The sequence below is a fragment of the Xenopus laevis genome, chromosome 5S, assembly GCF_017654675.1.
Source record: "Xenopus laevis strain J_2021 chromosome 5S, Xenopus_laevis_v10.1, whole genome shotgun sequence".
NCBI classification, from domain to species: domain Eukaryota; kingdom Metazoa; phylum Chordata; class Amphibia; order Anura; family Pipidae; genus Xenopus; species Xenopus laevis.
In genome coordinates this window covers 74,884,163-75,006,058 of record NC_054380.1, presented here as the reverse complement: position 1 = coordinate 75,006,058, position 121,896 = coordinate 74,884,163, and the positions used below count along the sequence as shown (strand labels likewise).

General features: G+C 38.2%; 1 protein-coding gene across 1 annotated transcript; it reads left to right on the top strand.

The window, feature by feature from the left end:
* Nucleotides 1–15,552: 15,552 nt before the first annotated feature.
* mrap2.S (melanocortin 2 receptor accessory protein 2 S homeolog) lies at nucleotides 15,553–60,413 on the top strand. The gene is made up of 4 exons (XM_018264787.2): nucleotides 15,553–15,634; nucleotides 18,925–19,053; nucleotides 56,301–56,400; nucleotides 59,915–60,413. Exons 2-4 carry the CDS (start codon nucleotides 18,927–18,929, stop codon nucleotides 60,303–60,305), a joined length of 618 nt encoding a protein of 205 aa, XP_018120276.1. The 5' UTR covers nucleotides 15,553–15,634; nucleotides 18,925–18,926; the 3' UTR covers nucleotides 60,306–60,413.
* The last annotated feature ends 61,483 nt before the right edge of the window (nucleotides 60,414–121,896 follow it).

Below are 121,896 nucleotides of genomic sequence, written 5' to 3'. Positions count from 1 at the left end.
GGCATACTGCCCTAAAATATGGCCCAAAGGGGTGTCTCTAACTATACCTCAGCCCAACAGTGGTTGGTGAGGGGCCATTTACGGTAATATGTATCAATATTGGGTGTCTACCGAAAAGAAAATGCATTTAAAGTGCAGCGTTCAGTGAAATGAATTTGTTTATTCAACCATAGTCCTGGTGGGAGAACTAGAGATACTATCAGCTAATGAATTAAATGAGCAACACATTGACTGCTTATGAGTGGCTAAAACACAGAAATATATTGATTACCCCCCAAACCCATACATTTTTGGAAAGTAGTATACTACAGAATCTAAAAATGGTACCCATGCCTTATTGCTCCAAACTACTGAGTCGCAAGGCTTTCCCAAAGTTTTCGGTTTTGGTGAAATATCTGAAAATTGCCTCAAAGCTTCAACTTCCCAGCACCATATCACCCATGTGTCATTACGTACTAAGAAAAAGCACCCTAAATATTATTGCCAGGGTTCCTCTGAACATTTTGGTGGCCATTGTTCATAAGTTTACCAAAGTATCTGGCATTTAGAGGCCCCAAAATGAAGTTAGCGCATACAAACAGTCCCGTGGGTAACTTCAGCTAATGAAAAATCAACACATTGACTGCATTTTTGTGGGGTAAAAACACAGAAATATACGTTTACCCCCCAAAACCCATATATTTTTGGAAAGTACACATTCTACAGAATCTAAAATGGGTACCCATGCTTTTCTGCTCCAAACTACTGAGTCGCAAGGCTTTCCCACAATTGTCGGTTTTGGTGAATTATCTGAAAATTGCCTCAAAGCTTCAACTTCCCAGCACCATATCACCCATGTGTCATTACGTACTAAGAAAAAGCACCCTAAATATGATTGCCAGGGTTCCTCTGAACATTTTGGTGGCCATTGTTCATAAGTTTACCAAAGTATCTGGCATTTAGAGGCCCCAAAATGAAGTTAGCGCATACAAACAGTCCCGTGGGTAACTTCAGCTAATGAAAAATCAACACATTGACTGCATTTTTGTGGGGTAAAAACACAGAAATATATGTTTACCCCCCAACCCCATATATTTTTGGAAAGTACATATTCTACAGAATCTAAAATGGGTACCCATGCCTTTCTGCTCCAAACTACTGAGTCGCAAGGCTTTGCCAAATTTGGCGGTTTTGGTGAAATATCTGGAAATTGCCTCAAAGCTTCAACTTTACAGCATCGTATTGTCCATGTATCATTACCAGCATAAAGCATCCTAAAAATAAACATAGGGGTCTACTAAACAGTTTGATGCCCAATGTGCATAGATATACCAAACTATGTGGCGCACAGAGACCCCCAAATGACAACATGTATAGACATTTTCACCGCTGACGCACTGGCTGCTGCAATATAACCACCCGGTGTGTGTATTATGCGACATTAGACCACCTAACAGTACAGAGACCCCAGAAAACCATATATTTTCAGAAAGTACACATTCGGACGAATCCAATATGGGTAAATAAGTGTTTCTACTGCAAACTGCCAAACTGCAAAGCAATGCTGAACATAACGGTTTTTATCAAATTTCTGAAAATTGTCACAAAGCTTGAATTTTACCCCATTATATGCCCCACATTTCGTAACTTATCAGCATAAAACATCCTAAATATGAACGCCAGGGGTCTACTGAACACTTTGATGCCCAATATGCATAGATATACCAAACTATGTGGCGCACAGAGACCCCCAAATGACAATAGTGTATATACATTTTCACGGCTGACGCGCGCTGGCTGCTGCAATATAAGCACCTGGTGTGTGTAATATGCGACATTAGACCCCCTAACAGTGCAGAGACCCCAGAAAACCATATATTTTCAGAAAGTACACATTCTGACGGATCCAATATGGGTAAATATGTGTTCCTACTGCAAACTGCCAAACTGCAAAGCAATGCTGAACGTAACGGTTTTTATCAAATTTCTGAAAATCGTCACAAAGCTTGAATTTTACCCCCATTATATGCCCCACATTTCGTAACTTATCAGCATAAAACATCCTAAATATGAACGCCAGGGGTCTACTGAACACTTTGATGCCCAATATGCATAGATATACCAAACTATGTGGCGCACAGAGACCCCCAAATGACAATAGTGTATATAAATTTTCACAGCTGACGCGCTGGCTGCTGCAATATAAGCACCTGGTGTGTGTATTATGCGACATTAGACCCCCCTAACAGTACAGAGACCCCAGAAAACCCTATATTTTCAGAAAGTACACATTCTGACGAATCCAATATGAGTAAATAAGTGTTTCTACTGCAAACTGCCAAACTGCAAAGCAATACTGAACATAACGGTTTTTATCAAATTTCTGAAAATAGTCACAAAGCTTGAATTCTACCCCATTATATGCCACACATTTCGTAACGTATCAGCATAAAACATCCTAAATATGAATGCCAGGGGTCTACTGAACACTTTGATGCCCAATATGCATAGATATACCAAACTATGTGGCGCACAGAGACCCCCAAATGACAATAGTGTATATACATTTTCAAGGATGACGCGCTGGCTGCTGCAATATGAGCACCTGGTGTGTGTATTATGCGACATTAGACCCCCCTAACAGTACAGAGACCCCAGAAAACCATATATTTTCAGAAAGTACACATTCTGACGAATCCAATATGGGTAAATAAGTGTTTCTACTGCAAACTGCCAAACTGCAAATCAATGCTGAACGTAACGGTTTTTATCAAATTTCTGAAAATCGTCACAAAGCTTGAATTTTACCCCATTATATGCCCCACATTTCGTAACTTATCAGCATAAAACATCCTAAATATGAACGCCAGGGGTCTACTGAACACTTTGATGCCCAATACGCATAGATATACCAAACTATGTGGCACACAGAGACCACCAAATGACAATAGTGTATATACATTTTCACGGCTGACGCGCTGGCTGCTGCAATATAAGCACCTGGTGTGTGTATTATGCGACATTAGACCCCCCTAACAATACAGAGACCCCAGAAAACCATATATTTTCAGAAAGTACACATTCTGACGAATCCAATATGGGTAAATATGTGTTTCTACTGCAAACTGACAAACTGCAAAGCAATGCTGAACATAACGGTTTTTATCAAATTTCTGAAAATTGGCAGAAAGCTTGACTTTTACCCCATTATATGCCCCACATTTCGTAACGTATCAGCATAAAACATCCTAAATATGAACACCTGGTGTCTACTGAACACTTTGATGCCCAATATGCATAGATATACCAAACTATGTGGTGCACAGAGACCCCCAAATGGATATATAGTATATAAAATTACAAGGCAAAACAAAATAAGGCAGTAAAGAGTGAAATGCAAAAAAATCCAATAAAACCACAAAAATCAATGTTTTTTTTTCCAGACTAGTGTTATCGGCCGTCAGAATCACAGTTTGAATATTTTAGCTGGGCCAAACAGGTTCTACGGCTAGAAACAAGTGAACACAACATATGCAGAGCTGAAAAATGCAATAAAATGGCTAAAAATTCAATAAAATGGCTAAAAATGCACCAAAATACCCAAAATTGCAATATAATCACCGAAATAACATACAAAAGGTATTGCACAGTACGGTTAGCGAATACGCTATTCGTAATGGCAATAAAACATTTTTTTCAGCCAAAAAAAGAGACGATGCGATAAGAAAAAAAAAAAAAAGCCACAATGCCATGTATGTGCGTGTGCGTGTGTACAAATGGTAAATTACATGTTATGTGTGCGTGTGTGCGTGTGCACATGTGTGTAAGTGCAGTGAGTGTAAGTGACCCCCCCCAATCCCCAAAAATGTATGTGTAAGTGTGTGTAAGTGTGAATCTAAGTGTGTATTACTGTAATAAGTCTGTGTTGGTGTGTTTGTGTGTGTAATTGTTGCACTAACCTGAAAAAATCACTGAAGACTGTTGCAGGCGATCAGGAAGAGCCCCTGGAAGACATCTGCCTCGTGGTTCCTGTCTGTGTGCTGTGGGGGCGGAGATCGACGATCCGGTGCAGGCTGCAGCAGCAGGACACGTAAGTAACACGTGCCTGCTGCTGTTTTTGGGCCCCTGGGCGATCGCGCCCCAGGGGCCACTCGATCCCCTGCTCTGCTCGTTGCCTAGGGGCAGGGGATCGAGCAGGAACGGAGCGAGCGGCTCTGCAGTGGGCAGCTGTCCTGCTTCTGATCTCATCTGCTGACTGCTGCAATAACAGTAGTCAAATTTTCAAAAAATGAGGAGAGCACTTCTCAATAGCAAAATCGCTGTGGTTGTGTTTATTTAAAGGCTACTACACGACATGTTTCGGGTTATTACATACCCTTTCTCAAGTGAAAGGGTATGTAATAACTTGAGAAAGGGTATGTAATAACCCGAAACATGTCGTGTAGTAGCCTTTAAATAAACACAACCACAGCGATTTTGCTATTGAGAAGTGCTCTCCTCATTTTTTGAAAATTTGTTACTGGTTGGGATAGCGGTTTACCCAAGCGAGGATTGATGCATTCCTAAAAAAAGACTGAAAAGGCAGTGCGGAGGACATCAATTATTTATTCTGCAATAACAGTAGTCCTTGTAAGGACTGCTTTTATTTATTTTTTTGTTGTTTTACTACTACTACTACTACTACTATAAGAGCCCAGTGCTATTAGTCTAGCAGTGTTGGGGAGTGGGACTGGTGTGCTAATCTGCTGCTCCTAGTAGTTCAGCAGCACCAACTTTAATTTTTTTTTTTAATATTCATTTTTTTTTTATTTTACTTTTTTTTATTTTACTACCGCTGTAGTAGTGTATAAGTTGACCTTTTAGGCATTATTTGCCCTGTAGGCATTATTTGCACACTGTTTTCTTCAACCCGCCATCTAGCTGTGTGACCTTGTTCACATTCTGTCTAAATATCCATAATATTACCGTCTCCAGAAAAAACACCGGAGTGACTTTTTTCAAGCAGCCATAATATATTTTACGTAATCCGTATCCACCGCTGTAGTAGTGTATACGTTGACCTTGTAGGCATTATTTGCACACTGTTTTCTTCAACCCGCCATCTAGCTGTGTGAGCTTGTTCACATTTTGTCTAAATATTGATAATATTATCGTCTCTAGAAAAACCACTTGAGTTACTTTTTTTCAAGCAGCATTCATATATTTTACGTAATCCGTATCCACCGCTGTAGTAGTGTATACGTTGACCTTGTAGGCATTATTTGCACAGTGTTTTCTTCAACCCGCCATCTAGCTGTGTGACCTTGTTCACATTCTGTCTAAATATCCATAATATTACCGTCTCCAGAAAAAACACCGGAGTGACTTTTTTCAAGCAGCCATAATATATTTTACGTAATCCGTATCCACCGCTGTAGTAGTGTATACGTTGACCTTGTAGGCATTATTTGCACACTGTTTTCTTCAACCCGCCATCTAGCTGTGTGACCTTGTTCACATTCTGTCTAAATATCCATAATATTACCGTCTCCAGAAAAAACACCGGAGTGACTTTTTTCAAGCAGCCATAATATATTTTACGTAATCCGTATCCACCGCTGTAGTAGTGTATACGTTGACCTTGTAGGCATTATTTGCACACTGTTTTCTTCAACCCGCCATCTAGCTGTGTGACCTTGTTCACATTCTGTCTAAATATCCATAATATTACCGTCTCCAGAAAAAACACCGGAGTGACTTTTTTCAAGCAGCCATAATATATTTTACGTAATCCGTATCCACCGCTGTAGTAGTGTATACGTTGACCTTGTAGGCATTATTTGCACACTGTTTTCTTCAACCCGCCATCTAGCTGTGTGAGCTTGTTCACATTTTGTCTAAATATTGATAATATTATCGTCTCTAGAAAAACCACTTGAGTTACTTTTTTTCAAGCAGCATTCATATATTTTACGTAATCCGTATCCACCGCTGTAGTAGTGTATACGTTGACCTTGTAGGCATTATTTGCACACTGTTTTCTTCAACCCGCCATCTAGCTGTGTGAGCTTGTTCACATTTTGTCTAAATATTGATAATATTATCGTCTCTAGAAAAACCACTTGAGTTACTTTTTTTCAAGCAGCATTCATATATTTTACGTAATCCGTATCCACCGCTGTAGTAGTGTATACGTTGACCTTGTAGGCATTATTTGCACACTGTTTTCTTCAACCCGCCATCTAGCTGTGTGTATTATCGTTTCCAGAAAAACCAACTGAGTTTTTGTTGTTGTTGTTGTTTTTTTAAAAATAATGCCAGGCAAAGGCAGGCCGCCACGCAGAGGCCGTGCTAGGGGCCGTGCTGCTATGCAATCCTGTGGCCCTAGCAAATTGCCCAGTTTTAAAAAGCCAATGACCCTGAACTCCCAAAATGCTGAAGAGGTAGTTGACTGGCTTACACAGCACACCCCATCCTCTACCGTTTCTAACTTTACCACAACATCCTCCTCATCCTCCACTGCTATGGCCACCCCACGTAACACTTCCTCCACCACCGGTGCCCCTTCTTCACTGGGGTCAGAGGAGTTATTTTCCCATGAGTTTCTTGAACTGAGTAATGCGCAACCATTATTGCCAGAAGAAGATGAAGGAGATGAGGACCTTACACCAGATTTAATTCTGGCAGAGAACACGATAGAGATGGACATAATGAGTGATGAGGAGGAGGTCCCCGCTGCTGCTTCCTTCTGTGATGTGTCAGAAGAAATTGATGCATCTGAGGAGAATGATGATGAGGAGATTGATGTTTTGTGGGTGCCTAGTAGAAGAGAGCAAGAGGAGGGTAGTTCAGATGGAGAGACGGAGAGTCAGAGAGGCAGTAGGAGAATAAGACTTAGAAGAAGCAGGGAGGACAGCCCGCAGGGATCAGTAGGGCAACAACATGTATCGGCACCTGTGTTCAGCCGGCCAACGCACCCGCCATTGCCGCCAATGCCGCCAACTTCTACTGTTACCGCCAGATCGCACACTTCCAAAAAGTCAGCAGTGTGGGATTTTTTTAATGTGTGTGCCTCTGACAAAAGCATTGTAATTTGCAATGAGTGCAGTCAGAAACTGAGCCTTGGTAAGCCCAACAGCCACATAGGTACAACTTCTATGCGAAGGCACATGAGCGGCAAGCACAAAGCACTTTGGGAGCAACACCTCAAAGGCAACAGGCAAACTAAAAGGCACACTCCTTCTGGTCCAGCATCTTACTGCTCTACCTCTGCTCTCCTTGACCCGTCTGAACCACCCTCCACTCCGCCTTCCACCTTGACCACCTGTTCCCATTCCCAGTCATCTGCCACCAGCCAAGTTTCTGTGAAGGCCATGTTTGAGCGTAAGAAGCCAATGTCTGACTGTCACCCCCTTGCCCGGCGTCTGACAGCTGGCTTGTCTGCACTCTTAGCCCGCCAGCTTTTACCATACCAGCTGGTGGACTCTGAGGCCTTCCGCAAATTTGTAGCAATTGGGACACCGCAGTGGAAGGTACCCAGCCGCAATTTTTTTTCTAAAAAGGGAATACCACACCTGTACCAACATGTGCAGAGCCAAGTTACCGCATCTCTGTCACTTAGTGTTGGGCCAAAGGTCCATATGACTACTGACGCATGGTCCTCCAAGCATGGTCAGGGCAGGTATGTCACCTACACTGCCCACTGGGTGAACTTGGTAATGGCTGGGAAGCAGGGAATGGGTAGCTCAACAACAACAGTGGAGTTGGTGTCACCGCCACGGATTGCACGCGGTTCTGCCACCACCTCTACTCCTCCATCGCTCTCTACCTCGTCTTCTTCTTCTTCTTACTCTGCTGCTGGGTCCTCCTTCTCCTCCTCCACACCTGTGCACCCCAGCTCCCCCTAGGCTATTCGACGTGCCAGGTACGCCGTTGTCACGCTGTCTTGGGGATGACGTGCCTGGAAAGCAAAAACCATACCGGATCTGTACTCCTGTCATCTCTGCAGTCACAGGCCGATCGGTGGCTGACCCCACACCAACTGCAGATCGGAAAAGTGGTGTGTGACAATGGAAGCAATCTGTTGGCAGCGTTGAGACTAGGCAATTTAACACATGTGCCCTGCATGGCACATGTGTTAAATTTAATAGTCCAACGTTTTGTCTCCAAGTACCCAGGATTCCAGGACGTTCTCACCCAGTCCAGAAAGGTGTCGGCCCATTTCAGACGTTCCTACACAGCCATGGCACGCCTTGCTGACATTCAGCAGCGCTACAACATGCCAGTCAGGCGTTTGATTTCTGACAGCCAGACTCGCTGGAATTCAACGCTCCTTATGTTGGAACGTCTGCTGCAACAACAAAGGGCCGTCAACGAGTACCTTTTTGAACTGGGTGGTAGGACTGGATCTGCACAGCTGGGGATTTTTTTCCCCCGTTACTGGGTGCTTATGCGCGATGCCTGCAGGCTCATGCGACCTTTTGAAGAGGTGACAAATATGGTCAGTCGCACCGAAGGCACCATCAGCGACCTAATACCCTTCGCTTTTTCCTGGAGCGTGCCGTGCGACGAGTGACAGATGAGGCTGTAGACCAGCGTGACGAGGAGCTGGAAGCGCACGATTTCTGGTCGGAATCACCAGAACGAACCCAGGCACCTGCTGCAACGCAGGGAGAGGTGCCAGAAGTGGAGTCAGAGGAGGAAGGTGGCTTTGTGGAGGAGGAGGAGGAGGACCAACAGGAGCAGGCTTCCCAGGGGGCTAGTGGTGACCTTTTGGGGACCCCTGGTCTTGTACGTGGCTGGGGGGAGGAGACCGTGGATGATGCAGTCCTTGATAATGAGGAAGCGGAGATGGATAGCTCTGCATCCAACCTTGTGAGAATGGGGTCTTTCATGCTGTCATGCCTGTTGAAGGACCCCCGTATCAAGAGGCTTAAGGAGAAGGACCTGTACTGGGTCGCAACGCTACTAGACCCTCGGTACAAGCATAAAGTGTCAGAAATGTTACCAACATACCACAAGTCCGAAAAGATGCGGCATTTACAAACCAGCCTGCAAAACATGTTGTACAATGCTTTTAAGGGTGATGTCACTTCAGGAACTCATCAACATTCCAGGGGCAGAGGTGCCAGTAATCCTGCCACGAGCACACCTGCAAGGACAAAGCCCTTTGGCCAGTCTGTAACGTCAGACATGCAAATGTTTTTCTGTCCAAGGCAGCGCCACAACCCTTCTGGATCCACCCTCAAAGAACGCCTCGACCGGCAGGTAGCGGACTACCTGGCATTAACTGCAGATATCGACACTCTGAGGAGCGATGAACCCCTGGACTACTGGGTGCGCAGGCTTGATCTGTGGCCAGAGCTGTCACAATTTGCCATGAACCTCTTGTCTTGCCCAGCCTCAAGTGTGCTCTCAGAAAGGACCTTCAGTGCAGCAGGAGGGATTGTAACTGAGAAGAGAACTCGCCTAGGTCACAAAAGTGTCGATTACCTGACCTTTATTAAAATGAATGAGGGGTGGATCTCGGAGGGTTACTGCACGCCGGAAGACTTGTTCTGACTTCTATGCAGCTGTCCTTCTCTTCAAGCCTCATGACTCCACACACAGCTGTCCTTTAGCGTCCTCTCCTCCCTCCGCCACCGTTACAAACTAGGGTGCAAACCCTACTGGTTTAATTTTTTCTGGCCTCTGTGCTTCAGTGGCTGCAACCAAAAAAACTGGGCAAACAATGTCTACAAGGTCAACGTATGGCAAAAAATGACTATTTTCAGCATTTATATGGCATATTTTTTCTGGCAACTGTGCTTCAGTGGCTGCGTCCAAAAAAATGCATATTTTCTGCATTTATATGGCATAATTTTTCTGGCCTCTGTGCTTCAGTGGCTGCAACCAAAAAAATGCATATTTTCAGCATTTATATGGCATAATTTTTCTGGCCTCTGTGCTTCAGTGGCTGCAACCAAAAAAATTTATATTTTCAGCATTTATATGGCATAATTTTTTTCTGTGCAAAACTCGTTGGCTTCAAGTGCTTCTGGCGGACCAAAAAAATGACTATTTTCAGCATTTATATGGCATATTTTTTCTGGCCTCTGTGCTTCAGTGGCTGCGGCCAAAAAAACTGGGCAAACAATGCCTACAAGGTCAACGACGTTGACCTTGTAGGCATTGTTTGCCCAGTTTTTTTGGCCGCAGCCACTGAAGCACAGAGGCCAGAAAAAATATGCCATATAAATGCTGAAAATAGTAATTTTTTGCCATACGTTGACTCAACGTATATGGCAAAAAATGACTATTTTCAGCATTTATATGGCATATTTTTTCTGGCAACTGTGCTTCAGTGGCTGCGACCAAAAAAACTGGGCAAACAATGCCTACAAGGTCAACGTATGGCAAAAAATGACTATTTTCAGCATTTATATGGCATATTTTTTCTGGCAACTGTGCTTCAGTGGCTGCAACCAAAAAAACTGGGCAAACAATGTCTACAAGGTCAACGTATGGCGAAAAATTACTATTTTCAGCATTTATATGGCATATTTTTTATGGCAACTGTGCTTCAGTGGCTGCGTCCAAAAAAACTGGGCAAACAATGCCTACAAGGTCAACGTATGGCAGTTGTTTAAAGAGAACAGTAGATTACTAGCCAGCAAAGCTACCTAAGCTAAAATGTCCCTCAAATCCCTGCAGACTTCTGTCCCTCCAATACAGAGCAGTATCAAGCAGATTACTAGCCAGCAAACTTACTATCATCTGTCCCTGAAATCACTAACAGCTCTCCCCCTACACTATCTCTTCCAAGCACACACAGGCAGATTTTTCAGATACATTTTTGCCCTTGATCCCCCTCTGGCATGCCACTGTCCAGGTCGTTGCACCCTTTAAACAACTTTAAAATCATTTTTCTGGCCAGAAATGTCTTTTCTAGATGTTAAAGTTCGCCTTCCCATTGAAGTCTATGGGGTTCGCGAACCGTTCGCGAACCGCTCGCGTTTTTGCGCAAGTTCGCGAATATGTTCGCGAACTTTTTTTCCGACGTTCGCTACATCCCTAGTAGTTACGTCCATATCGATAATTCGCCAGGCGTAAGGGTGCGAAGTAACACTAGCGAATCTACGCCAGCGTTCGTTAGTGAATTTGCGCAGTAACGAAAATGCCAAACGCTAGTGAAGTAACGCTAGCGTTCAGCGCTTAGTGAATTTGCCCCCAAGTGTCTGGCTGAACCAAATCCATAAAATCACATGACTTTTTATTAGGGATGCACCGAATATTTTGGATTCAGCCGAACCCCCGAATCCTTCGCGAGAGTTTCGGCTGAATACTGAACCTAATCCAAATTTGCATATGCAAATTAGGGGTGGGAAGGGGAAAACATTTTTCTGAGACAAAAAGTCACGCCATTCCCCTTCCCACCCCTAATTTGCATATGCAAATTAGTATTCAGATTTGGTTCGGCTGGGCAGAAGGATTTGGTTGAATCCGAATCCTGCTGAAAAGGGCCGAATCCCAAACCGAATCCTGGATTCGGTGCATCCCTACTTTTTATCACCCAGGCAAAGAAGTAGAAAAAATGTTAGCCACACGCTATGTGTGTGGTTCTCTTAGCCGTTCCTACCCCTAATTCACAAGGGATTCAAGATTCGGCCAAATCCCAAAATAGTGGATTTAGTGCATCCCTAGTGACACCTCTAAGAAGAAACCAATTGGCATTCATCCACTTCTGCAGCTTATCCAATCGTGTGCTTATCACAGTCACCTGATTCATGTTGTTTTTTGAAAGGGACATGCACATCTCAGTGTCATCAGCATAGCAGTGATATGTCACCTAGTGTCTGTATGTAGACTGAAAATAGTATAGGAGATACTTGTGGTTCTATTTATATTTCCTATACTACACAGTATATATGTCTATTTTATGTATGTAGTTTATTTTTTATCTGTTGGATTAACAAGCTCTTTATAGCTGTTGGTGCAGATTGATGATCTGTTTGATTATGGTATGTTCACTAGAGCAATAGGCTTCATCGGTACATACACTCATATTGCCGAAACACGAGTAAGCTAACTATAAAAGGCTATAACATATATAACGCATCTAGATTTCAGTCAGTTCATTTTAACCATTAGCAAAGTTACCTTATATTAATGATTAGTTATTGATAGTACTGCTAATAAAATGAATCAGAAAATTACCCTAAAACTTAGGGCTGCTACAATCTCTATATCTTTTGCGAATTGTAGGATTGCAGGATAGTAGTGGTCTCTTGCAGTTTGGTGGATAAAGGATTGGCAGGAGCCTGAACCCATAGATTATCTATGTACCAAGTAAACCTTGTCATTTTGCCATACTCAACTAGAATGGCTATTGCTGCATAGCAGATTATTTTTTTTATCAACTAAAGTAGAATTTCTAAAGCAAGAACAGAATTAATACTAGTGCATTGTAACACTAAATTATATTTACATTTTTATAAAGCAATTTTTGGTGTTACTGTTCCTGTTGGCGTTAAATTGTCTAGCTAGTACAAGGCTGCTGCCAGTTATTTGCATATTATTTATATAGAGATGCTATCAATTAAAATGATAAATATATTGATATGTGTGCTTACTGATGAGTGTGGGTGGGCCTTTACTTGTTTCACGTCAAGGTGAGGAAGTCAGTGATGACTCTTTAATGAAAAGAAGATGCAGTTCAATGCGTTATTCAGCTTCTATTTGAGATGTAGTAAGAAATTCTCTGCAGATATCTGCCTCTGTCATGGCTGGACAAACCAGGAATGAATGCAGAATACTTTGTAGTTCTGCAGTTCGATGAAGCAGGACTGCTACATACAGGGTGATGTTTACAGTCGATGTTATTAGACTACTGGGAATAGTCAGAGCTCATGATAACTGTTCTGTACAGTTCTGTTGTCATTCACTCGCTCAGGAGGAAATTATTCCTTCTCCTTTGGAAATGATTTGTTTTCATTTTGGATTCATTTCAGAAGATGAATAATTGCTTCCCTGCACTTTTGTTGCAGCATCAAGTATTGTGTCCAATCAACAACAGCTGTTTTTAAAAACACAATGTTAAATTAGAAGATGAGACTGTGTGACACAATTCTCTACAGCTTAGGGGCTCTTACACACGGCCGTTTTTACCTGCGCTCCACTGTGTTGCGCTTTCTTCCGTTCAGCCACTGGGGAGCGCAGGATTAGACGCTGTAGAAGGGGGCTGTACTCACAGAGACGCATGTATGTGCCAAACACAGGTGAAATGCAACATGCTGCATCCCAACCTGCTTTCGTTGCTTACATGCGTCTGTGCGAGTACAAACCCCCTTCAAAATAATTGACTGCGTCTACTCCTGCGCTCCCCTGCGGCTGAACGGAAGAAAGCAGAACGCAGGGGAGCGCAGGTAAAAATGGCCGTGTGTATGAGCCCTAAAACACACACCCTGACCTTTCTAACTTGTGAGTCACATTCAAATTGAAAAAAAGATTTGGGGAGCAACACAAGCATGCAGAAAGTTCATATGTGGTGCAAAATAATGCAATTAATGCCCCTGTGTGGGCTGGCAGTCTACAGAAGGATTCCTTGTTTGGCTGTAAACCTGCTTTTTATGCAACTAATACTTGCCTGGAATTCAAAAAATTGTAGCCTTGCAGAGCATTTATTATTTAAATGTGGTCAGTGACCCCCCCCCATTTGAAAGCTGCAAAGAGAGACGAAAAAGGCAAATAATTAAAATAAAATATAAAAAATATATTAATGAAGACCAATTGAAAAGTTGAAACATTTAGTCATTCTATAACACACCAAAAGTTAACCTAAAGGTGAACCACCCCCTTTAAAGCATAACATGCCAAGATTTTTATTTATTTATTTATTTTATATTTTGATTTTATAGGTGCAAAATTACTGGCTGCTAAAACTGGCAGATGTCAAACACATGGGTCAAATGTTATGTTTAGAATGTGTGTTTAGTGGTATGGCAAAATAAACGCGTTAATAAAAGTGAATGACTCACACCACGAAAAACAACCGTTCATGGTCTATCAAAACAGGATATGAAATAATGAGTGTCAGATTGTATGAAATATGTAGCAAAGAAGAATGCAAAAACCCCATCAGTTTCATACAAATATGTCTCTAAAAGGAGAACTTAAACTTAACTAAAGAAGTATGATCCATGTTGCTGTCACTTACTGAGCAATTTACAATCCATTGTATATACAGAATATAAATGTTACAATATAAGGCTAATTAGTAATTAATACAGATAATTACTACATGGCAGCACAGAAACCAGTGCAACTAGCATCAGAATTTAATAATCAGCCCTGTAACATCAGATTATATCACAGACCAACCTCGTTTTCTGCTTGTAAATTTGCAACAACCCCTAAGCTTAGCTTCTCAACAGCTGCTCAGAGCCCACTGAGCATGTGAGTGTTGCAGACACTTTCCAAGATGGTGACCCCCTGTGACAAGTTTGAAGTCCTGGATCATTGATGTTATTGACAAGTAGGGCCGGAACTAGGGGTAGGCAGAAGAGGCACTGCCTAGGGCGCAATGAAAGGGGGGCGCTGGGTAGGTACCTGACTTTTGCCTACCCTTAGTCCATGTTCGCTGCTCTCCCTGCCTCCCACCCCTCCAGCGCTCCTCCCCGCCTCCCTCCCCTCAATCGATTTACTCTGTCTCCCCTCAGTCACCTTCCCCACCTCCCTCCCCTCAGTCAATTTCCCCACCTCTCTACTCTCCATTGCTTTCCCCTGCCTCCTTGCCTCTATCCCCTCCGGCGCTCTTCTAACACCCTCCCCTCCGGCGTTCTGCTAGGGTTGCCACCTGGTAGGTGGCAACCCTACGTTCTGCGCATGTGTGCGCACAATGTGTTCAGGAGCGCGCACATCTGTGCGAGCGAGCGTGGAGGGGAGCATGGACGGGAGCACGGAGGGGAGCGCGGTGGCCGGGTCGCCTAGGGCGCCCGGTCGGCTTGGCCCAGCACTGTTGACAAGCTGAAACTTTAGTCTGGGGCAATAATTTCAGTATGTAAAATATGGCATCTTTAACCATATGGTATTCAATTTTAGGGTTTAGTTCTCCTTTAAAACTTTAGTTTGTGTACCCACATCTGCCACACAAGAGGTGAAATCCTGACCTCAACAAGAACAAAATACAAGAAAAGTGGTTTGCAACAAAAAGGTGTGAAACAAGAGCTTAACTCGTCATATTTCCATGTTTTATGCAACGTTCTTAAAGGAATTATATAACCTGCAGTTCAAACGATGGGGAAGGCACTAACAAAGGACACAATACTGTACAGCTAAAAGAAGCATTTGCAATCAGATTAGCAGTGGAGGAGAATAGCAACCCATTCACATGAAATGAATCATCCCGTGAAAGCCTCGCAGCCTGAGCCTGTTTGCTCTACATCACTCACGAGTCCGACAAACGTCTGCCATTAACACCTGCCAGTGCCAACACAGTGCGACACAAAGGCAAACAGCGACCCCTGTGCCTCGCTAGCGGAACTGCACCTGTGAAATAGCATCGCTGGACTGCAACACTTTGTAGTGCGCATGCGTGCTCCAATCCTGTCTGAGCGGGTTGCTTTCTGAATGAAATGGCAATCATTTAGAAGTCATCGGGGAAGAGATGCAACAGCCTGAGAGTATTGCTTGTTTTGCAGTAAGTACATCATACACACATTATGCTTGCACTTGTATTGTATCTGTATGCTATTGTTCTTTGTGATTTTATAGATATATAAATATATGCAGAGATCTTGTAAAAAGTGCAGTAATTCTCTTTTATCCTACTCTTGTTTATTTATAAATGCAACAGAGTTAAGCACTAAACTTGTTTGAAAAACCTTTGTTTTCTAAAGTATTGCTACCTGCAATTTTATATCCAGAAAGCTCCAAATTACAGAATCTCCCATAGACTCAATTTTATCCAAATAATCCAAATTTTCAAAAATGATTTCCTTTTTCTTTATAATCATGATAATAAACCAGTGCTTCGTACATGATCCAAACTAAGATATAATGAGTCTTTATTGGAAGCAGAACCAGCCTATTGGGTTTATTTGATGTTTACATGATTTTCTAGAAGACTATGAAGGTATGAAGATCCAAATTGTGGAAAGATCTGTTATCCGGAAAGCCCCAGGTCCTGAGTATTCTGGATAACAGGTCCCATACCTGTACTATGATTTCAGTGTCCAGGCACAATTTATTTCAGACTTCAGTGGAAGATAATGTTTTCTCCAAAGTGTTTAGGAAGAGCTGCAAGGCAATTCCAGCTTCCATATTCCAAATGTTAAATTAATGATCCATATGTTTTAAGATCAGCACTATCAAAGGTCACATTGTTTCTCCATACAGCGTCTGCCACAGTATGAAAGGACTCAGCCAAGTTTGTGTTTTACCTGGAGCCAAGCATATTATGTTACATTAGGTTTTTATTAGCCAATAATTAGCTTTTTAGTGATTAGCTGGCACAGGGAGTATCCCCTTTGCAGGGTGAGTGAATTAATGGGGTCCAACATCGTGCCAAACAGGGTACATTTGAATATTGGATTGCTTAGATCCCATCTGTGGCCAAATAAAGTGACAATACACAGCTGGTTATTGGAGCTGCATGAATAACTAGAGCCCAAATGATGACAGTGAGATAATAGGTTGCAGGGCTGGTTATCAAATTCATTTCCATTCAGAGCCACTTCCCCAGCTCCCTGCAGAGCAGATCTCAGATAAAATGCTACCTTTACAAATGCCTATTTTTAGAGCACTAGTTTTAAAATTTGATCCATATTTTACAGGCAGAAATAAAATGTTATTTTTATCACAGGCACATTTTTGAATCCATTTTTTGGCTATTTTTTAGTTCAAATATTTTTTTTCTTATGTTGTTCAGATGCAGCTGTGAAATTGACTATAACCTATTTTGAGTATCCCTAAGGGCTCTCCCTTATGACCTTATAACTGGAACGCAGGGGAGTGCAGTCTAAAATTCTCATGAGGAAGAGCCCTTAGGGTTTTGCTCTAAAGCGATAGAAACCATTATAATCTGGGACAAATCTAAATCAATGTTTAAGCACCCCATCAAAATACACTCTATTCGTTTAAAAAGCCACCAACAGTTTTTGCCTGGGTTAACTTTTCTACAATGGCCTCTTATGGGGTCTCACTTGAGGCAGAATATATTTTCATTTGTTCTTATGCTGGAAAACTTTGTCAAAATTATATTTAATCGCACAAAAAATGTTTAAGGCAGCAAGACAGACCTTTATTGCTATTATGTAATAAACAATAACTGAACATATAACATAATTATACTTACTGAACTACAACTTCCACCATCCTAGTTAGCCAACAGCAGTAGAGAAAGAATCAAACAGAGATCACTCTACTGAGCATAACTCCCAAATGTCCACCTAAAAAAGGCACTGGGCTTAGCTGAAAGTGAAAAATTGTATTTGCATATTGGGATACGTCTGGGGTAGGGTTGAGACCGGGCAGGCGGGCGGGGTCGTGACATCAGGGGGCGGGGCTGCAATGTAGATGGGCGTGTCAGGGTTATGATGCAGTGATTGGCTAATCACCGTGTCAATCAAGGAAATCCTGCCCTGTTTTCCTTATTTGGAAAACCGAGTCGGAAGTTTTGACAGCCCTTCAAAATACCGGGCTGTCCGAGTCAAAACCGGACAGGTGGCAACCCTCGCCTGGGAGGGTAAATAGACATGTCACATGTCATAGGTTGGCTGATTGTCTAAATCAGTGATCCCCAACCAGTGGCTCATGAGCAACATGTTGCTCACCAACCCCGTGCATGTTTCTCTTAGTGGCCCCAAAGCAGGTGCTTATTTTTGAAATTTGAGGCTTGGAAGCAAGTTTTGGTTACATAAAAAACAGATGTACTGCCATTTAGAGCCTCCTTTAGCTGCCAGTCCGCATAGGGGTTACCAAATATCCAATCACAGTCCTTATTTGACACCCCAGGAACCTTTTGTGCCGGTGTTGCTCCCCAACTCTTTTTACATTTGAATGTGGCTCATTGTACAAAAAGGTTTGGGGACCCCTGGTCTAAATTGTTTTAATCTTCAAGTATGGAATGTTATTAGGTATAATACAGATTAGCTGGATGATATCAAGATGTGGGTTACTGAGAGCTATAGCAGAATAGCAATAACAAGTAGGAGGTATGTTGTGTGCTTTGGGCAAGAACATGCTTGTTCTACTCGTCCTGCACAACTTTCATACGACCTCGTTATACCCTGTTCTGTACTACATACATCTTGCCTATGACATAGAACCTTGAATCGTAAAAAGTAAACCTATACAATAAGTGAATGTGAAATTGATGAGAGTGCTATTCTAAGCACTTTTGCAATTTATATTCATTATTTTATTTTTAAATTTCAAGATATAATGGGATACATGTTCTATTAATATATATGAATTTTTTAAAGAATAGGGGATCTGATGTCCATGCCCATGTTACACAGTTATAGACAGTGGGCGGGTGCAGGTTGAGCTCTTCTCCTGCTCTCCCTGCTAGCAAAAATCAAATGGCAGCTTCCGACTTTCGGGTTGTCTTCTATAGACGCTGCACCTGCTTCACCCACCCCAGCAGTGACATCACAAAAGGGGCACAGGTCTATAAAAGCAACCCAGAAGTGCGGATGCGGGCGCTGGCTAAGGGAGGGCAGGTTAGGGTCTGGTGGGGGTTGGGGAAATCCCGTCCCGCACATCACTACGGGACAGGGACTATAAGATTGACAACTGGAATTTTCAAATACCTGTACAAAAGGTTTGAATGTGTTCATTAAAAAAAAAATAAAGAATTTGGATTTCATGTTTAGTAACTTTTTATGTCTGGATGACAGGTCCCCTTTAACGTCATTCTTATCAATACAGTGTTAGACTGATTATAGTTTAATCATGTGTGCATTTGTCTTTCTTTACTAATGGTAGATATGTCTGAACAAAGTATTCAAACAAACAAAACATCACATAAGCAGTTGTCCAATTCCGATTACACATGGGAATACGAATACTACGAATATGCGCCTGTTTCATTTGAAGGATTAAAAGCTCATAAATGTAAGTATTTGGCATTTGCATAATGCATGAAAAAAATTAATTGTTTATATTCATGACAGCGCTGTTCATTAAAAATAGGCATGTTTACCATTTAGCTAAAAGCTTTGACAGAGCATACTGAAACGTTTATATATTACGCATATTTTAAACAGTATTATTAAATCTGCTGGTCACATACCCATGGTAATTTGTGGAAATTGTACAGGTGGTGGGAACAGAAAAATAACAGCAACAAAATGTATGTGTAGGGTATTTTTTTCACACTTCTTGTAGAACTGGCAATTAACCCTTTGCAATCCAGGACCCTGTGCTCTCTTTGTGTATGAAAGATACTGGGAATGGGATTTACATTGCAGTGCATCCATGTAGTGAGCCCTAAGGATCACACCTCAGGGGAATTCTGCCAAGAAAATAATACTAGACCGTGTTCTGAGGTTAAAACTGGGGGATTAGGGACAAATTAGCACCAGCCAAGCAATTTACACTTCCTTGCCCTATACATATCCATGTATGGGGAAATTTGGCTATCCATTTCACTAGCTTGTTTAATACGGGGAGTCCTTGAGTTACATACAACGACTTACCTACAACTCATACTTACAGATGGGGGCTATTACAGTAATATACTATGGTTTGCTTGACTTTTATTAACATTTAGCTTTAATAAACCACCAGCCCCAATCCCCTCTGGCATGTGTTGTTTATTGCAGAGCACAGAAAGGTAAAAATAAATATGCACAGAAAGGTAAGAATAAATTCTATGCTAAGAGACGCTGTCTAAGTTGCATTTAATAAGTAATTGTATATGTTTCAAATCACAAATTCAATTTAGGAACAAATCTACAGACCCTATCTTGTATGTAACCCGGGGACTGCCTGTATATCATCTCATTGATGCTACAGTCGGCACTCCAAATACACAGCGTTTGTCATGCTGCCAAAATGGTGTTTTTCAGCATGGCAAATATCTTTTTGTATCTTGACACTTCACCAGTAAATTCATAGCATACGTGCTGCAGAACAGCTTAACTTTGTATAATTATTTCAACCATTTGTGACTGTAAGGTTATTAGAGTATGACATTCCAGAGGAGATTTAATTACATTCGGGGTGATTTACATAAAGTTTGATTTGAGTTCCAAGAAAATAAAATTGGAACTGTTATAAAACACATTTAATTTGTCACTTGTTAAGTACTCTTGTAATTTAATAAAACATTTCTTAGCCCAAAACCATTTTTATCCACTTTTACTTAAATATACCCACTCAAGGTCACAGCAACAGATTTTTATCCATTACATAAAATATTGTAATTTCCTTTGCGGTTGATTTCCTAGAGAGGCTTCAACATAATGACAAAGCACTTTATCCTAGATAAAACTGTAATACAAAAATTGTTCTATTTGAAATGTTTGTGGCACATACTTAAAAGCTAAACATATACCCTTATAACCTCAATGACAACATTACTTTTATTGCACCAGCGCATATGGCAGTATAAATGCAATGTCAACTTCTTGACTTATGCCCCTCAAACACATTGCACAATGAATGCATCACAAACATTTGTGTAATTGCTTAGTTCACATAGACGTATAAATGCAGTGTCAATTCATGTTCATTGTTATGAAGCATTTATGCATTTATGTAGTAGGCAGTATAAATGTAATTCTCCCCTCCACGAGAATCTCCTGTATAAATGTAGTAAATGCAGTAATACGCATGAAGCCAGAGGCACGGCTCCTAAATTTGATAAGATATGGAACCCATGGTGGGAATCGAGCCCTGGTTCTCACCCAAGGTGTGATACGATTTGGGAATAAGGGTGTCTTTTTACTAATTAATACTGGGAGTATTAGTCCAACCTGCAAGTAAGAAATAAAGTATTCGATGCAACGTAAAATAAATCCAGTGACAAATGTATACAACAGAAGTGTTTATTGTTATGTCAATGTTTATTGTTTATAAAACAAATAAAATAATAGCCTTTTAAAAGAAAATAAATAAATGTGGTTCTAACCAGTTCACCATGTTGTGACTCAGTTCATCAGTTCTTCAGTTACATGGAGTAGGAGAAACAATAGCCTATCTGAAAGTAATTCCATTGTGCTGGATCTTCCTGAAAGCACATGGCAAGTTAAGATGACCAGAGATAGCTGCATTAAAACCAATATTACAACTAAAAAAATACATTTATTAGTTCTAGAATAAAATATTAAGTGGTAGAATGTAACAGTGTAATTTAGTAATAAAACCATACCATAAAATCACAACAGAATCCCTTTAATGATTACTGTACCTAGAACACATAGTAGTATATGCAGTTCCAGCTGTGATTAGAATAGTGATGTGTGGGCCGGCCCAAAACCCACGGGATGGCAGGTTCGGGTCTGCTCCTGCACAAAATCTTTGGGTCGCGCCGGGTCCGGGCTGAGCTCTTCTCCTGCTCTCCTCGTCTGCGACCTAGCACTGACGGTTTCCGGTGCTTAAATGTATAGACTCACTCTCGCCCCTTTTGTGATGTCACAGTGGCGCAGTGGTTAGGGTCAGGTCAACCTGCACACCACTAGTGTAGAATGCCCCAGAACACATAGTAGGATATGTGCATTGTCAGCTTCATTTGCAACACCCCTTCAAAATACATACTGTAGAAGTATAATTTCAATACCATTTTCACATTGAACACATAGCAGGATAACTGCAGTGTCAACTTTGTTTAAAATCTCAGAACTTTTACTAGTGTATATGCAATATCAGGTTAAGGTTCAGTGCCCCTAGCATTAAACCTAGGGACACATAGCAGTATAAATACAGGTAGTTTAATGATACACTGCTACCTGTGAAGCACCCCCTCCAAAGTAACAAAGTAACCAACATAGCATAACACAAAACATAATAGCTTCTACATGTGACTAAAAGGAGGGTTTGTACAAATGTGACACTGGGCATGATTTCACGGCACTGTTTCAGCAATATTTTTAAACTAGGCTGTTAGAATACTGTTATTGGTATGTAGTGTAGAAGGGGAGAGTACTTCACACTTACAGGAGAATGTAGAGCAGACTGTTTTGCTTTTATTTTCTGCAATAATAACAGGTCAGGCAGAAGAAGAGGGGAGAGGATTCCAGGAGGAGGTGGAATTATCAAAGCAACATTTCATGCAATACTAAGGGCACCTATTGAGTCACGACTTCACACACTCAATTCCACATTGTGAATGGGAATATAAAAAAGGTCACAATGCACAAGGGTGAGAAAAAGAAAAAGGTCACTGTATAAAGAAGAAGATGGTTTACCTTCAAAATAATTGTCAGTACCATGAGCTGGGAATTGAAAGTGCACTAGGGGTTTGGTTTGCAGATACTGGAGAAGTGGCTCAGTACTGCATATGTAATATGGCTCATTTCCAACCATTTAGTATAATTTCAGTTTAATTGCAACAGCTTGAGTTGTGCATGCCACAACTGATTCATCTAATGAGTTTCGTAGATTGTGATTTGCTTGGAATTTACCTTTAATGAATGGCATAAATAAGCACATTAGTGTCCTTTTTAGCATTACTGCACTGCATTGGTTGATGAGCCCTGTTGTTTAGTAGTGGAGGCAGTCAGTTTGCTGGAAGGTAAGTCAGCTTCCACTAGATACAAGATAATAAGCATGCACCCAACATGTGGTACTCTGGTTCATATCAGTCAATGTGTGGTTGCTTTTCCTAATGCATAATAGAACTGTATTAAGAACCTAATAGGCTAAGAGCTACAGAATGTTACTGGGCTCATAGCCAGACAAAATATAGTGGAATATAAAGAGAGCTTCTGAATTTGAATGGGCAATGCCCACTTTTGCGATCACATGCACTCATCATATTTTGTTTATGCTGTGTCCAGTCTACATCTTAAAATGACTTAGTGACCCCAAGGAAAAAAAAGTTGCAGCTTAAAGGAGAACTAAAGCTTAACTAAAGAAATAGGGCAGAAATGTTGTACATTATGTTTTAGGCTTCTATACCAGCCCAAGGCAACCACAACCTTTAAGCAGTAAAGATCGGTGTCTTCAAAGATGCCCCAGTAGCTTCCCATTTTCTTTTCTGCTGATTCACTGCACATGCTCTGTGCTGCTCTCACTTACTGAGCTTAGAGAACCACTCACAATATACAGAATACGCATAGAATATACATGTCACAATAAATGAAAATAATTCAGATCAATAGAGATCAAGGGACTGTGGCCTTGAGAAAGCAAACTTTGCAAAACGCGTGTTGGCGGATTTCTGCTTAACACATTGGTTTTTACAATTTTGAAGCTTAAAGTGGTTTTAATTACTTAAATTGTAATTGGTCAAATGGGGTGGTGCTCAGTTTTACTGGGACTCCCAAGGGGGCCGAGGATTTGTGGTTTTTCTGAAGTCATTTAGTCTAAAGCCTAGCGCTAGCTAAAAATCCAAGACCACAGTCCCGGTTTCCATTAAATCTAACCATTGTCCCCATATTTTTTGAAATTTTTTGGTAGATCCTCTGAATTTACATATTAACCTTTGCATTGTGCATAGGTGGTCACTAATTAATTCTACGATTTATAAACTACTATCACTTGGGAGAGTTAATTTAATTACTATTTATTGGCACTGCACTTCATAAATATATTAATTGATTAATAATAAATTATTGGATTAATTGATATTAATTGTATAAGCACTTTATATAGCTACTAATTAATTGGTTTGTACAATCACCTGAAGGCACTGATTAATTGAGTCATAATTAGAAACGTAATGAATTTATACAATGGCACATGCACTTTAAAATGCATTTTGGAATTCATTGAAGGTTGATTAAGGATTGGTGTCGTTATATAGTTGGTGATTTATTGATTTCTTAACTCCTGTGGTTGTTAGTTTTGGAATTGGAAAGATAATTGATTTTGGGAGACCATTTATAGCACTTGATAGAAGAGGGATTTTTTTTCTTTCGCTCTCTGAGTTAATTTATTAAGCTATACTGATTAAATCAGACCCCATCTCTAATCAAGTGGATACATGATAAATTATCAATCAAGGGTATCATCGGTTACTTTAACCATATCATTAAATGGAACAACAATCCCCTTCTTGGCACTGACTTTTAAGCATCTTGTATGTACAGATGCAAGGCAGGTAGGTAGACTCCAAGTGCTAGAAGCTGGGTGCCTTTTAGAGATGTCGCGAACTGTTCGCCGGCGAACTTGTTCGCGCGAACATCGGGTGTTCGCGCTCGCCGGAAGTTCGCGAACGTCGCGCGACGTTCGCCATTTTGGGTTCGCCATTGTTGGCGCTTTTTTTTGCCCTCTCACCCCAGACCAGCAGGTACATGGCAGCCAATCAGGAAGCTCTCCCCTGGACCACTCCCCTTCCCTATAAAAACCGAAGCCCTGCAGCGTTTTTTCACTCTGCCTGTGTGTGCTGAAGAGATAGTGTAGGGAGAGAGCTGCTGCCTGTTAGTGATTTCAGGGACAGTTGAAAGTTTGCTGGCTAGTAATCGTTTTGATACTGCTCTGTTATTGGAGGGACAGAAGTCTGCAGGGGTTTGAGGGACATTTAAGCTTAGGTAGCTTTGCTGGCTAGTAATCTACCTTCTACTGCAGTGCTCTGTATGTAGCTGCTGTGGGCAGCTGTCCTGCTTCTGATCTCATCTGCTGACTGCTGCAATAACAGTAGTCCTTGTAAGGACTGCTTTTATTTATTTTTTTGTTGTTTTACTACTACTACTACTACTACTATAAGAGCCCAGTGCTATTAGTCTAGCAGTGTTGGGGAGTGGGACTGGTGTGCTAATCTGCTGCTCCTAGTAGTTCAGCAGCACCAACTTTAATTTTTTTTTTTTAATATTCATTTTTTTTTATTTTACTTTTTTTTATTTTACTACCGCTGTAGTAGTGTATAAGTTGACCTTTTAGGCATTATTTGCCCTGTAGGCATTTTTTGCCCAGTGTGTTATTCAACCAACTGCCATCTAGCTGTGTGACCTTGTTCACATTCTGTCTAAATATCCATAATATTACCGTCTCCAGAAAAAACACCGGAGTGACTTTTTTCAAGCAGCCATAATATATTTTACGTAATCCGTATCCACCGCTGTAGTAGTGTATACGTTGACCTTGTAGGCATTATTTGCACACTGTTTTCTTCAACCCGCCATCTAGCTGTGTGAGCTTGTTCACATTTTGTCTAAATATTGATAATATTATCGTCTCTAGAAAAACCACTTGAGTTACTTTTTTTCAAGCAGCATTCATATATTTTACGTAATCCGTATCCACCGCTGTAGTAGTGTATACGTTGACCTTGTAGGCATTATTTGCACACTGTTTTCTTCAACCCGCCATCTAGCTGTGTGAGCTTGTTCACATTTTGTCTAAATATTGATAATATTATCGTCTCTAGAAAAACCACTTGAGTTACTTTTTTTCAAGCAGCATTCATATACTTTACGTAATCCGTATCCACCGCTGTAGTAGTGTATACGTTGACCTTGTAGGCATTATTTGCACACTGTTTTCTTCAACCCGCCATCTAGCTGTGTGAGCTTGTTCACATTTTGTCTAAATATTGATAATATTATCGTCTCTAGAAAAACCACTTGAGTTACTTTTTTTCAAGCAGCATTCATATATTTTACGTAATCCGTATCCACCGCTGTAGTAGTGTATACGTTGACCTTGTAGGCATTATTTGCACAGTGTTTTCTTCAACCCGCCATCTAGCTGTGTGAGCTTGTTCACATTTTGTCTAAATATTGATAATATTATCGTCTCTAGAAAAACCACTTGAGTTACTTTTTTTCAAGCAGCATTCATATATTTTACGTAATCCGTATCCACCGCTGTAGTAGTGTATACGTTGACCTTGTAGGCATTATTTGCACACTGTTTTCTTCAACCCGCCATCTAGCTGTGTGAGCTTGTTCACATTTTGTCTAAATATTGATAATATTATCGTCTCTAGAAAAACCACTTGAGTTACTTTTTTTCAAGCAGCATTCATATATTTTACGTAATCCGTATCCACCGCTGTAGTAGTGTATACGTTGACCTTGTAGGCATTATTTGCACACTGTTTTCTTCAAACTGCCATCTAGCTGTGTGTATTATCGTTTCCAGAAAAACCAACTGAGTTTTTGTTGTTGTTGTTTTTTTAAAAATAATGCCAGGCAAAGGCAGGCCGCCACGCAGAGGCCGTGCTAGGGGCCGTGCTGCTATGCAATCCTGTGGCCCTAGCAAATTGCCCAGTTTTAAAAAGCCAATGACCCTGAACTCCCAAAATGCTGAAGAGGTAGTTGACTGGCTTACACAGCACACCCCATCCTCTACCGTTTCTAACTTTACCACAACATCCTCCTCATCCTCCACTGCTATGGCCACCCCACGTAACACTTCCTCCACCACCGGTGCCCCTTCTTCACTGGAGTCAGAGGAGTTATTTTCCCATGAGTTTCTTGAACTGAGTAATGCGCAACCATTATTGCCAGAAGAAGATGAAGGAGATGAGGACCTTACACCAGATTTAATTCTGGCAGAGAACACGATAGAGATGGACATAATGAGTGATGAGGAGGAGGTCCCCGCTGCTGCTTCCTTCTGTGATGTGTCAGAAGAAATTGATGCATCTGAGGAGAATGATGATGAGGAGATTGATGTTTTGTGGGTGCCTAGTAGAAGAGAGCAAGAGGAGGGTAGTTCAGATGGAGAGACGGAGAGTCAGAGAGGCAGTAGGAGAATAAGACTTAGAAGAAGCAGGGAGGACAGCCCGCAGGGATCAGTAGGGCAACAACATGTATCGGCACCTGTGTTCAGCCGGCCAACGCACCCGCCATTGCCGCCAATGCCGCCAACTTCTACTGTTACCGCCAGATCGCACACTTCCAAAAAGTCAGCAGTGTGGGATTTTTTTAATGTGTGTGCCTCTGACAAAAGCATTGTAATTTGCAATGAGTGCAGTCAGAAACTGAGCCTTGGTAAGCCCAACAGCCACATAGGTACAACTTCTATGCGAAGGCACATGAGCGGCAAGCACAAAGCACTTTGGGAGCAACACCTCAAAGGCAACAGGCAAACTAAAAGGCACACTCCTTCTGGTCCAGCATCTTACTGCTCTACCTCTGCTCTCCTTGACCCGTCTGAACCACCCTCCACTCCGCCTTCCACCTTGACCACCTGTTCCCATTCCCAGTCATCTGCCACCAGCCAAGTTTCTGTGAAGGCCATGTTTGAGCGTAAGAAGCCAATGTCTGACTGTCACCCCCTTGCCCGGCGTCTGACAGCTGGCTTGTCTGCACTCTTAGCCCGCCAGCTTTTACCATACCAGCTGGTGGACTCTGAGGCCTTCCGCATATTTGTAGCAATTGGGACACCGCAGTGGAAGGTACCCAGCCGCAATTTTTTTTCTAAAAAGGGAATACCACACCTGTACCAACATGTGCAGAGCCAAGTTACCGCATCTCTGTCACTTAGTGTTGGGCCAAAGGTCCATATGACTACTGACGCATGGTCCTCCAAGCATGGTCAGGGCAGGTATGTCACCTACACTGCCCACTGGGTGAACTTGGTAATGGCTGGGAAGCAGGGAATGGGTAGCTCAACAACAACAGTGGAGTTGGTGTCACCGCCACGGATTGCACGCGGTTCTGCCACCACCTCTACTCCTCCATCGCTCTCTACCTCGTCTTCTTCCTCTTCTTCTTCTTACTCTGCTGCTGGGTCCTCCTTCTCCTCCTCCACACCTGTGCACCCCCAGCTCCCCCTAGGCTATTCGACGTGCCAGGTACGCCGTTGTCACGCTGTCTTGGGGATGACGTGCCTGGAAAGCAAAAACCATACCGGATCTGTACTCCTGTCATCTCTGCAGTCACAGGCCGATCGGTGGCTGACCCCACACCAACTGCAGATCGGAAAAGTGGTGTGTGACAATGGAAGCAATCTGTTGGCAGCGTTGAGACTGGGCAATTTAACACATGTGCCCTGCATGGCACATGTGTTAAATTTAATAGTCCAACGTTTTGTCTCCAAGTACCCAGGATTCCAGGACGTTCTCACCCAGTCCAGAAAGGTGTTGGCCCATTTCAGACGTTCCTACACAGCCATGGCACGCCTTGCTGACATTCAGCAGCGCTACAACATGCCAGTCAGGCGTTTGATTTCTGACAGCCAGACTCGCTGGAATTCAACGCTCCTTATGTTGGAACGTCTGCTGCAACAACAAAGGGCCGTCAACGAGTACCTTTTTGAACTGGGTGGTAGGACTGGATCTGCAGAGCTGGGGATTTTTTCCCCCGTTACTGGGTGCGCGATGCCTGCAGGCTCATGCGACCTTTTGAAGAGGTGACAAATATGGTCAGTCGCACCGAAGGCACCATCAGCGACCTAATACCCTTCGCTTTCTTCCTGGAGCGTGCCGTGCGACGAGTGACAGATGAGGCTGTAGACCAGCGTGACGAGGAGCTGGAAGCGCGCGATTTCTGGTCGGAATCACCAGAACGAACCCAGGCACCTGCTGCAACGCAGGGAGAGGTGCCAGAAGTGGAGTCAGAGGAGGAAGGTGGCTTTGTGGAGGAGGAGGAGGAGGACCAACAGGAGCAGGCTTCCCAGGGGGCTAGTGGTGACCTTTTGGGGACCCCTGGTCTTGTACGTGGCTGGGGGGAGGAGACCGTGGATGATGCAGTCCTTGATAATGAGGAAGCGGAGATGGATAGCTCTGCATCCAACCTTGTGAGAATGGGGTCTTTCATGCTGTCATGCCTGTTGAAGGACCCCCGTATCAAGAGGCTTAAGGAGAAGGACCTGTACTGGGTCGCAACGCTACTAGACCCTCGGTACAAGCATAAAGTGTCAGAAATGTTACCAACATACCACAAGTCCGAAAAGATGCGGCATTTACAAACCAGCCTGCAAAACATGTTGTACAATGCTTTTAAGGGTGATGTCACTTCAGGAACTCATCAACATTCCAGGGGCAGAGGTGCCAGTAATCCTGCCACGAGCGCACCTGCAAGGACAAAGCCCTTTGGCCAGTCTGTAACGTCAGACATGCAAATGTTTTTCTGTCCAAGGCAGCGCCACAACCCTTCTGGATCCACCCTCAAAGAACGCCTCGACCGGCAGGTAGCGGACTACCTGGCATTAACTGCAGATATCGACACTCTGAGGAGCGATGAACCCCTGGACTACTGGGTGTGCAGGCTTGATCTGTGGCCAGAGCTGTCACAATTTGCCATGAACCTCTTGTCTTGCCCAGCCTCAAGTGTGCTCTCAGAAAGGACCTTCAGTGCAGCAGGAGGGATTGTAACTGAGAAGAGAACTCGCCTAGGTCACAAAAGTGTCGATTACCTGACCTTTATTAAAATGAATGAGGGGTGGATCTCGGAGGGTTACTGCACGCCGGAAGACTTGTTCTGACTTCTATGCAGCTGTCCTTCTCTTCAAGCCTCATGACTCCACACACAGCTGTCCTTTAGCGTCCTCCTCCCTCCGCCACCGTTACAAACTAGGGTGCAAACCCTACTGGTTTAATTTTTTCTGGCCTCTGTGCTTCAGTGGCTGCAACCAAAAAAACTGGGCAAACAATGTCTACAAGGTCAACGTATGGCAAAAAATTACTATTTTCAGCATTTATATGGCATATTTTTTCTGGCAACTGTGCTTCAGTGGCTGCGACCAAAAAATGCATATTTTCTGCATTTATATGGCATAATTTTTCTGGCCTCTGTGCTTCAGTGGCTGCAACCAAAAAAAATTATATTTTCAGCATTTATATGGCATAATTTTTCTGGCCTCTGTGCTTCAGTGGCTGCAACCAAAAAAATTTATATTTTCAGCATTTATATGGCATAATTTTTCTGGCAACTGTGCTTCAGTGGCTGCGACCAAAAAAATGACTATTTTCAGCATTTATATGGCATATTTTTTCTGGCCTCTGTGCTTCAGTGGTTGCGGCCAAAAAAACTGGGCAAACAATGCCTACAAGGTCAACGACGTTGACCTTGTAGGCATTGTTTGCCCAGTTTTTTTGGCCGCAGCCACTGAAGCACAGAGGCCAGAAAAAATATGCCATATAAATGCTGAAAATAGTCATTTTTTGCCATACGTTGACTCAACGTATATGGCAAAAAATGACTATTTTCAGCATTTATATGGCATATTTTTTCTGGCAACTGTGCTTCAGTGGCTGCGACCAAAAAAACTGGGCAAACAATGCCTACAAGGTCAACGTATGGCAAAAAATGACTATTTTCAGCATTTATATGGCATATTTTTTCTGGCAACTGTGCTTCAGTGGCTGCAACCAAAAAAACTGGGCAAACAATGTCTACAAGGTCAACGTATGGCGAAAAATTACTATTTTCAGCATTTATATGGCATATTTTTTATGGCAACTGTGCTTCAGTGGCTGCGTCCAAAAAAACTGGGCAAACAATGCCTACAAGGTCAACGTATGGCAGTTGTTTAAAGAGAACAGTAGATTACTAGCCAGCAAAGCTACCTAAGCTAAAATGTCCCTCAAATCCCTGCAGACTTCTGTCCCTCCAATACAGAGCAGTATCAAGCAGATTACTAGCCAGCAAACTTACTATCATCTGTCCCTGAAATCACTAACAGCTCTCCCCCTACACTATCTCTTCCAAGCACACACAGGCAGATTTTTCAGATACATTTTTGCCCTTGATCCCCCTCTGGCATGCCACTGTCCAGGTCGTTGCACCCTTTAAACAACTTTAAAATCATTTTTCTGGCCAGAAATGTCTTTTTTAGATGTTAAAGTTCGCCTTCCCATTGAAGTCTATGGGGTTCGCGAACCGTTCGCAAACCGCTCGCGTTTTTGCGCAAGTTCGCGAATATGTTCGCGAACTTTTTTTCCGACGTTCGCTACATCCCTAGTGCCTTTCACCTTCATAGGGGAGAGCTGTGGTGCAATCAATGCAGTTCAAGGTACCTGCAGACATTCGGATTGAAAAAACCCTCAAGCATGTTAAAAAATGGTCTGCACTTGTTGAAGTAGACATGATCCCCAAGTGTACTGCCCTGGACCAACATTCAGGGATAGATGACAAAATGGGTAAAAAAAAGCAACAAAATAGCAATAACCATATTGTAGTGCTCTTTCGCTGCCATCTCTGCATGATGCTTCTGTCTAACATTATACTAGATGACAGATGCTTTTTGACTGCAATTGTAGAAGCTAAAAGAGTAACCCTATCAATGCTCAGTCCCGTGAAATAGACACGCACACACCACACAGCAGCTGCATGAAAAATTTTTGTCAGGGTTTTTTTTTGTGGAATGCCAATTCTGATTCTTGATGATAAGAAAGAATACCTTGTAATCCTCAAATTCATCTGTTCATCCTTATATATATATATATATATATATATATATATATATATATATATATATATATATATATATATAGATATATATATATATATATACAGTATATATATATATATATATATATATATATATAGATAGATAGATAGATATACAGTATATATATATATATATATATATATATATATATATATATATATATATATATATATATATATATATATATATAACAAACAAGGGAAAGTTGTGCTCACCAATAATTCTTAAAAACATTAGGCGGGGGTGCAATGAGGCTGTGACAAGTTAGGGGCATTTGCCCAGCGGGACGGGTAGGCCAGGGGGGAGGAGGGAGGGTGGGCAACACACGGGAGGGTGGGGAGAAAGTGCAGCAGAGGTGGGCCCCCTTTTAGGCCTGGGCTCGGTAGGACTGTACTCCCTGTGCCCCCTGATGGTGGCCCTGATTTACAGGGGCAAAGTGACTAACGCTGGTGAAAATTTGCCAGCGTGACGGCCGCTGGCGTAGCTTCGCTAGCGACGGAGATAGACTCTAGCGGTACTTCGCTCCCTAACGCCTGGAAAATTTACGCTCTGGCAAAAGGATGTAACTACGCAAATTCACTAAGATGCAAATTTTACTGAACGTTACCTCTTGCGCCAGACTTGCCTTCGCCACCTCAAACCAGGCAAAGATCAATAGAGTAGATAGGACTTCCTAAAGAAAATCCCAAAAAACACTGGTGACTTTTCCTTTTTCAGGGTGATAGGCTGCAAAAGAGCGTAATTTTGGGGTAACTGGCTTCCCACCTACATTTCCTAACATATGGCACATAAACTATACACTGGGCTCATGTGTAGGGCTAGGGCATTATAACAACTTTATTTATTTTATTATAACAACTTTTATTTATTTTATTAAGGTTTCCCGGGCTTGTGTAGTGAAATGTATTTGTTGCAACATATATGTCCATTGAACTTTAACTTCCCTCGCGCCGTATGCAAATTAAGCAATGCTAGCGCAACTTAGTTTCGCGCAGTAACGCTAGCGCAACTTCGCCAGCGTTCGGCGCCCTGGACGCAACTTTGGATTTTAGCGAATTTGCGTTGTCCTGGCGAATTTACGCCTGATGAAGTGTTGCACTGTCAGCGAAGCCGTCGCTGCCGAATTTTCGGAGGTTAGTGAATTTGCCCCACGGTGTCTAGCCCATAGAGTACACGGCCTTCAAAGTGTATATCTACATGAGTTCCTATGCTTACAGGTTATGCTTGGGTACTAACATTGTGCTAACGGCTCTCCTCAGTGGAGCCTCTGACTTCTCTACTAGCTACCGTCAACCTATCTCTCACTCCTAAAGTAAGCTCTAACATAAGCTTGCCCTCATATGCCTAGTCCTGCTTAATATTTTTTTCCCTTCTACTGAAGCCTCCTGCTTCAGGCTGCTAAGCATGCACCACCCATTTTTAGCAAGTGGGGTGCAAAGAACACTTTCTTTTATTCAACTTTTCAATTCTCCTTCATTATTAATAATTAATTATTTTTCTTTTCTTTTTTGCAATATAGTTTTTATTGTATTATTATTTTAGGAAAAAATAAAATGGGGATACAGAAGAGAAAAAAGTACACAACTGTCAGATTATAAGGTGTTTTTACATGTTAATACAGTACAGATGCATTCTCAAATAGGTAATATCACCAGTAAAATACTGCAGGATACAGATCACAAATCACAACCTGTTTAAATCTATACCAATGATATCCTAGTGCCGGAGGTATCGTGACTCCTAGGGACGGGACCAACTCTCCAGCAAGCTTTAGGGTCTCGCTTATTTCATTCCCTTCCCTATCAGGACTCCATCACGTGTTTGTATTCGTCTGTGTCTCTAAACAATAGCCATCTCAACCATGTGTCTCTATACTTGGAGTGTTGCTTACTTGAAAAGGTGGATAGCTCCTCAAATTTAGCTATTTCATTCACTTTTCCAGTCCATTCCTTTGCGGACGGTGGGCTGGAGGATTTCTAGAGCCGTGGGATGAGTATCTTAGCGGCATTAAGTAGGTGCCTCTCCAGGGTGGTGTCTGGGACTCCCTCCTCATTCCCAATCTCCCAAAATAATAGGACTCGAGCAGGTGATTCGGATAGTTTCCTGCCCAAGATTCTAGAGCTGAGTTGTAGAATTGTTGTCCAATATTCCGCCAGACAGGGACATTCCCAAAAAATATGAAGAAGGGAGCCTGTATTGGGTTTGCATCTCCAACATATAATACTGACAGCAGGGTTAATTTGGTTCAGCTTAAGAGGTGTGTAATACAATCTGCTCAGGATTTTATAGTTTAGCTCTTGGATTTTACAGCATCTAGAGCTAAACATTAGGTTAGCTATTCCCCTACTGCATGTATCCTCAGAGATTTCTAGACCTAGGTCCCTTATCCAAGCTTTTATAAATGGCAATTGCTTCTTCTCAGCTTTTAGGCCTAACAGATCGTATAGAAGTAATATTGTATGTTTCGGAGGGCTAGTTTTATTGCATAGATTTTCAAATGGGGTAAGTTGCCTGACCAAGGTTTTATTACCACCCAAATAGGAGTAAAAATCTTTAAGATGATAATATTTGTAATCCTGAAGAACCTCGTTGGGTCTCGCTTGCCTAAGTAGATCTAAAATAGCAAGTTGGCCACTCTCACGTGTGTAAAAGTGTCCACTAACCATTCAAGCATTAGGCCTTAGTGCGGCCGGAAACGCTGGGTTATTTGTAATTGGCGTAAGTGGAGAGGGAAAGGACGTTACTTTGGGGTTTCATTTCACCAGGTCCCAGGCCTTCATTGTGCTTTTAAGCAGTGGGTGTGAGTTATGAAATATTCTTTGATGAATCTTATCTATCCAGGGCAAGTGTATAAGGTTTGTCCCTGTAGATTGTTGTTCGATTTCAACCCAACCTTTATTATCAAGATGGTAAGCCCAATCAAAGATCATATTAAGTAATACCACTTTGAGATAACGTGCACAATCTCCCAGATTGTGCACGTTTTGTACAAAATAGCCGATTTTATCCTTGGGTGTCTGTCATTCCATATGAATTTTATAATGGAGGATTGGAAAGTCCTCAGCCAGTTTTGGGGATAGGAAAGTGGAGCAATAAATATAGCAATCGTGGCATGACATTCATTTTGATGACATTCAATCGGCCCACCCAAGACATAGGCTGTTTAGACCAGGTTTGGAGGTCTTTAGCTAAAATGGTGTGCAGTTTCTTGCAATTGACTTCTACCCACTCGTCATAGTCTTTTGTGATTACAATACCGAAATAAGTGAGTTGTTAGTTACCCCAGCTGTATGGAAAGCTCAAGAAAATCCCCTGAATCGTGTGTGGATGGATTGATACATTCAGCGCTAAGGACTTGGTATAATTAATCTTAAAATTACTTAATTTCCCAAATACTTCAAATAGATTATTCAGATTAGGAATTGAGATTAAGGGGTTCGTTAGAAAAAAAAGCAAATTGTACGCGTGTACTGTCTATCCTTGATATTAACTCCAGAAATGTCTGGGTGAGATCGAATGTGTATAAGAAGGGGTTCAAGGGCAAGAGCGAACAAGGTGTGCGAGAGAGGGCATCCTTGTCGGGGTACCATTTTTGATAGTTATATAATCCGAGAATTATTTGTCTTTTGACTCTTTCCAGTTTATAAAGTTGGGTCACTGACCATCTAAATAAATGCTCTGTAAGGCTACAAATATATTGTTATTTGCTATTTTTTATTAATCATCCATCTTTCTATTCTAGCCTCTCCTATTCATATTCCAGTCTTTTATTCAGTGCATGGTTGCTAGGGTAATTTGGACCTTAGCAACCAGATGCAAATTGAAGTTGCAAATTGGAGAGCTTCTGAAAAGAAAGCTTAATAACTCAAAAACCACAAATAATAAAAAACAAAAAACAATGGCAAATTGTCTCAAAGGTGAACTACCCCTTTAATATCAAGTACCAGGTGCGGTCATATTAATACCAAGAAAAAAACAGTAAAATATGGAGAATTATATGTTTACGCAGGATTTTCAGGATAAAAGTTTTTGAGATAATAGTTATTATAGTTGTGCAAGTTCTGTGTTTGATTGGGAGCCAAAAAAAGATTTGTGACACAGCTCAGTAGGTTCAGTGACATTTTCCAACGTAACATTTCCAGTTGCCTTAAGTTTTCCAAACAGAAATAAATTGAATTTGATCTTCTGTTAAACAGATATTTATGAAAAAAGTGCCCAAGTATTTTCTTTGCTCGTTTATTGTATGCAAGCAAAAACTACACTGCCTTTCACAGAAGAATAATGTTATTTTTATCGTAGTCTCCAATAATAGTTATATATACAAAATAATTATTAAGAACAGTGCACTTTCTCTTAAAGTAACACCACAAGGGTTGCACTTATTTGAGATTAAGGTTTCATTTTCCTTTCAGTTTAATCTTTCTTTCATCATAGAGTTTTATTTAAAAAAAACCCACAGGACCCAGACAGTAAATGGCTTATTATAAAGTTCTGCTACAGAAGTGAGTGCAATTATCACAAAAAATAAGCACTGTCCTAGTTAAATGTGTGGTTTAACTCTATTAAAGCTATGGTTTATTCTTTGAAGCTATGAGAAATGCATAGTCATAATTAGGTTTAATGAACTTGATTTCTGATTTTGCAAGCTCAAACATAAAAGGGATACATTTATGCCATAATTATTATTTTTCCTAAGTAAACCTGTCTTGCATAATGCAAATCTGTTTTGTCCCACATATCTATACATTGCAGTGGGTTGCCTTGCTCTGCTTTTGTTAACTGAGTTTTTTAGCAGTCTTGAAACTTCTCAGATCTCTAAAGCCAACACATTCATAGGGGCAGATTTACTAAAGGGCGAAGTTGCCGTCGCTAGAGAAAATTCGCCAAAATGACAATTTGCAGGGACATCGTAGAAGAGAATTTGCTAGTGAAAGAGCTCAGCACTAACAAAGTTTCGTGCCCTTTCGGCAGGAGAATTTTTACTCAGGCAAAAAACGATTGGTACGCCTCATATTCATCAAAATGTGAAGTTTCGCCAGGTTATACCTGAAAAACTGATAAGATGAAGCTACATCCTCCTCAATCTTGATGCCAGTGACATCATATCCTGTACGCTGAAAAGTCAAAAAAAGACAAAACGGCGTTTTTTCATATTTCAAAGTGGGATTGTGTTTAAAAGTTGTAACTGTTAAATATATTTTTTTTAACAATTTTTTTTCGATCATTTGAAGCTCATGGAATATTTGTTTTAGGGTGGGCTCATGTCTAGAGCATTAAAAGATCTTTTTATTTTGCTTCCTTGGGAATCTTTTTTAGCCACTTCCAGCAATTTCATCAACATCTCTAATAAAGACATATATACAGTATGACACATATGTGTACCCGTTCTATTCAAATTGACCTAAGCATACGTGTGTTAACGAAGTTTCGCTAGCAGAAAGTAACGCTAGCTAAAGTTCACTTAGAAATGCCTGCGCTGTCGAATTTTCTCTGGTGAAACTTCGCCAGCCGCCGTCTGCCAAGACGTAACTTTGCATTTTGAGAAATAAGCGCATGTGCTGCTAATTAATGTCTGACGAAGTTGCGCAAATTGTGGCGGAGCCTTCAGAGGTGAAAATTTGCCCTTTAGTAAATTTGCCCCATAGTGAGCAACTGTTACTTTTTTCCATTCTTGAAGTCTACTACAGGACAATTATTTTTAACAATATATCTATATATATATATATATATATATAGGTAAATGAGAAAGCAAAATAGGGACCGCACAAGCTCACCGTTTTTCCCTCCGGTTCAGGTGCTCAGTCTCACAGTGTCCCCACTGTGAATACAGCAAAAATTCAAGAAAGCAGACGGCACTTCTGAAACTGGGGTTTATTGGAGTACCTGCTGGTAACACCTGACGCGTTTCGGGAGTTATCCCTTAGTCATAGGTAAGCAATACATTTGTTACAGCTGGGTTATTTATACACAGGGTATTAGTGCCCTATAATGGGCTTGCATAAAAATTGCATCTTTATTTAGATCATTTAAAATTTAAACAGATGAAGCATAAAGACATTAAAACAACACTTTTTTTGTTTACTAAAAAAACATTAATAGTTAGTTAAAAACCAAACAAACCAACTGTCAACTCAGTTATTGAAACGGAGGTAGTGTTATTGGCCTGCATTTTTGACAAATAGGGGGACTAGAGAGCAATTGTGCTAAAATGTGACCAATTTAAGCCCACATGGTCAGGTGGGCTGTTTTAATTCGGTGGGGACCCCCTTGTTTCGCTCACTAGTACAGATAACTGATATCATGTCTATAGTTTAGGCCATTCGGGATCCTTGTGTCTAGTTTGAGGATCCAGAATGCCTCTCTGAGGTTTAGACGGTGAACAATATCACCACCTCTAATCGGCACCTGCACTTTCTCAATGACCTTTACTTTTAGGTCTTTTTGACCATTGGGTGAGCACATTTTGAAGTGCCGGCCCACTGGGGTATTCTCTTCCCTATTGGTAATACTTCTAATGTGTTCCCTTACCCTGTCCTTCAGCATACGGGATGTGCGACCCACATATTGCTTATTACAATGGCCACACTCCAGTAGGTATACCACGTTCCTTGTATTACAATTGTAGAACCCACTATTTCTAAAGGATTGCCCTGATGCATTAGATTTGAAATCTGGGCCCGTGGAGATCACTTGATCACTTTATGCAAGCCCATTAGAGGGCACTAATACCCTGTGTATAAATAACCCAGCTGTAACAAATGTATTGCTTACCTATGACTAAGGGATAACTCCCGAAACGCGCCAGGTGTTACCAGCAGGTACTCCAATAAACCCCAGTTTCAGAAGTGCCGTCTGCTTTCTTGAATTTTTGCTATATATATATATATATATATATATATATAGATATATACCTGTATATATATATATATATATATATATATATATATATATATATATATATAAACTCGAAAACTTGCTTGAATAAACACAATTTTTTCTGAATAAACATAATTTTTTCACCTTGGATAAGACCTGTGAGTGTGTGTGTGTGTGTATATATATATATATATATATATATATATATATATATATATATATATATATATATATATATATATATAGAGAAGTGAAGAAGCTCGCACTCACAGGACTTATCAAAATCAAAAATGGTGTTTATTTCAGTAGAAGTAACTAACGTTTCGGCTTGAACTCAAGCCTTTCTCGCCGAAAACGTTAGTTACTTCTACTTCTACTGAAATAAACACCATTTTTGATTTTGATAAGTCCTGTGAGTGCGAGCTTCTTCACTTCTCTACTTAATTTTTGGGCATATTGCACCCAGGCAGCGATGACTTTTTGACGTGCTGTGCCGGCTTCCTGATTATCTTATATATATATATATATATATATATATATATATATATATATATATATATATATATATATTGCTAAAATATAGGTTTACTACTTTTACTAGCATTTTTTGGTCTTCCCTTTTTTACCTAAAACATACTACAGGTTATAGGTTATATATTAAAGGACAGGTTACCCCTCAATACATACGTTTACTATTGATAAGCCAAGTCATGAATATCATTCACCTGCTACTTGTGCGTGTTTAAAGGGTAGTCTTGATTTCTTGTTTTTGTGCTGCAGTAACTCGCTTGTGAAACAGACTGACTATAAGCTGACTTTGATGTTTTATTTGTAAAAGCATTGACTCCCCTTTAATATTTCCTCTGAAAGTTAGTAAACTCAGAGAATGTTGGGCATCATGAGCAATTCAGGCTGCCATGAGCCTTTTTTCAAAAGTTCTTGGCTTTAGAAAAGGCTCACATTGCCTGTTCAGAGATTGTGCGATGTTTTATTTTGAGGAGCAAATAAATTTTTTTGTATGTTGTCTTTTCTAGTAGGTATATGAATCAAATAAATGGGTGGTTCACCTTTAAGTTATCTTTTAGTTTAGGTATTGATCCTGTTATCCCAGATCTGGGGTTTTCTGGATAATGGCTCTTTCCATAATTTGGACCTTCATATCTTAAGTCTACTAGAAAATCATGTAAAAAAACATTAAATAAACCCAACAGACTGGTTTTGCCTCCCATAAGGATTAATTATATATTAGTTTGGATCAAGTACAAGCTATTGTTTTATTATAACAGAGAAAAATGAATTTTTTTTTAAAGTTTGAATTATTTAATTAAAATGGAGTCTATGGGAGATGGCTTTCTGAAGAATGGCTAATTTTAAGTGACTTTTCAATTGACCTTCATTTTTTACAGTTTTTATATTATTTCCCATCTTCTTCTGATTCTTTCCAGCTTTCAAATGGAGGTTACTGACCTAAAAAGAAATGCTCTGAAGGCAACAAATCCTAAATAACTCAAAAACCGCAAATAATAAAAACTAAAAACCAATAGCAAATTGTCTAAAAGTTAATTTAAAGGTGATTAACGCTTTAATCGTTTGTATTCACAGTTCCATATAAGCATTGTTTTTTTGTTTTCTAAATTACTGATTATCCCCTACCATAGTTGTCCTTACAACATATTAAAATCAGCCTGTATGTGTTCTGTCCTCCCTACGTATTACCCTGGGGCAGTGTGTAGTTCGACATGCAGCTAAACCTTCCCACAATCCAATGAAGAGACTGAGCTTGGAGTCTGTAGATTTTACTGGATAGGCAATTGGACTAGAGTAGAATAAAGACGTGAAACTGTAATAGAAACAAAAGATAATGCAATGAATACAAAGAATGATAATGCAACATATGCAGGTATATAACTATAACATGAACTTATGTGCTGGCAGTAATATTCATAAACAATGTCTCTGAGCTGCTGGCAGCCTTATTGATAGTTTAGTCCATTAGCTTACCAGCGATGCTACCAGAAGAGGAGAATATAAACTGTGTGTTCTCCTTCCACATCATGGGCTACAAAATGGAGTCTTAGCTCCTGCATGGCACTGTGTTAGGTCACATGTTAGGAGTATGGTAGCCCGATTCGTTCAAATGCAATTCCGCCATAAGCCTTAAGGTGGTGCAGAATAAATACAGGAAGTGGCCTTGCGTAGTTACAACAAGCATCCAGCGGAGGGAGTTCATCAAGGTGAGTAATGAAATGTAGCAGCATGATGACAATTTATGCTAGAGACATGACAGTATGCTTATCTGTTTTTTTTTTTTTTTACAATTAGGGATGCAGCAAATCCAGGATTCAGTTCGGGATTTGGCCAGGATTCGGCCTTTTTCAGCAGGATTCGGATTCGGCCAAATACTTCTGCCCAGCCAAACTGAATCCGAATCCTAATTTGAATATGCAAATTGGGGGCGGGAGGGACATTGCATGACTTTTTGTCAAAAAACAAGGAAGTAAAAAATGTTTTCACCTTCCCACCCCTAATTTGCATATGCAAATTAGGATTTGGTTCGGTATTCTTTCACGAAGGATTCGGGGTTTCGGCCGAATCCAAAATAGTGGATTTGGTGCATCCCTATTTACAATGCATATCTATATATTATCTATATTAAGCTAGTTATACAGTATGGAGATTTTATATGTATCTAGAATAAAAAAAGAAGGATGTGGCTAGCCAGTATCATATATTAGTGATGTGTGGGTGAGGGTTTCCTGACCTGCACCCAACCCTAACCCGCCCTGCTCCAGCCCGTGCCCGTACACACCAGCGCTTCAGGGGGCCTTTTATAGAACTGCCCCGCCCCGCCGATGACGTCACAATGACGTCACAAATGGGCGGGGCGAGCAGACTATAAAACCGGAAGTCGGCATTTGAAGGTGGAGAGCAGGAGAAGAGCTCAACCCGCACCCGCCCGCCACTCGCGAGGAGCAGTGCGAGGTCGACCCGAACCGGGCGTATCAGGTCGGCCTGCACATCACTATCATACATGCATTATGACACCCCCAGTTTATGAAATGGATTGTGCGCATTTGCTCAGAAATTTACACAACTCTTCTATTTATTTCACTCTTTATATGGGATTTTTGTCATACAGGATTGATTGTGTCCTCTTCACTGTTCTTGTATATGCATGTATATATATATATATATATATATATATATCTACAAACATCCACAACATTAATACATGTTTTAGCCCCTTCAATGACAGCAGAATTCTGCCTTTTTTATTTGCACTCAGTTCCAGACGTTTTTATTAAATATTTTGTGCGCTCTCATTTTACGGGCATTTCCTGGGGGGGGAGGAAAAATGTATCCAGCAATTTTTCAAGATAACTTGGGTTTTCTAAATCTGCGTAATTCCACGTCTGTAGCAAAATATAGGAATCTTTCAGAAAAACATTTTATTTTATGCATGAAAATTAGACTGAAAGCCCAATGCATGTCCACCATGCCAATACCAGAGAGTTATAGTTTTATTGAGATTTCTGATTTCTAAAACTCCCAGCAGTACCTTACTGAATTTTCAAAGCACTCTTTGAAAATCCAAAGGCTATATTATTTTGTGTACTTTTTTGATTTGCCTATTTTTTAATTCATATTCAGGACATTGCTCTGGATGGACCTTGTTGGCAGTATCCCATTTTTCAATGTGACTAGGTTTCGGGCACTGGCCCATTATTATATACGGAATTAAGGTCTTGAAGTTTTGCATGAAATGCCACAAAGGTAAAGCAATAGACATATTGTTTGGAACTACAACACATGGATTTAGCACTACATAATGGGTTTATATGTATAGTACAGATATGGGACCTGTTATCCAGAATGCTTGGGATCTGGGGTTTGTCCAGATAAGGGATCTTCCAATAAGGATTCATTATATCTTAGTTATGATCAAATACAAGGTACTGTTTTATTATTACAGAGAAAAAGGAAATCATTTTTAAAAATTTGGATTATTTGATTATAATGGAGTCTATGAGAGACAAACTTTCCGTAATCCGGAGCAATAATGAGTTTATCAGATAACGGACCCCATACCTGTATACAACATTTTCTTTTGTATTGTGTTAGTAAAGTTTTGATGCACTGTCATCACTTGATGCCAACTTGTACACTGACCAAAAGCATTTTATGTACCCGCTACCCAATAAAAGGTAAGGAGTTTTCTTCCATGCTATATTGTTCATTGGCAATGCTTTGGCACTAAGGGAGAAACCTAATTCATACTTTTATTTGTACAGCCTACCTATAGTTATTTTTTAGACCAAATTACAATTGTTGTCCTACTCAATTAGGATATACCGGTACTAGGCAAAGTCTCGTAGGCCATTTATTTTCTCTAGTAATGGTGGCATGTTTTCTTGAACTTGTTCCCCATAATCTAAATGTGAAGTTTATAAAAAATACTTTTGTATGTAGTTTTGTAGCAATTTGAACGTTTGTGAGAGGCAGGTCTTTGGTAGCAGTTGACTAAATAGAACATTTAAAGATTGGCATATTAAAAAAAGATGTTTTGCACAGACATATACACTCAGTTTGTCTGTAGCACTTCTATTTATTTAAACAATTGTTTAGTAACAAGAATTCATGCTATTATACATATAATTACAAATTGGCTGGCCGGCCTACCTTAATATGCATCACTAAATAAAACAATAAATAACTGTAAAACATATGTTAAAAGGTCTTCAAATTAATATCAATCAAGGAGGAATTCTTAACATACAACCACTCCATCAAATTTTAAAACCTTTATACAGCAACTAGATATTTAATTCTCATAACTGGAGGCTGTTAAAATCAAAACCCACTTCAGGTATAGTTTGTAGTTGTATATAGTGTAGAATAAAATTGGTTATTGGTACATTAGGTCCTGTAATACTCCAATTAGCGATGAGCTTGACCCAGAGTAGGATTCCTTTTTACCAGAGTCACTTTACATAAGCTTTCTGGGATATGGCAACCTCTGTTATTTGTATGCATCCACACTTCCAACCTGTAATAACTTACCCTGGTGGTCCAGTGGTGCGGCTGGGATGCCGGCCACGCTGCTCCATTCCTTCCTCTTCGCCTGTATCTTAGGGAGCGCGCGTTCTTCCTATTTGTAGGCGCATGCACGCTGGCGTGTTGACGCCAGCGTGCAGTGGCGCGAAGTTTAAAAGTATTTAAAGGGCCATAATACAGGTTCTCACGGGCCGTTATAGTATCATCTGTATTGAGTTCCTGGTGCTTCTGTTCTGCAAATTTTGTCTGTTTCCTGATACCAGTTGTGACCCCTGCCTGTTTTAACGATTCTGACTTCTGCAATCCTGACCCTGCCTGGTAACTAGGGATGCACCGAATCCACTATTTTGGATTCAGCCGAACCCCCGAATCCTTCGTGAAAGATTCGGCCGAATACCAAACCGAATCCTAGTTTGCAAATGCAAATTAGGGGTGGGAAGGGGAAAACATCTTTTACTTTCTTATTTTGTAACAAAACGTAACTCAATTTCCCTCCCGCCCCTAATTTGCATATGCAAATTAGGATTCAGATTCAGTTCGGCCGGGCAGAAGGATCCGGCCGAATCCTGGCCGAATCCCGAACCGAATCCTGGATTCGGTGCATCCCTACTGCCTGACTTTGTTTGTATTCTGCCTGACATGACCCAGCCTGAATTTACTACACTTTCTGTCTACTCCTTGTACTGTGACCTTCTGCCCAAAAGACTTTGCTTTACCGTTGTGCTTCTTTGCTCGTCCAGAACCCTTCGCTTGGCTCCTCTCTTATTCAGACCTGGCGGCATCCGATTAGCCGAGGGCTCCTCCTGAGGTGAAAGGCAGCTGTTAAAGGTGGAAGCAAGAGCCGAGAACAGGGAGCTTAGCATTGGTTCTGGATTTAGGGTGCCGACCGTGACACAACCGTTATTAACCAGCACCAGCGACCTAAATAGGGAGTCCCCTTGTCGCTAAATCCATGCTGAAAATTTGCTATACAAAAAACCAGATTGATCTCACCCACACTTGAAGTTTAGAATCCTCTCCTTCTTTCAGGCAGTTCTTGTTCACCGCAACCTTTTCCAATTGGTTTACAACTTTTATCTGCAGGTAACAGCCTCCTTCCTCCTTCACACTATGGCGTCTCCTTTATTTTTAGTGTGTGTTCCACCATGCATTGCATAAGCGCTTACGATTACAGCTATACAAATATTTGAAACTATTTATTTATGTTGATTTATGCTATGCGTTTCATTCAATTTTGAGCTTTCTAATTAAAAATGAAACCAGAAAAACATTTCCCTTGCATCCTAACAGATATTGCATATCCATTCATTGGTTAATTACAATTGGGGAGATGCTTTTAAACTACTCACACCACAAAACATTTATCTTATTGCACTTCTATTTAAAGCAGATTTACTGTACTAATGCGTTGTGAGGAGATGTTATGATGATTGCCACATGCAGAGATTAAGGACAGCAGGAAACATATAGGTGCTACAAGCTTCATTGTTATTTGCAATTTTTAAATTATTAAAGTAAAGTATTAAATGTATGTATTATATGATTTGTGTCATCAAACTAGCTCAAACCACAGACACAAAGAATTTCAAATATATTCAAGTTGCACAGTATGTGGTAGTAGTAACCAGCTTTTGTGGACACTTTAGTTAAGGGCATTCCTGCTGTATTGCCATTGTCTTATGATTCATATTCATATTCCTGTTTCCCTCTTCCTGTCTAATCTTAGATCAATTATGGGGCAGGCCACACCTACCTGCCATGTTGTAATAGATGTACCAAAGGTTCCTGTGCTTGTCTGACTGCTTCACCTGAACTAACATAGCAGTTTATATCAGTCGATCTTCTGTAAAATGAAGCTCTAGCACTCAACGTAATTATAGATTGTACTTTTGTATGACTGATGCTGCATTGTGCATTAATTATATGTTGAATACCTGATTATTTATATAGCACAAACGCTATGTAAGACATTTAAGGTACAGTATGTTTTCCTGTGCGCACAAAACAAGTAGGTTTTTCATTTATTTGTGCCTGTTTCTACGCTCAGTACTCATCACAGCTTGCTGTACAAATCACAAGAACCTGCTTTTCTATAATTGTTTCCACTTCTCTGTGGATCAAGGTACTTTCATTGATGCTTATGCCTTGAGTTGCAATTGCATATATTTTAAGAAGTTGCCAATATTTAATCCTCCATGCCAACAACATTCAAAAAAAATTTTTTTCTTAATCCAAATGCATAAAAGTCAATGGGCATTTTTTCTCATGTCGACTTTTTTCTCTTGATAATTTTGTCTTGGCAACTTTTTTGTCTAGGCGACTTTTTTGTCCAAATGCATTAAAGTCAAAGGGTGCTTTTTCTTATGGCGACTTTTTTGTCTCTGTGACAATTTTGTTGTGGCAAAATTTTCCATGGCAAATTTTTGCCACAGGTGGATAAAGTGTGTCATTTCACCACAAATCCATGCCTGTCAAATAAATGAGCTCATCACTAATTATTTGGTGAATGGTAACCAGTGCATAGTTTAAGCTTTTGCAAATACAAAAAATTTACAACATTTTTACAAAATTACGTTAATGCCACACTTTGGTCAAAATATATAAGCTCCCATACCACTTCACAGCCATTTGTTATACTGTACATCCTAATATTAAATCAGCAGTGCAATAAAAATCAATCTTTCATCAAATCTTTTCTGTGCAGGTTTTGCTCTTCCTCAAGTCAAGACATTGTTCACCTTCCAAACACTTTTTTCAATTCAGTTGTTTTTAGATTGCTCCCCAGAAATAAAGACTTTTTTTCAATTACTTTCCATTATTTATTTTTTACTGTTTTTCCAAAATATACGTTTAAATTTGAATGTTCAGGTCTCTGGTGTTTCAGTCTGGCAGCTCAGTAATTCAGGCGCAGACTCTAAACTGTTACAATTTTGCAACATTGAGTTGATACATTTCTCAGCAGCATCTCTTGAGTATTATCAACAATTGTATCAAGTCTAACAGCTGCCTGTAATGAAAACCAGAGATTCTGCTCAGCAGGGACAAAAATAAGAAATGTATCAACTAAATGTATCCATTTAGAACAGTTTACAGGGTCGGCGACCCCCCCTCCCAGGGCTGCTTCAGAAGGTGAAAAAAGACACGACACGTCAATATTAGAAAAACGGTCACATATAGAAAATAGGAAGTCATTGGAAAAAGTCATTATTTCTGGTGATCTATCTGAAAACAACTAGTTGTTGAAGGTGAACCACCCACGCCTTTAATCTTATGTAACATGCTTTTTCAGCAAAGATTAAGGTGACCATAGATGTTAAGATTTTGAAAAGATCTTTTCATTCTACTTGGACCAAGATTATCTTAAAACAATAATTTAAATGTACTATTTATCCATCAACAAAATAGACTATCTCTAACGATATTGTCTAATTGAACCTAGTAAAACGGTGGGAAGCTGCCTGCTTGACAAACAATTGGACAATGGATTCATTTCACTGTAAATTATGAAAATCTTCTAACCTGATCGATTTTGTTATAGATTTCAGAAGAAAAATCGTTAGATGCACGATCATTCAGTGCCCACTAACCTCACGAGAGATTTGTCAGGTCACACTAAAATCGGTCATTAGGGAGAGAAAAATCTTAACTTCTATGGCCACTCTTAAAAGTATTAAAAAACCAATTTACTTCTTAGCTGCAATATAAACCAGATATATGGCTTTGTCAAGGATTAAAAGATTTATTGGTAATTAATTATACATAGACTGTATAAGGCCTTAATGCTACACAACATACTGTATAAAGGTTCCCGCAGTTAGCAAGAATATCCTTTTACTACAAGCGCCATTTTCATTCCCTATTTCATCTTTATGCTTATACCCTTTGTGTGAATCCAGAATAATATTAATGAGAACTCCTCAGGTGCTTTACTCACTATGTGACAAGGAAAAGCTCTTGGCAATCATCAGGTGACAGGATCTGTTTTTGTGTCAGATGCAATATTCTTAGTGTTTCAGGTAAATACACATGGGGGAATTTAAACATTTCTCTCAAATTAAAAAAGTAGCCATTACAATTTTTGATGATTCTATATGCTTAATTTGCAAGTTTTTCAAATAAATGTAGTCATTTGATGGCTTTGCTTTGTGCAGAAGTTTGGACACCACCAGTCTACTAAGCAGATTGTGTACAAATGTAGGCAATGCAACACCAGTGTTACCCTCCCCAAAAGTGGTCAAAGGCTAAAATCTAAGGAACTAAAGGCATCTCTTGCCATGGCAAAATGTCAGTGTAGTGGACTGGTAAATTAGTCTCCCAGTATTATTTAGCAGGCAGTCCCCTAGTGTTATAGATGCCTAAGTGGATCCTAAAATACAGTTAGAAGGGGGACCTGTTTCCTTATCCTGCTTAAAGTCATGTCCCTTGGTTTTCTCACAGTGCCCAGTAGATGTCACTGTGCTAAAGTATAAAGTCCTGGACAGCCATGTGCTCAGCATCCATTTTGTGCTAGCTCTGGCAGGCAGAGCTCCAGTGGAACCTAGACAGATCAGGTCTAGTAAGGATAGGCTACTGATTTTAAGAGGCCACTCTAGAATTGACAGATAGTTAAACTATTTAGCCGAGCTTGAAGCTCCTCCGTGGCTTGTGATTGGTATTTTTTCAGCAGGATTCGGATCTGGCTGAATCCTTGTGCCTGGACGAACCAAATCCTAATTTGCATGTGTAAATTAGGGGCGGGTAGTGAAATCACATGACTTTTCGTCACAAAAGGAGAATTTTTTTCCACCTTTTCCTTTCCTGACCCTAATTTGCATATGCATATGCCGAATATTTCACCAAGGATTCGGGCATTCGGCCAAATCTCAAATAGTGGATTCGGTGTATCCCTAATACAGACCTAGGGGTGTGAGGTTCCCCTCAGGTTCCATTTAGTTTTAGCTGTTTAGCACTTGCTGTTGTACATGTGATACTGACCACAGGTGATGTGAGTATATGCATATACACTGTTGCTGTATGATCCTGTTTGCTCTGTATGTACAATCCATTGTGGATGCTCCTGTTCAATAAATGGGTTTACTGCACTCAATTTACTAAAGCGCTACATCTGTATCGAAATATCTTCCATCAGGAGAAAACTGAAAAGGTAAGCATTTCAGGGTTGCAAAGAGGAAATCACTACTATCCAAAAATAACTGTGTCTACAGTTTGCTAAATGCCATGTGGATACGTCAGACGCCTTAGAAATGTTCTGTGGACAGATGAGACCAAAATAGAACTGAATGAAAAATGTTATGTTTGGTGAAAGGCAAATGCTGTATTTTAGTATTGAACCTTATCGCATCTGATGCTGGTGGCAGTATCATGGGTTGGACCTGTGTGTTGCCTCTGGGCCAGGACAGCTGGAATGGAACTATGAATTCTGAATTCTAACAGCTAATCTTGTAAGAAAAAATCAGGGGATGCATCCGTGAATTGTAGCTCATGAGAAAGTACGTCATGAAGAGAGTCAATCACATTAGACACACTAAGTCCTGACCTTAATCCTATAGAAATATTTTGGAAGGACCTGACATTGGCATTAAGTAAACCCATCAACATCTCTGAGTTAAAGCTGTTTTGTAAAGAGAAATTGGCTAAAATCCCTACAAACCAATGTGCAGGACTGATCAACAGTTAATTTAGTTGCAGTTATTACTGCCCAAGTAGGAGAAAAAGCAAAGGTTGCCGCACACAGATATTCAATTTTGAATACATTTAAATAATTTATTATTTATTTATTTTAAATTGGGCTTGTGTTAACTGGTTTTAAGATAAAAAACAATTGTGTTTTAGGTCATTTATGCAGAAATTTTGAAAATTCAAAAGTGTTCACACACTTACAAGCATCCTTGTATAAAGCAACAACATATTCTGTAGCTCTGCACAATAGAAGGGCGTAGACAATAAACATGGAGATTAAACACTTTACAGATATTGATTGATTGATACAGGAGGTAAATTGAACAAAACAATTTCCTTTATGGAGAATATTCCCCCCTCATAAATATTTTACAAGTATGGCATCTGTTATACTAAATGCTTGGGACGAGAACCTCTCCATATAAAGGATCTTTTAATAATGTGAAACACCGTGCTATAAAGCTACTAAAAATATTTTAAAACTCAATAGGATTATTGTGGCATCAACGTGGTTTTATGCTTCATCAGTTTGAATATCATCAGTTATTTTACTATAAATGGAATTGTGCTGGGGACCTCCTTAATGGGATATATGACTCTATGTACAAAATAACCAGAAAAAGGTATTGGCTATATGGTCTGAAAAGAAGTATCAATTGCAAAGAATAGGCATGATAGAGACCTCTAGTGACCAAACAGAGGTAACAATCAAGTCCAAAAACATTTCTCTATAATCATTAAATCTATTTTAAATGGAGCTCCATGTGGGGTAATATTGATGTATTTTAAGTTGTTACAATAAATACACCTTTTAAAATAGCATGATTATAGAGAAATTTTGGACTTGTATGTACAGAATGTCCTGTTCTTAATAACTTTTTAAATGGTCTTTGCCGTCTTTTTTTTGCCTATTTCCACTTTTCAGATGGCCTAAGGAGGGTAGTTGCTGACCTTGGCAGTCAAACTAACTATTGTTAGGCTATAATTGTATTCTTATTGTTGCATTGTGTCGCTTATATTTCTGTAAAAGGCACTGTCATGTGGCACTGACTTCACAGGTAGCATAGAGAAGCATGGTTTTGAATATGTAGGGGACTGATAAGTAATGTCCTTATTTATTGTGCAATCCCCTAAAGTTTGGCTCCCTAGGAGAGACAGTCAGATGAAGGGGCACTTAGATGAGCAGCTCTTGGCTCCTCCAAGAAGTGTTAGAAGGGGTTAGATTCCCATTGGCATTGCTACCAGTGCGCAGGTTTTAGAGAATAGATAGCATCCCACCTGCGTTACCCTTGAAGAGGAGCCCTTATGGAAGGATGGTGGATGGGATTATATTTGTCTTCTGTCTCTATTGAAGTGAAAGTTCTGCTCATAGTCCTACTTGTGAGTATGTACTGGCTGGTCAATGGCTGCTCCCTGTGTTATTACACTATTCTTCTTTGTTGATTGCTCTAATTAAATCAGCTCCGTTCAATGTTCTAAGAACCACTGGCGCCCATTCTTTTGGAAATATTACAACTTACAGTTACACTACACCTTGTCTGCACAACGCTGCAAGGGTCCACTCTTGAAATTGCTGTCATCTGCAGCAAATATGTTGGCAAAGCTGATAGTTTTGAGTAAAGTAGACACTCCATTTACTATAGCCTTAACACTATATATAGATCCCGTATAAGACCTCACCATGAGTATAAGGTGCAGCTTTGGATAACAGTGCATTGAAAGGATATTAATGACCTAGAAAAAGTGCAGATACTTGCACTTAAACTGGTAACATGAAAGGGACAACTAAACTACAAGTAGAGACAATAAAAGTTGTGTTGTTTTCTCTGGAGTTATGGGGGGACAGTTTTGTTGACTACAGATTCTAGTGAACTTTAACATTTTATCAAGTGTTGCTCTCTGGGAACTGTAATGCCCTCTTTTGTGATGTTTGATTCCATTGTAATATCAGGAAGACTCTGAACGGTAGAAATCAGCTGAATGATTGATAGGGTGCTATTAAACAACAGTCTCATTGAATCCTCTTGCATCTTTTTTGTTTGAGACATGTTTTTTTTACATCTTAATAGTACCATAAAAGTGTGAACAGGATGTTCTGTGCACCAATTGTACACTGCAGGGAAATCATTATACAAATGCAGTGGGTCTGTGTACTTTATTTTGGATGTGCCTTTCCAGCTGCAGGAAGTAGCACTCCATTGTGATAACGTTTCTGTGGTTTAACAGTTAGGAGCAGATTTATCAAAGGTCGAGGTGAATTTTTGAATGAAAAAAATTAGAATTTCGAGCTATTTTTGTGTACTTTGACTAGGGAATAGTCCAAATTTGATTCGAATTTGAAAAAAAATTCAAACATTCGAATATCGAAATTTATCATGTACTGTCTCTTTAAAAACTCAACTTGACCATTCGCCATCTAAAACCTGCCGAATTGCTGTTTTAGCCTATGGGGGACCTCCTAGAACCCATTTGGAGTCAATTGGTGGACTTTTTTGGGAAAAACTTTAGATCGAATTCGCTATTCCTTCGATTCATTTGATCAAAAAGGGACATATTCGACCAAAAAAAAACTTCAACGTAATTTCGGTTGGTTTTTTGAATTTCGAAGTTTGTTCAATTCGAAATTCGGCCCTTGATAATATGCCCCTTACTGTATTGTAGAGACATTGAGCAGGCTATTGGAATGCCATAAGAAAAAACCTTATACAGACTCACGTTTCTCCCTCCTAAACTTTTACAGAATCATTTTGTTGAGAGAGCCATGGAGTGGTTGAATGCCACAGGTACTTTCCAGAATTCTCATATTTCATTATAGTAGTATGGGAGGGATGACCCCCAAAACAGTGCAAACAATGTATGTTAATCAGAAAACAGACTTTAGCCAGAATTTGAATTAATAACATAGACAGAGAAGGCAACAATACACATATTTGCTTATTTTATTACATGATCAAATCATGAACCTAATCCACTTACATAGTAAGTAAGGGAACAACATTTCTAGTCTTCGGCAGTAAGTGTTAGACTCAAGAAATACAGAAAGCAGCAGAGAGGTATTGAGAGGTGAAATGGATGTATAAAGCATATGATTACAAACCAAGTGACTGGAAATCGAATTGGGGATGCAGTTCACTGAAAAGCTTTCTTTCAACAACCCTTTTGATTGCAAAGAGTATGAAAAAGCATCAGCAGCCGAATACAAAAAAAGGGAATAGACCAATTTTTTTGTGCCGAACAGTTTGTACTTAGTACAAATGGAACTGAGGTGTGGAGAAATGAAAAAGGATTCTGCAGATTTAAACCTGGAAAAGGTTTCATTGGTAAGTCTGAACAGTAACACCAAGTTATTTAAAGACAATGTATTGTTACCCTGCCCATGGTAAAATTGGCGTGTTTGCTTTAGAAACACTAAAATAGTTTATTTAGATAATCTGCTGTATATCTATTGGCGAAGCCAATCAAGCTGAAAAAGGATCAGGTTACATAGCAAATTGCAGATAAGCTCTGTAACATGTCATGGTGTTCTACAGAGCTTATCTGTTAACTGCTATTCAAAGGAGAACAAAAGCTTTACTAAATAAGTAGGCTAGAAATGTTGTCGATTATGTTTTGGGGTTCTGTACCAGCCCATGGCAACCACAGCCCTGTAGGGAAAATCTGTGCCTCCAAAGATGCCACAGTAGCTTCCCATCTTCTTTTCTGTTGATTCACTGCACATGCTCTGTGCTCTATCAGTTACTGAGCTTACGGACCAACTCTAAATATACAGTACACATAGACTATACATATCACAGTATAAGACTCATTATTAAATTAATACAGATAATTACTAAATGGCAGCACAGAAACCAGTGCATTTGGCATCAGAATTTAATAATCAGCCTTGTAGCATCAGCTTATATTACAGACCAAGTTCATTTTCTGCTTGATAATTTGCGACGACCCCTCAGCTTAACTTCTCAACAGCTGCTCAGAGTCTATTGAACATATGAGTGTCACAGACGCTTTCCAAGATGGTGACCCAGTGTGATAAGTTTGAAGTCCTGGATCATTGCTGCTATTGAGAAACTGAAACGTTAGGCTGGTGCAATAAGTTAAGTATATAAAATATGACACTTTTAGTCGCATTCATTTTTAGGGTTTAGTTTTCCTTTAACCTGTGCCATTTAGCCCTATTTTAACTGTCCCCATAGCTACACAGCAGCTTGTTATCTACACTGTATCAGTGTTTAGGGTATATTTTAATTACTTACTTAATTACCTAACCATTTTCATTTTTTGATCATTTAAATATATTCCTAGCCCTTATAATATATTAAAGGGCACCTATCACATGAGCATTTTCTTTATAGGAAGTGCAGCCTAACAGGGGCAACGCTCCACATGGGGGGAAATAGTATTTTCTTTTAAGAAAAACCCACAACAAGCACACTGCACCCTGCACAGGGAGGGAGCAGCATGTGGGCAGCACCAGAACTAGATGAAAAGTGTAGGGTAGCATATTGGGTCATTAAAAGGTATAGGGCAAATACTCTTTTGAGCTATTCAACATGAGAACACACACAGATCAAATCTTTCCAAGCCAATAAATAAAAAAAATGTTTCAGACTTTAGTGCACCTTAAAAGGAGATGGAAGGTAAAAATCATTGGGGTGGCAAAAGTTAAGCATTTTCAGACATTGTTTAGTATATGTTTAATGGCAAATTTCTTTTTCACTTTCTGTGGCCCTACTGTTGTGTCATTTTCCCCATAGCGGAAAACATCAGGGTATATAAAGGCAGCACCTTCATTTAACTGTGGCACAAGCATAAAGAAAACAACCACTAATGTTTTTACCACTGTCATAGTTACTGCTCGAAAAAAACCCACTTCTAGTTTGTAGTGAACCTTGAATTATTACAGGAGAAAGATGTGTCCTTACTATAGAGCAGAGTAAAATAAATCATCTCAGTTCATGTAAGGACCAACAGGAACATTACATTTCCTTAAAGGGATACTGTCATGGGAAAAAACATTTTTTTCAAAATGAATCAGTTAATAGTGCTGCTCCAGCAGAATTCTGCACTGAAATCCGTTTCTCAAAAGAGCAAACAGATTTTTTTATATTCAATTTTGAAATCTGACATGGGGCTAGACATTTTGTCAATTTCCCAGCTGCCCCTGGTCATGTGACTTGTGCCTGCACTTTAGGAGAGAAATGCTTTCTGGCAGGCTGCTGTTTTTCCTTCTCAATGTAACTGAATGTGTCTCAGTGGGACATGGGTTTTTACTATTGAGTGTTGTTCTTAGATCTACCAGGCAGCTGTTATCTTGTGTTAGGGAGCTGTTATCTGGTTACCTTCCCATTGTTCTGTTGTTTGGCTGCTGGGGGGGAAAAGGGAGGGGGGTGATATCACTTCAACTTGCAGTACAGCAGTAAAGAGCGATTGAAGTTTATCAGAGCACAAGTCACATGACTTGGGGCAGTTGGGAAATTGACAAAATGTCTAGCCCCATGTCAGATTTCAAAATTGAATATAAAAAAATCTGTTTGCTCTTTTGAGAAATGGATTTCAGAGCAGAATTCTGCTGGAGCAGCACTATTAACTGATTCATTTTGAAAAAAATGTTTTTTCCCATGACAGTATCCCTTTAAAGATCCCCTGTGTGTTAAGCAACATTTACCCAGCAGGCAATCAAATGTCTCCAGGTTGCCTTTGAAGGCAGTCAATGAAACTTTAATGCAGCTACAGTACAGGACATTAAAGTATAAGAAGAGGAATTACTATATAAGAGCTGAATCTTGGGCAATGGAGCATTACAGCAGGGAATTGCACTTTTTTATTTTATGCACTTTATTTTGATGTAAATTGCCCTGATTTTGAGCAAAGCTTTCTATAGGGAATTTGAAAATGTTTGTAAATGTTATCAAAGTGCTAACCTGTAAAATATGCATTTGGTATCATCAACTGAAATGCTTATGAACCAATGTCCTTCAGTAGGGATAATTCATTATAAGCAATGGAGCATTATTTCTAGCACAGGGTTTCTTCAGATTGGTTTGAAAATGACATTTTTTTTCTAGAGATGAAAAGTGTTTTCCATATCAAAGCTATTTATTAAAGATTCAAATCAAAATCAAAACCTGTAGGTTTTCATTGCACAGAATGTATGCTATTTAAATAAATATATATATATATATATATATATATATATATATATATATATATATATATATATATATATATATATATATATATATATACTGTATTTCTTAGTGGATACTGATAACTGATGGTAGGTAATTTTTGGAGTCATCTTCCTTGGAATTGAATGGCGTGCAGGTTATAATAAATATACAAGGTACCATACAAGAAATAATCATTACACAGTGGAAGTTATTTATTAAAGTCTACAACCACAAATATTTTTGGGTGTTGCAAAACCCCCCAATTTATTTTAGAATAATAAGCAAAGGGGAGTGTACATTTTTAGTCTTAGAATACACCACACATCACTTGAATGAATATAGAGTTGTACTGCTTTTTACACTATATTTTATTTGAGATTGTCTTCTCTTCCTCAACTTGTCCCAATGACTTTAATGACTTACACCAGGTCTGGGGTGATGTAAAGTAACAGTGCACAACATAACTTATATGACTTTATAAATACAGGATCTCTTTTATTTTACTCCACTTTTTTTTTACTGTCAAATGTGTGACATATTTTACAGGTGCCTCATTTCAACCATTCTAGGTTAAACCTAGACAATTTATAGTCAGTCAATCCTAGTAGCTGGATGGCTGCTCATTCACCCCCTTGGGAAGATGGATTTATTCCCAATATTCTATCTAAGCTCTGGAGCTATTCAACTCATGTCAATGGACTCATGTTCACTTGGATTTCAGAAGATTCCTCACTAATGTGCATTTAATGTGCTTAAAAAACGGAGAGCTCCAATCTGTACTGGCCTGTGTGTAGGTGTTGTTCTTGCATTTGCTGTTTTGACAGATTAATTCTACACTAATTATCTTGTCAAGAAGCGAATGTTTATCATTTTTATAAAAGAAGAAAAAGGCAAAAGTTCATAACCACTGATAATGAAAGGCACTTTTAACATTTTAAGACTTTGAACTTTTGGAAATATGTTAATATATAAGTTTTATAACAAGGACTTGTTGATGCAGCAGCATATATAATTGTAGTTAATGAAAGAAAAATAAAATATGTTGCAAACTAACAAATGTTTCTTGACTTGCAGACTCAATTGTAATTGGATTCTGGGTTGGTCTTGCAGTCTTTGTCATATTCATGTTCTTTGTTTTGACTTTGTTGGCCAAGACAGGAGCTCCTCACCAAGAGTAAGTTCAATGTTCTATCAAACAATTTTGTATGAATCTGTACTTGCTTAGCACTACAATGCTCTACATATGGGATTAAACTTGTAAAAATTCTTGACACATATAAAAATAAAATGCTGCGTGTTATGAGACATGGGAGAGGTTTCTGCTCTGTAGAATTTACTCATTTATTTTTATTTGGATTATAGCCTGTAATTTTATTGGATAATCACTTATTATATTAATAGCTTAATGGTGGTAATTGCTACTTTTGTCTATCTTGAATTGCCTTTCTCAACCATGAATTTACAGAGTCCTTTAGCTACTTATTGCATTTTGAGATTAAAAATGACATAGAGCTCATTTGATGGGACAACCACTCACATCATATCACTGGATATGATTTTAATTTGGCAAATGGATCATATTCATACTAGCCATTTTACAACAATGATGCAAGGCCATCTAGATCAATGAGAATATGAACAAATGGTTGTCGGTTCCACAGAATTCACTCCATCGCTCATGCAATTCAAACCATTTAATTCATAACCAATTTATTACCTCTGGCCCACAAGTATTTGTTTTGCAGATAGGATAAAATATGTCCTCTTATTTCAAATTATAAAAGATTTCTTTCAGTAAATTCAAGGTTTTTTTTTAATTGATTTCTTATTTCTCTGTAATAATAAAATGAAACCTTGTACTTGTTCCCAACTAAAATATAATTATTCCTTATTGGAGGCAGGACAATCCTAATTGGTTTAATTAAAGTTTAAATTATATTTTAGAAGACTTAAGGTATGAGGATCCAAATTATGGAAAGATCCCTTATCTGGAAAACCCTAAGTCCCAAGCATTCTGGATAACACATCCCATACCTGTACATATAAATAATACATGAATAGTGCAAGGTCAAAATTGTACTCTGTTGCAGTCCAACATACTGGCCACGGCAATATATTATGGCAATTAACATATTAAAGGAAAACGATACCCCCCGAACAATATAGGTCTCTATAAAAAGATATTGCATAAAACAGCTGATGTGTAAAACCCTGCTTCATGTAAATAAATCATTTTCATAATAATATACTTTTTTAGTAGTATGTTCCATTGGGTAATCATAAATAGAAAATTGCCATTTTAAAAAACAAGGGCCGCCCCCTGGCATCGTAGGATTCACGGTGCACACAAACAAACTATACATGTTAGGTCACACGAGCCAATTAAAAGACAGAGTTCTGTCTTTTGCTTCCACACCTCTTCCTGATACAGGTATTTCTGGTCAGGTGATCTCTGAGGCAACACACAGACCATCACAAAATGGTGGTTCAAGGCAAGAGATGTAAAAGGGCAATATTTACTTAAATATATATTCCAGTTTGATAAGATTCTTTAATATGCCACTTAATTTGATATAAACTATCTGTTGCTTAAGTGTTCATTTTGGGGGTAAAGTTTTCCTTTAATACTCATAATTTACAGAAGATGGTGAAATAGAAAGTGGAAGATTTAAGTAATTGAAGAATCCCAATAATGTCCTACCACAACTGCAAAAATAGTTTTTTTCTTTAGAGCCAGTTACCTGCCAGAAGATTCTCTAAAGTCTCATACTCAACAGAAGATCTAAGGAAATCTTCAAATTAAATGCAAATTTGAAACTCTGGATACTTTGTTTATTTTAATGAACCCTATTATCATAGAAATTGGTCATGTATTTTCTGCAGCAGTCTGTAACTTATTTTCATCCCTTGTGATTATGTACAAGTTTGTTGCTGCCTTATACAGTCATATGAAAAAGTTTGGGAACCCCTCTCAGGCTCCATAATAATTTACTCCATTTTTAACAAAAAAGATAACAGCAGTATGTCTTTTGTTTCCCAGGAACATATGAGTACTGGGGTATTTTCTGAACAAAGATTTTTAGTGAAGCAGTATTCAGTTGTATGAAATTAAATCAAATGTGAAAAACTAGCTGTGCAAAAATTTGGGTACCCTTGTACTTTTGCTAATTTGAATGCATGTAACTGCTCAATACTGATTACTGGCAACACCAAATTGGTTGGATTAGCTAGTTAAGCCTTGAACTTCATAGGCAGATGTGTCCAATCATGAGAAAAGGTATTTAATGTGGCCAATTGCAGAATATGCTGCTCTTCTCTGAAGAGTGACAGCAACGGATCCTCAAAGCAACTCTCAAAAGATCGGAAAACAAAGATTTTTCCGTATCATGGTTTAGGGGAAGGTTACAAAAGGCAATCTCTTAAAATGTCAGTTTCAACTGTAAGAAATCTAATCAGGAAATGGAAGGCGACAGGCACAGTTGCTGTAAAACCCAGGTCTGGCAGGCCAAGAAAAATACAGGAGCAGCATATGCAGAGGATTGTGAGAATGGTTACAGTCGGACAACCCAAAGATCACCTCCAAAGACCTGCAAGAACATCTTGCAGTACAGCAGTAAAGAGTGATTGAAGTTTTCAGTGCAGGATTCTGCTGGAGCAGCACTATTAACTGATTCATTTTGACAAAAATTTTTTTCCCATGACAGTATCACTTTAAAAGGAAGTTGCTACTTTGAAAGCTCAGCCAATGATAAAAAAATGAATAGGGGTTCCCCAACTTTTTCATATGCTTGTATATGTTTATTCTATTGCAGTTGATCATCTTAGGAGCCTAGTATTTCTGTGCACTTTTCAGTCTAGTATGTGGTTGTGTCTGGCATAGTTGCACAGGTTCCAAACAAGGCACAAACTGATGGAGCACCAAATACAATGACCTGTAAAGCCAGCACGGCAGATTAGGTGACCAGATATTTAGCGGCAAAGACTGCTGTACCTGAAAATTAAACTACAGCATTTGGCACTACCTTGGAGTTCCTTCTTCCAAGCAGTGTTATGGACAGGTTCCTGAATCAGCTTTCCCAAATCACTTTCTTATATATTTTAGTAAATTCTTTCCTGTTTAAAGGCAGGAAGCAGGGATTTGATGCTGTCTCCCTTTTGCATGGCCACTTCAGAAATTGGTGAGTTTGAGGTATTTTTTTTTTTATATAGTGCAGACAGTGCAGACATATTCTTCAGCACTTTTCATAGATGAAACATTATCCATATCTGTCTCTTCCCAACTGGAGCATCCAGTCTAAGTCCCTATCACATTCACACACAGTAGGGTGAAAGGAAACTCAGCCAGTGCCGTGGCTGGAATCAAACCTAAGTGCTAACCATGTTTTTCTCGGGATGGTTCATGCTGTGATCTGTAACTATGTCCAATTAAACCATTCTCCATATCCTCCGGGCCCACAGCCCATTTAACTGTTACTGATTTAGGAGCTGAAAGTATAATGTAACATACAGTAATAACATTATGACTGATGTGGGAGCTACAATGGGATAGATCTATGGATGATTTCCATCATTATTCATGTTGTTTTTACTGTAACCCTTTTACGCTTCCCACTACCTTGTATTATATGTTTTATGGGCTAAAAACACTTATTTTCATTGTATTAATGTTCTTTTTATCTTCTTTGTAGAACTGTTGATTCACTGGACAAACAATTAAGAATGGACAGCTTTACCGCTGACTTTGGAAGGCCCACTGAAGCAGACACTGACAGAATTTTCTCTCGCAATATAACAGAGGAATCAAGGTCTCTCTTTCATTGCTACATAAATGAAGTCGAGCAGCCAGAAAGGATAAAGAACAGGAACAGAGCCACGGACAGTGGAATTATCATTCAGCAAACTATTAGAAATTCTAAGGTAGAAGAAGACGATAATGGTCTTGCAAAGTTCAACATCCCTAACTTTGTTAACACTGACCAGAGTTCTTCGATTGGAGATGACGACCTTTTATTATATGATCCACCAATGAATTTGGAAAACAAATCAGCCCATCCACAGTTGTGTGACTTTATGAACTGATTGAACACCAAGCAAAACTGCAGCTCTGATTTCAGCTAATTCAGTGCAGTCATGGATTTTACTTGTTTGACACTTCAGATTTATAAAATAAAGGCCCCATGTACATTATTATTAACATGTATTTATATAGCGCCAACATATTGCGTTGCTGGGCATTACTGTCGTTAGTAATGTTTTTAAAATGTTACTGAAATTAAAGATGAACATTAGATGTATGGACCGTATTTTATGGTTTAGATAGTAAGGCAGAAAACTGTGGTAAATGGTGCTTTACATTAGACACTTACATAGAGCCATATAATGCTGCACTTAGTCTATGACATTGAATAGATACATACAGGAATGAAGCTGAGTGGCCCACCTATGTTCAAGTCAAGCCTCCCGCGTTTTGTGGCAGTGTAGTCCCTCAGTGTTTCATGAAAGGCATGTGGCCCCCCCCAGAATTTACTGTAATAACAGGCATAGTGTACCCCCCCCAGCATTTAATGACAGGCACAGTGTGGCCCCTAGTGTTATGAGAGACACACACACATTTATATATATATATATATATATATATATATATATACACACACACACACACACACACACACACACAAGTAACGCACTCCCAAGAGAAATGAATAGCCACATGAAAAAATGGAGCACTCACAGGACTTATGAATGAGTGAACATTTTTTTATTTAATGTCAACGTTTCGGTCTCGAGACATGTAATTTATACTGTATATATTAAGGGAGACGGCTTGGGTAAAGGATTTTTATTATAGTTATATTGGGAGTGATGACTAAATGAAAACCAATGCCATGGGGCTGAAATGTTACTGGCTCTCCCATTATAAATGAGGGGCCTGAAGTAGTGGGGACAAGGGGTCACTGACTGAATTTCTCAAAGCATAAATAGTTATTTGACTGTTAATGCAGTTGATTCTGATAAATTGGCATAATGTTTTGCACAACCCATATGACCACTGACAGATTAAGGAGAGCTGAGAAATGGAGGACCAGGGGTGGCTTACAGGAGGTTACACATAATTACATAGTTTCCATATTAACCCTAGTGTGTATATATATATATATATATATATATATATATATATATATCTAGCCTTCAAAATGGACCAGCACACCAAAGTCTCAAGTGTTCAAATTCGTTTTATTTTCATATCACTCGTGTATCCAACGTTTCGGCCCACATTGGGGCCTTTATCAAGGATGAAGGCTACATATTTCCCACAGATATAACAATGGAAAGAGTGCAGGTACTATTTGGACATTTTTTATATATATATATATATAAACACATTATATATATATATAATATATTATATATATATATATGCACACACATACTGACCAGTATATATATATATAATATATTATATATATATATATATATATGCACACACATACTGACCAGTCCATATACTCACATATATAAGTTACTGGATATCTATACCAATATCTATACAAATAGTAGACTATGTTATCACAATAGCCTTTAATATAATGCTTGCCCAAGAAATCTTTGAAGCCCAAGCCCCTCTAAAGGCATTAACTGAATCAGTCATCACAACATCACTCAGCAGTGCATTCCAAAACCTCACTGTCCTCACTATGAAGAACCACCTTTCAAATGAAAGTTCTTTTCCTTTAGTCTGACGGGGTGACCTCTTGTTTACTCATCCTTTTTATGGAAAAAAAGATCTTCTACTGTTTGTCTATAATGCCCACTAATGGACCTTTTCCAGAGAAAACAACCCCAATCTTGACAGTCTACCCTCATAATTTAAGTCTTCCGTCCCTCTAACCAATTTAGTTGCATGTCTCTGCACTCTCTCCAGCTCATTAATATTTTTCTTTAGGATTGGAGCCCAAAACTGCACCTCCAGGTAAGGCCTTACTAGGCAGTAATGAATCTGTAAAAAAATTCACAAAACACCTTGAAGTCAATAGGCATCAATTTTTTATGTGTGCCAAACGTTTTTTTTTTTACTACAAACATCTATGGAAGGTTTTTCTTATGGCATCTTTTTTGTCTCAGTGACAATTTTGTCTTGGGAAATTTTTTTGTTGCGGTAAAATGTTTGTGACGGGTTTTTGCCACAGTTTTGTGTAGAAATTGCAAATGGCGGAATTTTTCCTCGAATCCATGCTTACCGAAATAATTTGCTCATCACTACTATGGATCTATATATATACAGTAAGTTTTTGAGCTGTTTCTCTTTGTCCAATAAGATAGGATTGGGCATTTGCTCATTTAGGATTCTGCTTCATTAGTGAGAACTCATATACCGTAGCTAAACTGCATATGGTGCTAAGAAAGGCCTTTCCTTCCGTACTTTCTAGAAGACAGGGAGGTAAAATCCATTTTGGTTTAGTGTTCCATTCAGTTATCTTCTTTGCAGTTGCTGATTGTACCCAATGCGCCAGTGTTTTTTATGTCACTGATACGCCATAATCTCTAAACTCTTCTGATTGTACTGTTTAGATAGGTAGGTGTTATCGTTCAAGTCAACGGAGGGGCAATTTGAAGCATTTTGCCTGTGCTGCCCCCCATCACAGCTCTTGTCTGCTCTATCATGTTCCTTGACAAAAGTGTCAAAAATTCAAAATCACTGCTGTAGTTAGGAATGTGCCTGGCTTGTCCTTTAAGTTGCTTTTAAAATATCGCAGATGCTTTCTTGTGCAGGGCAGTTTCTAATCACATGTTGTGAACTGCACGAGTAGAGAGGCTCCTTGAAGTTCAAATTCAGGCACATTCCATATTAGTGGGAGCTGCCTAGAAAAAGTTTTGGCTAGGCCAGTAACAGTGGGTGCAAAATGAAGTACACACAGCAGCTCTTTTGTGAGTTGCACAGTGGAAAAACACATATAAACAGGATTTTTTAATTGGGCAAATCAAAACATTGCAAGAATTCAGTAAGGGGCTGATACATTACATAGCAATAGCAGAGAGAGCTCTTCCTGGTGGTCCTCCTGTTTTTTTCTGAGCATTGGAATAAACAGGTCCAAGCAGTGACTCCGCCAGCTGGACAGGAACAGGCTTTGAAAAAAAAGTGTCTTACGATGTCACGTGCACGTCCAGCAGGCTACTTTAATTGTCAAAGAAATAATGAGAGCTCAGAGAGAAAAGGGGGGTTCACACTAGAGCAAGAAGTATCTGAAATGAGCTGGAGAGTTCAACTTGTTATTCAGAAACCACATTAAACTGAATTCAGGGACTAAGGTTTGTTGTTCTGGGGGCTGTTTAAGAGTCATTGTAGAGTTAGAAAAAAAAGTTTACTATTGTTTAAAGTGTCACATAATGTAACACTTGGGTTATTAAAATGTTCCACAAGGCTGGGCTTTATGGATAGGGTCGCCACCTGTCCGTTTTTGACCCGGACAGCCCGAGTTTTTTGAAGGGCTGTTTGGATCATAACTTGCTGCCCAGAATTTGAACAGAATTTCCTGAGATTAATGTGGCGATCTGCCATGTCACAGTCCCACCACCACCACACGTCAGTCCCCCCCCATCATTTCATGGCCCTTCCCCTCACTACATCACAGTCCCCCCCCAAGTTCTTTAGGGAGAAAGGTGGCAACCTTATTAATGGATGAGCTGAGAAGAAACCAATTTAAAAAATCCATAATGACAATATGTTTAGAGTCTACTAAAAGGCATATGAGAGACACAGGGAAAAAGTTTCTACAGGCTGATGAGACCAAAATGTAAGTTTTTGGTGTAAGTACAAAATATTATGTGCTGTAGAAAGCTAACACTGCAAATCACCCTGAGAAGACTATGCCCACTGTAAAGCACCAAGGTGGCTTTATGATGTGGGCATGCCTTTTATCAGTAATGATTAAGAAGCTAGTCACGATTGAGGGCAGGATGGATGCGCCAGATACAGGACAATTTGTTTCAGGCTGCCAGGCCCGAGTCTGGATTGGACATTCATCTTCCAGCAGGACAATGACATACAACCAAAGCTACACTGTAGTACAAAGAACCTGACTGTCTTGGAATGGCCCCGTCAAAGCTCAGAGTCTGAGCTTTGTAGCAAGTCTGTAACAAGACCAAAAAATTGCTGTTTACCAACAGTCTGCATCTGACCTGCTTTGAGAAAATTCCCAAAAAAAATGGACAAATATTTAATGATCCATGCATGCATTGCAATGGTGAAAGATTTTTTTTTACACTGCTGTGTAACCCCTTGTGGCACAATGCAATATTGCAGTTTTGCGTCTGATCATTCTTATTGATGGACAGGATTTGTGCATCACCACTACCCAGGGCAGCCATCAGGGGGGGACAGGGGGGAGAGTTGTAGGGGGCCCGATGGTAAGGGGGGCCCGGCCACGCCACACTTCTGACTGACTTCAGGAAGGCATGGACGTTTAAGGGGCCCTGGCCACCAATTTTCTCAAAATGTGGGGGGGGGGGGGCCCTGGCCACCAATTTAGGCCACCAATTTTTTTTTCTCATTTGGGGTCCTAGCCACAAATATTTTTTAATGGGGGGCCCTGGCCACAAATGTTTTTTATGGGGGGCCCTGACCGCCAATATCTTTATTTTTTATTAACATGTGGGAACCCTAGCCACCAATATTTTTTTGTTTTTTTACTGTGTGGTGGGGGGTGGACCTGTGGGGTGAGGATGGCTGGCTTGTGCAGCCCAGGGGGCCCAGGAAATTTTGTCGTATGGGGCCCTGCGATTTCTGATGGCGGTCCTGCCACTACCCTATGTATATAATGCACATACTGTAATTGTACACTGAGATATGGGAAATAACTGGAACAAGTAACAAAACAATAAAAATTGTTCCTGGGTTGTGCAAAATAAGGGCTGTGATTTGCCAATTGGTAGCCCCAATGTGGACTGGCAGCCTACAGGAGGCTCTGTTTGACAGTACATCTGGTTTTATGCTACTAAAACTGCTTTGAGGCCGCTGGGAGCAACATTCAAGGGGTTGGTGAGCAACATATTGCTTGCCAGCCACTGGTTTTTCAGTTTTTACATATATGACTTTTTTAACACCTCTTTGGAACCAGTTGTTCTCCCGGTCTAGAATCTGGACTAGGCAGTCTTCAAACATGTGTCCTGAATCTTCACAAACACAAGAGGAAGGAGGTGTTTTTGCATCTAAACTAAGTAACCTAATTCTCAGTGCATGTATCCTACATCTCTAGAAGATGAGTTTGAAGGACTAGGTAGCCTAATTCATACCAGGTTATCCCTTCTGTAGAAGAAGCAGGTACGTGTGAATCATCAGAATCCCTTGTGCAATCAGTTCAAAAGGAAATGACGATTGGGTATGAGGGCACACAGGATCTAGCCATGCGAATACACAGTTAAGCAGCATTTTCATTTATTTTATATGTTTGGCTACATTGTATTTGGTTTATTGTTACAGGTATGGGATTCCCTTTTTTTGGAAACCCGTTATCCAGAAAGCTCTAATAGACTCAATTTCAATCAAATGATTCTAATTTTAAAAACAATTTCCTTTTTCTCTACAGGTATGGGATCTGTTATCCGAAGACCCGTTATCCAGAAACCGCTTTATTATGAGAAGACTGTCATCCATAGACTCAATTTTATCCAAATAATCCACATCAGAGCATCATAGTTCACAGGCGCCATCTTCTTCTCTTCGGTATTCTTCGTGATGTAAGCACAGTATCGGCGCATGAGCGGTTGGAGTGGTCTTACAGTTTTTGACAACTGCGCATGTCGAAGTGCTGGAAGAAGACACGAAGATTACTGAAGAGAAGAAGATGGCACCTGTGAACTCTGATGCACAGAATCTACAACTAGGGGTAAGTAAAGAGTTAGGTGCATTTACCGAGGGTAATACCTAGGCTGGTGGGGGAGCAGGGAGGTATATGTAGGGTAGGGGGTTTTAATATAAAGGGTTTGGTTCTCCTTTAACTGCGTATGCGCAAATCGGTATTGAGACCCGAAGACTACACGAAGATCTGCAAGATGGCGACCGGGAGCTCCGCTGCTCTTCCCTGCATTTAAGGGTGAGAATTATTTAAAGGGTTTTTTGCCCTAAAGCATATCACAAGGAGGGAGAGGGAAGGGGGGGGGGCAATGCCTAGAAGCTTGGGGGGGGCTTATGGTAGGGGGGGGTTAAATTCTCCTCTATATATATATATTAGATAGCTGACAAGTGCTGAAAAGCCACATTTTTAGTGGTAAATTACCATGCATCTATAAATAAGATTCTGGTTATCCACATTGAAACCTAATAGAGGGTATGCTGGTATAGTAAAATGCCTAAATACCATGATGAGCCTGCATTGAAACTGGGGGGAGCAAGGGGGCTGTGACATTCTCCTCCCCCCTGGTTTTGTAAACTGTGGGCAATTGGTCTCAGACTTGCCGCGGCTTGCCATTCAGTTTTGTAATAGAGCAGACAGCTAATGAGCAGTGCAGAAACAGGGCCGGATTAACAGACCTGAGTTAACTGAGAGCCCCACCTCAAGTAGGGTTGTCACCTTTCCCCCAACGAACTCCGGGGGAGGCAGGGCTGTGATGCACTGGGGGACAGGACAGTGATGTAGAGGGGCAGGGCTACAACTCCACGGGAAGGGGCTATGAAGTGGCGATCGGAAATCCTGTCTGATTTTCCTAATCTGAAAAACCGGGCAACCAGTTTTGACCCAAACAGCCCTTCAAAAAACCAGTCTATCCTGGTCAAAACCAGACAGGTGGCAACCCTGACCTCGAGGCAGGCTGCAACTCAGGCATCCACCCTGTATCAGGAGAGGCAGAGCAGAAGTGAAAACCTGCAGTGATTAGATTACAGACCGGTATTTGAATTTCCTGTCCACACACTGGTTTTATTGGTGAGGGGGGAGAAAAGCTTGTTCTTTGTACCACTACCAAACTCTATAGGAACTTGTCTGCCAAAATAAGCAGCTGCTTTGAGGCCAATAGGAGCAACACCCAAGGGGGTTGATGAGCTTGAGCAACATCCCTTTTATACTGATTAGACAGCAATATTATATTATAATGGAACAATTGTACAATACCTCCACCAGGCCTGGTCCTAGGGTGGCATTTTAGGGGAGGTATAACAGCTGCATCCCTAAGGAGCACTAGGAACACACTGCTGCCCAGGGCTTCATCACATGCGTTTGCATGTTCACAGGGAAGGGGGTATACGAGCAAAGGCAGATGGGCAGGTGCTAGGACCATGCGGCCTAGGTATGCCACCCTGTCTATATTAAGTAATTTGGGAATCAGACCTCTCTATGTCCTTGGGGCACCCACACCCCCTGCATGTACTGGATTCATTCAGTGGTTAATGAATTCATTAACCACTTTAGTTAGTATAATGTTGTGGACATTTACAGTGTCTCTATGGCAGTAAGTGCTGCTGCTAAATCATACTACAAATCAATAGTGTCCTAACACCCATGGATATAGCATATCTGATGCAGCACCTGCCATATAAGTCTGCACTCCAAAATGCAACTCTGAAAAAAACTAAATTCACAAAACTCTCTCTCTTTTTCTCAAAAGCAGAGAAATTAAAATTTATTTATCTGGTATATCTTCCATGTTCCATCAATTTTTGCTATTCAGAGGAAATGTAGTAATTGGTGCCAGGTTTATTGCAGGTCTCATAACCCCAATATAGCAACCATCTGTTGCATTGTTGCATTTATAATCTTAATATAATTTTATTCTGGGTTTTCAGACTTTAAACAAATGCTGGCCCTATTGCTGTCGTTTGGTTCTCCTTAAAATTAGTGTGTGGTTGCCATCTTGCCAACCGCTCTTATAGCTGTCATTCTTAGCAGTCCCATAGGCTATCACTTCTACTGATATTCTCAGCAGCCCCAAGATGGCAGACACAAGCTTCAGTACTGGTTGGCAAGCTGGCAACGCAGGTTGGATGACGTCTGTACATCATACGTACACTTCTCACATGATGTTGCAAACAGAGAACACATCAGGGGAGGTGGAGACTGTGGGGTATTTTAACATTAGCGGGCTATATGCATATGTGTGTATTTTTTCACTGACAAAAGGGGCGGGAGTACACCGTTTTGAACCAGATGAGTGCATCTTCTTTTATCCCCTACTTCTGTCAATTTTCATGTAGAGTCACAAGACTTGAAGATAGCACTGCCAAGGAAGAATTTACAATTTCAACTAATCGTGTATTGAAACCAATTTACTTTGGTAAAGTGGATGGAGCCTAAAGGATGTGGTGCAATTCCCTCTCTCACTGGCTAAACCCAGCCAAAAACACCATCTGCTTCAAACTGCCAATTATTACAAGGTTTACTTTAAAAGTATTGTAGGCACAGGTATGTCACAATCACACCCAAGATTTGCTGGATGATACACCTAGGAAACAACTGTACCATGCTCCCCCTTCTATGTAAGCCACAAAGAATAAGTAAAACAGAACACGTGTATATAACTAGAGTTTCTCAGACCATGATTTATGCCAGATGCATGCAGTAGAATATATAATTATATCTATAAGATCTAAGGCCAGAAGGATCAAATACAAACTTTTGACATAAGCTGAACAACCATCTCAACAGGATATGACAAGTAGGCAGTAGATATATTGCGACAAACCAAATTGTTTAGCTGTGAACATGCAGATATTCCTTGTCCTAATAGCATTCAAATCAATACATTGTATATAGAAGTCAACGTTATTGGACACACTTCTTCAGTTCCACCAGCAGATGTCAGAAAAGTAAAGCAAAATACAACTTTAGGGAAACACACGTAGTAAATAACTAACTGGCAAATGAGTTTCAGTTGGTTTTACCTGAAAACACTTTTTGCTGGACCACCAACTATTTATTGAAAATATATAAATCTTCCAAAAAAATGCCTGTGATAGTTAGTTGTTGCAGGAGAACTGTTTGGAAGAAGTTAAGGGTTATACAGGTATGGGATCCGAAAACCTGTTATCCAGAAAGCTACGTTTGGACAGACCATCTTCCACAGATTCCATTTGATCCAAATAATCCAAATTTTTAAAAATGATTTCTTTTTTCTCTGTAAAAATAAAACAGTACCTTGTACTTGATCCAAACTGAGATAAAATGAATCCTTATTGGAAGCAAAACCAGCCTATTGGGTTTATTTCATGTTTACATGATTTTCTAGTATAAAGAATATATGACGATCCAAAACTCCGGGTCCTGAGCATTCTGGATAACAGATCCCATACCTGTACAAGCATTTTGTAATGTATGGTATTCCAAAACCCAGAACAAACACCATTGTCCCGGTCTCTGCTCTCACTTCTGCCTATAACAACTGCCTTTAGTTTCAGGAGGAGCCCTCCGTTACTCAGATGCCGACAAGTCTTAAAGGAGAAGTCAACCCTTTAAGAAAAAAACCCATATCCCCCTCCCCACGAAGACGCTCCTCCCAAGGGGTAAGTATAAAGTATGGGGCATTTCACCGGGGGGCAGTTAGGCTGAGGGGGAGGAGGGGTGGGGTTACCAAGGAGGGTACCAAGGGGAGAGTTCTAGGCAGACAAGGGAACCATAACATGTAAAGAAGGATGGGGAACAGGGAGTGTAGTTGTGGAACAGGCCGGATCAATACCAATCGGACAGTGCAGTACAGAATTGGGTTAGAACCAGGAGCATAATCAGGACACAGTTATGCAGTATACAGTCAGGATCCGGAAGAATGGTCTTCAACAGACAAAGGTCGGTACAGGGAGCAGACTCATGAGGTCAAGGACAGACAAAAGTCAAGAACAGGAAAACTAGACAAGAAGCACGTCCAAGTACGAAAGGATCTAAAAATATACCTAGATTGATGAAGGAACAATTGGAGATGGCCCCTTTAAATATTTGAATTTCGCGGCAAGCGTGATAACATCAGGCACAGCACCCTGAATAAAATGGACACGGATGTGACCATTTTCATGTCACTGTAATCCGAATAGTAAGAATACAATGAGATATTTTTGTGTGATTAACTGCTATAACAAAAGCATCAGCAGGGTAAATCTAGTGCAGTTCAGGTGTTCATATCCTAGAGGAAATATTTTAAATGGCTCCCATGGCAATTGCATTGGGGTTGCAGGGAGCAAAAGTATTGATAGAAGACAGAATCTCATTGCATTAAATAAATACCTGGCCCTAAATAGCTGGGGGAAGATTTTATAGAGCAGTGTGTTGCTTTAAGATTCTAAACCTAATATCAATGGACCAATCTAACCCTCAAGTTCAGCCTTTTGCATATCAGCTGCTGCCTGAAGACATCTCTAATTTACCACAGAAACTTTTATAAAACATGACAAGACTGGAGCTTCAACTCAGAGTACAGCGGGGGGGGGGGTATTGGGTTGGTTGAGGCAGGGAAAAAAGGGGTTACAAGTGAGAGCTAGTGCTGGTTTGGGTTATTTTATTTGTCATTGATTATTTTATATGTATTGTCTCCAAGGTGTGGGTTAATACATAAGATAGGCTGCCAGACTGAGGCTGCACAGTCAAGGACGGTCACTACTAAACTTCCTCCTAAATCCACTTGACGGGTAATGCCATTCAAGATATCCTTGATGTCATTGGGAATACTTAATAACAGAGGTATATAATACATTATTTGTGGAAACAGAGATTTTTTACCTATCAAGGCATCAAAGAATGAGCTTAGTTCTTGTTGAGGATTTTTTAGGGTATATTAATGTAATAACATGCAAAATGTTCCTACAAAGATTGAGGGAATGTTCTGTGAATGACCTCCAGTGAGGTTCTGGGAGCTACATCATTATTATATAACTAATGTGTATTGAGAAAACATTATTTACTTGCATCCTCAGTGGATGATACCATATCATACCTTGCCTAGTGCTGATTACTTGGCTAACCTTTACAGCACTAGGACATGTCCACATTTGCATAAAATGAGTGCTCATCCATGCAAGCAGCTTCAGAGAATTGTGAATATTTTGGAACAGGTTGCAGAGATGTGATAAAGGCTAATTGTTGGTTAAAATACCAATGAGGAATTCCTTTTCATCCTTTTGCTTTCTATATCACTAGAAAACCATATCTATAGCTCTCATCTTTTATCTAAGAGCACTGAAAAACTCAAGCGGATGTGATGTTATAAAGAGCTGTGATGTCATGATCTCTGGGAATTCATACAATATGTAGCCATTCTGTTTATTGGGATGCTTATGATTATATTTTTTTATTGTTAAATGTTGTATATTCTGTTACAAAATTGGTTGTGGTGGTTCCATTCTGGTCAAGCCTGTTTTGTGGTCTAATGAAATTATTAGGTTTGTTAAATGTTTATCTATAGCTAATAAACACTCAAGATACAATATAAAATTCACTGACGTGCATGATATCTCTCATTTTAACAGATTTCAATGGCTCAGCTAATGGGTCCAACTAACCAGCACAAAACTTAGATAAATACCATTTAATCAGCAAGAAAAATTGTCCTATAATCATGCCTGACTTCTTATGGACTAGTACTCAGTATTAGACTGGCCCGGCGGGATACCGGGAAAAAACCCGGTAGGCCCCAACCCTTAATGGGCCCCCGCCGGGCCAGTTCCCTCTCCCTATCAGCAAAAGAATAGTTTCTTTTAGGCAACACACAGCGCCATCTGCGTATGCGCGGCACCTATTCATTCAGGAACGCCTTCACACAGGCGAGCCGAGTGCACGCTCGTCTCGTCGAGTCATAGTAGGGGGGCGGGGGGTCAGAGGGGGCCCTGGACATTAGTCCCGGTGGGCCCCGGGCCCCCCAGTCTGACCCAGCTAGTACTTTACATAAACCTGACACTATAGGCTATTAGAAGATTTTCTAATATAATTAGTTAGCCAAAAATGTATAAAGGCTGGAGTGACTGGATGTCTAACATAATAGAACACAACTTCTTGCTTTTTAGCTCTTTAACTCTGAGTTAGTCATTGATTATAAGGGGGGTCACATGGGACATTTCTGTTCAGTGACTTTGCAATTGATCCTCAGCATTCAGCTCAGATTCAAAAGCAACAGTTATGACCCAAGTGCCCCCCCTCACATCACTGACTGGTAACCAATCAGTGGAAACCAAGACAGCTGAAAAGCAGGAAGTAGTGTTCTGGCTATTATGTTAGACATCCAGTCACTCCAGCCTTTATACATTACATTTTTGCCTAACTATATTAGAAACATTTTTTATTTTGCACAGTCTATCTATTTACCCAGTTTTTATTTTTACACTGAACAATTCCTTTAATAGCTAGTAAAGGCTCCAAAAGTACCATATCAAATTAAAAGTCAATTTCAGACCTTGGACATTTTTTCTCCTTAAATCTATCCCATATATACACAACATCAGGGCACGTATCAGAGCACCATGTGCAGCCATCAAGCCAACCGATCAGATAATTGATAATTCACCTTGTGTGAGGCCATCATACTAAAACTGCCAATTTTACACTGTAATTAAACATCAGAAAGCTATATGTAGTACTTTTTAGGTGTTTGAAGTCAGAAAAAAAACAAGTTGAATCCTTCCAGCAACAATTACGAGATTGTACACAGTAGAAAAAAGAATTCACACTTGAGAAACCCCTTGCAATAAGTGGGCTGCAGGCTGGGTTTTACTATGATAACATACTCCAATATATTATCAAGGGTTAAAACTGTCTCCCTATGTTAGATAAAAGGGATGTCTAAAAGGGGTGATTCTCAAATGGGAATCTTGTATGTTTAGCTAAATTGTGAAGGATATATTTGGATAGCTGGAGTCCTCAGACTGGGTGGTTTTAGTAAAGGATTATAGGTGTCGTTTACAACCACCTGGGGTCAAAAAAAAAAACAGCCACAATCCCCTCAATACCCTAACTTGCTCTTTGTTCAGATGCACAAGTTCAGGAGCAAAAAAAAGCCACAGACCTGCACTGTCTGCGTTTTGGTCCACATCTGAAATCTGGCACAAGGTATAAAGTGCAGCTTGATAAGGAACCTCCACTGAAAATCCTGTGTATATCCAGATCCTTGAAGCTGTTTTATAAAAAGAAAAAGTAAACATTACTGTGGATTATGTCTTGTTATAGTGTAATACTGGGCAGGAAATATTTACTCCTTGCCTAATTGTTAGCCCTGTAATTGCATTTGAGAACAAATTTGCCTCTTTTTCTACTTTTCTGTGTATGCTGGAAGAGTGCAAGCTACAATTTCCTTCAGCGGGTTTAATTTTTTTTTTACTGTACTTTCAAAGCTCGTAGCACTCATGGGGGTATCTGTGAAATGAATCAATCAATTTCTGCTAGACAGCACAATAGTACAGGATCAAGCTTCGTGTGTTTTCTTTAGCAGTGGGAGATGTCCTATGTCTGTTAACACTGACATTCCATGCAGACCTCACAAATTAACTTGCTCAAATGCATCTTACTATTTTACCCACTTGAACTGAATTGTACTGAAACTGCCATTGTCAGCAAAGTATGAATAAAAAATAGTGTTTGGCTGTTTTATGTTTAAATTGGCCATAAAATTGCAGAATTGAAAATGGTGGTAATGTAGCTTCTTACTTTTTTTTATGACATAATAATTTGAATTAAAGTGTGCCTATGTTAACAATACTTTGAATCTATGGCCACAGAAAGAAAACCCTCTGTGTACAAAAAGAAGGGAACATGTTTTAGGGGCTTATATACTAAAACAAAATGTCTCCTTTAAGTTTTAGAAAAACAGTCAAAAGTAAAATTAAGGTTTGAAAAGGATAATTAAATTCTGTGTACTATCTGAAAACACTGAAACTAGAAAAAGTGTTTGTAAAGTGAATAACCCCTTTACCTAGATTTGGCTAAAAGATATCAAGCCTGCCACCACGTCAAGGTAGGCTCTCGGAGCAGGTCCCTAACTACTCTAACCATCTTATTATTTCCTATTATACTATCTGCTGCGCTAACCTGATCTATACTAATTTATGTTCCAGGGGAAGGCAAAAACCCCAAAGGAAGCAACTCAATGGGAAAAAATCCTTCCTATCCAATATCTTCTAACATATTATTACATATCATGTTTTATTTTATGGGTCATCTAAAATCTTTATTATTTTCTTACTTTATGACATTTTACTTATATTAGCATATTCTTAGCTTTTAGGATAATCTTAGCTTTTATCCTATCATGTATTACCATATTATACTATGGTGTTACCATATTTTATTATATATATATTATATATAAATAATATATATTATATATATATATTTATAATTTTATTTATTATTTATGTTTTTTTAATACCTTATGTGTTTTTCCAAAATCTTTTTATATTTTGTAAACTATCCTATTTAATCTTCTAATAACCTATCATATATTATATGAGCGTTGTAATTTTTTGCTGATCACTGTCATTTTTAAGTAATTCATTTCCTGATAGCTAATGATATTATACTTGATATACTATATATATATATATATATATATATATACATGCTATTTTATCTTGGCTCATTTTAATCTTTAGCCTGGGAACTCAGACTCCTCTATTGTATACACTGAAGAAAATAACTATTTTAGCACATTTGCCTTATCTGTATCTGTTACAACCATACTGGTACCATTATTTAATGGAGCAACACTCTCAACCTGCATCTTTTTACTATCAATATATTTAAAAAACTTTTTAGGGTTAGTTTTCACCTCCACTGCAATTAACTCTTTATTTCCTTTCTTTGCCTTCCGGATTGCTGATTTACAACATTTATTACAGTGTTTATGTTCATTAAATGCAGCTTCTGTCCCAACAGAGTTTTTAAATGCCTTTCTCATCTTTCCTATTAACTTCTTTACTTCTGTATTAAGCCACTAACATTAGCTTTTCCAAAATTCATGGTTTTTGTTACCCCAGTAGATATGTCTTTTTTGCACCAGACATTAAGGGGCACATTTACCTAGGGTCGAATATCGAGGGTTAATTAACCGACCGTCGAAGTAAAATCCTTTGACTTCGAATATCGAAGTCGAAGGCTTTTGCGCTATTCCTACGATCGAATGACCGAAGGAATAATCGTTCGATCGAACAATTAAATCCTTCGATCGAACGATTAAATCCTTCGAATCGAACGATTCGAAGGATTTGAATCCATCGATTGAAGGATATTCCTTCGATCAGAAAATTGTTAGGAAGTCTATGGGGACCTTCCCCATAGGCTAACATTGGCCTCGGTAGGTTTTAGGTGGCGAACTAGGGGGTCGAAGAATTGAGACAATGGTCGGATAGTGGAACGATTTTTAGTTCGAATTGTTCTATTCGAAGTCGAAGGTCGTAGTCGAAGGTCGAAGTAGCCCATTCGATGGTCAAAGTAGCCATATTCGACCATTCGAAATTCGAACTTTTTTTCCTCTATTCCTTCACTCGAACTAAGTAAATGGGCCCCTAAATGATATTACATTATGGTCACTATTACCCAGGGGTTCAATGACTTGCACATTTGCTATAAGTTCTGGGTAATTTGAGATCACTAGATCCAGAATAACATTTTTTCTGGTAGGCTCCTCAACAACCTGTGCCATAAAATTGTCATGCAACAAGTTTATAAACTTGTTCCCATTAACTGATCTGGCAGTACTGTTGCTCCAGTCAATATCTGGGTAATAAAAATCCCCCATTATCATTACTTTACCCAAACTAGCTGTGTAAAATGAAATACATGGGAAAACACCATGACAAGAGGTGGGAACTAAATATCATAATTATAAGCTGTGTATTTGTCCTTACAAGGGATTTTACACTATAATTTTATGAACACTGAAATCATCAACTGAAAAGATCTATCTACAGTACTTATATGTGGATGCCAGATTTGACATTGCTTCCAATGAGAGTCACTTTTAAGAAATAACAAGTAAAAATATTACGCTATAACACAGGCATGCCCACATATAAGGGTCCCAGTCAGGCAAAAATCTTAGGCCCCTTTTGGGTCACTAAGATTTATGGGGCCAATTAAGTTCTAGTGGCAGTCCCATATTACCTTAATATCTGTATGTATGAAAAGGCAGATGATCAAGATACATATTGAACTGAATACTGGCACAGCATGCTTTTTCTAATCCAGGGACCTTGTTTGTGACTGTTAAGTGTAAGTACTTTGTATAATGGCATATACCTGTAAGTCAAACTTGCATTTGTTGCTCATATTGCCAAATGAGCCTTTGCACAGCTTGTTATAGAAATTATAGCTGGAAATGTCCAGTGGATCACATCTTTCTTCACTGATGTGTGGTCTCTTCAGGGCACTTGCTGTTAATAGTTTATATAGCAAATATGTTACTACGTATATCATTGGCATAAAACTGAGGATCTATTTATAAAAACTATGTACAAACACCTCTGAGCAAGTGGACGTGGATGTGGTATATACTATAACAATATAGTTTTCAAATTATAGAAAAAAAACCTTCATCTGGAAAATGGTTGTTGCCAAGCATTCCACTTAATAGATCCAATAACTGTATTATTATGAAAACCTATACAGCAGCACAACCTATACAGGCAGCACTATACAATCAGCTCAGGAGAACCCAAACACATAGACAAAAACAACTGATGCAACAGGCATAAAGGCATCAGGTCAGAACATACTGCCCATATGAGCTTACAATCTAGAGCAGGGGTCCCCAACCTTTTTTACCCGTGAGCCACATTCAAATGCAAAAAGAGTTGGGGAGCAAAACATGCATGAAAAAGTTCCTGTAGATGACAAAAAAGGCTGTGATTGGCTATTTGGTAGCCACTATGTGGACTGGCAGCCTACAAGAGGCCCTGTGGCAGCACACATGGTTTTTACGCAACCAAAACTTGCCTAAAAACTAGGAATTCAAAAACAAGCACCTGCTTTGAGGCCACTGGGAGCAACATCCAAGGCGTTCGTGAGCAACATGTTGCTCGCGAGCTACTGGTTGGGGATCACTGAGCTAGAGGTACAATTAAATGGGTTTGTGGCTTGGATTATATTAGACACTATGCTAACTGTTAGAAGGAGGGCTGAAATATGCATAGCAGCTCGTTATGGAACATCTCAGTAGTGAGGCTAAATTAGGAGTCCCAAGGAAGGTTCATGATTTGTTGGCTAGAGTTATACCTAGGTATAGGTAGATAGATAGACACTTCCTAACAAGTGGATAACTAGAGGAAGCAAAATGCTGGGTTTAATGCTATGGATTTGAAAACATTTCCAATTTCAGTTATGACCAGTAACAGCTTTGCTTTGCGCTTCGATCCCTCATTCTCTTAACCCATTGATCGATTTCCATCCTGGATACCTTCTTTTCTTCTCACTGTAAAAATATCACTTTGAAAGTCGCTCAAATCTCCAAAATCACAAAATGCTGGTGCAGCACCAAAGAAAACCAAGGTCATTGCAACCAACTGTCACTTTGGGTATGGTTATATAACATGGAGTGCGCATACCATATGAGCAACTGCCATGCTGCTGCACCTGAATGTTACAGCACATGTACACTGCAGCCCAGATGCAGATTAAGGGAGCATGGTAGAGTTCCATGCTAACACTCACTTGGTAACCTGGTGAAGGAAGGTGAATACTCTTCAAAATTTTGTTTTGTGATCACAGCATCTGTTTGATGATGATCTGGGCTCCTTTTATTTTTTTGCTGTTTATGACATGGTGAGGTAGCCATACTTCGGGGAGTTGCTTCCTACAGTGTCAGCACAGAATGCTGGAATGTTTCTACTAATAGCCCTTCCCATTATGACATGGTGCATATTTTTCCCAGTTCTCCAGCACCAACAACTGACTTGCAATTGGATCCTCCAATGAGAAACCTGCCTCCTTTGTGTAGAACAATATCCCTGTTGTTTTTCTAATTTCTTCTGGCTATGAACACTTAACCTAGACTATATTCACTTGTGTGATATTTAATGAGTGTAGGTACAGGTATGGGATCCATTATCTGGAATGTTTGGGACCTGAACTTTTTCATTGAAATGGTCTATCTCTACTGTGTTACCTATTGTAAGTTGGCAGTAAGCTACTAAAATGGTATAAAATCCACTTTATAAAAAAAATTCTTCTTTATAAAATATGCTAATTTGCTATTGTTATTTTACAGTTATCTCCAAAAAAATGTGTAGTGAATGAATTTTCAAATTTTTCTGTTTGCGAATGAGGAAAATACTGTGCCCAGAGATGATAACCCCCCCCCTCCCATTTTATCCCGGATTTCTGACAAATTGCTGCAAAAATTTGATATGCACATGAGCAAGACAGAAATTTTAGGCTTCAGGCGAGTGCTATGCATATGCGTGATGTCTCTTCTGGGAACCAGGAAATCTTCGGTGGAGTGCTTGCACATACCGGGTATCCCCCTAGAAACGAGCATTGGAAGTTAACAGCTCTGCATGCAATATCATATGATGGCTGTGGTTTCCTTTTGGAAACTGTGAGGAGAAGAGCTCAAGCAAAGTGACTCTCCAAAGAAGGTTCAGCCGAGCCAAAGCTAGACTCAATTTGAGGTCCTGTAGAAGCACTATTGACAGGGAGCTTGTGAGGTTAGCAGAACAAAACTCCACAAAGAACTAATATTGGGTTCACCAGTTATATTAGTTGTAATTGATCCCAGGTGTTAAAAAAAGGTTTTAAGTTCTTTATAAAACCCTCATAAAACCTTCTGTGCCCCAAACTCCCTAATATGGCTAAAAATTTAATTACAGATGCAGAAAATTCACCAGCGAAAATGATGCTGAACAAGAAAGTAAATCAGAATGCTTTTTAGCAGCACTATGTTAGTCATCTTGTTGTTTGACATACAGACTTGTTTTACTTTATTAAATTACAATATAATAAAACATCACTAGAGTGCATCCCTCTGCTTAACTGTTCTGTGTGAATCAGGCTCAGTGTGCTGTGGGATCCGTTATCTAGAAAGCCCCAATATACTGGAAGGCCATCTCCTTTAATCAAATAATTATTTAAAAAAAAAAATATTATGTTTTTCGCTGCAATAGTGTAACCCTTTCATGGCAGGAATATCCTGGGCCACACTGTGGTGCTAAAAGTATAGATCCCAAGCCTCCGCTGAGTGGGAGATTTGCGGGGTTTGGCTAAGTTAAGTGCTTCCACCCAAGGCTAAAACCAGATATTGCTGGGCATACAACTACCTGGGAAATGCAATAGCAGTGATTACAGTACCCAATGTAACACAGAATAAACCACAAAATAGGTAGAAACCGTAATAGTATATTGCAATAAGAACAGAGAAATAACAATAACACAACAATTGTTACGCAAGGTAATAATGATCACACCTTGTATGAAAATGTCCACTGTCTCTTTAAGAATGGTGAGTGTGCACACTGTGGTCTGCAGGGATATATTAGTAATCCCAACGTAGTATAATTAGAGGTATGTGTTGCAACACCAGGGGTATGTAACATAAAGGTCTCACCAACTCCTAGTGGTAATGAAAAAGGAATAAATCCTGTGAGGCAGAGCAGGGAAGCAGTCTGGCAGCTTTAATCAACACTGAGCTTGAAATAAGGGTGCAGGAGAAGGCTTCCTGAAATCCCGAGGAGATCCAAAGCATGCATCACAGAGGCTAATGGGAAATCCACAGTCCAGATCCAGTGTACACGCTGGCAACTCACTACAGGGCTGAAGTCCTATCTATCCTACAGGGGTTAAAAGGCTCAGGCAGCTGCACTAGTTCCAGTCACTATGTAATTAATGTTTAAGTTATTTGTAAGTAGACAAAATATGGTGAATCAAATTAAAGAAATGCCCATTATCTGGAAACCCCCAAGTCCCAAGCATTCTGGATAACAGGTCTGATACCTGTCTAACATCAAAGGAAAACTATGATATGAGATATAGGCCAGAATCCATTTAGAGTTCCTTCAGCTCTTTCAGCAGCACAGTTGAAGCAAGAGAATCTTTCAAAAAGCATCTTCCTATTGTGTTTACACTTGACTTCTCGCTTTCAAATAACCATTGCCATTTATAGGTAAAATGTGTGTACAGTATAATGGCACTTTTGGTGACATTGTTCAGCAGGATTTTTGAAAACAAATATAGCATCTGTTATATAAAGATATGGGATCTGTTATCAGGAAACCTGTTATCCAGAAAGCTCAGAATTACAGGAAGGCCATCTCCCAAAGACTCCATTTTAATAAAATAATTTAAGCTATTAAAAAAAGATTGACTAGACTGAAATAGTACATTTTTAATTAAAACTTTTAAAGTAATAATTAACCCTTTTCAGAGGTAAAAACAAATTGTATTACGTTTATTTAATGTTTACATTATGTTTTAGTTGGCCTTAAGGTATGAAGATCCAAGGTCATAAGCATTCTGGATAACAGGTTCCACACCTTGTGTCCTTTAGCCCCGCTATCTGGGGGGGGGCAGGTCAACCAACAATACATTAAAAACTACATACAATAAAACTAGATACAGCAAAGGGAAAAACAAAGAATGAAATTAAATTCCTATGCTATCCTTTATTTCATGTTTTATTTTATGTATTAAACAAAATGACAAAATGTGGAATTTCAGAGCAAATCCATGCCTGTCAAAAAAGTTTGCTCTTTGCGATTATTAAACAGTATGTATATCTGTTTGTTAGATAATTATATAATTATTATTCTTATATACTGTATAATGTCAAGATACTTTATTACCCAGTACTTAGTCATTACAGATTTCCTACCCTAATAGAGTTTGCAATTTGAGGACACACACCTGCATGTATGCATGAATACCAGGGGAATAAGAAAACAAAAAGGAGAATGTACTATCACTTCACAACTCTTACTCTTGGGGGTTATTTATCAAGGTCCGAATTTATCTTAATATCGGCTGTTACAAACTCCAATCTAACCCGGGTTTTTAGCTCGGGTTTTTAACGCTTATTTATTACATTTTCCCGAAAATTACCTTTGCGGGAAAAGCTCTGATTTTCACAATTTTTTTGTGAACTTTTACCAGAAAGCTCCGAAAACATTGTGAAATTGCCAGAAACAACCAAAAATCAATGAGACTGTTCCCATTGAATTTTAAGCAACCTCGACAGGTTTGAGATGCCGTGTTTTTATATTCGGGCTTTTTAGCCCTCGGGGTTTAATAAATTCAGAAAAATTCGTGATTTTTTTTAAGTCTATTATAACACAAAAAAATACGAATTTTTCGGATTTCGGGGAATTTCGGGTGTTTGGAGCTTAGTAAATAACCCCCTTGGTGTATAAAGTATACGTGCTTGTAATGAAATCTAAATAACTAAAGTGAAGTGCAAGGATATCAATTAATTCCTTGAATAAATAAATAAATAGATAATGCTAATTAAAAGGCAATAACTAGAATCAATTAAAGCACCAATTCATTGAAAATCTATATATTAGCTAAATAAATAGTAAAGCAAAGAGACTAAAGTGCTGTGCAATGAATAATTAGAGAAATTTGATTCCAGAATAATTTCAATAGTTAATTAACGAGAGGAGGTGATAATCATAATTTCACAGAAGAAATTTTAAAGAAACTTGCTCAGATTAAAAATAAAGGACAAGAAAATGATATAAAGAATGGTTGTCCCAAAAGCTGCTGCCTGATAATGTCTATTCCTGGGACACCACAAAGCTGGAGAAGGCGGGGTAACTGTGACTGTGGTCTTGAATTTTAACTTGTCCTAAACTGTGAAGAACTAATTTAGCCTGAAAACCACAAATCAGCAGCCCCTTGGAGCAAGTAAATAGAGTTGCACTGAGAAAGAAAGTAAGGTAGAGCTGAGCAAGTGGCACCTAAAACGCCACCTCTACAATTCCATCACAGGACCAAAACTCCATTGCGTTTCGCTACAGTAGCTTTTTCAAGGCGAATGGCGGTCCTTTCGCGGTGTGTGGTTTAAATTACTTCCATGTATGGCGTCATCTTAATGATCTCATGGGAATTCCAAATCACATACTCAATTTATTATTATAAGTGAATAGAGGAATAAGAGATGTGAAGTCATAATACATTAGGTCAAAACGGGGTACTTTCTCCCTTTTGTTTTCATATATATCATATTTGTGCTGACTCAGGTCAGACCTCTGTTTTGATCCTCAGTTTAAATTATTATAAGGTAACTAATGTGTTAATTCTTAACTATTATATCAAGGGAATTAGACATGTTTTATAAACTTTTGTGTTTTGTTTAAGTTAAATTACAGCACCCAGGGAAATTCCAAATTTGTTCAAACTTATTTATAAAAACACATATTTAATAGCTCTCCCATTAAAATAATCTCCGGTTGATTCATTTTTCTGCTCTATAGCTGCTGTACAGTTTGGATTTTCTTTCTCAGTTATTTTTAGTATCTCTAAAGCCTGGGAAAGAAGAAACATAAACTCTTTGAACACCGTGAGCTGGCCAACTGGAGTGGGCCTCTGAATCCGATTAGATAAAATAACACAGGGGTTCTGTAAGGGCAGAGGAAGGAAGAACTAAGGTGGGTGGCAATATATGTCATTTCTCTTGGGACATACAAACTCAGAGAGTAGGTGAAAAAACATACCCTGTATGGAACTTTCCCACATTTTGGCTCATTCTCCTCGATATCAGCTTCCTCTATGTTCTAATATTCCTTAAAAATAATAAACATGACTTTGTAGTATTATTATTCTAGAAAACTCCATGAATGTATCAAATTTGTTGCTAAATTTCAAAGCATAAACTTCAGTATTAATGCCATTTCTATAGTTCAATAGAAACTATAAATCAGAAGAAAGTTAGGGAAAATTGTGACTATAAAATAAATTCATTTGCAGAAAAGAAACATAGCTATTGTTTTATGGTAAATTGTGTAACTCAACTTTTAGTTTATTATTTATTAAAGTCTGATTGCCAAAAACTCAAAAAAATTTTAGTTTTGTTTTTTTACTATAAAATCCGAATTGTTCGATATTTATTATACCCTGAGGATGGATAAATTCAGAATCTGAAAATCAGGCATTTCAGACCTACTGAGGTTGTATATAAGTCAACGGGAGAAGTTCATATCCTGTTTGGAATTTTCTGTGGTCTGTGCTGGAATTAGCCCAAAAATCTGTCTATTTTGGACTTTTCAGGGGGGAAAATCAGAAAAATTCTGGATTTTCAGGAAAAACAGGAAATTTTTTTGTATTTGTCTCTGATCCAATTACATTGTGCTTTTTTAATAATAAATAAGCTCCAATCGTGGATTCTAGTTTGGTCACTTTTTTTTATTAAAACATTCTGATTTTGAAAAATATACCCATTAATGTCACTGATATTGGAGTGATGATGATTATGCTTAGGCTAATGTCACATAAAAAGAGGAAGAATTGCAGTGGAGAAAATGCCAATACATGCCAATGAAAGTGTGCACCTGCACTTCGTCTGGTTGTGACCCAAAAATAATATTGCAAGAGATTTACTGTGTTCACAGTGAGTGAAATTAACTTGACTATTTCAATATCAACTTTTGGTTTGTGAAGTTGATTCCATTGTTTAATTGGGCATCCTCAGAGTGTATGTTAAGTACAGTAAGTACAAAAAAGATGTTAGGCTTTTACATGTCACCCATGAACAATAAATTGGTGGGGTCTGCTGTTACTTGTAATAATAGCACACCATTCACAGAGTTTTATAAGCAAGCACAAGTGCCAAATGTATACAATGGAAGGCAGAATGGGGCAGCAGAAAGGCAACATAGGTTGACTACAGTGCAGAACATCAGGCAAAACTGTAGCTGTGTTCACAGGTGGAAAGTTAAGGTCAAGAGATAAAAGAAACAGACATCAAAGGACAGGGGTAAAATCAGATCAATAAACCTCAGGGAATAAGTTTTGTACTTGGAGCAGACCCTAGATAGGAAGAAACAGGAGAACCACATGGAATATGATCAGACATACAGACGCACTATACTCTCTGCAAATATCTCAACTTTTCTGTGTGTATCTATGTGCATATGTTTATTGGTATTGATGATGATGCAAATGAAATAAATGCAAAGCAATCAATAGCATGTGCTTCAAGACAGAGTTATAAGTAATATAAATGTGTATAAACGATACATGCGTATCTGTGTTGTTACCGACTAATGCTGCATTTAAGCCTCTACTTGACCTCTTTTTATTTATAGAAATCACCTGATGTCACAAAGTTATAAATAAACCTGTTTATTCACTGCCTGGGCTGGGGATGAAATAGGTGAAGAGCATGGGATATGATTGGATAATGTTAGCGCATGTAGCTATTGTTGGAATGGTGTCAATATTGAGAAGACGTCCTCCCCAGGGAACATTTTCCTTATTAACCCCACAGTTATTTCTCTGCTGTTCACAGTAAGAGCATTTTAATACTTGTTTACAATAGTCCATCAAGATCAACCCCTACCAGGCACTTATAAGGCAAAATTATGTTAATGCCTCTTTTTATGCAAAACGTAGTACTTTATTTGCTTTAGTAGCCACTGAATGACTTTGCCGTGAGTTATATAGTTTGTTATCCAGAAATATTCCCAACATGCAGCACTGAGCATATAATTTTGCACTGTTTAGTATCATCATTGAAATAGAAAAAGTACTTACAATGCCAAGATGGTCATTCTACTAGTCATTTTCATCCAATGCCCACTCATTTTTGTGATAAAAATGTATACACAGTCCCTGGTCTTATGCACTTTTTTTAAACAGAGCAAATAGAGATCAAATGTTTTATTAGAAGATTGTGCCATTGTTCATTACTTTTTGTGACACAGAATGTGTAAAAATGCACATCATAATTGTCAGAAAATCTCTTGTACTAAGGAAGAGCATAGGGCATGAAGAGCATGAAGCCCCCCACAATTTCCCTGCAGTCAGCTTTGCATAAACTTACTTTCATCACTTGTGACATTTGTGTTAATGTACAAAATGTGCTCCTTGTACTTCCGTATTTTGTGTTCGGCACTATTCAGTCCTTCCTGCCTTCCATTCCGAATTAAGTGCTGCTGTGCCTATTGACACAGGGGAACCTCTTGGCACAATGAATACTGGAAATGATACTAGATAGACTTCTGTGGAATTGCGCCTCACAGGAAAATAAATGCACAGTTTATTTTGGGGCAGGTGCAGCATTAATGCATGCTGCCCCTAATATATTGCCGCCCTAAGCCCGGGTCTATGTGGCCTTGCCACAAATCCAGTCCTGCATATTGACTCCCCTATCAATGAATAATATTAATTTTTTTTACTCTACCACTGCTATCAAAGTAACCCTAAGGCCTAAGGCACACTAGTTTATTTGACTGCTGTGGTTCTCTCCAGGATAACCAGGAAGGTCAAGACTAAAATGAATGGGAAAACCCTGCCTATAGCAAAAGGTTGGGACTACTTTTGATCTCTCATTGTGCATTCCCTTCCTGTAGATAGACAATTTTCCACTCTTCTAATTGGGAAGTAATAAGAGATGAAAAATATCATTTTGACTGCCCCAGATCTGTTTTATAAGTGTTCACTCACTTTTTCAGCAAAACAATATGTCTGGGAACTGTATTAGTGATTGTAAAATTGCTGGCACAATGAGATACACTCCTTCTCCATTTTAGTTCATTTTTTCCCTTTTACTGAAGCCTCTTGCTTCAGGCTACTAAACAACACCACCCTTTCAGCAAATGGGGCGCAAAAAACACTTTTTTCATTCAATAGGCAAGTCCCTAGCATTCCTTGACCAATAAAAAAACCTCAAAGATCCCCAGGGGTATATACAGGGGATTCCACCCATCTTCCAACTTTGAACAAACCCCGATTAGATAGCTAAAGGGAAGTTTCCCTTAAAGGGGATGTTCACCTTTGCATTCACTTTTAGAATAATGAGAGTGATATACTGAGGAAATTTGCAATTGGTTTTAATTTTTATTATTTGTGGTTTTTGAGTTATTTAGCTTTTTATTCAGCAGCTCTCCAGTTTGTAGATTCAGCAATCTGTTTGGTAGGGTCAAAATTGGCCTATCAACCATGTATTGAATTAAATAAGATACTGGAATATGAAGAGGAGATGGCCTGAATAGAAATGTGCTTAATAAAAAGTAGCAATAGCAATAAACGTAAAACCTTATAGAACATTTGTTTTTAGATGGGGTCAGTGACACTCATCTGAAAGTTGGAAAGAGTCAGAAGAAAAAGACAAATAATTTTAAAACTATTAAAAATAAATAATGAAGACCAATTGAAAAGTTGCTTAGAATTGGCCAATAACATATTAAAAGTTAACTAAAAGGTGAATGAACCCTGTAATGTAAAGGTAAACCCTTACCACCTTACATAAATACATGAAAATAGAATTGGGTTTAGGTTGGGGTAGTTAAACATTAGATTCACCTTTAAGTTAACCTTCTTTTTTTGAATCTTCCCAGCTTATAAATAGGGATCACTGACCATCTAAAAAACAAATGCCCTGTAAGGCTACAAATGTATTGTTATTTATACTTTTTATTAATCATCTTTCTATTCGGGCCTTCTCCTATTCATATTCTAGTCTCTTATTCAAATCAATGAATGCATTGCTTCACCGTAAAATGCTTGTGGAGGGTGCAGGATGCATATATGTTTGTGCTCTATTCTGGAGGTGCAAAGAGTTGCCCTTGCTGGTGCTGGGGATCAACAAAGTTGCAGGCAGGTGCATTATGATCAAAACATTTGGTCATCTGCACTAGGTTTTTGTGTCACCCCCGCCAAATATATATATATATATATATATATATATATATATATATATATATATATATATATATATATATATATATATATATATATATATATATATATATATATATAAATAAACAACCCTATTTAACATTATACTATACTGTGATTCCTGAAAGATATAGTTGTTCACAATCATATTTCTAATACTTCTGGAGAACTGATCTCTAAATGTGAAATGCTTAGTATAGGCATAAATGTATACAAAGCTGTGTTATAAAACATGCAATGGCTACAATAGTCCTAGATTTAATAGTCCCTTGGTCATATTTATGTAGTGATTTCAGCTAGTTACAGAGCCAGTGTTTACCTGTTCCAATGCTTTAAAATACATTCAAGACAAGTTTCACTGTAAAACAAATATTAAAGCTGACAACCAGTGCTGTTTTATAAATCCTTGTAGAATAGAAATGGTTTCAACTTCTCGTTAGTAAAATATTCTACAGTCAAGCTCTGTAAACTCACAACAGATTGTGTTGCACATTGTTTTCAGATGTGAGAGTGTAGCTAGAACCAGATACTAAATGTACACGGAAATAATACTGGTTGCAGACACTTTGCTAATTAGAAGCGCATTGGTGTATAAAATCATGTGATAGAACATGCACACAACCCTTGTAATTGGTTTAAAATATGGTTCATAATTAGTAAAACCTAAAATATGTTAATTTTTGATAAAAGGAATCGAATGCCTTCTGGTAAAGCAGTCTAAATGAAGTCCCCAGCCTCTCTCTCAAGAAGCAGAATACAGAATCTCATTATCAATGGTAATACTCCAGATAAGCAAGCTGCCATTTTCCAAGGTTTGTTACTGTTTGCAGACAGTTTACTAATTAGTAACACATTGGTGTATAAAATCATGTAATAGAACATGCACACAGCATTTTTAAATGGTTTCAAATATGGTTCATAATTAGTAAAACCTAAAAAATTCATTTTTGACAACAGGAATCTCTTCTGTTGTAAAGCAGATTAAATGAAGTTCCCAGCCTATCTAAAGAAGCAGAATTCTGAATCTCGTTATCAATGGTAATATTTGTTATTCCTCTGCAATAACCAGACTATATAAGATAGTACAAACCCAATATAAATCTATGCTAGTGTCATATCATTTTTTTTTTGAATGAACATCTTGGTAGATTTTTGTTATGTAGCACCACAATATCCAAGGTACCTCATAGATTTAATTGAAACGGCAGGGGGCAAAGCATGTATTTTTCTATCTGGAAGTGTTTTCTTATACTTCTGCTCTGACTGTAGTGTTCACAGTTCCAAAACTAAGCTATTTACTTGGATAAGTGATCACATGGAAACTTTGGTAGTATATTTTTGGAATAGCAATATAAACGTTTTATAAGGTCTCCAACATATTGTATTAAAATCGATAGTTTATACAAATATGTGAGTTTCTCAAGCATGTTCTGATGAACTTTCTGGCATTCCTGCTGTTTATTAAACAGTCCCTTAAGCAATTATCCAACCTATTAATGACTTCTTGCCAGTGTTGTAACAATAAGGGGAGCAGACTCTGCTCTCTAACTGTGAAGGCTGGTCAAAGGGAACAGGGGGCTCGATGGTTAACTGTGAGTGACCTGCAAGTGGACAGCATCAGCATTGGAAGGAGATCAAAACATTATTTCTGGCAGGACTGGGCCTCTTAAGTTGGGCCACTGCTACTTGCTTTAATATTATATTTGAATAGAATAACAATCATACTGACTCACCTTTCCTTATCCCTTATATAGGAGCCCCATAACACAGGTCTCTTTATACACTCTAACCCTAAACCTAATGGCTCAGGACAATAAAAATTAGGAATTCACCTTAAAATACATTTTATACAAACTGTGACATTATAAGACTATGGGGTATATTTATCAAAAAGTGAAGTTAGAGAGTGACAGTCTGCTGGAGTGAAATTCTGCCACTCTCCTTTCATTTCTATGGGATTTTGAAAGGCGTATATTTATCAAAGGCTGAACGTTCACTCATTGATAAATACTCTTTTAAAAACCCCATAGAAATTGATAGAGAGTGGCGGAATTTCACTCTAGAGAACTGTGGCGCTCTCAAACTTCACTCTTTCATAAATATAACCCTATGTGTATTTTGAAGTTTATGGGATCTCTCTGACCCTAGCAACCAAGGCAGTGGTTTGAATGAGTGGAAGAAAGAAACAATATAATTAACAATCGCAATTCTACTCTAAGAACTACTCTAAGGTTATTGAAAGGCGAAAAGAAAAAAATCAACTGCCAATTAGGGTTGCCACCAGTCAGGTTTGGACACGGACAGCCCGGTTTTTTGAAGGGCTGCATGGGTAAAAACTGCCTGCCTGGTTTTCCTATGATTGACATTGCGATCAGCCAATCGCCATTAGCCAGGTCATAGCTCCGCTCCCCTGCTGTGTCATGAACCCACCCCCATTATGTTGCGGAGTTGCACTGGACAGATTGTTTCAGAAAAATAATATCTACAAAACATTTAAAGTTATTTCTAAGAGCACCTTCCCCTTTAAGATAACAGAAAGTTATAGTAGAGCAGCTAAGGCTCATTTCAGCAGTTTTCAATTCTTTTTTTTAGCATACTCTAAAATGTTTACAATAATGCGGGGACACAATTAATTAAAATAATCTAAATGTACATAATATTATCCCATTACAATACAAGGCAACTAAATCCTTAGCAATATTCAAGGCTTTATATCTCATTGATTGCGAAATTGAGAAAACCTATGTGATTATTGTACTACCCCACCAGTAGTCTAATCTCTAGTGGTTACTGCATGTGGGAGACAGTGTTTAAGATACAGTTTTCTAGAATAGCATCAACCCATCACAAACACAGTCCAGCACCTGCAATCCAAATGTCAGATTAAAGCAAAACACATGTCATCAAACCATTAAATATCACAGTTTATCAAGTAAAGACAAAAACCTGGATCGGATATAAAGATAACTGTCATGAAAGCAGCGTGTATGAAAATGATTTATCTTCTTGGTGCCACCAATGATTTTATGTCTAGGACTCAAATCTTTTGTTCCAAAGCCTCAAAAGCTATTCTTGAACTTAGTCATTTCCACAGAAGAAAATATCAATGTATCATACAAAATTGCATTGCCTATAATTGATTGAACAGGCTTTTGGAAAAAAAATATGTCATCTTGTGTTTGTTTGATATGTTTTCTGCAGCCCATCATCTTTTAATGATAAATTTGGTGAGCAATCCTTGAACTGCTTTTAACTGTATTATTGTGAAGCTACTGATTTTTTGTATATACAATATAATGCACTGTGAATAGCAATATTGTAATGTTAGTATTTGCCAAAAATGTTGATACCTATCCAACGCAGGCAGTCCATAATGAGTTACAGATACAAAAGTGATTCTTCAGTGAGAGTCATCCCACCGGTGCTAAAGATCAGAAGAGCAGACATTTAGGGGCACATTTACTAAGGGTCAAATTTCGAAGTTAAAAAACTTCGAAATTCGACCATCAAATTTGATTCTTCGATAGTCTAAGTATTTTTCGATCGAAAACGGGCGTTTTATCGTTTTTATCAAAGTAAAGATCGTTTGATCTATTAAATCGTTTGATTCGAATGATTCAAACGATTTTACAAAAAAATACTTCGACTACTCAAAACTTAGCCAAACATGAAAGGTTATAGGAGGTCCCCCATAGGCTAAACAGCAAATTGGCAGGTTTAAGGTGGCAAAGTGTTGAAGTCAAAGTTTTTTAAAGAGACAGTACTTCGATTTTCAAAGTCAAAGTTTTTTCAATTTAAATCGAATTTTGGCCTATTCGATGGTCGAAGTGCCCAAAAATTACTTCGAAATTCAACGTTTTTGAATTCGAAAATTCACTTCGACCCTTAGTAAATGGGCCCCATAGTGTTGTGGAGCTAGAAGAAATATAGTTAATGTATGGAGAATACAAAGATTAGGCAGGGTTATCGCTTGAGGATTGTTTTCATTAAATTGGCCTCTGGCCCTGGAGAGCTGGGCAAAACAAACGTATGGAGCATCGTGGCTTTAAAAATCTAGCTCTGATAAATATATAGATAGTTCCCAAGTGCTAAAAGTCTTGTTAATATGTTGGGGTTCAGAAAACAGTCTGACATATATTGATTTTAATACCAATTACTAGTGATGGGCGAATTTATTCGGCAAATAAATTTGTGAAACCGCAGCAAAAATTCGCATCCAAAAAAACGGAAGCCGGCATCAAAAACGGACACCGGCGTCAAAAACGAGACACCAGTGCCGTTCCACTTTTATGCATAAATCATGGCAATATATGCCAAAACCAAACAAAAGCAAGAAGTGGTACCAAGCTGAAGCTCACTGAAAAACTACCTTCTATATGTTGTGATTGATTGAAGAGCGCTCAGAAGGGAAAGAGTCTACAACCCGCCACCCGCCACTAATGAATACAGCGCTGCTGACCACAGGCTGCTTTCTATTCCAGGGGATAGACACTGCAGGTCTGGTAATTCTTTGTACAAGGTAGGCATTGTGTAAATTGCAAGGAAAGGTGCACTGTGCCCAATTTTTGCAGTTTGAACTCTGACTTTTTAATAGTAAATAATCCCTGATATCTATAACCATCTGATTAGAATCATTAGGTCTGATTAAGGTGCAAACAAGGATCACTTAAAATAGTTCCAGATGATAATGTCTCCATAAACACTGCTAGACAAAATAAAGAATTGTTTCAAGAAAAAAAAATTATATATATATATATATATATATATATATATATATATATACATATATATATATATATATACATACATATATATATATATATATATATAATATCCGTTGATGCCTTTCTTATGATGATATTTAATAAAACCTATTGAAAATATCCGAAGTGCGTGTCGCAACATTTGGATTTACATTGTTTCAACATTGACACTGCACCTGGTAATCGTAACGGCCAGATGAGCGAGTGCGGACGCCAAGGACAGAGTATATATATATATATATATATATATATATATATATATATATATATAGATATATATATATATATATATTTATTTATTTTTTTGATAGTTTGGGAGCATCAAGTATATTTCCACTTTCTTCATCTGTTTTCTTCATATTCTTAAAAACTTATAATTATTATTGTACCACTATACAAAGTTCAGGACTTGATCTGATAGACTGCAACAAAGGGTGGCTCTGACAATTCTTTGTTGTTTGCTATTAAACTACTGTTAGATTTCTGTTATTTTGTCCACACCTGACACCTGTATATGTCAATTAGCTTTTCTATATTGCTAACATACACCTTAGTATAAGCCTTCACCAATACATTACTATGCTTCATAACATATCAGTAGACTGTTATATCAGAGGAAAAAAGATAAGCACATCCAATAAAGTACCAACATTCCTTATATTTGTATTTTTATAGGCGCACGTGTCTTAGGGTGAAACCAGTAGCTTACTTTGAAAGCAACGGGCGTGAACAGCGCCTTCTCCCCTTCTCTTCTTCACAGGCCACTTGCAACCTCCTTGTGCTGCACATTTAGTAGTAGAAGAGTAGGGGGAACTACCATATTGCAAAGCCAGTGGTTAAGGTTAAGGTCCCTCTTGTTGCAGGGTCTACTATATTGTAGTCATGCCACTGTTGAAAACCCTACCCAAAAAGAAAAAAAGCTTTACCACATGTTTCTCTTTCTTGTTGCTTAGACTTTCAGGGTTGTATTAACCACACTCGAGGCACTTGAGGGCCTGTGCCTAGGGAAGTACCTTTAAAGGGGAAGCCCTCGGTTGCCTATATGGTAGATAAAATTAACAAAAAGAACCCGTCTTTCCCTGCCACTGGATACTTTCTCTTGAAATTTGGTCGCAGAGGTGGGGAGTAGTGGGTACCCAGCTCCGACGGGTATCAGCTGACATCACTGCACATTCACTGACGGGCGTGAAGAGGTCCAGTGTCGAATTAGGGCTGCCACTTTAATAAAATGAGACACCCTGCTGAATTCTGTGGATCTTGCCACACCGGGTTTCGCTAAACACGTGGAGCAGTAGAGTTCAAAACAAAGCTGGCAAATTCTATATTACCTGGTATCTAAAGGGTAAAACATTGAATTAAAAGGACACAAAATTCTTACATAAAAGTTTCTAAATAATAAAGCTCTCTCCTAATTATCATGAGGTATTATACAGAAATGTTGCTTTTATTTGCCAAGTTTACTAAACAGCGATGTGCTCAGAAGTCATTGCGATCACTTGCTACGTTAACGAACCAGCTTACGTTAGCGGTAATTTTAGAGAGTTGCAAATTTTCTGGCAACAAATTAAGTTTTTGCGAACATTTATGCTATAAAATAGTCTTGTTTTATGACGGTTATTATGGCAATTTTTACTGTGACATTTATGGCCAGAAATGCATCTTCAAAACTCATAAACTTTATTGACTGATGATTATACCATCCAATAACATTACCAGTGTAACACCAGTCAAACATTTATGCATCATATAAACCCTTTTGCCAATAGAATCATATGAACAAGAAATCAAACCAGTCAATCTCTTTGCTTCAAAGAAATGCACAGTTTAATGTAGCCAATCACAATGAAACCAAAAAAGCGTAGAGGTTGACGAATCCTTGGACTGTGATGCCCGCTGCCAATAATACTCCTCTGAGCTGAAACTGCTGCTGTTGCAGCAGATAGAAACAGAAGCCAAAACATTCTGTCAGCAATAGCTACAGATCTCTCTCCTGTCAGCAAAGAATTATGGGTAAAAAAAAAGTATCATGGGATATTTCCTGCCCTTGCGAATTTTCTGGCAAAAAAATACTTTTATGCCACTACATAGGTGTCGGTAAAATTTTGCAAATATCCTTGCATAAATTTTGTCTTTTGCACATTTTGCTGTTTAGTAAACCAGGTGTTAATGTAGAGTTATTTTCAGCGAATGCGATAACTGGCGAAAACATATTTTTGCAAATTTATATTTACCACAGGTTAGTAAACTGGCGAAAACATATTTGTCGACAAATTTGTCTATATTTTGTGCGCATATTTTTACCGCTCTTTAGTAAACGGACCCCTCAGAAGGAAAAATGTACCACTGGTGAGATTTATCCTGCTGCAGAGCTGCCTGTAATCTCCAGTGTGATTGCCTCTGAGAGCACCCCGGTGAGTGAGCCACCGGGATACTGGCACGGTTACAAGCCTGGGGCCACAAAGTGAAGACAAGTCTTGTGTATTTACCTGCTACATGGGAGCTGCTGCTAAATTCCAAAGGGAGAGGTACTTTTGGGACTACCAGGGGGATTAGAGCTCTTGGGAAGGGACATTTCATTTGAACTGTGTGGTTATTTACCCCTCCTGGAAGATTGGGACTTTGATATTTAAAAAGGACTGTGTTGGAGCAACAGTTAAGTACCTAATAGTGATTTAGTTAGTGTCCCACATGTCCCCAGTGTAGGAGTGCATTGTTAATTAGTGTGCCCAAGTTTTACTGCAGTTTATAAAGTTTATATTTGTTCATTTGCAAATGGTGTGTGTTTTACTATTCCTAGTGGAATCCCCCTGAGGTGTGTTCCTCAGTGTTCCCTAGGTGGAGGCACTGCGCTGTAATTCCCAGTTCCTGGACTCAGGGCCCCTGGATTGCCAAGGGTAAATTGCGATTTAAAGAGACAGTAACCAAATTAGGGTTATACAAACATTGCAATTTATTTGCCAGTTACTATTTTACTAATTAGTTTGCCTTGCTAATGGCCTTTAGCAAGGCACCCAATTTCTTTTGTGTTTCCATTCAATGGGTCATGACAGAATCATCTTTTTATATCCAAACAATGTTTGAAGTTCAATTTGATTTTCGGAATTATGGAAATGAGTATAATAATGAGTGATACTGAAATAGAAGCACTATTACACGTATGGATCTATCTTTTTGTTCAGAAAAGCAACACAAAATAACACAATATCATTTATTTTTCAGCTGAAAACACTCAGAAAGCATATGGCAGGTGTGTGGTCATATTGGGGATATATGTCTTCTGTAGAATATGCCACAAGTCTAAGGGGCCTATTTATAACAATCGAATTTGGCTGAAACTAAAAAGAAAAATATACATCATGAAAGTCCAAATGAAATGGTATAACCCAAGATAAAAAACAAAACAGTGGCCCCTAAGCATGTTTTGAATGTTTGATTTATGAATATGACGCACTGTCTTTTGTCATGTTCTCATTAATCTCTTTCTGAAGTTCTCTCTTGCAATGGAATATTAATGTAGCAAACTGTTTCTTTTTATGACCTCACCCTATCTTATGAGATAACCTTTTTTTGCAAATGTCTTTCTCACACACAGATAGCTTTATTTCACATTTTTCTTCCTGCCAAAAAAGCAGTTTAATTGCACCCTGGGAAAAGGTAAAGCACATGAGAATTTATGTCTTACAGAAATCCATTTTTTAAATGTCATACTCAACACTTTTTTAATTTTGTGCTATTGGCATGCAATGGGAAATATTTTGTTGATAAGTGTTGTTCTGCTAAAATATAGGATGTCATTTCTGGCTCTAAATATTCATTTGGAATCATCCATAAATGAGAACATAGTGGCAGCATTAAGAAAAGTGTTTTTAAAACTAAGCTAATTTAATAGAAGTAAACCAGCTCTTAGCGAATGCTATAGTGGGCAAGGCTCTGCTGTATATCACGACACTGTTTTGAATGGAACAACTAAACAAATGTATAATGTTTTGAAAGTAAACTAAAACAACACTTCTTCCTTGCTTATTTACTTATTCCACTTACTCCTTAATATTTTCTGCCTAGACTACTGCAGTCTGTGGTCTACTTTCTTTTACAAATTCAGTCGGTTCTAGCTGAAGTTGCTAGACTTTTCTCAGCATTAGATATTAGCAGTTCTCCTATGCAAATTGCTTCAAATTTGGTGATAGTGCCAGCTTAATGATGCTCATATGTAAGTTATTATATGTAAGTTATTAAGTTATTATACAGATGAGAATGTTGCACTGAATCAGATTTCCTGATGCCCCAGCTGCTGTTTCTATTAACATTATACAGTTAGACCTAGTTTTCATACAATTCGATTTATTCTAATGAAAATGTACATTGAATGTAACTGATTTGATGAGGTGTTCCATTAATTTCCATTTAGTTTGTGAAAATTTCTTAACTTTTGCCCAAAACTGCTTGAGAAGCTGAACTATTTACTGGCATAAGGCCGGCATGACGGATATTAGGAAACTGTAATTCTTTATCGTTCATTGGTAAAATAAAGTGGGAGATGTGGAGTGTCTTGATTTAGGAGCCAGGTCATGTTTTTTGGTTACAAAATTAAACCTATAAAAATACTAGTGAAAACATACATCTTCTGCTTACACAGTAATCAAAATAATCCTTATTGGATCATCCTTTTTTCTTTCCTAACACTCTTCAGTCAAGAAATCAAGTTACAGGACACTGAGAAGTGTGAACTCCAATACATTGCCAGAGTTCCCCTGAGAAGAATTTAAACTGCAAAAGACAGGAATATACCAGCAGTACTTCTGAAAAATGTTACCACCCCCAGCTGCAGATATGCTCAAGTCAAGCAAAAGCAGTTCCCTAATAAAGAATTTGTTCTCGACACAGACAAGTGCTATGTGATCTGGGGTGATTAGTTGATTTTTATTAAAACAATCTGACATAAACCTACACTGGATATCCCAGCAAGCGGACAGTTTCCATTTCATTCCAATGAAGTTGCATGTATGTTTATAGCATGCTATAATGTCTCAAAAAGATACCAACACCAGAAATGTAACCTTTTTAAAATATATTATAACACAGTCTTTGCTTGCTATTTATAAATTTGCCATACATGTATTTGCCTGATGTTTTTACATTACCTATCCGACCCTCTATGTTCCTCTATGAGGGTGGTGCCATATTTGTGCATCTGTAAGCTTAGAAACTCTGGGGTTGAGCAGGGACAGTCAGGTTGACAAAACAGTCAGGTTTAGGAACTTAAATAACAATTACTTAAAAAAGCAAACCTATCAACGTGACCTATATGTAACTTATAATAACATAAATTTATATTTTGATGAGTATTTCTTTTAGAGTCATTATCACTTTGAAGACAATATTCCCCCTCCGATACCAAAAAGGAATAAAAAACCTCCAAACTCTACCACCTCATTAACCAATGTAGAAGCCAAATGGGTTTCAGCATCAATTCTACTTTACTATGCCCAACCGAGATTGCCTAGACTGTGCTGCCTCACGTACTTCTCGTGATTTGTGAGTTTGCATCTTATCATGGTGTACTTGTGGCTTATGGTTTTGCATTTCTTGGATTTAGTAATTGTTGATGCTACCAAGATTGTAATCACATGAATAGTAGTATGCATGGCAAATAAAAAATGTTTCTAATATAGTTAGTTAGCCAAAAATGTAATGTATAAAGGCTGGAGTGACTGGATGTCTGACACAATAGCCGAACACTACTTCCTGCTATTCAGCTCCCTTGGTTTACACTGACTGGTTAACCTGTTACCAGGTAGTAACCAATCAGAGACTTGAGGGGGGCACATGGGTCATATCTGTTGCTTTTGAATCGGAGTTGCATGCAGAGTATCAATTTCAAACTCAATGAACAGAAATGTACCATGTGACCCCCCTTCAAGTTGCTGACTAGCTCAGAGTTATAAAAGCAGGAAGTAGTGTTCTGGCTATTATGTCAGACATCCAGTCACTCCAGCCTTTATACATTACATTTTTGGCTAACTAACTATATTAGGAACATTTTTTATCTTGCACAGCCTTTCTATTTACACAGTTTTTATTTTCACACTGAACTGTTCTTTTAAATAGCTTACTGACTTACTGGTATTAAATACTAAAATTACTTTTTCAAGCCCGCCTTACTGCCATAGCCTTCACTGTGATAAAATATGGTACAATATAAATATGTTCTGCTGTTCTGGATCTTCTAAATAAATTATTTTTTTAAAACTGAGCCAGAAAGTTCATATTTAGATTAGGAAGCACAACGCCAAAATAGGCAAAATGGAATATTCAACATCCAAATATGATAGAACAATCTCAGCCCTACAAAGTTTTTAGTGACCCTATGAAAGTAACTACTTCAAGGTTCTCTCATAGTTAGATATATTTCTTTACAAGTCATCGTTATTAATTGACCGATATTATTCAGAAAATGTTTTGTTCACACTATGGGGCACATTTACTAAGCTCGAGTGAAGGATTCGAAGTAAAAAAACTTCGAATTTCAACGTTTTTTTTTTGTGTACTTCGACCATCGAATAGGCTACTTTGACCTTCGACTGCGACTTCAAATCAAACGATTCTAACTAAAAATTGTTCTACTATTCGACCATTCGATAGTCGAAGTACTGTCTCTTTAATATAAACTTGACTACCTACTTCGCCACTTAAAACCTGCTGAGCACCAATGTTAGCCTATGGGGACCTTCCCCATAAGCTTTCTAAGCAATTTCTGATCAACGGAAAATCGTTCGATCGATGGATTAAAATCCTTCGAATCGTTCGATTTGAAGGATTTAATCGTTCAATCGAAGGATTTTTCCTTTGATGGTAGTAAATGCGGTAAATCCTTCGACTTCGATATACGAAGTCGAAGGATTTTACTTCGGTGGTCGAATATCGAGGGTTAATTAACCCTCGATATTCGACCCTTAGTAAATGTGCCCCTATGTATCAGTGGCTTTTTGTTTAGTAATATAGAATTTAATATAGTGCTCATTACAAGCCCTTAACATTCTTTGTATTCATAAGAGTTTTAAATATGTAAGTAATGTGTACAATTGTTATACCACTATATGGTGTTATTTCCTCTTGTTTTAGGCCCTTATCTCCACTGCCTTATTTGTCTCCCTATTCATATATAGATGTGTGAAGAGGTGAAGATGGTCAAAGTGAATGGTAGTCTACCATTTAAAGCCAACAGATTTACAAAAGACTCTCAGCACTCTCATAAATACAAAGACTAAACCATTTCCTTGCTCAAAAACTTCTTGATTGCAGTTTAATAAATGTATTAATATCGTAAAAAACAAAATCTGCAGATTTATTGGGGTCATGCCATGTGCTGAAAATTCACCATGCCGAAATATTTTATTTTATTGCAAAGAGTAAATTCAGATATCAGGTTAATTTCTGGTCCTTTTAGCATAATTTTCACAATTTGTACTACAAAAATGTTAATATATTTTATTAATGGTTTATATATGTAGCAAAATATGTGGAATTTATCAGGTCTGTAAAAGGTTTCACACTATTAGTTTCCATTAATTTTTTTTACAGTGTTCTAACTATTCCTAATAGAAAGAACATAGGAAAATGTACAGAGAAGTATAGAAATAAATTCTGCCTCCTGTTGAAATTCTGTATCAGGCTTGTATTATGGCTCCCCAATGGATAAAATCAGGCACATTTTTAATTTCTCCCCAGAAGGTCAATGTTAAATGCCCATTATTATTGTTATAAGAGTACATTAGCCTTTTCATTTTATTACAAAGGTATACATAAGTAGGGATGTAGCGAACTGTTCGCCCGCGAACTAGTTTGCGCGAACTTCGACCGTTCGCGTCCGCGGAATGTTCGCGAACGTTCGCAGTTTGAGTTCGCGTTCGATCGTTCGACCATTCGACCATTCGAATTCCTTCGACCGCTAAAAATCGAACGATTTCCATTCGTTCGAACGATTGTAAGCATTGGATCCAATGAAAAGCATTCGATCGAATGGTTTCGATCGTTCGATTCGAATGAAAATCCTTCGATCGTACTATTAAAATCCTTCGATCGTTCGAATCGAACGATTTTAGCGGTGTTTGAAGTTCGCGAACTGTTCGCGAACGTTCGCATTTTTTGCCGGTGTTCGCGAACGGCTTTCGCGAACACCAAATCGGCAGTTCGCTACATCCCTATACATAAGACAGATAGCTGTACCTTTCTGTAGCATAAGCAATGCAAAAATTGCATGTAAATCATGTGTCATTTCTAAGGTTCTGTTGGGTGGCAATTACCATTTTGTATGACTAAAGCTAAAAAATGTATTTTTCCTCACAAATTGTTAATATTTTTTTACTTTATTACATTAATCAATTAATGATTATTATTATATAAGATGATAGGTTCTGAAATCCCATCATCTTATACTGATCCTGAACCCCCATGTGACTTGATTATGTGGTCAAGGTCCATCTTTATATGCTACTGGACAATATGAGGATGAATAGCCATTTCAGACAGACACTACAGTTCACTTGTTCCTTTGGTTTTCGATATATCCTTGCATTTTCTATCCAAACATGACCTCTCACCCTGAGGATTACTGAGACTGAATTAAACTGTCTAGCCACAATATCATCCTAGCAGAGTGATGTCTGAAGCTGAAAATAACAAGGATTGAGTCATTAGTCCTACCTTCTAAATTATCTTTAGTACAGTTTTTCTCTTAAACACAATAATTTTCCCTGTTCCTAACATCTACTGCCTGGATATAATAATTTATATATTTTTGTCTTTCACCCAGAATATGTAAAACATAAGTCACCCCCCCATTTCCTCTTCTACAAAATTTCAAAATGGTTTGTTACTAATGTTACTAGAGAGTAAAGAATTGCTCTTATATGGACTTAATTTTATAAAAAAAGAGAGCTTTTTATAAAAAAGAGAGCTGCAAAAAACGCTATCAATATAAATCTCTTCTAATGTCAAAAGCCTATTAACCTATTGCGTCCAGTTGCATTTTAGGACTATAATTTCATTTTAATCCAGCAAGCTTTCTCTTCTCTGATTAGAGTCCACTTAGGCATGAAAACATTAGTTATATGGCACTAGCCTTACCGAAACATTAGCAAAATTGCAGAAAAAGTCGGAAAACAGAGAAAAAATTCACGAAGTCAATAGGCGACAAAATATTTTTTTGTGTGCCTTTTTTTTATTACTCCAAATGCTTTAAAGTCAATGGGCTTTAAAGCATTTGTGTCTTTTTTTATTACTCCAAATGCTTTAAAGTCAATGGGCGTTTTTCTTGCTACTTTTTTTTGTCTTGGTGATTTTTTTGTCTCTGTGACTTTTTTGTCTAAATTCGATAAAGTCAATAGGCGTTTTTTTTTCTTGCAGCAACTTTTATTGCCTCTGTGAATTTTTTAGCAGCAAATTTTTGCCACAGTTTTGCCAAAAAATTGCATATGGCAAAATGCAGAATTTTCTGATCCTGAACCCCCATGTGACTTGATTATGTGGTCAAGGTCCATCTTTATATGCTACTGGATAATATGAGGATGAATAGCAATTTCAGACAGACACTACAGTTCACTTGTTCCTTTGGTTTTCAATATATCCTTGCATTTTCTTTTCAAACATGACCTCTCACCCTGAGGATTACTGAGACTGAATTAAACTGTCTAGCCACAATATCATCCTAGCAGAGTGATGTCTGAAGTCATTAGTCCTACCTTCTATATTATCTTTAGTACAGTTTTTCTCTTAAACACAATCATTTTCCCTGTTCCTAACATTTACTGCCTGGATATCATAATTTATATATTTTTGTCTTTCACCCAGAATACGTAAAACATAAGTCACCCCCCCATTTCCTCTTCTACAAAATTTCAAAATGGTTTGTTCATCCTCTCACTGCTGTTTTATTTATAATACACAAAAGCCATGAATATCTATATCCTTATAAACGGTGAGTTCTGATGTCATTGGTTATAAACGGTGAGCTCTGATGTCATTTCTGTCACATGACTAAATGAAACGTGTGTATTATAATAAATAAAGTACCCCCTGTTGCAAAATATGAGAATATTAGAAGTTACCTCGGAGTTCCATGACCTGCATAAAAACACTCGGCCTTCAGCCTTATATTTTACAAGAGGAGGTACTTTATTCACTATATATATGCATGTTTCATACACTCGTTTTATTCATAAGGAATCCTGGTGTTGCTGGTCTTCTTTGATATATATGGACTTTGTACCGTGCATCCGGGGGATAAATCTGAAGCAGATAAAAAATATATATATATATATATCAACTAGTGGAAGACGCAGTGGAAGACGTTATAAAATCCCTTATAGGCTGACCTGCATCTCTGATTTTGTTATATATTGTATAGTCTGCCCTTGTGGCCTTTACTGTGTTGGGAAATGTGTAACGACATTCCGTATGCGTATGAACAATCATTGTTATGCGTGCAGCCCTGGCCACGGGCAAAGCTGATACCCCATTTGGCTAGACATTTCTTGGCTTGTAAACACCCTTTGCCTTTCTTACGTGCAGTTATAATTGATCATATTCCTCCCCCACGGAGAGTTGGTGATAGATCTAAACTATTACTGCATCGTGAAGCCAAGTGGATGCGGACCCTCGATACGGTGGCCCCTAGAGGGCTATATGAAATGTACTCTTTGGCTAGTTACATATAAGCTATTTTTTATAGTTAAACTTGATGTTGATGGACATTGTATTTGAAATGGTTACATAGATCCACCCTACCATGCTAAAGTCGGTGTTTGCAGATTTCTTTCCATAATGTGTCTAGGCATATCATTGCAGTAACTATTAGTGTATGCAAGTGATAATAATATGTTCTAGGTAATCTAGATGGTCTTTTTGTTTTTGCATCTATGTGCAATCTTTTAATAGATAACACTATTTAAATATGAATGAGAATTTTACATACACAATTGGTTTTAATTCTGACACTATTTCATTCTAGATTTTAATATTTTTAGGCACTAAAGGCTGCACGTGTGGAGATTTGATATATGTCAATGAATAATGTATATATAATGGACATGAATAAATATTAATCACTGTTTTAGATTTTTTAGAATGATACACGCAGCTGTGATGTCGTAATGAGGCATCCATCCTGATTGGTGGAAGGGGTTATTTAATAATGTGTTGCACTTCCTGTTATCCTGACGACGGCTCCAGGTGAGCCGAAACGCGTTGATACACCTTGCACCAATAAATGATGTTTTGATACACACTGGATGGTGACCGCTGTGAGTGCTTTCATGGACTGCTTTGAATATTTTTGGATAGCACCCAGCAAGTGACTATGTGAGTGGTGAATGCCGATAACCCCTACACACGCACACACACACACACACACACACACACATATATATATATATATATATTTATTTATATTTTTTTTTAATTTAATTATTTTTTAAAGGGGTAATAATTCTAAGCAGCTTTTCTATCTATTCTTTTTAATAGTTTTTGAATTATTTGCCTTGTTCTTCTGACTCTTTCCAGCTTTCAAATCCCTGACCACCATCTAAAAAACAAAATGTAGGTGTCTAATAAAAACATATTGCATAAAATAGCTCATATGTAAAGTCCTGCTTCGTGTAAATAAATCACTTTCATAATAATATACTTTTTAGTAGTATGCATTGGGTAATCCTAAATAGAAATTGCTATTTTAACAATTAAGGGCCTCCACTGGGATTCTAAAATTCACAGTGTACACAAACCAAGCAAACTATATATGTTAGGTCACATGAGCCAATTAATGGCCAGAATTTTGTCTTTTATTCCCACACTTCTTCCTGTTACTGTTAGAGATGCATTGTTTCTGGTCAGGTGATCTCTGAAGGAGCACACAGAGCATCACAAAATGGGGTCCCAAGGTATAAGATATTAACTGTCAATATTTAGTTTAATATATATTCGAGTTTGGTAAAAAAATAAGTACTCCAACTCAGATCTGCCAATGGCAGATGTTCCATTTATATCCTGATCTGTGCTGGGCTTCATCCCATAATACAAAGATTTCGTGGTTTGCAGGCGAATCTGAAAAATTCACCGGTTTCGGGAGACATCTGAAAAAGTTGCAGGTTTTCGTGACAAATCAGAAAAATTCATATGATTCAGATTTTTTTTATGATTTTATTTTTTTTTATTCCTGTATAAGAGATTTTCAGAAACATTTATTGATAAATAGCCGGGAAAAGTCTGTGAGGATTTGGTCAGGGTAGTTTTAAGAAAATAGTAATAGCTTTTCAGATTTTGATAAATAACCCCCCTAGTGAATCAGTTTTTCACTTACTTTCACTCTGTATTTGGTGTGACCCCCCTTGTACAGCAATAACTGCAACTAAACATTTGCGTTAACTCTTGATCAGTCATGCACATTGATTCGGAGGAATTTTAGCCTATTCTTCCATACAGAACAGCTTTAGCTCTTGAATGTTGGAGGGTTTCCTCACATGAACCATTGCTTTAGGTTCCACTAAAATCCAGTTGGATTAAGGTCAGGACTTTCACTTGGACATTTCATAATTTTGCTTTATTCTTCTTTAACCACTCTTTGGTTGAACAACTTGTGTGTTGTTTAGGATCGTTGTCTTGCTGCATGACCCCATTTCCACTTGGGATTGAGTTCACAGACAGATGTCTCAACATTTCCTTTAGAATTCACTGGTATAGTTCAGAATTCATTGTACCTTCAACGATAGCAAGCCATCCAGGCCCAGATGCAGCAAAACAGGCCCAAACCAGAACACAACCACCACCATGTTTCACAGATGGGATAAGGTTCTTATGCTGTAATGCAGTGTTTTTCTTTTTCCAAATGTAACCCTCCTCATTTAAGCCGAAAAGTTCTATTTTGGCTTCATTCGTCCACAAACATTTTTCCAGTATCAATCATGGTTTGCCCATGTGATCTTTAGCAAACTGTAGACAGTCAGCAATATTTTGGGGGGGCAACAGTGGCCCTCTCCTTGGTACCGTGCCATATAAACCATTGCTGTTCAGTGTTGCGTAAAACTTACCCTGGGTTCCTTTGTAACCTCTCAGACTTTTATACCCCTTGCACTTGGAGTTATCTTTGATGGTCAACCATTTTTATTCAATGTAATAATGGTCTTGAATTTCCTTCATTTGTACACAAGTCTGACTGTTCATTGGTGGAGGCCAAACTCTATTTGGAGATAATCTTGTAACCTTTTCCAGCTTTATGGACATCAACAACTCTTTTTCTGAGGTCCTCAGACACCTTCTTTGTTCAAGCCACGATACACATCCACACGTGTTGTATGTGTGATCAGGCTTTGCCTTTTTCAAATAAAACAGGGTCCCTTATTCACACCTGATTGGCATCCAATTGACTAAGAACACCAGACTCTGATTTCACCTTCAAATTACATGATAGTCCTAAGGATTTACTTACTTTTGCCACACACAGATATGTTATTGGATAATTTTTTTCAATAAATACATGACCAATCATGTTTGTATCATTTATTTAACTAGGTTTTCTACATTTAGGACGTACGAAACCTGCTTAAAGGACATGTAAACCCTCTATGAAAAAATGTAATCTGTAAGCCTCTTTGAAATCTTTAAACACTTGCCACTCTGGTTGTTCAAAGGTTAGTAGTACAGCTGCAGCCTCCACTCAAAAATTTAGGATTGCTTCTCTGACACACCGAGCCCCCCCCCTTCGGGAATTTCCTTTGTCTGTTGGCTATTGCATGCTCACTTCCAGCTGCAACTGGCTTCTTTGTGAGTTGCTCTGTAGTCCTGGTCTACAGCCTGGTAGAATCACAAAACCTACAGTATTTACAAACAAGACAAAAAGGCAGTGTATTTGGCCACAGAACAAAGCCCCCTTTAAGCTGTTTAACTTAATACACACGTCTCATTTTTTTTTAGTTGATGAATAACTGGAAAAGTTTAATTAAATTTTTTGAGACTGCAACGTTCTAAAATACAACTCATTTGGATTCAATTTGGCCAGGCACTCAGATTCTGAACTGAATTCTGGATTAGGTGCATGCGTATTATATATAACTGTTTTTTATGCAGTATTCCTTAGGGGTATATATTAAGGCAGATTAAAATGATCCCATATTAGATGTCTTTCATTTCAGTTATATATTTTGCTAGCCATATTTCCCAGATGACATATTTTCACACAATTAATCATTTTAGAATTGTATGAGTCATCTAAAGCTCTGTGTGCTATTGGCTCATCTACAAAAAATAAATGTGGTTTGATAAAAGGTAACTCTTCAGCAATATTGCAGCACCTAATATAGTTAAGCCTATCCTCAAAAGAATATTTTTAAGAACACACACAAAATAATTTAGAAATCCTTTGTAGTTCATATTTTACATGTGATGCCATTTGAATTATCTAGTTTTATATGATGCTTATAGCATTGACTGGCTGAAACACTATATGACATGATTAAACCCATCCAGAGCCCACAAAGGAAAGATGGCAAGCACATGCCATTACGTTCTGTTATCAGTATCTATTGTCAGAGTGGGAGCTTCCCAACACAATGCTTAGTTGCAATCATGGTGTTCTTTGCCCTGGTAAAAGGCATCATATTGCCTGCAAAGATAATTAGCACCAAGTGGAAATACAGAATATCAGTCAGTGTGTATCTCACTCAGTAAATCATGTCAACAGCAGGTTTCATATCTGAACGATTTTCAAGACAACACTGAAGGAGCATATTTCTATAACATTTCCAAAGAAACACAGTACAAGAGTCAACAATTTCCCACAGTCTACTCAGAAGATTTGAAAACATTATTCCCATTATCCAAGATCAGAAGAAAGGAAAACATACACTATATAATAAGTCATGTTTCTTGTATTTCTTGAACAGTTCACTGCAGTGTTGTTTTTATACGGAACCAGAATGAAAAAACTTAATAGAACACAGAGTAACATGGAATCATTCCTTTTGTTTAGTTGTACTTTTTCCAATAATTTGTTTGATGTTTAAGAACGGCAGGTGTCCAAACAGGATTGTTTGTCTAGAGTCGGGAGGTTTTCATTGTTTATATCAATTACACATTTCTAAGATTTTTGTCATGTCTTAGCTGTTTCCTGCCTCACCACTGAGAACAACACAGGATTTGCATTAAGCTTAGTGTCTAAAAGAAAGTGATTAACACGATATAGCTTGATTTAGATAATGAGTCTTTACTTTGCCATTTGTAAATCATCTGAATGTAGTAAGATTCCTCCAGAGAAAAAATAATGATGTTTTATATATATATATATATATATATATATATATATATATATATATATATATATATATATATATAATATCAAAACAGGGGGGTTGTGGGAGCACTCTAAAGGCTTTAAAGTATATATATATATATATATATAAGTATAATTGTTACAAAGTTATGATCATAAAATTGATAAGCCACCATAACACGTCAAGGTACATATATACAGTGGTGTGAAAAACTATTTGCCCCCTTCCTGATTTCTTATTCTTTTGCATGTTTGTCACACTTAAATGTTTCTGCTCATCAAAAACCGTTAACTATTAGTCAAAGATAACATAATTGAACACAAAATGCAGTTTTTAAATGAAGGTTTACGTTATTAAGGGAGAAAAAAAACTCCAAGGGGCCGATTCACTAACTTCGAGTGAAGGATTCGAATGAAAAAAATTCGAATTTCGAAGTATTTTTTGGGTACTTCGACCATCGAATTGGTTAAATTCGTTCGAATTCGAACGAAATCGAACGATTCGAACGAAAGGCCACAAAAGACCCCAGGACAACATCTAAAGAACTGCAGGCCTCACTTGCCTCAATTAAGGTCAGTGTTCACGACTCCACCATAAGAAAGAGACTGGGCAAAAACGGCCTGCATGGCAGATTTCCAAGGCGCAAACCACTTTTAAGCAAAAAGAACATTAAGGCTCGTCTCAATTTTGCTAAAAAACATCTCAATGATTGCCAAGACTTTTGGGAAAATACCTTGTGGACCGACGAGACAAAAGTTGAACTTTTTGGAAGGTGCGCGTCCCGTTACATCTGGCGTAAAAGTAACACAGCATTTCAGAAAAAGAACATCATACCAACAGTAAAATATGGTGGTGGTAGTGTGATGGTCTGGGGTTGTTTTGCTGCTTCAGGACCTGGAAGACTTGCTGTGATAGATGGAACCATGAATTCTACTGTCTACCAAAAAATCCTGAAGGAGAATGTCCGGCCATCTGTTCGTCAACTCAAGCTGAAGCGATCTTGGGTGCTGCAGCAGGACAATGACCCAAAACACACCAGCAAATCCACCTCTGAATGGCTGAAGAAAAACAAAATGAAGACTTTGGAGTGGCCTAGTCAAAGTCCTGACCTGAATCCTATTGAGATGTTGTGGCATGACCTTAAAAAGGCGGTTCATGCTAGAAAACCCTCAAATAAAGCTGAATTACAACAATTCTGCAAAGATGAGTGGGCCAAAATTCCTCCAGAGCGCTGTAAAAGACTCGTTGCAAGTTATCGCAAATGCTTGATTGCAGTTATTGCTGCTAAGGGTGGCCCAACCAGTTATTAGGTTCAGGGGGCAATTACTTTTTCACACAGGTTTGGATTTCTTTTCTCCCTAAATAATAAAAACCCTCATTTAAAAACTGCATTTTGTGTTTACTTGTGTTATCTTTGACTAATAGTTAAATGTGTTTGATGATCAGAAACATTTTGTGTGACAAACATGCAAAAGAATAAGAAATCAGGAAGGGGGCAAATAGTTTTTCACACCACTGTATATATATATATATATATATATGCGTTGGATGTATATAAATAAAAAAAGTTGGATGCACATGTTTAAACAATAAATAATGATGATTCACTGAATGAAGTAAGTGTGGCTCCATTTGAACAATGAAGTAAGTGTGGCTCCATTTGAACTTTATATAATGCTTTGCACCCACATTAATACAAGACAGGCTCAGAGTGCAAACGTTTGGCTACATGTATATATATATATATATATATATATATATATATATATATATATATATATATATATATATATATATATATATATATATATACAGAAAAGCTGAAGCACACCAGGATTTTCTTCAAAAAGGTAAAGTGTTTATTACATCAACGTTTCGGCCCTCGCATGGGGCCTTTATCAAGATAAAGGCCCCATGCGAGGGCCGAAAAGTTGATGTAATAAACACTTTATCTTTTCGAGGAAAATCCTGGTGTGCTTCAGCTTTTTCTGCCTTTGGATATTATATATATACAAATACAAGAGCTCCTTTGCACTCAACCCATTGTAAATTTATTTAGGACATTGAGACATTTTGTGCCTTAAGCTACTAAAAAATGACTCACTGTTTAAACAAAACAGGGATTGTTTGTCCATATATTCCATTCCAATATATTTAAGCTGGCCAACTACATCAATTGCATCTATCTATCTATCTATCTATCTATCTATAGATAGATAGATATATATTATATATTTCCTCTATGGTACATGCTCAAAAGGGGTTGGTTGCAGAATCGTAGTGTTAATAGTTTGGCAGAACATGGACATTTCATTTCAGGAACATGAACAAAATGTAATTTTTGAAAGAAAACACAATTGTGTTGGATTTGTCAGCACTTTTAGATGAAAGTCTTAGCAATAGTTAAATCTCAAGCGGCATATGCGTGTACTTTTGCATTTTAGCTACTAATGCCTCATTGTCAAAAGTTTCTTCTGTTCTGCAAAATATAATCAAACAGATTTCTATAACAAAGAATACATATGCGAACGTGTAGCTTTCATAGTAAACAAGGGTGATCTTGAAAAGCAGGAATATAAGAGGAAAATTAACTTATTTTAAGGAATAAATAAGAAAGAGTTCCAACATCACGGGGCCAAATGTCCAGTCCTTTATACATGTCATGGCACAGTGGATCTTCTTCAGAGTCTGCCTGGAGTGACATGTGGTGGGCTGCAGCAGGTAATTCACTAGTACATAGAGCACCAATGTTTTCTTCTGCACTAGTTTCATATGGTCTATGAACATTATTTGCCACCCCTGTAGGAGGGCAGAAATTCCCTTAGGACATGTTTTTATTAAGAATGTACAAACAAATGTCTGCTACACTGCTACTCTGTGCCACAAGTGCATTTTAAAACAAGGTTATTACTTTCTGACCCCAGTTCAGGAGAGACATGTTTTAATCGGTCGATTTATCAGTTATCACTTTTTTTTCCACGAGCCCTAGATTATTTGCCACACACAAGCAAATTTCGCATTCTTTTTTTTATTGAAGCTGAAACCACATTTTTTAAAAAAAAATAAAAAAGTTGAACTTTGTTAAATTGGCTCCTGAGTATTTAGATACTGCATTAAGATAATGCTATGCAGTATGTCATAATTTAATATGAAAAAGAAGCTCACTTTTGTGATTGTTGCATGTACAAACTAAATTAAAATGTAAATGTATGTATAGTTTCCTAATAAGATTTATAGCAATATTGTCAAGTGGCTTGTTCTTATATTGTAAGTTAATCAGATATATTTGAGCAGATAACATGATAATTTTATATCACTTTCATAATATTATTAACTGTAATGACCATGAGCAGAAAATATTGAGCATAAACATTCATCACATTCTAGCTAATGGATAAGTGGTCATCAAAAGATGAATATACTCAAATGCAGGCGATGCTCAATTATACCTCTCCGCTTGTTGTAACTTCGGGTGCAAGCTGCTGGTACCCCTGCCAGGGACCCACATATAACTCAAGACAAGATTGTGTTGCTGTGTGTGTTCTTCAAAAGATAAATATAAAATACAAGTTATATGGGACCTACCTTTTTACTTAGTGTGATTCATTTTAATTCTACTTCACTTATCAACACTCTTCAGTTGCAGATGTGACTGGTTTAACTTTACAGAGTGATAATATTAGTGCATCTGTGAGTTAGAAAATATTTATTCTGTGCAAGATCCCATAAAGAGATGCTAAGGACAAGTTTGAATCAGGTAAAAAGCTCCTTTCACCCCCACAGACACAGATCAGCAGTGCTAGCAAATACTACATCATGTTTGTATCGGATAAATCACTCACATTCAGAGAGATATAAACCCACAGCGGAACATTTCCTTCTTGTTTTTATACAAATTTAATATGGGAAGTGACTCACAATATACACCTCCAAACATATACAAATATTGCCTCTCTCCATTAATTGATAGCTCTACCATAGGAGCATCAAGTAATGTCTTGAGAGAAAACTTGGGTGTTGTTTTTCATACGGGAACCACAATGATAATTTTGCTCTTAGGCAGCTTATTATCTTAGATTGAATCTGTAGTCATAAAATCATACTTTTTGGCAAACCATTTTTCCCACCTTTCTAGTACATGTAGCACTCTTGTTCCTGTTTCAAAGATAAGTACAAAACAAAGAACCCAATCCTTTTTAAGGGAATCAGGCTGCTGTATGCTTTACAGATTGCAGGAACTCTTCTTTCTCTGTAATAATAAAACAGGACATTGTGCTTGATCCAAACTAAGATGTAATTAATCATTATTGAAAGCAAAACTAGCTTATTGGGTGTATTTAATGTTTACATGATTTTTTGAGTTGACTTAAGGTACGAAGATCCAAATTACAGAAAGTGATTACTATAATAGCCAATAGTAGTTGATTCCCATAATTTGAAGCATTCGGGATGATGGGTTTCCAGATAATGGATCCAAAACCTGTACTAAATTGTAAGTTTACCACTATGTAAGCAAATGAGTAACTTGAAAACTAAAAAATGTATGACAGGTGCAGCACCTGTTTTTGCAGTTATGCTTTTTATCTATTTTTAGTAGTTCCAAAGCCTATTTAAATAATTGGTAATTGTTGGATAGACACAGCTTTATCCCATGGTGTTGGTTCTGTTTTATTACTCACTGGCTTGGAGTAGCGCAAACACTCCAGATTAAATCACTCAAGACAAATCTGCATATAGAAGTTAGTGTATACGCTGGCTTTGATAATGCTCAAGCAATTGGTGGTGAAAATAAAAGTTATTTCATATTTACTCAAATGTAACTCCACTTAAGAATTCCACTACCAAAGTAAAGGCTTGCTTTACCCTGACAAGGACTACTTTTCCTTTCATACCATAAGCAGAGCATGCTTTTCTGCCACTGGGGTTCCTAGCTGACACACAGTAATATCTTGCACCTTACAGCACCAATCTTCTCTGATTCTGCAGCTTCTCTCTCACATAACTTCCTCTGCAGCACCTCCTCTCTGTCAGCTCCAGGGTGGGGACTCCTCCTCCTCCCTGCACAGAAACAACACAGAGGAAGGAAAAGTTACTCACATTCAAGCAAATTTCTCTTAGATGTCCTTCAGAATGTACAGCTATAACACTTCTCTAAGTGTAATGGTAAATATAAAGCTGATTTGTTATGTGATTTATGTAAAATGTGGGTGCTTTATAACTCCACAAACCACCCCCAGTAATTTAACCAATATAATTAACCCCAGACAAGTGCTTCAGCAGCAGAGAATAATATAATCCTTCTTCAATGGGTTACACTGCCTAGAAAGAACCCTAGCAAAATTATGCACTAAAGTATGGTATAAAGATTAAAACAATAACCACAAATATGGAAAAAAGACATTTCTGACCACTACGGGGCAGATTTACTAAGCTCGAGTGAATAGTTTGAATCAAAAAATATTCGAATTTCAAAGTAATTTTTTGGGTACTTCGACCATCGAATTGGTCAAATCGAATCGAATTCGATCAAATCGAATGATTCGAACGATTTGAAGTAAAAATCGTTCGACCATTCGACAATTCGATAATCAAAATACTGTCTTTAAAAAAAACTTCGACTTCATACTTCGCCAAATTAAAGCTACTGAAGTCCAATGTTAGCCTACGGGGACCTTGCACAGCACTTTTCTACGTTTTTTTTGGTCGAATAAAAATCCTTTGATCGATCGATTTAAATTGTTTGAATCGTTTGATTCAAACGATTTTATTGTTTGATCGAACGATTTTTATTTGATCGTTCGATCGAACCTTTTGCACTAAAATCCTTTGAATTCGATATTTGAATTCGAAGGATTTTACTTCGAGGGTCGAATTCAAGGATTTTTTAACCCTCGAAATTCGACCCTTGATAAATCTGCCCCCACATGTCTCTGAAAAGAGAATTCAACCATTTAGCCAAAAACCCCATGTGAAGTCTGATGCCTGAATCTGCACAGAGGGCTAAGTATAAAGTGAGGGGCATTTCCCCGGGGGGCAGCTAGCCTGGGGGAGGAGGGAGGGGGTTCTATGTGGAGTTGGGGGTACGGTGTTTTTGGCTAAGCAGTTGAATTCTCCTTTAAAGTGGAAGCCCCAAGGTTTCATCTGCAATTGGAAAACAGCTTCTCGTATTTCATTCTGTCAAAATATTTGATTCAGCTGTTGAAAAACCTGAGGTTTATTGTAATATGTTAAAACATTTTGAAACAATTTTGTGGATCATTTAAACACTGGGCAAATTTGCTCTTGGGCACTGATTCATAGCAACTAATCAGTGATCAGCTTTTTTAAAAACCAGCTGCAGGTAAATGATTTGTTGCCATGGGTTACAGTATTTTAAATGAGCATTTTCAAGAGCGTTTTTTTTTTTTTAATAATAAATTTTAAAAGAAACAGACAAAATGCGTTTCTGGTCACAATTTTGACAGAACACAGCAATGTAGGGATGATTTGTGTAAAATGAAAGCTCATATTTGTCAAATTGCGAAAGTTAGAGTTCACCATTTCATAAACATGTCTTTGATAAAAAAAAGAGGTGAAATTTTACTGTTGCGAGCTCTAATTTCACACCTCAATAAATTTGCCCCCAACAAATGCCGACTAATGTTTTAATATAAGATTAATCTTAGATGTGTACACCACTATTTTATCTACTGTTGCCAGTTATGGTCACTGTGTCTTGCATTGTCTCAGTGCTGTACCAGCACCAGGAACAAAAATACACAATATTTTCAAAATATTAGCACTAAGCATACTGCATTAGGCTCAGGTCTGCTGCAGGTCTCAGGATAGGGCAGGCAGGTTCCTGGTGCAACCTGCATTTGTCACATCTTCCGAACTTGCACATCTGAATGACATTTAAGAGGCAGGACTGGCGACTGTGTCTCCAACTTCCCACTCCCACTTTTTGCACCTTGTACACATCTTCCACATCATAAATGAACCCTAGTATGTTACCTATGCAAGTGGGAAGTGACTGATGGGAAGGGCATTTTGATAACTGCATTTCTGCTGCAATCAAAACTGCCTGTTTACAATTGCTATTATAATGCAGATAATTTCCACACACTATTGTGCAGCAAAAATATTTTTTACTGAATATGCCAAGCATCCTATGCTAGTGGAAGCACATTTTAAACATTGCACTACAGAAGATGGTCTGGTCCCCATTATATTTGTAGTTATTTCCAAATAAATTTTAGGTTTATGTTATGTTATGAAATGTGTTTATTTAATAGAAACAATAGCTTTGCAGGCAACTTGAATGATCCAGCAATGTAAAAATGATTGAGATTAATGCAACAGATTAAAATCTTTTTGCCCTGTCTTTCCCACACTGGTAAAATGAATACAAACTGCACATTCTATGAAAGTAATCTTTGCCATCTTAAATTGGCAATTGTGTTTCATCCAGGGTGCATGGGGATTACAGGGAAATAATAGCCCAAAACACTATATAATACATAATACATATATAATATATATACAGTATTATTTTATATCATTTTTCAGTGCTGCACAATATGTTGGTGCTCTAAAAATACATGTTAATAATAATAAATAATTATATTTTAAACATTTAAAAACTGTTTCTCATGAAAAGAGATTCATAATTGCTTGTAAAGTGTATAGTTTTGGAATTCCCACATGATAGCACCAGGAAATTTGTTCAAACTACATATGCCACTGACAGATCCACCTGCACTGATGTTGGAATATGCAGAAAATAGTGGGGATTTATTTGGATGTATTTGACAACTTATTATGAATTCTAACAAAGACATAATTTTTGCATAGAAGCATATGAGCAGAAAGTCTTTTTTTTTTGCTGTTAAAAGGATTCTGCCAAACATACCAGAGTATTGTGGTCTGTTATGTCATTGATATACCTGACGGTTTGCTTGCTGCTTCATTATGTATCCATGAAACATGGTGATGTAACACCAAGAATTGCTTTAATTAGCATCACACATTATTGGAATTTCATATTTAATATGACTATTATCTATTATGAAGGACACAACTTGCATTAATAGCATGGTATTAATAATTATTTGTCCACATCTGTTTCATATAGCTGCACACTTTAATTTGTATTTATTTATTTATTTTTTTATGATTGAGCATGTTGCTGTTACCAGTTTCCAGTACAATACCAGGAAATATTCAAAAGCATCTAAGGATAATATAAAGCAGATTTACATACCAGACACACACTTTTCTAAAGCTTTAAAAAAAACAGCTGTAAGTAAAATCTTGGTTGAGTGTTTTCAGCTTCAATAGAGACCTCCTTTCCAGAAGGAGGAGAAAACATATTAATGTGTTAAATTTACACACTTGCTTTTGATGTAGTGCAAAGACTTTTATGGAAAAAAAATCAGCAGAACTACTTGCACATGTCATTTCCACTTCACACGAGACTCTCAAAAGCCACTGTTATATAACACCAAATGTTTCATTTCATTTATTCATCTTTTCCTACAATGTATTTCTATCTTCAGTAGATCAGTTCCCATAGTAATAATTTAGTCTTTTTTATTCTTTTTATTTTAATTTCTTCTAAATTACATAGGGATGGTAAAAACACTTTACAACTAACAGATTGCTAATCTTGGACACTGGTCTCATGGTTTTCTGTCTTTTGCTTGGGAATATTTCCCACACATCCAATACTCAGAAGTTGGTCTGAGTGTTTATCAAGGAATCGGTCTCCCTATTGAAATAAAAGTTTATGAGCAGTGTGAAAGTATCAGGAGCCAAACACAGGTTCTACTAATTTTCTTTCATTCCACAGCCTGAAAATGTACCAAATATTAAACACAAACCATTCCATGAATGGTATTCTTATACATACAATTGGCTTTTAGTTCAAGTAAAAAAAAAACACTATTATCCCCACCTGATCCATGATTTAACCATTATTTTAACTATTTGTCATTTCCATATTTTAAATAATAAGCAAACAAATGCTGCAAATACTCCCTGACTGAAACTTTATAACACTGCAAAATAAGTAAAATGACATTGCTTGTGTAGCGTTTACCCACTTGCATTATGAAATCATTGCATTTATTGAACTGGATCTAAATCCTACCCATGACAAAATATATTTATGTGCAGTCATTTTAATTAGATATTGCTTGTGAAATGAGGACCAACAGTCAGGTGGTTTTAGCATGGTCAGAATGGAGACCATTAATTGGGATTTGGACTGTTAGGAAGATAATTTTGCATCCTATTACCTAAATAATACTACTACTAATTGTATTAATAATATTCTTTTGATAAATTACCTAAAAATGTAAGGGAAATGTAATAAAATTGTAATAAAATTTGCAAAGAGCAAAACTTTGCAAATATAAATTTGCTTGATTGTAATATTCTTCATTAGGCTTTTATTGTAAGGGAATCTTAATTGTGCATTGCGAATCTTTAAGACTTGCTAAAGTTTCGTTAAATATCTTATTAATACACTGTGAACGTTAGCAAAAGCAATTAGGTTGCAAAATTTGCAAGGAAGTGGATGAGGTCTTTAAAGGGATACTGTCATGGGAAAAAAAAAAATTTCCAAAATGAATCAGTTAATAGTGCTGCTCCAGCAGAATTCTGCACTGAAATCCATTTCTCAAAAGAGCAAACAGACTTTTTTATATTCAATTTTGAAATCTGACATGGGGCTAGACATTTTGTCAATTTCCCAGCTGCCCCTGGTCATGTGACTTGTGCTCTGATAAACTTCAATCACTCTTTACTGCTGTACTGCAAGTTGGAGTGATATCACCCCCTCCCTTTCCCCCCCCCAGCAGCCAAACAAAAGAACAATGGGAAGGTAAACAGATAACAGCTCACTAACACAAGATAACAGCTGCCTGGTAGATCTAAGAACAACACTCAATAGTAAAAACCCATGTCCCACTGGGACACATTCAGTTACATTGAGAAGGAAAAACAACAGCCTGCCAGAAAGCATTTCTCTCCTGAAGTGCAGGCACAAGTCACATGACATGGGGCAGCTGGGAAATGGACAAAATGTCTAGCCCCATGTCAGATTTCAAAATTGAATATAGAAAAATCTGTTTGCTCTTTTGAGAAATGGATTTCAATGCAGAATTCTGCTGGAGCAGCACTATTAACTGATTCATTTTGAAAAATTTTTTTTTTCCCATGACAGTATCCCTTTAATCAGTCAAAAATTGTGCATACATGCTCGCTGACGCTCGCAAAGGTGTTTGCAAACGTTTTTTGTGCTAACAAAACTATTACATTTCCCCATAGAAATATTGCAACTCAGCACAGAGAGATCATTTTCAGGTTAAAGTCACTTGTACAGCTCAAAGATACAATCAGATCACAAGAAGTCAGTTGACATTAAAAGGCAGAGATATGTGCATGCTTCCTTATTTCCTGGTTTTCCAGAGACCTTTCCCTTTTCAACCGTATTGCCCAGTGCATTGACGGAAGTATCTAAAAAATCTTTAAAAATCTTTTGTGGCCCGCTATACTTTTCAGTGGCATTCTCAGCATATATTTTCTATATTCCCCTTTCCTCTCTCTTTTTAAAATAAAAATCAGGGTGCCTTAAACATACCCCTGCATGAGAAGAATATCAGATAGATACTCCAAAGGTAATTAGTCAATAACTTTAATTTTTTTTTAGAACATATAGATGTAAATGAAAATGCTAACTGCATGTGCCAATGACAGTTATTTAACTATGTATGTAATGTTTGGAACAGGTGAACACGTAAAATAAATGTAAAAAATTACAAAAATACCAAAAAATAGATGGTTTCAAATTAAAAACAAAAAAAAAAAAAACAAATTACCATGCCATGTGTGTGTGTGTATATATTTATATATATATATATATATATATATATATATATATATATATATATATATATATATATATATATATATATATATATATATATATATATATATATATATATATTACGTTTTTCAAAATCCAGGAGAATGTAAAATCAGGGAAATGTATTATGCATATTATACAATTATTATTATGTTATATATATATATATATATATATATATATATATATATATATATATATATATATATATATATATATATATATATATATATATATATATATATATATATATATATATATATATATATATATATATATATATATATATATATATATATATAAGATCCGCACTCTCAGGTCTTATTAAAATGTAAAAAGTTTTATTGTTTCATGTGAGACTGGCGTTTCGGCCTCCTCCGAAACGCCAGTCTCACATGAAACAATAAAACTTTTTACATTTTAATAAGACCTGAGAGTGCGGATCTTACTTGGTGGATACATTTATTTTCGAGAGTGCTGGCTATTTCGTAGAATATATATATATATATATATATATATATATATATATATATATATATATATATATATATATATATATATATATATATATATATATATATATATATATATATATATATATATATATATAATGTTTGTGAAGGTACCCGCACTCTTACTAGTAGATCTGCTCGTGGGTGCTCGGTCAATTGTTGCATATAATCTTCAAGATTGGACCGCACACCAAACTTTTTCCATTCAATTCTTTATTTTAACACTACTCGTGTATCCAACCAGGCCCGGACTGGCAATCTGTCGGGTCGGGCAAATGCCCGAGGGGCCGCTTTATATTTTATTGAAGTGGGCCACTTGCTCCTGATCCTTGGAAACTGTGCTGCACCGTCTCTCCCACACTACTGACTCTGGCTGTTTCCGGAAGTCACATGACACACCCCTTCACGGTCAGTGTGATGCTCGTCCCCTGTCTTTCTATCAAGTTAGGGATAGAAAGACAATAAATTAAAAGAGACAACTTTTCACCTTTGCCTTCTTTTAAGTACGCAACTCTTTCCCGGGCCCTTGATATCCCACGGCCGCGTTGCCCGACAGCTCGGCCTAGGACCGCATTCCACACTTGATTTATTGAACCCCACATGGGAGGATTAAGACAACCTGGGCTCGGGCGGAAGAGCTGCAGCAGTGTGCTGAAAAGCTATGGCAAGCAAGGGGACACAGACAAGCGAGCTATGAAGATTGCTAACTTTTGGCTGACGGAGAAAGAAGCTGTTTAAGGTACTTGTCCCACTTTTCAACTCACATCACAATAATTATACCAGAATGTATCAGATTTCCAGCCAAGATAACATGGATTGTGCTAAAATGGCAGTAATTGAATACAGGGTGCATACCATACTTTAGTATAATACAATATAGTAGTACAGTTGGTTTAGTCAAATTTTAGTTTATGAAACAATGAAATGTGATTATAAATGAAAAACCTTTTTCCTGTGTATTGGAAATACATCACTTGTTTTTCAATATATATATACATTTATAACTTTTAAAAACATTTAAAAATAAATAAATTAAAAGCGATAACGAAGTCAGTGTTATGTCTCGGAATCCTTACCAGATGTGAAAATATAGCATGTGCAAGAGAATGTACAACTGTCCACAGCATTCCAAAAATAATGTTTTTTAATTGAAAACTGTATCTTGCGATGGAAGCCGGCCTTCCTGCAGATTATAAGGGATAATGTACCCCCTACTGTAAATGATAAGGATATTAGAAGTCACTGAGGGGTTGTTCTGTGACCATATAAAGGCACAAGGCTGCAGGCTGAGTTATACAGGGAACTCTGAGTATCACTCATGTATTATAAGGGATAATGTACCCCCTACTGTAAATGATAAGGATATTAGAAGTCACTGAGGGGTTGTTCTGTGACCATATAAAGACACAAGGCTGCAGGCTGAGTTATACAGGGAACTCTGAGTATCACTCATGTATTATAAGGGATAATGTACCCCCTACTGTAGATGATAAGGATATTAGAAGTCACTGAGGGGTTGTTCTGTGACCATATAAAGGCACAAGGCTGCAGGCTGAGTTATACAGGGAACTCTGAGTATCACTCATGTATGATAAGGGATAATGTACCCCCAACTGTAAATGATAAGGATATTAGAAGTCACGGAGGGGTTCTGTGACCATATAAAGGCACAAGGCTGCAGGCTGAGTTATACAGGGAACTCTGAGTATCACTCATGTATTATAAGGGATAATGTACCCCCTACTTTAAATGATAAGGATATTAGAAGTCACTGAGGGGTTGTTCTGTGACCATATAAAGACACAAGGCTGCAGGCTGAGTTATACAGGGAACTCTGAGTATCGCTCATGTATTATAAGGGGATAAAGTACCCCCTACTGTAAATGATAAGGATATTAGAAGTCACTGAGGGGTTGTTCTGTGATCATATAAAGACACAAGGCTGCAGGCTGAGTTATACAGGGAACTCTGAGTATCACTCATGTATTATAAGGGATAATGTACCCCCACAAGGCTGGAGAATCTTAACATATTTTACATTAAACTAAGAGATATCGACACCAGAAATTAAACTCTTTTACATCTATCAAAATATTGCCTTTGAAAGCTACTTATAACTTTGCCATAAAGTATTTGCACAATGCTGTTACATTACCTGTCTGATCCCCTATGTTCCTGTATGAGGGGGCTGCCATATTTGTGCAGCAGGAGTCTGTTAGCATTAGAAACTTTAACTGACAGGCTGAGATGGGACAGTCAGGTTGGCCAAACAGTCAGGTTTAGGAACTTCAACTAACAATAATTTAGATAAACAAACCTCTCAGCTGACCTATAGGTAACTTTTAATGTACATTCATATTTTAAAAAGTCGTTTTTTTAGTGTCAGTATCACTTTAATTACACTTACAATAAGTGAGAAAGGCAGCTCTTTATGCACATATTTTTTTGCCGTTTTACCCATAAGAGTGGATGATTGAAAGACCGTTGCGTGTTTACATGTGGGCTGCTTTGATTTTTTTGCCCAGGCTGCTTTTTACTCCCAGTCCGGCCCTGTATCCAACGTATACATGAGATAAACTCATAACCCAAAACTACAAAACAGTAAAATGATCTGCAGATTATGAAGTGTTTCTTATTAGTTTTAAGCGATCTTTATTTTTATATGTGTATGAAGACAACTGTTGCATAATTGCCTCTAAACAAATCTTTGTTAATTATAAAAAATGTTTTGCTAATAATCAAAGCTGAAGGCTAGAACAATTGTTAATATCTAAAAATCCTATGGAAAACCATTTAACAAAACCTTAGGAGCAAACTTGTAGTTTCTTTGGCATCTTTCTACAAACTGTTAATACAAGCAATGCTTTCAGGCTTAAATTTCACTTCAGTTGTTCACTAAACCCAGGTGATGCTTAAGGTAAAAAACAGACAGGATATTTATTGGATGTTACTATAAAGTGGTAACAATTTCCTGCCCTTGGTTAACTGCCAGAAAAGCTGTTACTATACTAAATTAGGTGTTTAAAGTACTGTGGCGGATTTGTCTTTCAAATATAGTCAATGGTTAAAGTTCACATTACATTGAGTTTGATGTGGGTCTTTTGTGTCTTAAAATACAAATACCATAAAACTTCTGGTGAGTAACATTTTCTGACCCGGAGCTAATTTTCTGCTGCTGTATGAAATATTTGTTGAATACAATGTATGGAATTTTGCCTATTGGAATGTGCTGTTTATTGACTGACTGTATTCTTCTGGTTGAAATTAAAATAAAATTGGAAGAATTTATATTTTGCAGTTAGAACAGTGGCCAAGCATTAATAACTCTATATTCTTTAAGGCAAAGTCTTCTAAACCTCAGGCTTACCTAACAGGCCTGTGGCCA

Coding starts and splice junctions, on each gene's coding strand:
- mrap2.S (XM_018264787.2), top strand. CDS start 18,927: ATGTCTGAACAAAGTATTCAAACAAACAAAACATCACATAAGCAGTTG. Junction 19,054..56,300: donor AGGATTAAAAGCTCATAAAT/GTAAGTATTTGG, acceptor CTTGACTTGCAG/ACTCAATTGTAATTGGATTC. Junction 56,401..59,914: donor ACAGGAGCTCCTCACCAAGA/GTAAGTTCAATG, acceptor TCTTCTTTGTAG/AACTGTTGATTCACTGGACA.